The 131,873-nt window shown below is 38.7% G+C and overlaps 1 long non-coding RNA gene and 2 pseudogenes across 2 annotated transcripts; 1 reads left to right on the top strand and 2 right to left on the bottom strand.

Moving 5' to 3' along the window:
* Positions 1-917: 917 nt before the first annotated feature.
* LOC139043586 (dehydrogenase/reductase SDR family member 6-like) lies at positions 918-26,923 on the bottom strand (annotated as a pseudogene).
* Positions 26,924-33,805: 6,882 nt separating this feature from the next.
* On the bottom strand, positions 33,806-118,809 carry LOC139043584 (centromere-associated protein E-like; annotated as a pseudogene).
* A 232-nt stretch (positions 118,810-119,041) lies between these two features.
* LOC123282621 (uncharacterized) lies at positions 119,042-128,653 on the top strand. 2 transcript variants are annotated; one of them, XR_011500679.1, is made up of 4 exons: positions 119,042-119,258; positions 122,045-122,112; positions 122,818-122,960; positions 126,703-128,653. It is a non-coding gene; the product is annotated as an uncharacterized lncRNA (long non-coding RNA). The 2 variants fall into 2 exon arrangements; XR_011500678.1 differs by having other exon boundaries at positions 122,027-122,112.
* Positions 128,654-131,873: the final 3,220 nt, after the last annotated feature.

The following is a 131,873-nucleotide window of genomic DNA, read 5'->3' as shown; positions in this document are numbered from 1 at the left end:
GTATGCTCCATTAATCAAATGCCTAGCAATTTCCCCAGCTATTAACAGCTGTTGTAATAGTTCTGACAAGTAGTAACTGCTCTGTCACTAAAACATTTCAACCCTTCTATCTGCCACATTCATCAACCACCTCATGTGCACCAAATCACTGTAAAGAGGAGCTAAGTGGCCAGTGACACACCTCTCTCCTGCCTGCTCCCTTTTCCTTCTTTCTGCTCACACGTTAGTTTCCAGGGCATGTAACATTTCAAGACATAACATAGGGGGATATTCTTGTGCTCTATTCCTTATAAATGTAGTTTCTGCCTTCACAGTTGTAAGCCATTTAAAAATATACAATAGCCATTAAGGAAGAAACTGGGGGGCTGGCCCGGTGGCGCAGTGGTTAAGTTCGCACATTCCGCTTCTCAGCGGCCCGGGATTCGCTGGTTTGAATCCTGGGTGTGGACATGGTACCGCTTGGCATGCCATGCTGTGGCAGGTGTCCCACATATATAAAGTAGAGGAAGATGGGCACGGATGTTAGCTCAGGGCCAGGCTTCCTCAGCAAAAAACAGAAGGACTGGCAGTAGTTAGCTCAGGGCTAATCTTCCTCAAAAAAAAAAAAAAAAAGGAAGAAACTGGTTACTAAATAGATGCAAAGTGGAAAGAGACAGAATTAGGAATTTCCATATATGATGACAAACAGTAAAAATTCATAGGAAAAGAGTCAGTGGGATTCTTCTAAATAAGTTTCCAGTAAAACTAAGAACACCAGATGCCAATTCTGTGTCTCCTGGACACAATTATATCTGGTTAACTCTCTCCCCATTTCACCTGAAGCTCTCATGATTTTGGAGGTTCGTTTGATTTACACTTAATCAAGGCTTCCCCAACTGTAATTTTTGAAAGTAACTGTTTCTCATAAAATTGAGTGATTTAATTTTTTTCCATCCTCCATTTTATTTGCTACAAGATTTGGTGACATATAAACTTGAATGAGGAAGAGTTAGTGGCTCAGATCAAAGTGGTCTTTCTTTGAGCAAATTAAATCAGAACTTATCCCTACCTCGTAAATGCAGCAACTTAACGATCATATGCTGTAACTCTGTAAAATGACATTACTTGATGAGCAAAAATAGCGGGCCAATGTGATTGAGAATAATGACCTCCCTGGGAAGAATAGCGCTTACTTCATCAGAAGCCAGGTACACGCAGAGCAGGGCTATTTCTTCTGCGGTTGCAAATCTTCCCGTCCTCTGTCTCTTCAGGAAGTCGCTCCGTGCCTGTGACCAGACACCACACCAGACATCAGTGGTGTGAGCTAAAGTATGAACTCACTGGCAGCTCCTTCAGGAGGCAAAGCAAGAGAGATCTACAGAGGCCACTGGCCTGCTGCCTCGATTATTCACGCATGATACATGAGAGTATCATTAATATTATTAACTGTGGGCCACGCAGGACTATGGTGACTCCTACGCTGCTCAAACTATTTGTGTTATACTAAAACCTACAGACACTGTGACAGATCAGGAAGTTAATCTTAAAGTAGAGGGTTTTTAAATTTTTCTGAAAATGTGGTGAAATATACATAATATAAAATTTATCATCTTAACCATTTTTAAGTGTACAGTTCAGTAGCATGAAGTGCATTCACACTGTTGTGCAACCAATCTCCAGAAGTCTCTTCATCTTGCAAAGCTGAAACTCTATGCCTACTAAACACTAACTCCCCAGGCCCCTCCCCCAGGCCCGGCTACTACCCTTCTACTTTCTGTCTCTATGCATTTGTCTACTCTGCGTAAGGAAGAGGGCATTTTTTTTAACTAAAAGATTTAAACACATTTAAAATAGGAGACATACCTCTTCAGGGTTTGGTCTGGCTTGTATTCTTTCTTGCAGAGATGGGGTATCAACGGTTCCTAAATCAAAGGGTGACATTCAGCTTGGTTACTTACTTAGACTGAAAAAGAAATTGGCAACTCAACTTTAAACTTCCTTTCCGTAGGATACAGGTACCAGAGAAATCCTGTACATAACTTGGAACAGCAATTTCACCTCTTCTGCCTGCCCTTTTATTTCATAGGCTTATAACTTCTTTAACAGCATTTCCATGATTTTTAAAAGCACAGACTACAATTCACTATGACACTAGGCAGGGACTCTGAGTGAAACACCAGCATTTTAGTCGCATTACACTGACATGATACTTTATGGACTGTATGCAGTTTTACAGGTATTATCTCAGTAATCCTCACAACAACCCTGAGGGCTAGGTAATATCACACAATTCTTTACCAGTACAAGGACCCACATTGTCTCAATGATCTCAAAACCATTCTTTGCTGTCACGTTCACTCTGAATCCTCAGGGACAGCTCCATGCTTGTCACAGTCCTTGGTTCTAAATTTTCCTCATTATCTTGCCAGTTTTCATTGGCTTCAAATTCCTATTTTAACATTGTTTCATGTTTTTCATTGAAAAATATAATTTACAATATTTTACTTAAAAAAATAAAAATAAGAATGACACTAAAATTTTTACAACCCCACTTAGTTCACCTTCCTACAGAGCAAGTTCCCCAGACTTTTTTTGTTAACGTATGTAACCTGTAAATTCTCAGGAAGCCTCTTTCTGACTGACAGTACTCCAGGAGGCCACACGGTCTTCCTACGGTCACGGAAAATGATCTGCAGTCATCCTTCAGGTCCATCTTTAGAGCGGGCTCCTCACAGCACTGCAGATTTGAGGTCTGCTCAGAAATAATTCCTTAATTTTATGACCATTTGCCATTTCTCTGGAGAGGCTGGGAAGCTTCAAAATTTGCACTTTCTGACACTTTTCTGTCTAAGAACCCTTTCTTTAGCTTCTTTCTCCTCTCACATTTTACTCGGAGGGGCGGCACTCTCCCCACTCTGGGAGGAAATTGCCTTCGCTACATTGCCTGGTTCATTAGAAACATTTTATACCTTCCATGTCACTGCAGCCAATAGTGCTGATAAAATTTCTGAAACCACATAACAAAGACCCCCTTGTATCCAGTTTCAGACAACATTTTTTTTTTTTAAAGATTTTATTTTTTTCCTTTTTCTCCCCAAAGCCCCCCGGTACATAGTTGTATATTCTTCGTTGTGGGTCCTTCTAGTTGTGGTATGTGGGACGCTGCCTCAGCGTGGTCTGATGAGCAGTGCCATGTCCGTGCCCAGGATTTGAACCAACGAAACACTGGGCCGCCTGCAGCGGAGCTCGCGAACTTAACCACTCGGCCACGGGGCCAGCCCCTCAGACAACATTTTGCTTACTTCTCTCATCAACAGCCTCCTTAAAGTCCAAAATTTCACCAGCAGTGTGCTCAAGATGCCTTGAGCTTCTCTAACACTCTCCTCAAAATCCTTACAGCTTCTACAGCTTCCTCCCACTGAGGAAAATGAGCGTCACATCTTACATGTGGCCAGTATGAATGGCCATTAAATGAGAGCTGTGGATCAAGCCTATGCCTTCTGCTTCATTCCACTGTCACCTGACTCTGCTGTGTCCATGGCACAGGCTGACACACCATGCTACTGTCTACCCAAGTCGTGCTGACCAGCTGTGACTCTACAGCCATCAGCACCATCCCACACACACTCATTCCCCATCATGTTTCCTTCTGGGACTGGCTCAGTGAGTCACAGCTAGTTCCTTGTCCCAGAGAATTTGATAACATATTTTCCAATCTTCTGAAAAGGCTAGCTGCTAAAACAATCACATTTTCCAAATCATTTTGCCATTTATTCCACCGGGTAAATGGTACCAAGAACAGCTAGGCTCAGGTATCACCAGTTTGTATGTTAAAACCAAGTGAAACTGTCTCTTCTGTATCCTCCTGTTTCTTAGTGCTACCGATGTTTACCTTTTTAGTCCAAGAAAAATTATACACAACACCTCCATAAGGGGAATGCTGTAGCTTGAAAGTGACAAGAAATTTTCACATATTGAGGTATATGGGGTAGCTATTTTGGTTTAAAACTGATTTGGCTTGAACTAAAGACACCTGACTTATAGCCTATCAAACATCTGCCTTAACCATTAAAGAGGGCATTATGCATTATCTCAAAGTAAAAGAAGGCACTCTTTGAAGATAAGGATGCACACTTCCCCTCCTGTGCCCACCAGTATCAGAACTCTTTAAAGATAAGTTCCCCTTCCTGACATCAGGGTCATGTTGACCTGCTTGCTAATTTGCAACTGAGTATCTCTCTGAAACTTTGATGAATATGTATCCTGGGTGTGTTTTATGGATGTTCTGTGTTCTAAAAAGGTATAAAACTGTACTGAAAACCATGCCTCTCTGGAACGCTTTCTTCCTTTGTAGAGACTGCCTGATTCAAGTAAAACGCACCTTATCTTTCTTATCTATAAAATGGTTATTGGTTATTCTGTGTCAACAAAAGGTATATAGTCGTCTTCCCTCTTTAATAAATCAGTGGTTTTCAACCTGAGGGGAGACCAGGCTGGATTACATCAGAATCTCCTGTGGGGCTGTCCAGCCTATTCCCCGTCAACTCCCCCCCAGATCCTAGCATACCCTCCAGGTCGTGAAAGGTCCCACAGGGAACTGCAATGCTTCCCCTCCTCAATCCCCACACCAGCTGTGAACTACTGAGAAAAACCTGGATCCTGGATGTTCATTTCATTTCTTTCCAGAGAGGAAGTTAGTAATTCTTCTTAGGTAGCCTATATTCATTTTGGTCAGTGGAACCAGGTGAAAGGGCATATCTAATTAATAGACACACCTACAGATATTAAGAAAATGAGAAGTCATTCCTAAGAAATAGGTTATTGAATGCTTTAGTTTGGACACATTGAATGTCCTTGCTACTAATAAGTTCTGCTTTTCTCCTTTCTTTTATGAGCGGTCAGCACATTTGGGTGAAGAGCCAAACAGTAAATATTCTTGGTGTTAAGAACCATTTGTTTTCAACTCTGCTGTTGTAGGATGAAAGCAGTCATTGCCAATACAAGAAGCAAACTGGGTGTGGATGTGTTCCAATAAAACTATATTTACAAAATAGGCGGTGGGCTGGATTTGGCCTGCAGGCCATAGTTTGCTGACTCACTTTGTATAGCATCAAGGAAGGTATTAATCCCTCCTTTTTATCCCTGGGCCAACCCAGGTGATTTCCACGGCAGAGCCCCTGTGTTCTGGGAGGCTCCTCTTACTTTCTTCCGCTGTCCTGTGAGCATGGGCTACTTTTCATCTTCCCCCCGACACAGTCATCCCTGGTCTGCTTCCAAAACAGTAAGCCCTGGTGACTCATGTCTCTTAACCCAGTGGTTTAGAATTGCCGCCACGTGCATGAGCAGCATGTAAACTGTTTGCCTCAGTGGCTTATTCCTGATGACTTAGGATCTCTCTCCCAACTGACTGTTAGACTGTTACCTTAACAGGATGGGACTCTTTCCCTTTTGAACTTGTCCCAATGACAGGCCACAGTAACAGGTAGTAAACAAGCTTATGGAGATCTCTCTCACAGTGGCAAGTGGGATGTCACAAAGGACAATTTCATAGCCCTGTGGAGCCTAACTCACCTGGACACACACAGTTGCACCTGATCCCCTGCTGGATGAAGTCTGCAGCCACGGACTTTGTGAGGCCAATCACGGCTGCCTTGGTTGTGCTGTAGACACATCTGTTCACAACTCCTGAGGATGAAGAGAAGGTTCGACAAGTGAAGGAATGAAAAACACAGTCTCCTCTAGAAAGGGAACACAAATTAGTGTCCCCAGTAACCAGTGTCATGCTTCCTCTCACCCCACTGTTTTTTAAAAATTGATATCAGGTTTTCTCCCTTAATAGGGTGAGTTTCTGAATTTAGGAAAATAGTATCATTATCGGCACAACTCAACTGAGACTCAGGTGTTGAGATGCTGCACTTAAATGACAAGTGGTTTTAGTTTTTCATCATCAGCTGGGAGAAACCTTAGGCAGATTCCAAAAGAAAATTAGGAGTGACATCGGCATCATGGTGGAGTGAGCTGTTCCCTTTGTCTCTCCCTCTTCGAACTACAACTAAATGGTCATTCATTGATCAGCAGAAGATACCCACACAGCACCTCAGGATGCCTGAGAGACCTGCGCAGCTATACATTTGAAGGGGGATGGACTACCCCTGGAGAGGTGGTGGAGATAGGTGAGTACTCTTCTGGTCCCCCAGCAGACCTGTACACGCATGCAGCTGCTCTCCCAGCTGGAGGCCCATAGTACTGCTGCAGCCCCAAGGGTGGGAGCGTGCCTCGGCGTGACCACAGGAACAGGTGATGGCAGCCCTGAGCCCCCGCACGATCACTTTCTCGTCTGGTGGGAGAGCCCAGAGCCACTGCAGTCCCAGGGAATGGCTAGGCTCAGACCCAGTGGGGAGGCCCTGCCCACAAAGCACTAATGGCTGGTGTGACCTAGGAGCAGATGGCAGTGGAGCTGTGCACCCAGGCAAACAAATTCCCAGCTGCCTTGAATGCCCATAGTACCACTGCGGCCCCAAGGGGTGGACTGCAACTCAGTGGGACTGTGGGAGCAGGCAGCAGCCCTGAGCTCCTGCATAATCGCTTTCTTGTCTGGTGGGAGAGCCCACAGGGCCTCTGCAGTCCCAACAAGTGGCCCAGGCTCGGACAAGCAGGGCTGACAGGGATCACGGTGGGCTCAGATTACACAGGTGCTGCCCCCTCTCCAGTGGTGGCAGGTGGAATGTATGACCAGATACTATCAGTATGCAAATGCACAAATCCACCCCATTGAATGGTATGAAGTATATTAATACTCCTGACCAGAAGGAAAAAGACAAATACTCAGAAAGCAATCCTGAAGGCACAGAAGTCTACAATCTAAATGACAGAGAATTCAAAATGGCCATCATAAAAAACTCAATAAGTTATGAGAACTCAGAAAGACCGTTCAATGAAATCAGGAACAAAATTAATGAACGGAGAGAATTCTTCACAAAAGAGATTGAAACTATAAAGAAAAAAACGATCAGAAATGTTGGAGATGAAAACACAATAAATGAGATAAAGAAAAATTTGGAGACCTTGAATGACAGAGCTGATATTACGGAGGATAAAATTAGCAATTTAGTGAACAGAAATACAGGTATTCCAGAGGGAGAAGAGAAGGAGAATGGAGCACAAAACTTGTTCAAAGAAATAATAGCTGAAAACTTCCCAACCCTGGGGAAAGAGCTGGAATTAGAAGTAAAAGAAGCTAAGAGAACTCCTAATTGCATCAATGTAAAAAGACTTTCTCCAAGGCATGGATTAGTAAAACTGGCAAAACTTAATGGCACGGAAAAAATACTAAGGACAGTAAAGCAGAAGAAAATCACCTACAAAGGAAACCCCACCAGGCTTTAATTGGATTTCTCAGCAGAAACCTTACAGGCTAGGAGAGACTGGAATGATATATTAAAAATTCTGAAAGACAAAAACTCTAAGCCAAGAATACTCTATCCAGCAAACATATCCTTCAGATATCATGGAGAAATAAAATCTTTCCCAGATAAACAAAAGCTCAGGGAGTTCATTGCCACAAGGCCCCCTACAAGATTTGATCAAGAAGGCCTTCATACCTGAAAAGAAGAAGAAAGGGTTTACACAGCCTTCAGCAAGGAGATAAACAGGCAGACAAAATCAGAAAACTGCAACTCTTTATCAGAACAGATTAGCATAACATTAAAGATGAAGGGAAGGAAAATATCAAGAATAAATATAGTCTCATCATTTTAACCACAAACTCACAATACAAAATGGAACAAGTTGTGACAACAATAATGCAGAAGGCGAAGGGGAAAGGGATGGAAACTGCTTAGTCAAAAGAGATAAGAGTCTATCAGAAATGGACTATCTCATCTATGAGATCTTGTACACAAAGTGCAGGTTAACCACTAAAAAAATCACAACTGAGACACAAATGATAAATAAGCAGAAAACTGAGAAAACCATCATAGAGAGCCACCAAACTGAATCATCCGTCTGAAATACACGGGATAAGAAAAAGGGAAATACAGAACAACTGGGAAACAAGTGATAAAATGGCAGCATTAAGCCCTCATATATCAGTAATCACTCTAAATGCAAATGGATTAAATTCCCCAATCAAAAGACATAGAATAGCTGGATGAATTAGAAAACAAGACCCAACAATATGCTGCCTCCAGGAAACACGTCTCAGTTCTAAAGACAAACAAGCTTAGAGTAAAAGGATGGAAGACAATACTCCAAACCAATGGCAAACAAAAGAAAGCAGGTGTTGCCATATTTACAGCAGACAAAGTAGACTTCAAGATAAAAAAGACAATGAGATGGGGCCAGCCTGGTGATGTAGTGGTTAAGTTCACGTGCTCTGATTTGGAGGCCTAGGGTTCATGGGTTCAGATCTTGGGCGTGGACCTACACATTGCCCATCAAGCCATGATGTGGTGGCATCCCATATACAAAAGAGGAAGACTGGCATGGACATTAGCTCAGGGCCAATCTTCCTCACCCAAAAAAAGAAAAAAAGGCAATGGGAGACAAAGAAGGGCAGTATATAACAACAAAAGGGACACTCCACCAAAAGGATTTAACACATATGTGTATGTAACCCAGGAGCACCAAAGTACATAAAGCACCTATTAACTGACCTAAAAGGAGACATTAACAGCAACACAGTAATAGCAGGTGATGTTAACACCCCACTTTCATCAATGGATAGACCATCCAGAGAGAAGCTCAACAAGGAAATAGTGGAACTAAATGAATTACAGACCAGACAGACTTAATAGATATATATAGAACACTCCACCCAAAAGCCAGCAGAATACACATTCTTCTCAGGTGCACGTGGAACATTCTCAAAGAAGGACCACATGTTGGGAAATAAGGCAAGCCTCAATAAATTTAAGAAGATCGAAATCATATCAAGCATCTTTTCCAACCATAATACTATAAAACTAGAAATCAACTACAAGAAAAAAGCTGGGAAAGAGATAAACATGCAGAGACTAAACAACAACCTACTGAGCAACCAATGGATCATTGAAGAAATTAAAGGAGAAATCAAAAAACAACTGGAGACAAATAAAAATGAAAATACACGATACCAACTCACATGGAATGCAGCAAAAGTGGTCCTGAGAGGGAAATTCATGGCAATATAGGCCCACCTTAACCAATAAGAAAAATCTCAAATAAGCAATCAAATTACGCCTAACAGAATTAGAAAAAGAAGAACAAAAAAGGCCCAAAGTCAGCAAAAGGAGGGAAATAATAAAAATTAGAGCAGAAATAAATGAATTGAAACCAAAAAAACAGTAGACAGGATCAATGAAACTAAGACCTAGTTCTTTGAGAAGAAAAACAAAATTGACAAACCCTTGGCCAGACTCACTAATTTAAAAAAAAGAGAGAAGGCTCAAATAAAATTAGAAGTGAAAGAGGAGAAATTACAATGGATACCACAGAAATACAAAGAATTATAAGAGAATACTATGAAAAACCATATGCCAACAAATTGGACAATCTGGAAGAAATGGATAAATTCTTAGACTCATACAACCTCCCAAACTGAACCAAGAAGAAACAGAGAATCTGAATATACCAATCACAAGTAAAGAGATTGAAACAGTAATCAAAAGTCTTCCAAAAAATAAAAGTCCAGGACCAGATGGCTTCTCTGGAGAATTCTACCAAACACTCAAAGAAGATTTAATACCTATCCTTCTCAAACTATTCCAAAAAATTGAAGATGATGAAATACTTCCTAACACATTTTATGAGGCCAATATCACCCTGATCCCAAAGCCAGACAAAGACAACACAAAGAAGGAAAATTACAGGCCAATATTGCTGATGAACATAGACGAAGAATCCTCAACAAAACATTGGTAAACCAAATACAGCATCACATTAAAAGGATAATACAACATGATCAAGTGGGATTTATTCCAGGGATGCAGGGATGGTTCAACACCTGCAAATCAATCAATATGATACACATTAACAAAATGAGGAATAAAAACCACATGATCATCTCAAGAGATGCAGAGAAAGCATTTAACTAGAGCCAACATCCATTTATGATAAAAACTCTCAATAAAATGGGTAGTGAAGGAAAGTACCTCAACATAATAAAGGCCATATATGACAAACCCACAGCCAACATCATACTCAATGGGGAAAAACTGAAAGACATTCCTCTGAGAACAGGAACGAGACAATGGTGCCCACTCTCACCACTCTTATTCCACGTAGTCCTGGAGGTTTTGGCCAGAGCAATTAGGCAAGAGAAAGAAAGAAAAGGAATCCAAATTGGCAAGGAAGAAGTCAAACTCTTGCTGTTTTCAGATGATATGATTTTATATATATAAAACCCTAAAGAATCCATAGGAAAACTATTAGAAACAAGCAACAACTACAGCAAAGTTGCAGGGTACAAAGTCAGCTTACAAAAGTCAGTTGCATTTCTATACTCTAATAACAAACTAACAGAAAGAGAACTTAAGAATACAATCCCATATACAATCCCAACAAAAAGAATAAAATATCTAGGAATAAATTTAACCAAGGAGGTGAAAGACTTACACAATGAAAACTTTAAGACGTTAAATGAAAGAAATTGATGATGACATAAAGAAATGGAAAGATATTCCAGGCTCATGGACTGGAAGAATAAACATAGTTAAAACTTGCATACTACCTAAAGCAACCTACAGATTCAATGCAATCCCAATCAGAATCCCAATGATGTGGAAATAGAACAAAGAATCCTAAAATTTACATGGGGCAACAAAAGGCCCCGAATAGCCAAAACAATCTTGAGAAAAAAGAATGAAGCTGGACACATCACAATCCCTGACTTCAAAATATACTACAAAGCTGTAGTAATCAAAACAACATGGTACTGGTACAAGAACAAGCACACAGATCAATGGAACAGCACTGAAAGCCCAGAAATAAACCCACACATCTACGGACAGTTAATCTTCGAGAAAGGAGGCAAGAACATACAATGGAGAACGGAAAGTCTCTTCAATAAATGGTGCTGGGAAAACTGGACAGAAATATGCAAAAGAATGAAGTTAGACCATTATCTTTTGCCACACACAAAAATTAACTCAAAACAGATTAAAGACTTGAAGCTAAGATGTGAAACCATAAAACTCCCAGAAGAAAATATAAGCAGTACACTCTTGGATATCAGTCTTAGCAGTATCTTTTCGAATACCATTTTTACTTGGACAAGGGAAACAAAAGAAAAAAATAAACAAATGGGACTTCATTGGACTAAAGAGCTTCTGCAAGGCAAAGGAAACCAGGAACAAAACAAAAAGACAACCCACCAACTGAGAGAAAATATTTGCAAATCATAAATCCAACAAGGTGTTAATTTCCAAAATAGACAAAGAACTCATACATCTCAACAACAAACAAGCTGATCCAAAAATGGGCAGAGGACACGAACAGACATTTTTCCAAAGAAGATATATAGATGGCCAACAGGCACATGAAAAGATGTTCAACATCACTAATTATGAGGGAAATGCAAATCAAAAATACAATGAGATATCACCTTTTACCTGTTAAAATGGCTATAATTACCAAGAGAAAAACCAAAAAATGTTGCAGAGGATGTGGAGAAAAGGGAAGCCTCATCCACTGCTGGTGGGAATGCAAACTGGTGTAGCCACCATGGAAAACAGTATGGAGATTCCTCAGAAAGTTAAAAATAGAAATAACCATACCACCCACCTATTCCACTACTGAGTATTTATCCAAAGATCATGAAAACATGAATGTGTAAAGATATATGCACCCCTATGTTCACTGCAGCATTATTCACAATAGCCAAGATGTGGAAGCAACCCAAGAGTCCACCGACTGATGAATGGATAAAGATGTGGTATATATACAACGGAATACTACTCAGCCATAAAAAAGACAAAATTGTCCCATTCACCACAACATGGATGGACCTGGAGGGTAATATGCTAAGCAAAATAGGCCAGATAGAGAAAGACAAACACCATATGATTTCACTCATATGTGGAAGAAAAACTAACACATGGACAAAGAAAACAGTTTAGTGGTTACCAGGGGGAAGGGGGTTAGGGTGTGGGCACAAGGGGTGAAGAGGCACCATTTATAAGGTGCACAGAGTTCATTGACCTCCCCACCTTCCAAGGATACTGGGCCTGGGCCCTACACAAAGGAATGTGTCTGGGCTCAGGGCCACTTCGGCCCTGACTCTAAGGCACAAGTTACAAAGAATGAGTCCTGTGTCATGTTCCTTGTCTGGGCTGGCCACCCTGACGGGCACCTGACAGGACTTTAGAAACATCCTATCCATGGGAACGAAAAAGATAGAAGCACCCCATCTGTGGGAACAAGAAGAAATAACTCAAAATATCCAAATGTCTAAAACCCTGAGTCAGAACCCAGAGAAACCTTAGGGTAAAAGGGAGTCACAGGCATAGAACAATTGGGAGTCTCACTGAGGAAAGGACACCTTGCCTCAGACCCGGACAATCGGCACTCCCACCCGCCGTACAAACTATTGGGACTTCCCCAGCTGATTGTGGTGTGGATGTTGTAAGTACCGATTTGTTGTTCTCCCTTATGCCCACTCCTTGTTCTGTTTCCCTTTATCCAAAACCTTTGATTGCTGAAACAACCAAATAGCCTTGGCGGTGCCTGTCATTCCTTGCCCTTTGCGGCTGCGGGCAACATATGGTGACTGAAAAATAATAATGCACAACTGAAACTTCACAGTGTTATAAACTATTATGACCTCAATAAAATAAAAAAGATAAAAAAAGAAAACTGGCGCAGTGGTTAAGTTTGCACGTTCTGCTTTGGCAGCCTGGGGTTCGCCGGTTTGGATCCCGGGTGCGGACACAGCACCGCTTATCAAGCCATGCTGTGGCAGGTGTCCCACATATAAAGTAGAGGAAGATGGACATGGATGTTAGCTCAGGGCCAGCTTTCCTCAGCAAAAAGAGGAGGATTGGCGGCAGATGTTAGCTGAGGGCTAATCTTCCTCAAAAAAAAAAAAAGAAAGAAAAGAAAAGAAAATTAGGGTAAAGCAAAGCAAAACAAAAGTCCAAGAAGCTTAGGCATTTCTTTGCATTTCTCTCTCATGCAGGCTTAATGTGTGTATCCTCGCAAAGAGAAGGAATGTTCTCTCAGCAGTGGCTATTTCTTTTTTTGTTTTTTTTTTGTAACAGAGCTTTGTATGAAGTGCTGTGACAATACGGGAAGTAACTCTGCCTGTGGGCTTGGGGGGGTGCTTCACAAAGACAGTTGATCTGGGCCCTAAACGAGAAGTCAAGTTGAAGGGCCAGGATTGCAGTGCAAGATGGAGATAAGGGCACAGTCTGGCACACATGGATTTTCAAGTTTAAAATGAAATAGCTGGGGCCAGCCTGGTGGCTCAGTGGTTAAGTGCGCGTGTTCCGCTTTAGTGGAACTATCACATGGTGGAAGACGTGTGTTTGCCTGAGCCTCTCCCCGCTCCCCGTTTTGGACTGTGAACTCTCTGGGGGCAGGGGCACACAGTAGGTGTTCAATACATTTTTGATTAATCAAATGAATAAATGTTTCGTTCTCCCACTTTGATCTCCACTGCCATATCCATTAGAAGAACTAAACGGGAGAGCACAAAAAACAAACTTTCATTTAATGTCACTGGATCACATGTAAGGTGAAAGGACTGGTAGACAAGGAACTTAATACTAATTTTAAAAGAGCAGTTTTGAAGTTATGGGTAAGTTTTATCATATCTGCTATGCTTGTTTCCAAAACCCTTAGCTTGTGAAGATTATGAGTATGTTCATCACAACCCCCAGAGGAAAACAGACTTACCTTTGATGCTGGAAGCCACAGAGGACATGTTGATAATATTGCCAGATTTGTGAGCATCTGCCAAAATAAAACAAATAATAAAAAAAAAAATGCCACTCTGCAGGCTAAAAATACTACCTCTTTAAAAGATCTGCATTTACTCTGGGTTTGCAGAACCATCTTATTAGCTGTTAACATGAAGTACTATTAAGCAGTCTTAACAACCTCCTCATCACTGCTGGGAACTGATGGCAGAGTACACTCTCACTGGCAAGAACATCTCCCAGGGGGACTACCACCTTCCCTGTCACAAGAGTATCAGCAAGACCGAGGATGAACTCTAAGCCAGTGCAAATGAATGTTCATATTTACTGTGTTCCTGATGTTAGAAAACTCTTACTCCAGTGAACACATTATTTGATGAATACCTACAGTGGCTGGGTATTGTGTAGGTCCAGGAGATTCAAAGATAAGTGACACAGTCCCTGCCTATGGAGAGCTGCCAGTCTGACTGGGTGGCTGACATAATCAGCATCCAGAGACAGCATGGGCCTTCACAGAGAACAGGTGGTGGGTGGTAGGAAGGGGCCAATCCACTGTTGGACACTCAGAGGAGGGCTCCTAGGAGGAAATATGTGGGTCGATTTTTGAAAACTAGAGTATTAGTGTAACCGTGGGCCCTCCAGGACCAGTTCAACTGACCCCGTCTTACCAACAGAGTAATAAGAGTGGGTTTTCAGGAACTGAGAGTCCCCCCTTGTCCAGTTCAGGCCAGGTAAGACCACCATTCCATCAAGTGGGCCTGCGCAAATGCCTGTTAAGTAATCTTTTTGACATCAAAGGGCTGAAAACTCCACCCTCAGATCATGCCAACATCACCATTCTGTGAATATGCGTCCTATGAAGAGCCATGGAGCTGACTGCACTTGCACAGATCATCACTCACCTCATTTCTCACCTCCAAGTATCCGTCTCCACCCTTCAGACCACCCTGCCCTTCATCCCATAAATTTTGCCCCAAGTCCTTGATCAGGGAGACAGATCTGAGAGAATACGCCTCCTGTCTCTTTGCAGATCAAGCTAGCAATAAAGCTTTTTTCTTTCCCCAAATCTGATGCTGTAATTAATTGTTTTTTTTCTACGTGCATTGGGTAGGAGAACCCCATTTTTGTGGAGTAACAGTCAGAAAAACAAAAGAGAAGTGTGTTTTAAGGAATGAGAACCATAGGTATAAAGGTTCTATTATGGAACTGGGGGGAAGGGATGGGTCTGGCTGGAAGGCAGGCCCTGGGAGGAAAGAGGCCTTAGAGGCCAACAGGGACTAAATTTAGGAATTTGGGATTTCCCCTGAAGATAAGGCAGGCCTTAGTGCAGAGGAGGAGCGGTATGTCTAGATCCGGGGATTACAGGTTCCTCTGGCAGCCTATGCTGGAGACGACTGGAAGCTGCAGTAGTGGTTCGGGAAAGGAGTGGTAAAAGCAGACACAGCAGGCAGAGCTCAGTCCATGGCCACATGCACTGATGGCAGCCTCCTGTCAAGGGCAGTGTTTCCTAAAAATACGTCCTGCAGGATTTCCCCACTCAATTGTGAACTTTGAGAGAGGAGGGTCTGGGGCTGTGTTGTCCTCCTAGACAAGGGGCACAGTAGGCGGTCAATACGTTTTGATGAATTAAGATCTCCTGAGGTGCTAGTTTAAAGTGCAGATTACTGGGCCCTGCCCCAGACCTAAAAGAATATATAATGAAACAGGCTGCTATGACTTAAAAAATGTTTTGTTTTCAATGAACTTACACTTTATTAATTATAACATATACGTATGTTTTCAAGATAATATTATGTACATGCAAGGGCATGGGTACTCATAAACGTTTTGGAGGAAGAAGCAAGAGGTTGAGAGAATGGGCCTAATGGGCACTAACTTTTCATGGAAGTCAGAGGCTGGGAGGATGACTATAGAGAACAAGGGGAGATGGTGGCCACGAGAGAGTGGGGAAGAGTTCAAATAACTGCCAGGAGGAAAAGGGAGAATATCAACTAGAGAACAGAGGAAGGAAAACCAGGATATACTCTATCATGAAAATCAAGTGAAGTTTCTAAAAGAGCAGAGTCTTGAGAGGCAGTGTAAAGGGTCTAGAGAAAAAAGTCACTTCCGTTGGGGTGAGTTTCTCCAGTAGCTTTCAGACAGAGGCAGGAATGGAGACGGTGAATGATCGAATGGATCAGGGATGAGGCTGCCAAGATTATACATCTCTTTATGGTCATCTTCCTACTTTCCGTTTTGATACTTAGCTACCAATCATACTAAAAGCAGAGAGTCTGAAACCAGCCTATGGCATGGTGCTGGAGACAGCGAAGGACACCGGGAGAGGCTGAGGTGACCCACCAAGTCAAGGAAGATGGAGGGGAGAATATATTTAACTCAACTTGTGTGTCTATAAAATAAAGAGAATCATAATGAAATGGGGTCCTCATAAAAAACACTAGGAAAATTAGTAGAGTAGAATGGTGTTGAAAACTAAGCCTTAAAATTATTCTTTCTTATCCATTTTAGCAAATAACCCATTTTACTTTATTGTTCCAGTTTTATTGAAATATAATTAACATACATAATCCATTTTTAATACATATAGCCCAACTTAATATATAAAAATGGGCTATTAAGTGAGTTCAGTCTCCAATCTTCTGAAATGCAATAATCTCTCAGGCAAACTAGAATTTCGCGCCTAGAGATGCTACTGCTGCCCCAACACTGGTACCATACATTCGGCTGGGCCTGTCTGCTGATTCTCCAGCCCAAAGTCCTTGCCTCCCTCCATGCTGCCTTCCTACCCCCAGCTCAGAACCTGCTGTCCCGTGTGATGCTCCCTCTGCCTGCCAAGCAGCAGCCCTCTGTGGCCCATAAAGTGGAGTGTCTGTACATAGTAAGGCCACATAGGACTGATCTTCCAGAAGCTCAGGCAGGGCTACAAAGGTCTCTAAAGATCTCCTCTAGCTGTATCTAGTCAGTCCCACTCTGACTCAGCTCTTCTGTCCCCATCAACCAGAACTCAGCTCCTAAACTTGGCAGACCTTGGCTCCTTGGGTCTTCAGTGATTCCATGCCTGACCCCAACCTGGACTGATAACCTAGATTCACTTACTCATTCAACCAACATTTGCTAAGCACTTCCGTGTGCTAGGGACTCTTCTACAATACAGCAAAGGAGGAAAAATCCCCAAACATCCAAGCCCTCCCCAGATCCTTGTCGTAATGGATCTTCTTTTCTAGTGGACCTTGGATTCTGCACTGACCTCTTACAGAATCTTCAATTTGTCCTCTGCCTTTTGACCGATCTTTCAGTCTTGGAATGTCTATCCATGAACAGAAATTTCCTACAAGTGTTCCTATATTTTGACCACCTGACCTTGCAGATCTGCTTGGACTCCAAATCCTGGCTTCCTCTGGAAAGTTCTAACTGGGTATATGTGTGTCATGGTTAACGAACACAAGAGGATCCTAGACAATTACTGCTGGAAGGGATTGTGTAATCTATCACCCTCATTTTAAACAGAAGAAACATGGGGCTGGCCCTGCGGTTGAGTGGTTAAGTTTGCGCATTCCGCTTCGGTGGCCCAGGCTTTTGCTGGTTTGAATCCTGGGTGTGGACATGGCACTGCTCATCAAGTCACGCTGAGGTGGCATCCCACATGCCACAACTAGAAGGACCCACAACTAAAAGTACACAACTATGTACCGGGGGGCTTTGAGGAGAAAAAGTAAAAATAAAATCTTAGAAAAAAAAAAGTAAATAAATAAATAGAAGAAACACATGCTGAGAGAGCCTAAGTACCATCTCCTAGGGCACCTGGCGAATTAGGGGCAGAGCTCAGGCTGTGCCGAAGGTTTTTTGACACCAGAGTCTGACCTTGGGGTCAGGTTGGTTAGGGTCACCTTAACAAGTGGCACTGACTCCTTTTGATTCCCCATCCCACTGGTTAATATTTTGGGGGATTTTTTTCTTTTCGTTTTTTACAAACGAGTGTCATTGTTTCATATGGATTATTGTTAAGGTGCTTTAAATCACAGGCAAACTCACTAATTTGCAAGTTATTGTTCGATATTTTAAAAGTTAACACTTACAAGTGTAAATTTCAGCTCCACTGTGCCTCACACCTACGTTCCTCACTGATACTCGTGAAGCACTGCAGACACGAACAAGCTCATTTTACAAATGAGTCTCACACGTCTCACCAGCTGTGACGGACGCTCTCCCCTTTTACCACAGCCTTTGCTTCTCCCCAAATCCTGTGTTAAGGACCAGCCTTCAAAAAATGCATCCAAGTTCCAAATAACAGATTTTCATCACCTCCAGATAGGTAAAAAAGGCAATTTATATTTTTAAAAAATTTGCTAGTTCAACAATCTGTGGGCCCACCCAAAGATCCCTTCTAGGCACTAAACAAATAGATTAAAAACAAATTCCTTTGTTACTAAGTCAATTTCTCTAACTTTCCTTTTAGCATTCATCTGCATCCTTCTTGACGTTAGGTTGAATGTTCAGAGCAAAGTATCAGTCCTGCTGCGCCATTAAAAAGCTCTTCTCCTGCCCCGCACAGGGCAGCATTCAGTACTCCAGTCATCTCATCCAGCAGGGATGGATGGAAAGAATGGCTCTTCTGCATTTCACTAGGATTTAATTTACAACCTTGAACTGAGCTGGTTCTGTACTCAGTCAACCCGTCCATTGTCTGAGCCCGTGCTGTCTGCCACTGCTGGCTTACAAGCTCATTTGAAGTCAACATTTTTCATATTTACACCTGTCTCCCCTAGAGCACCTGGTGTGGTGCTTTGTATCAAAAGGTACTTAAAGCTTATTTGTATAACAAAATGAAAAACATTGATGAGCTGTGTGAAGGCTGGAGAATTCAAGGGTGGCAGACTCAGGAGGAATACTCTCTCTTCAGCACATGCTGTCTCTCACCTCTCTGGAACTTCAGTGGCTCAGCTAAAGACAGGAGAGTAAGGAGGGTACTCAAGGTACAGAAAAGCAGTGGGGTACATCCATCCTGAGAGCGTGTGCCTAATCTTAGCTCTAACCACTTGCTAGTTATGTGATTTGGGCAAGTTACTTAACCTCCTAGTTTCTTTCTCTGTACAGTGAATGGGACAAAGTAGTACCTACCTCATCGGATTGTTCTGGTCCCACAGGCCTCCTGCTGTCCCTCTCCCTGGAAGCTTCTCCCCAAACACCTGAATGGTTAGCTCCGTTGCTCCATTCGGCCTCTATGAAAATCTCACCTTATCAGTGAGGCCCTCTGGGACCTCTCTAATAACTGAGCTTTTTTTCTCTTCATAGTACTTATAACTACCTCACATGTTATATGTTTATTTGATTACATATTATCCTGTCTCACCTCTCCAAAATGGAAGTTCCCTGACAGAAGGGACTTTGTTTAGTTCTCTGATTTGTCTTCTGCACCTAGAATGGAGCCTGGCATGTAGAAAGTGCTTAATAAATATTCTTTGAATGGATGAACTGGAAGGTCAGACGAATTAATTTATACTAAATGCCTTGGTATTTATGTTCACTACATGTTAGTCATTACGTTAACTACCATTACTCTTCAGCACATGTGAGGATTCTTTCTGGATGCCCAGGATGGAAACCTGGAGACTAACGTGGTGGTCATCCTGGTGGTGGTCACCTTACTTTAGGAAGAAAGGCCTTGATCATCAGGTACATGCTGCGGACGTTAAGATTCATTGAGAAGTCCCAGTCTTTCTCCTCACAGTCCAGGATGGTTCCATGATGAACAAAACTGGAAGAGTAATTAAACAATGGGGAAAAATTATCATTAAAAACGATTTCTATTCCACTTCCTTTTCATTTTTATTTTCATTTATTGACTTAGACCATTGTCCCTTCCCTAACCAAGACTTTTAACAATTCAAACATAGTATCACTTGGTACATTAGGTAAGTAAGTGTCTCAACAACTTAAGGTAAAAAATTTGTTATTTGAAAACAAGATCCTTCTTTTAAAAGAAGGCGGCAAGTGTCTGGAGCCCCCAAACATAAGAAGCTCTATACCAAATGCACAGGAAATATCAACGCCATTACAAACAACTGAGGACACTTGCCCCAGTGGACTCTGATTTCAAGAGCAGCAGTGCCCTCAGGTGGCAAGAACTTATCATTCTCAAGGGAAATCAAAGTTGCAGGGAAAACAAGTATCTCACCATCTCAGGGCAGCAAAGTAATATCGCTACTGTACAGTTCTGACATACTGAGTAAACAAAGCAGAACAAAAGAAAACCCTCAAAATAGCCTTTGCTATTTTCCAAGTCACATTTCCTCAAGGAAGCTTTATAACAATGGGGTCCTAATTGATTTCACTGTCCCCTGGACCAAAATTATGTAATTACTTATAAAATATTGTCAGTTGTGATTCCCATGTACCACTGTACTTCCAGTTCAATCAAATGACAGCAAGAACCACATGCTATATTTCTATATCCCTTACTTTGCTGAAAATTTAATAGATGCTCAAAAAATAATTTTGCTAGTTGATTTTTTCATGGTTCTGAATATATTCTTCTATGAAAGATGAGCAGATTATTTATAAAATAGATAATCATAAATTGTTGCTTTAATTTCCATACATTGTAACACATGATAAACTATGAATAGACAGACTTTTTTCATACTGAAACATGATTAGGAAGAATCATAAAAATACATAAGAAGGCTCTAGGATTTTTCTATCAATGCCACAGTATAAACGTTAACACCACACAAGAAAAGTGGAACATCAGACTCTATCTACTTAGTCCTGCGTAAGCCTCAACTGTCCTCATCTCTACTGTCATGCCTGAAAAGGGAGAGTGAGCACAAGCACTAGCTGCTCCACATGGGGCTGCTCCAGCTCCAGTCTCTCATCCTTCAAGCATGGTTCAGCAAGTTTGGTACTACTCTATCAAGTTCAATTAAGCCATTCTCTTTGTGCTGTATATAAAGCAACAGAGTGAAACTTCTTTTGCTGGGATTAATTGTCCTAATAAGAAATGCTGCGCTTGGGAGGTAGAAAGAACTTGCCAGAATGTTGTGCCAACAAATGGGGAACATTCGCATTTCAATAAACTGAGTGCTCAGTTTTTGGCAGATATACTTTGCCTTAAAGACACTCCTGGAAAACAGTTTTTAATTTTATTTTATAAGTCTTAGTGGAACATCAGTGACAAGTCCACTGGTGTGAGCCTGTCCCCAGCCTTAGGTAGATCAACAGCGTTGGATTGGTAGCAGTTGTCTTGAGTATCCTTAAGTGCCTTTAGGCCCCAAGCACATGTCAACTTCTATGGCTGTTTTACTTGCTGAATCTTACTTGTAACAAAAATTCTGTCCAAAATCCAGCTTTATTTCCTAAGGAATATATTAGGGTTCACAAAGAATAATTTGGCCATATTATCAAATTTCTTTTAATAAAAGACATAGAAAACTTTCTGTGAGGAGAATGAAATTAAAAAGTTATGAATTACCCAGCAACATTAAAGAGAATGTCAACTCTCTCAATTTCATTGGCAAACTCATCAATTTGTTTTTTTTTTTGTGACATCCAGGACTCGAGTCTGAATACCTGAAACATAAAACAAGGGAAACTATTTACTTATACCCATAAAAAATGTTTAGTCTTGTAGATGTAGCTGCTTTGAAGTACAAAGATTACAGTATCTGTCCATTTTGCCTTCATAGGATTGTTGACCATTGGTAGGGTCTTAAGAATCTTAAGAATCTCATTAATAAAAATCTTAAAATCCTCCCCATCCTGAACTCCCAATAACACACCTCTCTTTCCCTCCCTTTCTCTTCACTCTCTAAATTGAATACTAAAGGCCTTTTCTGAGAAAAGACTTTACAGTGAAGTATGAATGATCTATATTAGATGCTTCTCAGTGAGCCAGCAGTAATAACAGAGCGCAGGCTTGCTCTTTCCCCAGAGGCGAGTCACTGCCCCAGGAACACTGAATCCTATCTGAGTGAGGGGTAGGGAAGGGCAGGGCAGTGAGACAGGAGACTGTTTCCATTTGTGCACTTTACCTTCATGTCAATTCCATTATTTATTGGAAACAACTTTGTCAGTCAAGGGTATAATCACTTATTTCTGCACTAAATTGCAAGGAGAAGAAATGAGGGGCCAGGAGAAGGGATGAAACACTTGAAAGCTAGACATGAGAGATCCAGCATTGGATCTCAGAGACACACTGTAATAGTTACTAAAAAACCCCAAACATTCTCTAATAAAAGAAAGTCACTATTTTAATGTTTTTAAAAAAAATATGGTTTATTATTCTTTTATAGATATAGAAAGAAAAGATTATAAACATAGAAAAGGAGAGAAAGGGGAGAAAGTTTTGGGAGGACTTTCTTCCCTTAGTACTTTTTCAATACTTTTTCAGTACAACAGCGTTTTTCTGACTTGGAGTTAAAATTCCCTATTATTAAAATTAAATAATTTTCCAATAATAAATAAACAATCCAATAATTAAAATAGCATAGTCTAATTCCGTTCATGAATTCAATGTGCTAATTTGCATTTGATTATATAACCTGTTCTATTTTGCTGGAAGAATTAACTTTCAAATGAGCTGTCTGTTCTGATTTCTTTCAGAGGAACTCTAGTTGAAGTCCTTTGATGCTGGAGTTGAGTTCAGTGTGGTGCAGTAAGGGGTGATACACAGCGAAATAATTTGCATACTCTCTTAGGGTTTCTGATCATATGTGACTTTAGGGCTGAGCTGTCTCCAATATGGTAGCCACCAGGCACATGTGGCTACTAAGCACTTGAAATGCAGCTAGTCAGAACTGAAATGCGCTGTAAGTGTACAACACACGTGAATTTAAAAGATTTAGTATGAAAAAAGAATGTAAAATATTCCATAAATTTTTTTTATATTGAGTATGTTAAAATGGTATTTTAGATATATTTAGTTAAATAAAATACATTACTAAAATTAATTTTCATCTGTTTCTTTTTACTTTTTAAATGTAGCCACAGGAAATTTAAATCACACACGTGGTTCACATCATTTTCCTACTGGACAGCACTGTGCTGAGTAGGGCACAGAAGTGAAAGTTGTCATTAAAAGTTAACGCAACAACTGTTAAATTTCACATACAACTTTGTAATTAGGTACTGAATCCTTCAACATGCTGGATAAAAAAAATTTTAAGTATACAACTTTTATATATTTAAGTATACAGATTTTTGTCTGTAGGTTCACAGAATATAGATTTGATATCAAAGAATCAGGCTCTAAGAAGAAGGCCGGTGGAGCTGACCAGCCAAGTAATTTTCTTTCAGCAGACGAGTACTGTTTTTTATAATACCTTATGGACTCTGAATCCCAAGTTCAAGCTGCTGAGTTGCTTACCCGGGTACTTTTCCAGTTCTTGAAGTTTGGACTCATTGATATCTGTGGCTATGACTTGGGCACCTTCTCTTGCAAAAGCCTGGAAGACAACACACAAATGAATCCTTTGTTTACTTGGTTAAGCTGCTCTCATGAATAGAAAATCCTTTAGCCTTTTCTCCCTTTATCTTATTTTCATTGTTTTCCTTATACATGGGTGGAATTTCAAACTATCTAGTCTCACTTAGCCCTTCCCATTGTTATTTTTATCATTAATTAGTACAACATGACATACATTGTGCTTGTCATCTGACTTTGTCCCTTTTAGTAACATCAAATACAATCGTGTTTTTAAAAAACTAGGATTCTGTTATTAACACCTCTCAAAATACTACTATTCTGTGATTTGACAGCCTTTATTCCATTTCTGAGCAGGTGACTAAACCCCAAATAATGAGAAAAATGGGTTATTTCAACACTTTTCCTCCTAAGAGTATACTAGTGTTTTCACAAATATCAAACTAATCCTACCGTTACAGTTAAGCTGCATTATTAGCTCAAGTGAGGACTATAATGTGCAAGAAGCTGCTATAAATTACAAGGTAAAGGTAACCTGATAGTCTTAGAACTCTGGAGTCCTATGTCTGAACTGAGGTGATTTCAGAGGGCTATGTACTCCTTTAGGCCCGCTGTAACAAATTTATTACAGTGCAGAGAAACTGAGGCAAAGAAATAAGTTCTCAGCGTCAAAAGTTATGAGACGTCACATAATAAATATGTGAGGTAAGCCTTGCTTCATCTGCCTGGGATCAAGAGTAGCAACTTTTATTTTTGTAACTTAAGACAACAGAAGCACAAAAGCCAATAAAAAAAAGAAGTAGAGCAGAATTAAACAGCCATGGGATCTGTCCACGTGATTCAACACCTCCAAAGGCAGGAAGCAAACAGAGATAGTAACTTACTATGGCAGTGGCCCGGCCGATCCCCTGAGCAGCAGCTGTCAGGACGATGACCTTCCCATCAAGTCGACCCATAACGGAACCTGCGGTTTAATCTACAGACACGTGTATTTAATGGCATGCACTGTAGACATGGTCCTATGCAGTAACATCTAGAATGAATGGTTCAATGTACTCCTTTAAGAACCTGAAGATGGCACCTCAGCACAAATATTCCCACCATGAGAATTCTCCAAGAGCGCCCACTCTAGATACCTAGCTTTGTACATCAAAACCATTTGGCACAGCCCACTCAACTGATACTCAGTAAGAGACAGACATTGGACTTGACCCACCTTTCGGTTTTTTGAGAACCCAATGCTGATCCAGAAGGGGTGGAGTCCTCCCCTCCCCATCCTCCCCGCTGTGCCTGCACGCACTGCTATGCCACTGGGCATGTCCTTCCTGCTTTCTGTCCTGTAAACTTCCGTTGGGTTTGCACCATCAATCATTTCTAGTTTATTTATATTCTTATTTTTGCAGGGGAAGATTCGCCCTAAGCTAACATTGAACCAGGAGGCTGAAGTGGAGTGCACCAAACTTTAACCACTAAGCCATCAGGGCTGGCTCTCATCTGTGGTTTTTCCTTGTCCCTTGGAAAGATTTCACCATCGGCCTCAGAAAGTCACTGAACAAAAGAACCGGAAAATCAAATCATGTCCAATACCCCCATTTTACAGATGAGGAAACTGATGTGGCCTGGTCCAGGTGAGAGAGACAGACGAAACGCAGGCCTCCCCATAACGCTGCCGATCCTCTTCTCAAGCTTAAGCCGGCGGGAGTTAACGCTTTAACAGCCACAGTCAGTCACTTCTGACAGGCAGGACTGAGACACTGTGACCGGGGGAAAGGTGGCGTGCATCAGGTCTGACCAGTGCCGACTGCAGGGCGCGCGGAACGGCTAGTGCTGAGGTCGGGGTGGCGAGGAGTCAAACGATGATCAAATGAGGTGGTCTTCAAGGAGCCAGGCTCTCTCCCCCATCCTGCTGTTCTCAACGTGTGCCTCTGACCTCGCGCCAAGTCACAACATGGCTGCTATGTCCCAAGGCACCATATCCGCATCCGCGCCAAAAAACACCAAGGGAAGGAGCAAAAGCCAAAGGTCTTTCTACCCAAGAAGGAAGGCCTGCTCAGAACCCCGGCCCACGTTTCACCCGCCAGCCCTAGCAGCCGCGGGGGCCGGCATGTGGGGGCGCCGTCTTCCCCCCTCAGGATGGGAAAGGCAGGGAAACGAGCTGGGAGGGCGTTGAGCGAACGCACTCAAGCAGCACGCGCGCACACACACCGCGCCCGAGAAGGCGCAGGCGGCTTCTCCGGCCTGGGCCCCTAAGCCCTTTCCTCCCGAGCCCCACTCCGTGCTCCTCAGCCAGGCGCGGCTCCGCCCGCCGGGGGCGCTCACGCGGGCAGGCGTCAGGCAAGCGGGGGCGGGGGGCGTCAGGAAGGCGTGGGCGGACGCGCGGGGGGGGTGTCAGGCAGGCGGGGGCGGGCGCGCCAGGGGGGCGGGGCGGGGGGGCGTCAGGCAGGCGGGGGCGGGCGCGCCCGGGGGAGGGGGGCGGGGCGGGGTGGGGGTGGGGGGGCCTCAGGCAGGCGGGGGCGGGCGCGCCGGGGGGCGTCAGGCAGGCGGGGGCGGGCGCGCCGGGGGAGGCGGGGCGCGGGGCGAAGGCCCGAGGTGTGGCCCGGTCTCGCGCGCTCCTTCCCGCGTCCCAGCCGGCGTCGCACCCGGGCCTCCCACCAGCCGGTCCAGCGGGCCTCGTGTCGCCCGGACCCCTGCCGTCCAGCCCTCGGCCGCCCGGGGCCCGCGGCGTCCACGCGCGGACAGGAGGCGGGCGTTCCAGGGGGTGCCCCGCCGTCCCCGCCCCTGCCCGGGCGCTCGCTCCCTCTGCTCCCAGCGCTGCCCTGAGCGGCCGGCGCCCGACTCCGGGACCAGCTCGCCGCTGCCCGAGGCGCTCCGACCGCGGCCGCCCTCGCCAGCCACCAAGAAGCCCAGCCACTCTGAGGCAACGAAATTTTCACTGGTTTTCCCCCTTCTTATACGAGAGGTTCATACTCACTTTAAACTTGGGGAGAGTTGAGATATTTTCAATATGTACTTTAGGAATGAGAGACTCCAGGAACCTTTACCCACCCCCAGTCCTGAGCGTGCGGATCAAACGCTGTGACTTGAGCCCGTGCGCCCCGCGGCTCTGGGCGCCGGGCTCCGGGCGGCCTCCCCGCCTTTCTGGGCCCGGAGTTTGGAGCCGAAGGTTTACTGTTAGGTCAACTGCACTGCCACGCTAAAACAGAGTTTTTGGGAAAATGAGTTGCAAACATGGCCTGAAATGGTAAATTCCAACATGAAAAGCAAACGTGATGGCTTTCTTACTGTAAACACTGGAATCAAAGTGTTAATTTTTCGTTATCAGAGGCAGAGCATTTTCGGGAATTCTGTCTTCATGAGCCCGGAAGAAAAATGTTCACTGAAAAATCCTCTCTTCTTTGGTTATTTTGAAAAACTTAAGATACCAGAGTTCCAAATGCACCCTAATCCTGATCTAACTGCTAAGATTTCCTGAAATAAGTAACGTGCAGAGCAAAGCAACACATAAAAATTAAACATTTCCTTTTCCCAGTCCATTTAAAGTTTCATTGAAAAAATACCAGGAAATCTTACTTTAGAGTAGCAGCAGGTGGATGGCGTCCTCCAGGTCACTGCGCGAGCGGCAAACGGAGACCGACCTTCGTGCAGACAAGTCAGGCGCTTAATGATGAATGCTGGGATGTGTAGTTCAGGTTTCTTCCGAGTTTGCTGGTTCTGTTTCCTTGAGTCTTTAAGGATTCGCACATTGGTATACTCAATGTGTGTACGTGCTGCCGTCTAGTGGAGCTCAGGTCGAACTGCTAACTCCGAGTAAACGGTGAAAAGCGGAAAAAGCCCCCGCAGCATGCTCAGGACTGGAAACCACTCCCTTGGCTTTGACCCCTCTCAGTCCCTGTCGTTTGTGTCTACTACGTGCCGTTCTGCGGTGTTCAAGATGGAATGAGGCAGAAGTCGCATGTGGAAGACGGCAGAGCCGCGAAACAGAAGGAGCCCAGGTCACTGAAGATACTAGAGCCTTCTCTCCTGGCCCTTGACATGATTGCTGAGAGGGCAGCACACGTTCTCTCGCGTTGAAGGTATGGTTGTGGTTCTCTTGTGACGCGCCGTCTCTTCTAACACTAATACACGCTTAGTGGCGGAATGCAGGCGTCCTGACTGCACTGGCGGTGGCGTCAGGGAGCAGGTTGAGCCTCAGTGGGAGTGTGGAGGCTTCAAGGAAAGAACATGCTGGGTAAGAGCAAAAAGCCAAGTCTGGCTGAAGAGAACAGAGACACAAGAAGGAAAAGAAAGGACTGGGTCACGTGAGCCCTCTACACTAGGCTTCGTAACTCCAACTTTCTCAGGCAGGTAACTGAGCAGAGTGAGTGTGTAGGTTGTTTGTGCACGTGCTGTTTAAGTGGGTTCACTCAGCACCCACCCAACTCACTTTCCCCTGCCTCCTACACTGTAAGGGTGATAAATAAATGACAAGCAGTAGGCTATATTGGAGGATATGAGGAAGCCATTTGGTTTGAAACTAATTTGACCTGACCTTGTTTTTCCAGAAAGGTCTGTTGAGCATGCATTGTACATCTACTTTAAACGCTTACAATGTCCCAAAGACAAGAACAATGCCCTTAAAGATAAGGAGGTAGCTTCCCCCCACATCGGCATTTCCTTTAATATGCATCTCTCCCTAAACTAAGGATTAATTATGGACCTGCTGTGCTCACTGTGTGACCACCCACCTTGTGACCACTGACCTACTGACCTCTGACCTGCTGGGCCAGCAAAGCATCTCACGATAATTGTAAAAGGGATATTCCTGCCATATATGATGGATGCTCTTTGTTCCAAGACTGTGTATAACCACTCGGTACACCCCACTTCTTTGGTGCCCTTCCTTCCTTGGGGGAGGAAGGCCCCAGGCTAGTCCTCAGACCTGACTCATAATAAATTCACCCCAATTTTGATTTGTAGATTGATGTGGATTATTTGTGTCAAGGGGCTGAAAACAAAACTCTCAAATTGCCAGCTTCCTTTGCTGCTAGGGTTGGCCAATGAAATGTGGGCTGGAGTTTCTGAGGAGGCCTTTCTTCTTGGATAGAAAGGCCTTTGGCTTTTGCTCCTTCCTTTTTTGGGGGGGGGCGGTCCTGGAACGTGGATATGATGCCTTGGGACCTAGCAGCCATTTTGTGACTTGGTCTGAGGTCAGAGGCACACACTAAGGACAATAGGGAAGAAAAGGAACCTAGTTCCTTGAAGACAGGCTTAAGACAAAATCCCTAAACTAACTCCTCTGGACTTCTTATGTGAGAAAAATAAACTTTAGTCACTTTTCAGGTTTTTTGTTCCTGGAGCTAAGTGTATCCGTAACAGTCACAGTGGTTAAGAACAGACTGTGGAGTCAGAAAGATGCAGGAAAGTCCCACATCTTTCCCACACCAGCTAAGTGAGTAAGTTACCTAGCTGACCAAACCTGTTTCACATCTGTAAAATGAAGGTAGGCATAGCACCTACCTCAGGGATGTTGTGAGGAGGAAGGACTTGGCATGTACAATAGTTGTTACATTTGTACTTAAAAATGTGAATGATTATTAGAAATTCAATTATAATGGATGGTAAAAATTACCCTTAAAGATTTTTTAAAACCCTGCCCTAGTTTCTGCTTGTGTTCACATAAGGTCTTTGGTAAAACTGTCTCTCATTGCCCCACTGTAGCTTCTAACACTGGGTCTAATGACTGTAATCACACGCAGCTGTGCTCCTTGTGTTCCTAACAACATCTTTCCTTTCTTTTTTTTTATGCTTTTTTTTTGGTGAGGAAGACTGGCCCTGAGTTAACATGTTACCAATCTTCCTCTTTTTTTTTTTCTCCCCAAAGCTCCAGTACACAGGTGTATAGCTTAGTTGTAGGTCATTCTAGCTCTTCTATGTGAGACACTGCTACAGCATGGCTTGATGAGCGGTGGTAGGTCCACGCTCAGGATCTGAACCAGTGAACCCCACGCCACCAAAGCAGAACATGCGAACTTAACCACTTGGCCATGGGGCCAACGCCAATACCTTTCCTTTGACTTTTGAGGATTTTGGAATAGACTTTTTATGAATATGAGAGTTCCCTAATCAAGGCCAACTCAGGTACCTCTTTCTCGATGCAGCTGTCTTCAGCCTCCCTTTATTCACAGATCTTCAACAATTATGCTTACTCTACGACCGCCTAAGTCACATGGTATTGCAGATATTTGCTTACCCCTCTGTATAGTCAGTGGACTAAATTTGTTTAAGGTTAGGGACCATATCTTTTTCACCCTTACATTGTGATCAGCTCATATTAAAAGTATGAGTTATTTGTTTTCCAGCTACAACATGAGTCCCACAAAGGCAGTGCCTTTCGGTGCCTAGACCAGTGATCAGCACACAGTAGAAGGTAGTTAAATATTTGAGTATGAATGGCAGGCTCTCAATAAGTTTCCTGAACATGATTCTGCTAGGCTCTCAAGAAAATGTTTCCTATGAACAATACTGTATTTTGTCTTCTCTGGTCCTGACTTGACTTTTCAGATTTTAGTGTTGTCTGACCATCTTATTGCTTTTTAACATTCTCGCAAGTTTCCATTGCTAACTTTCATCATTGTTCCTTCACAATCTTTCATCATGACACTGAAACTCAGGTCATAAGAGTTAAGCAACATTCTGAGGGAGACATCAGCAAGACGGAGGAATACAAAGTCCCGGCTCTTTTTCCCTGACAGAGACACTGTCGTAACAGCAATACATGGACCAAAGTATCTTTGTGAGAACTTCAGAAGCCAGGTAAGAAGTTGCAGTCCCCTGGGTAAGGGCAAAGCTAACAACTTCCACCCTGAAACTAGGCAGAAGAGCCCTTTCATTTTCCCTGCGACCACCTCTCCCCCAAGCCAGCACAGCTCACCCCTGCTTACAGCTCCTCCATCGTGAGGAGCAGGGGAAAGAAAAGAGAGGAAAATTCATTCATAGTTCCGTCTTTTTGGAGAGCTGCCTGAAGGACTGGTTTCTGTCTCACTTGACCCGAACTGCTGATGGAACTGGCATGGTCTGGCACCAGACAGAGCCTAGCGTGGCTCAGCACCATCAGGAGTAGGTGCCCAACTCGAAGCTTCATCCTCGGGAGGGAGGGAGGGAGGAGAGCAGAGCGTGTGTCTTATGTGCCAGCGTTTTGGAGGGCTGCCATTGGGACTGGTTTCTATCTCACCTGATTTGGGGTGCTGATGGGAGCTGACGTAATTTGGATGCCTGGGGGCCAATGAGAACAAAGGAGAGTGGGGTGGCTTCCTGCTGCAGCACCAAAGAAGCTGCAGTACTACAGATAGATATTAGAGGGAGCAAGAGATTATGAGCTCCTGAAAAAGAAACTGGCAAACCTCTCTAATTGGCAAATCACATACACAAGCCTAGAGAGTCACATCTGCCCAAAAGCTTTCAGAGGGCCCACAGTCTATAACTGGGCTGACTGATGAAGGTCTTCCCCTGTATGAAGCAGCCCACAAAGACTGGAAGAGATGGCTATTTTTCAAATGCATAAAAGTCAGCAAAAAAATCAAAAGGCACACAAAGAAACAGAGAAACACGATGCAATCAAAGAAACAAACTAAATCTCCAGAAACCAACTCCAAAGAAATGGTGACCTATGAACAAATACCTGACAAACACTTGAAAATAATAGTTTTAAGGAAGCTCAATGATCTACAAGAGAACACCAATAGACAGCTAAATGAAATCAGGAAAATGATGCACAAACAAAATGAGAATATTAAAGAGATGGAAACTATGAAAAAGGACCAAACAGAAATTCTGGAGCTGAAGAATACAAATAACTAAAATGAAAAATTCACAGAGGGGTTCAATAGCAGACTTGATCAAGCAGAAGAATCAATAAGTTGAAACCAGGTCATATGAAATTACTCAGTTAGAGAAGAAAAAAGAAAAAAGAATAAAGAAAAGTGAAGAGAGCCTAAGGTACTTATGGGACATCAGCAAGTGGACCAATATATGCATCATGGAACTTCCAGAAGGAAAGAGAAAGGGACAAAAGATTTATTTGAGGAAATAATGGCCAAAAACTTCCCAAATCTGAGGAATGAAAGATATCCAAATTCAAGAGTTAAGCAACATTCTACTAGACTAGATATCTGAAGACTGATCTTATATATATATATAATTTCTATTGAGTTCATAAGAGTTGACATCATTGTGAAATTTCAGTTGTACATTGTTTCTTGTCTGTCACCACGTAAGTGTTCTCCTTCACCCCCTATGCCCACCCCTCACCCCCCTTCCCCTGGTAACCACTGAACTGTTTTCTTTGTCCATGTGTTTGTTTATATTCCACATGTGAGTGAAATCATCTGGTGTTTGTCTTTTTCAGTCTTACTTCCCTTAGCATAATTCCCTCCAGGTCCTTCCATGTTGTTGCAAATGGGATGGATCCGTCTTCTTTTAATGGCTGAGTAGTATTCCATTGTATATATACCACATCATCTTTATCCAATCATTGGTCAATGGGCACTTGGGTTGCTTCCAGGTCTTGGCTATTGTGGATAGTGCTGCTATCAACACAGGGGTGCATATGTTCTTTGGATTATTGATTGCAAGTTGTTTAGGTAGATACCCAGTAATGGAATAACTGGATATGGTATTTCTATTTTTAGTTTTCTGAGGAACCTCCATCTTGTTTTCCATAGTGGCTATACCAGTTTGCAGTCCCACCAGCAGTGTATGAGGGTTCCCTTTTCTCCACACCCTCTCCAACTTTTGTTATTTTTAGTCTTAGTGATTATAGCCATTTAAACAGGTGTAAGGTGGTATCTTAGTGTAGTTTTGATTTGCATTTCCCTGATGATTAGTGATGTTGAACATCTTTTCATGTGTTTCTTGGCCATCTGTATATCTTCTTTGGAAAAATGCTCATATCCCCTGCTCATTTTTTGATTGTGCTGTCTTTTTGTTGTTCAGTTGTGTGAATTCCTTATATATTATGGAGATTAACTCCTTGTCAGATATATGATTTGCAAATATTTTCTCCCACTTGGTGGGCTGTCTTTTTGTTTTGATCCTAGTTTCTTTTGCCTTGCAGAAGCTCTTTAGTCTGATGAAGTCCCACTTATTTTTTTCTTCTGTTTCCCTTGTCTGAGAAGACCTGGTATTCAAAAAGATCCTTTTAAGTTTGATGTCAGTGAGTCTACTACCTATATTTTCTTCTAGGAGTTTTATGGTTTCAGGACTTATCTTCAAGTCTTTGATCCATTTTATTTTTGTGTATGGCATGAGATAATGGTCTACTTTCATTCTTTTGCATGTGGCTGTCCAGTTTTCCCAACACCATTTGTTGAAAATACTTTCCTTTCTCCATTGTATGTTCCCAGCTCCTTTGTCAAAGATTAGCTGTCCATAGATGTGTGGTTTTCCTTCTGGGCTTTCAGTTCTGTTCCACTGATCTGTGTGTCTGTTTTTGTACCAGTACCATGTCATTTTGATCACTATGGCTTTGTAGTACACTTTGAAGTCAGGGATGGTGGTACCTCCAGCTTTGTTCTTTTTTCTCAGGATTGCTTTAGCAATTTGGCGTCTTTGGTTGCCCCATATGAATTTTAGGATTCTCTGTTCTGTTTCCATGAAGAATGTCATTGGGATTCTGATTGGGATTGCATTACATCTGTAGATTGCTTTGGGTAGTATGGACATTTTAACCGTGTTTATTCTTCCAATCCATGTGCGTGGAATCTCTTTCCATCTCTTTATGTCATCATCTATTTTTAAGACTGATTATATTTTTAATGGCCTTAAAGTCGTTTTATTACCCAGGTGAACATACCTACTACTTTGCAATACTCTTATTCAGTGGAGGAGTGAACATCGTAGAGAATCAACCTGCAGCTCTGTAATCATGTCTGGTTTGGGTGCAGAGGAGAAACCAAACTCCCAAGGGACAGGCCTGAGGGACAGCGTTATAGGAAGGCACAGTTTCACTTCACCCTAGTGAACCTGTGACAGTGTGTTAAGGTAAGGGAAATAACCAATTCATAGACTTTAACAGTGATGGCTATGATACAATTAATAATCTCTCCCTTTGAATAAGTCTTCTTACCAAAGAGCCAAGAATGCCTTGAAATCACTAACTCTGTTCTAAACCTTATGCAACTTGCTGTTTTATATGGTTTTTCAAAGTCATATGATATAAAAGTACTATCAGATACTCTCTAAAACCACAGTTCTTAACCTCTTATAGAGTAACAGACCTCTCAGAGAGTATGTTATAAGAAAGTAGGGACCCTAGTATCCTAGAAAACTGAATCCACACACAAAAGATAAAATTTCAGAGGTTTTACAGATTGTGTGAAGCCCATCCATAGATGCTTTATGTGTTGCGGGGAGCCCAGGTTTAGGAATTTTGTTAATTAAATGATGCTTTAATTTATGTATTATCTAAGTCACATGTGGATAACGAGATTAATGAAAATGTATACATTTTATGTATACACGGAAAGACTGGAAATTTCCTTCAATAACTTTATTCTTCACAAAATATATAAATAAATAAAACAATTCAACTTCTAAAGTATTACCACATTCAGGAAGAAGGCAGTCTATCACCATTCTAAATGACTGGAATGCCTCAATTTCTAATGGCAAAGTGCAAACTGAATTGAAATTAAGTTGGACTGTGACATCATTGCCAGGGATAGAAAAATAAAGTAACAAATACAGTCATTTCTAAATAAGGAACACTAGGCCCCTAGAAAAGTGACAGCAGAGTTTACTGAGTCTTGCACTCGGGCACAGCTTGTCCTGAGGAGGCGTGCCAAGGGCCTGGCTGAGGATCCACACTCTCTGCTCCAGCAGTTTGTTCTTCTGAGAAAAAAATGGAAAGCAAAAGTCATCTTATTAAAAAACACGTTTGGTTGCAACACAACATACAGCTTATATACAGTTTACCTTACAGCTGAGGTAATGTTTTCAAATTGATAACCCATTATGTTCTCCTGCTGTTCTTTAACATCTTTCAACGGCTTCCTCTAGCATGCTCCCAGGATGAAGTAAAAATTCCTCTCCACAACCCACAAAGTCCTGCGCATCTGGCTCTTCTCTCTCTGGCTTCACCGACTTCACCCAGAGGAACCTGTGTGCACTGCGCTCTGGCCACACGTGGTTTTCCAACCCTTCCCCTGGTTACGGTCTCTCCCAGCTGGGCCGACCCTGTTCCCTCTGCCTGAATCGCCTTCCCCTCCCCTCTTTGTTAAGCTAACTCACCTTAACCTGTTAGATCTCAGTCCCCTTCTTCAAGGAAGACTTCCTTATGTTCCTAAAACAACCTATTAAAAACTCATAGGCTTTTGAACTCTAGAACTGTACCTTTTTTGACTACTTGATCACCGTCTATACCCACTAGACTGTGAACTCCAGGAAGGCAGGGGCCATATCTGGTTTGGTTATCAATGTACCATCAGGGTGCAATATGTGACACATAGGTGGAGACCAAAAATTTCTGTTCATTGAATGAATATGTAAATGATATAAGTCTATGATCTGGCTTGTGTAAAATGAATATAATGCTACTGGAAATACTGGCCCATTGAATTGATAAGAAGGTCTTTTGCAGTAAAAGTAGTTATGTTTGTAGGATGGTGTCTCTCTGTGTCCTCGAGAGCTGCTTGTCTATCTGAGGGAAAAGTTGAAGGTTCAGGAGGCAGAATAAGACTTCCCTCGGGGTAAAAAGTGATTTCACTTCAGTGCTGTGCTTTGGAGAAACTTCTCACAGAGACAGCAAATGACATCTCTGCAGTGCAGCTTCTCCATGACATCTTCTCTTGTCTAAACTTGCCCTTTGGGGCCACAGGGGACAAATGAGTTCCAACCGTTATCCCCGATCCCCAAGTAACCAGTATATTTACCCACCTGGGCGGAGGCCTAGACTTGAGTTATCAAAATAGCGAACTGGGTGAGGTGCTGGGAAAGACTTTGATCGGCCATCAAAAAACCAAGATTTCGGTGAGTCCTTTGGCACAGGATCTTGTAAATTCCGTTCCTTGCATTGAGAAGGCGTATGCTGTCTCTTTTGAGAAGCTGGTCCGGTCGCTTTAGGAGACTTTGGAGAATTCTCACAAGTCACTTCTTTGTGAGCTTCTCTTTTAAGAGTTCTCTCCTTCCACATTTTGACCTCATTGGAAAGATGATGATTATTGCTTAAATGTGGGGAAAAATAAAAGAGACTGTAAGACTGCTCAATTCCAGAAATATATTCATATTTACATAAAATTTTTTTTCTTAATTGTGGTAAAATATATGTGACATATAATTTACCATTTTATTATATTTACATTTTAATTTCAACCTAATGCTTCCTAAGTTTGGATTATTTCCACAGTTCAGAAAATGAAATGAGGTCAATATAAATTGAAAAATTGTACTAAATCTCCGTGATCACAGAATCTTGAAAAGTATGATATTAGGTTTCAAATGAATCAGTGATGTCGTCCAGCATGGTTTATCTACTGATACTCTGTGGCAATAATTTGATAAGTTAGTCTTCTGGATGGATGAATCTTTAATGTACCTTTGTTATTTTAAAAGATACATTACACTGTGCTTTTCTGGATTACTTATAGTGTTGCTTCCCACAGGAAATGCTGCCTGCATTTATTCACTCCTTCAGAGAAGCCTGGGAAGCAATCCTAGGCCCTGCTCTCCTTTCTTTGATCAGTCAGCCAAGTGTGTTGATACAACCTCACACTTTTGGGTTCCCCCCCATTCTGCTCTAGCAGCTAGAGACGCCGTATGAGCTCATTAGGCCCCAGCTTAAAATCCTCCAGTGGTGGTAATCCTCCCGTTACATTTAGGAGACCACCCCAGCTGCCTCAGAATGACCTGCAATGTGTAATCTGGACCAGTGGCCTCTGGCATCGCATCTTGCACTTACTCTGCCTCATTCTGTATGCTCTGGCCACACTGCATGTCTTTCTGTTCCACTTTCCTCTTTGACTCAAAGCCTGTGCACATGCTGTTCCCTCAGCCTAGAAGGCTTAGCCATCTCTCCTGTCATCAAGCCTAACTGCTACTCATTTTCAGATCTACTCTTACATATTAGTTTCTTGATCACCGCCCCTCCCCACATCTAGATAAGGTCTGATCCCTCTGTTGGACCCTTTCATAATGTCCTGTTTGCTTTTTTTGTTGTTTAATAGCCTCACACAGAACAGTAGCTATTTGCATATGTATTTAATGCCTATTTTTCTTCTATTGCATCATTAGTAAAGATTAGCACAAGATTCTAATCTTTGGTAGAAGCCAATTAATTAAATTTTTTACAACTGTTTATAAAGGTTAATGGGCTACAATAATGGACCTGAGGGATTCTCCTTTGAGTAAAGCCTCACTGACTTGGGCATATTTGTGGCATATTTAAGCTCCCCTCAAAGATCTTGGTTTACTTTTTGGTTCTTGGCTTAGTTAAAAACAGGCTTAGCTAAAATCAGTTGATGGGCCAGCCCTGTGGCCTAGTGGTTAAGTTCCGGGCACTCCACTTTGGCAGCCTGGGTTTGGTTCTCGAGTGTGGACCCACATCACTCTGTTAGTGGCCATGCTGTGCTGGCAGCCCACATACTAAAAATAGAGGAAGATTGGCATGTTAGCTCAGGGGAATCTTCCTCAGGAAAAAAAAAAGGTCAGTTGATGGATAGCAAACCTCTGGAATGGTGCTACCATATTCTCATTCCTTTTAAAAAAGACACATTACATGAGCTCTAAAATTTACTTCCCCTATATGTGTGAGGGGTTGCCCACTGCAAAAAATATATATGCATGTGTAGGCATCATCCTCTCCCACACATACCACCATAAGCATAATTCCTGTATCAGGTAAGCAGATCTTACCTTAACATTTCATTCCTTTGCTTTGTTAACTGTTCATTTTGCTGCTTTAACTTAGAAATTTCCTTTTCTAGCCGTATATATTCACTTTTCAAAATAAGAGCTTTTGTGCTTTGTACAATGCCGCTGCCACCCCCACAGGTTAAGGGTTTCCTTGAAGGCTGAGAATCAGTATGTTCTGATATCACTGTGGGAGGCAAACACACAGACAGGTGATAATTTTAATTATCTCCAAAGTTCACAATAAAGGAAACATTAGTAAGTTCAATAAATCACTATAAAAAACAAAACATCTCAGCACCATCTCCCTGAACGTCACCCTTGACTTCCTCCTCTTCCCTCACCTCCTATGCCAATTCCATCATGGATTCTAAGTATCTGCGGAACCCCTGCTTCTCTCCACCCACTATCTCCACCACCACCACCTGCTAGGATCACTCACGGTGACGGCAGCAGTCGGAGCTGCCCTTCACTGTCTACTCTCGACGCCAGTGGGGTCCCCTGGAGGGCTGCTTCCACCACACAGCGTGTGTGGGGTCCACCCCAAGGCAGTCAATGTGCTCCCAATACTCAACACGTATTTGTTAACTAAATAAACCTTAGACTGCTATTAAAGAATATACTATCCAGTATTTTACACCATATGTGTACAAGTAATGTAAAGAACTGTTTTGTAAATTTTAGGTAAAATTGCATAAAAGTGTGAGGTGCTTAGAAAGCGGAATGATCCACTGGGTCACTGACTGTTTACAAGGGAGGGGCAAGATGAGTGTGGGGAAGACACTCAATGTCCATTTCCTTTTGAATTATTCTGAATTCAGGTACAACACGTACCTGAAAGTCACAAATTAGAAGGAATCATCCTGACCCTTCTCTAACAACAAAAGTTCTATTTTTACCCCTTGAAGTTTTCCAGGTAGGAGCTGCAATTATCCTGCAATGGACACTAGGGCAGTTCAAACTAAACAAGCACCAGACAATGCGTGGACAATAATACACACAAACATCATCTTGCATTTGCCTGACATTTAGAATTTTCAGTGTGCTTTCACACACAACTTTTAGCCTGATCCTTACAAGTCTATATCCAATCTAGAAGGTCAGGCGTTCTCCTCATGATTTCACAGGCTGTTAAGTGAGGGCAGTCAGCTTAGAGAACTGTTCGTGACGTTATTTCGATGCTGGACCCACTACACAAAGCTGCCCCAAGTACTGTTCAGCATTCTCTCTTTTCAAATGAAACATAAGAGACAGAAATATGGGAAAAGATACAGTTTGAGGAATGTATATGCAGAAATTTGATGATTAGATTTGAAAACTGTATCTAAGATAAGTTTCAAAGAGTTTGCCAGTAAGCATCAAGTCTGTATTTTCAGTACCAACAACAAGTAGGATAATATTTACTGTATACTGACTATGTTTTTACAGTGCACATGGTTAAAATCTATTAAGATATGCTTGTGTTTTATTGGGAAGGGTACGTCTACCTTGACAGGTAAGTCATTCTTGTATACTACTGAAGGTATCTTCACTGATATGTAAAGATCTGATAGCGCACAGGTTACATTCATAGTTTTTAAGAATCTATAATGGATAAATAGTTGAGATTACAGGAAACTTAAGGAGGTATCACAGGATAAATATGATCTCAATGAATTCATTTTAAAAATAGTTCTTTATAAATTAGTGATTAACAGGTTTATTCTTGACTGTCATATATATAGTAGCAGTCTTCAAAATGTGTAAGTATACTGAGAAGTAAGATGGAAAAAGATCTGGAAATATCAGCATTTTCTACTTACTTGAAGTATCTTGGGCCTGCTGATTTCGTCTAAGATTTTCTCTCAATAGCCTTATAACTTCTTTTTGATGTTCTACAGTGGCTTTTGTACAAGTAATTCTATTAAGAATAACAACAGAAATATGTAAAAGGCCAGCAACTAATTTTTAATGGAAGAATAAACAGAACTGCTGTCAAGAATTTTCTGATAAGATACATCACATTGATATGATATGCATAAGCAGCAGTAGGTAAGCCCTCACGATACCCCCTGGTATCATGCACTTTATAGCCATAAATAACACCATCAAATTGGAAGTGTTCTGTTTGGCTGCAGGGGCAATTTTTTTTTAACATTGAGAAACCAATTCTTTTAAAATTTCTGAAAGCCCAATAGGTATCATTAACTGGATATTGAGCAAAATTACATTCAGGGGCACCATAAAACAAATAATTGGGTTGTTATCATGAGGTCCTAGAAACCTCTTGAAGGTACAACAATTACCAAAGCGTAAAACCAAAAGCACCTTCTGTATACACTGTAAGGAAAGCACACTCGACTGCAGCTCTGATCTGAGGTGACACAGTCAGAGGTCACAGTCTGCTCATTGCACCCAGGAGAAAAAGACATTCTGTTAATTATTTGCTTGAGTGTTAATTGGCAATGCTAAATTATGAGACTTTCTGCCTTTCTTAGAGACTGAAAGTATCTGCTGATTCTATTCTATATAAAATTGCTTTGCATTTATTTAAAAAATTTTTTTTCTTTTGAGGAAGATTAGCTAGCCCTGAGCTAACATCTGCCACCAATCCTCTTTTTGCTGAGGAGGACTGGCCCTGAGCTAACATCGGTGCCCATCTTCCTCTACTTTATATGTGGGATGCCTACCACAGCATGGCTTGACAGGTGATGTGTAGGTCCACACCTAGGATGGTGAACCCTGGGCCACCGAAGCGGAATGTGCAAACTTAACCACCGTGCCACTGGGCTGGCCACTAAAATTGCCTTTTTAATGATGCTCCACTAAAACCAACAGTCCTATCAATAGAAGGCTGGTTAGAATGCATGTAGATTCAGAGTGCGACTTTTTGGGCAAAATTAGATATCATCATTAAACATTTATTAAACATTTACAGGAAGAATAAAAAGTGTGAGGAGTCAGAGGTGACATATTAATAAGTGGCAACATTATATTTCTAATTCAGTTTCCTTGACTCTCTGTTTAATGTTCTTTTCATTATGCTATACCACAAAGAACTTTAGGCATGCTATTGTATATGGTACTATACATAAATAAATCAATAAAAAGGGAATATGCTCTTGGGCACTAAGTACTACAATTTAAAAGGAAATAAAACCTTACACAAAAATACAATAGGAAGAACAAATGAAATTAAGAGAACCAACAGAAACCTTAGACAAACTGCTAAAAACACACACACGTTCTTAATATTCACTTTCAAACAAAAAAGGCCATTTTTAAGCTGTTCCTATATGATTGAACAAGAAGTATCCAAAGACATAGTATGTCAGTAATTGATCAGAATTGTGCTTGTTTTCAAAACCTTTGCATACATAATGAGAATTTAATAACTTTAAAATCTGTAGATGTTTGTATTTATTTTATAAAAAGCAATAACAATATCTTAATATATTTTAAATTTATACAGTTTAGAAAGGAAGTTTAAGCTACTAAAGTCATATTCAATTAAGACAAAGACATACTCCTTTTCAAACTCCTTGGCATTTCTCATCTTCTCTAGGTCTATTTTCACCAGCTTTGTTTTGAGCTCTTCAATTTCTTCTTTATAGGGCTTAGCTCCTAAAGCAACTTTGTCCTAAAGGTTTTAGAGAAAAGAGAAATAAAGTAATTTTAGAGCAGTTTCAAAGACTTGTTAACTACCTAATATAGTAGGAACATTTTAAAACAGCAAACTCCAAACATATGAAAAGGAGGAAAGGCACAAATTTTAACCCTAAAATGAGTAACAAATAGATATTTGATGTGAAGTACATGTGAAGCTATTGGAAGCTAATGTGTAATTAGAAAACCTATGACTTCTATTTCTTAAAACAAATATTTTTCCCAATTAAAAAACAATATACTTAAACAAAATGAAACAGAAAGGTTGAAACGAATGAAATGGGTAGATAAAGGTAAATCAGGAAAATAAGACAAGAGATGAACAGTAATATAAATATCAAAGTAGAACTGAATTCAAGGCACAAAATATTATATAACATTATTGGGGATATTCTGTACTCAAGGTTGGTTCAATCTAGCCATACATCTACTTCGACTCAGAAAAAAAATCAGTCATATATACATACAAACATATACAAAAATCTTTTTTAATAAATAGGTTTAACTTTTTAGAGCAATTTTAGGTTTATAGACAAATTGAGCAGAGTACATAGAGTCCCGGTAATACCCGTGTCCTCCCCTAGTTTCTCCTATTATTAACATCTTAGTGTGGTATGATTGTTACAAATGATGAGCCAATATCGATACATTATTAACTGACGTTCACAGTTTACATTAGAGTCTATTGTTTGCATTGTATAGTCCATGGGTTTTGACAAATGTATGACACGTGTTCATCATCACTGTATCATGCAGAATAGTTTCACTGCCCTAAAAATCTCCTGTGCTCCACTTATCCATCCCTCCACCCTCCCCCAGAACCCTTAGTAATCATTGATCTTTTCCTGTTCGCCTAGTTTTGCCTCTTCCAGAATGTCATACAGTATGCAGTGTTTTTAGATGGGCTTTTTAAAATTAGCAATGTGCATTTAAGGTTCCTCCATGTCTTTTGTGGCTTGATGGCTCATTTCTTATTATTGCTGAATAAATCATTCATTTCTTTTATTGCTGTTACCACAGCCATACTATGGATTACTATTATATATTGAATACAAAAATAAACCCATCTAAATAGGGACCCAGAGAGCTCTTCATTCCTCTAGGCGTTACCCCCAGTGCCTATAAAAACATTTGCACACACACGTAGTTAGCAAAGACTAAAAAGATGCAAGCTTCCAAAGCTGAGATGCTCAGCTTAAGGAGGTTGCTGACTAGGTCAGATAAGCCCATTCTGGGAGGAGCCCAGTATTTGCTCAGTCATGGCACCAGTAAAATACCCTGGCTTTCTGGACCAGATGCTGATATCAGGGACTCCTTGAGCATATGACTGGCTGGAGTGGTGTCAGTTTTGTAAGAAACTGCCAAACTCTCTTCTAAAGTGGCTACTGTACCACTTGCATTCCCACCAGCAGTGAGCAAGAGCTCCTGGCCCCACTCCTTGCCAGCATTTAGTGTAGTCAGTGTTCCGGATTTTGGCCATTATATTTTGAGATACAGTGGATGTACAGTGGTATCTCATTGTTTTTTAATTTGCAATTTTCTAATGACATATGATGTGGAGCATCTTTTCATATGCTTATTTGCCATGTGTGTATCTTCTCTGGTGAAGTGTCTGTTCAGATCCATTGCCTATTTTTAAATCAGGCTGTTTGCTTTCTAATTATTGAGTTTTAAGAGTTCTTTGTATATTTTGGATAACAGTTCTTGAAAGATATGTGTTTTGCAAAGATTTTCTTCCAGTCTGTGGCTTGTCTTTCATAGGGCAAACATTTTTAATTTAAATGAAGTCCAGTTTATCAATTTTTTTCCTTCATAGATTATGCTTTTGGTGTTGTATGTAAAAAAAGTCAACGCCAAACCCAAGGTCACCTCGATTTTCTCCTACGTTATCTTCTAGGCATTTTCTAGTTTTGTGTTTTAGATTTAGGTTACAATCAATTGAGTTAATTTTTGTGAAAGGTGTCCAGTTGTTCAGCACCGCTAGTTGATAAGACTATCCTTTTCCATTGAATTGCCTTTGCTCTTTTGTCAAAGATGACCTGACTATATTTGTGTGTATATATTTCTGGGCTCTCTATTTTGTTCCATTGATCTACTTGTATACATTTTGATTTAAAAGTTCAAAGAACTCTAAAAATATTTATTCATTTATGACACCTAAAAGAAAATTTCAATATATTCTAAAAATGGAGAAATTGCAGTAATTTTTTTGCCACAATATAATGAAATAAATTAGTCATATATAACAGTTTTAAAACAATTCTTGAGTAAAAGAAATTGAAATTGGAAATACTCTCTTAGAAATGAAAGACAGTGAGAATTCCTTATTTCAAACACATGACGTGTGCCCAAGCTGCACTCAGAAGCGCTGACAGCCTTAAACATCCTCTAGCCGCCTGAGGAGTCTGAGCGCCTGTGTTCTCAGTGAACAGCACCTGCTCATCCTATTTTAGATGGAGTCTGCTGAGAAACTTTCTTTGCTCTACCAGAAAAAGAATTCCTTTGAGATTCTGATTTGAATTACATTAACTTTAGAAATTAATTTGGGAAAAACTGATGGTTGTACAGTATTTAGGTTACAACCTAGGAAATGGCATATTTCTTATTTTAAACCACATGCTCTCCTATATTTCCTTTTAGAGTTTTGTTGTTCTTTTCATATATGTTGTCTCATTTTTTGTTAAGGTTAGTCACTTGAGCATTTTATATTTTGTGCCAGTTATAAATAAGATCTTTTTTTCCCACTGTGCAGGATGTCCCTAAAGTACTAGCACAGTTTGAATTTTTAACAAATTTACTGCTACTTGATATAAATAATTTGTAAAGATACAACAGAGGAAATGTATCAAGATTTAAACAAAACTGTTAATGAGTCATTTGTTCAAATTACTTTCTTCTATATTCACTTAATAAACCCTACATTATATTGGACAGCTATATCCAGGTGAATTAAAATAGTGGTGAATAGGTTAAAAGTTAATATCTTTGCATTTTACTATGCCAAATCTCGAGTTAAATATACTGTTGCATTTTATAGAATATTTATATAAAATACAGAAACAGATTCTTAAAAATTCAAACTGTATAAAGATTTTATGGATACCCTATACTTTGTTTTCTTTCCTCATGGATGCTGTACAATGGCATACTCTATTATATTATCTAAATGGTTACTTTTAGTATGCAGGAAAGATATTCCTCTCTCCATAGACACCTGTACCAATCTATACTGAGTGTGGAGAAATTTGTCGCTTACTCCCTTTTTCTTGAAACACTAGCTTCACTTATATGAAGAAACTGGAACCACTCTGTTGCCCAGACCCCCTTTTCTTTTTCACTCACTGGCTGCTCCATCTCAGTATCATTTGGTTACTCCACATCTCCTCTCCATTATGCTTATGCCCTCGTCCAGTCTCATGATTTTTATACGCTGATGATTCCCCAAACTTAAACCTCTCGCCTATATCTTGCTCAGACTCAGATATTCAATTGCCTAAGTCATATCTCAACTTGGGTGTCCCCAGTGGGCATTTCCAATTCAGCATGTCCAAAACTGAACTTTCCTGGTTTCAAACTTCCTCTTCTGGCAGTCTTTCCCATTTCCGTATGTAGCAACTCTATCTTCTTGGCTGCTCAGGCCAAAAACTTTGGAATCATCTCTGACTCCAAGAAATACGAGAGGTACGTGTTTGGCTTTCTCTTTGATAAATTGAATCTAAATATTTTGCAAAAAAAAAGAAATATGAGAGGAAGAGACATGTGCCACTTCTGGGCCAGAGCCTTTATGAGTACAGATTTTAAGACAATTTTTAGCTTCTCCATCTTGTCCCTTTTCTGTGAGCCTGAGCACGGACAGCTTACAACTGGGCTTTAACCATGCAGATGAAAACAGCACCAAGGAAGTGCTGGAGAAACAAGATGGGAGAAACGGGGGCCTCTGAATGACCATGTGGAAAGGAGCCACTTGCCAAGCTGGAACCCACACTTTTACGTGTGAAATAAGCTTCTGTTTTGTTTGAGCCATTGCATTTTGTGGTTCCCTTTGTTGTAGGAGCTGGCACGTCACTAACAAACACGCCTTCCTGGATTCTATTTTCAAAGGGCAGCCTTTAAAAATTTAAGTCAGACTATATCATTTTGCCAAAATCCTCTGATGACTTCCCATCTCATCCAGAATAAAACCCAAAGTGCTTACAAATAGCTTTCAAGATGCTTTATGATTTGGCTCTCTGCTACTTCTCACCTATTTCCCCTTCTATCCTTGCCCACGCTGCTCAGGAGACGCTGGCTTTCTTGCTGTTTCCTTGAATACATCTCAACTACTTCTGTGTTGCGGCCTTCGCATTTGCTACTTCTTTTGCCTAGAAGGCCCTTCCCTACCAGACAGCTCACACCATCACTTCGTCATCTTAATTGTGCGGCTCTCCTCAACTCCCCTTACAAAATCACACTCCTACTCACACCCACTCTCACCCTGCACCTATATACCTCTGTCTGGCTTAATATTTTTCCATTGCACTTCTCACCGTTTAACAAACATATATACTTGTTTATTTTCTGACTTCATGAAGCAGAATGTAAGCCTCTTCAAGGAGGCTTTATTTTTTTTCCATTGCAGTACACATGGCATCTAGAACAATGACCAACACATAGTAGGTATTCAACAAATACTTGTTGAATGAATAAAAATGTGATCATTTAGTTATTTGAAGTATTAAAAAATTACTCTCAAAGATTTTAAAGCTTTACAGTTGATTTTCTTGGTTTTTAGCTATACTAACAATTTCTAAAAACAAAATTAAGATTATTTTCTCTTGCCTCTCTGTTTCATGTCTCATTGAAAGAACCAGAATTTTTAGAACAATGTTAAATAATGAAAAGAGTAGGCATTCTTGGCTTGTTTCTAATTTTTGAATGAAGAGAAGAGACACTGGAGCAGGAACAGTGAACAAAATGCCTATTAGGATCCGACCCAAGTAGCAGAAGAGTGAGAAGTAGCTGTGGCTCAGACGAGGAAGGAAGGCTGTGATGAAGGAGGGTGCGACTTGTGTAACGGCATTCAAGCTCAAAAACATTTCAACTCTGCTCTTTCTAGAGAAAACAGGTTAGATTAAGCCCATAGGCTACCAGGTGGGACTCAATAACAGGGGATTAAGTAGAAAAAAATATAATTTTAAAATGTACTTATCTAACAGAGTATTAAATATTTAGATAAGAAGCATATTTTTTTGAAAAATAAAAAGAAAGTCTCAACAAGAAAAAAACCAACAACTCAATTAAAAAGTGGGCAAAAGATCTGAACAGAGATTTCTGCAAAGAAGATATATGGGTGGCCAACAGGCTCATGAAAAGATGTTCAACATCATTAGCTATCAGGGAAATGCAAATCAAAACTACAAGGAGATATCACCTCACTCTGGTCAGAATGGCTATAATTAACAAGACAGGAAACAACAAGTGTTGGAGAGGATGTGGAGAGAAAGGAACCCTCAAACATTGCTGGTGGGAGTGCAAAGTGGTGAAGCCACTATGGAAAACAGTATGGAGACGCCTCAGAAAATTAAGAATAGATCTACCATATGATCCAGCTATCCCACTGCTGGGTATTTATCCAAAGAACTTGAAAACACAAAGGCATAAAAGATATATGCACCCCTATGTTCATCACATCATTATTCACAATAGCCAAGGCTTGTAAACAACCTAGGTGCCCATCAAGGGACGAATGGAAGATGTGGTATATATACACAATGGAATACTACTCAGCCATAAGCAATGATGAAATCTGGCCATTTGTGACAACATAGATGGACCTTGAAGGTATTATGCTAAGTGAAATAAGTCAGAGGGAGAAAGTCAAATACCATATGATCTCACTCATAAGTAGAAGATAAAAATGACAAACAAACACAGAGCAAGAGAGACTGGATTGGTGGTTACCAGAAGGGAAGGGAGGAGGGGGAAGGGCAAAAGGGGTGATTAGACACACGTGTGGTGATGGATAATTGGTCTTTGTGGGGTGAACATGATGTAATCTACACAGAATTCGAAATATATTATGATGTACACCTGAAAGTTATATAATGTTATAATCCAATGTTACTGCAATAATAAAAAATTAAAAAAAAACATATTTATGAAAAAATGTTTCAATATACTACTAGAGATATACAAACATACATCCTCTACATTTTTGGCATTCAGAAATTAAAGTGAAAATAAAAAATTTCCTTACTTTGAACAGTAAAAAAATTAAAAAAAATTAAAAAAATAAGATATATTTTAAACTGTCAAGAATATTTATGTTTTTTAAAAATAATTTTTACAGGAAGATGAAAACAATCATTATTTGGCATGAAAATAAATGTATGCATTTATTTATATTTATTATGCATAATTTATAAAATTATGCCTTTATTTATAAAATGAGTTTTAAGTTACCTGAAGTACTTGGATCATTTCTTTTGTTTTTTCAAGGCATTTATTTGATTCATTAACTTGTGATTGAAGTTTTGCTATTATATCATTAGTCATCTCAAGCTCTTTCTGCATCTTTATAATCTTGTCTTCCTTTTGCATGGCAGTTTCTTTAGCTTCACGTAGTGAAGTTTCCAGCTCTTGAATCTTCTATTAAAAAAAACACACATATATAAGGTGTGCCTTGAAGACAGAATCACAGTTTATATGAAACAAAGATCATATATAGGTATTAATCTTTCAGATTGCATCAACATAGGATAGATGGAGACTCCAAATGTCACTCAATTTATACATGTATTATTTTTTTCATTTAGAAGCTGATCATTTAGGACTAAAAGAGGCCCAGATTTTATATAAGGTTAGTACTTATTTTATTTACTAGTTAGCATGGTGCTAAGCATATTAAATAGGCACTTACATTTTAAATTAACACTACTTACAGAAAGTATATTTGTTAATTGACACTTTAGAGGAATACATGTAACATATCTTTCCCTTTATTTTTATTACCTAGTTTTTATGCTGAAAAATACAAGTATGTGGAAAAATCCAAAGGCATATAATTAAGATTAAGTTCCCCCATCTCAGAACCCCCACTGACTCTAAAGCGATGACTACTAAACTCTTTCAAGTGTATCCTTCTAGAAATTTTCTATATGTATCTACGCATGTGAATATACAGTTTACAAAAACAGTAAGTCACACACACAATAGTGTGTAAGAAGAAAGTTCACACAGAATAGCGTGAAAGAAGAAAGAGCCAAAGCAGGACTGCATTCGAACATGAAGAAGACAGATATGACTACAGAAGAACTATACAACTTTAATGTAGACCATGAAGACACTGAAATTGTTAAAGGTTTTGTTTCCCTTGGTTCAGTCATCAGTTTAAATGGAGACCGCAGCCAAGAAATCAAGAGAAGACTGTGACTCAGAAGGGCAGCGATGGAAGAATCAGGAAAGATCATCAACAGTAAGGGAGTATCATTAGAGACCAAGGCCAAGATTATCGACACCCTCGCATTCCCAATTACTATGTGTGGGTGCGAAAGCTGGACAGTGAAGAAGGCTGACAGGAAAAAATGGACTCATTTGAGATATGGTGTTGGAGGAGAGCTCTACAGATACCCTGGACTGCCAGAAAAATGAACAAGTGGGTCCAAGAGCAAATTAAGCCTGACCTATCTCTGGAGGCAAAAATTGTAAAACTGAGACTATCCTACCTTGGGGACATGATGAAAAGTAAAAGGCAGCAGGAAAAGAGGAAGACGAAATACGAGATGGCGTAATTCCAGAAAGGAAGCCATAGGCGTGAGTCTACAGGAGCTGAGTAGGGCTCTTGAGGACAGGATATTGGACATCACTCATTCATAGAGTTGCCAGGAATCAGAGCTGACTCTACAGCACATAACAACAATAAATATATACTTCTGGTTTTTTGTGGGTTTTTATTGCTGAGGAAGATGAGCCCTGAGCTAACTTCCTCTTTTTTTGCTTGAGGAAGATTAGCCCTGAGCTAATATCTATGTCAATCTTCCTCCATTTTATATGTGGATTGCTGCCACATCATGGCTGCCAATGAGTGGTGTAGGTCCGTGCCTGGGATCTGAACCATGAACTGGGCCGCCGAAGTAGAGCATGCAAACTTAACCACTATGCCATGGGGCTGGCCTCCTGCTTTTTAAAAAATTAAAAATTTTATTTTCACTTGATAATATATTTTCCAGATCTTTTCATTATCAACACATAGATCTCTCGCATTTTTGTTTTCATGGGTAAATATATCCTATTTCATGGAGGTACTATAAACTAGTTAACCTGTCACCTACTAATGAACATTTAGGTTATTTCCAGTTTTTTATAAGTACAAAAATATCTTAATTTGTTCATAATATAAGACTGTTCACATATACACACATGCAGGTTTTCCTGGAAAACGTTTCTTTTTGGTCCACCTGGAATTTACTTTTGTTTAATGAATGAGGTAGGAGTCCAGACTTATTCTTCTAAGATGGCTAGTTGGTTGTTCTGATTCAAACATTAAGCAGACTATCTTTCCCCCCTGAGTTGACTGCTCCTACTGTCATGCACTGAATTCTCCTACTTGTTTGGGTGGACTGCCCAACTCTCTGCCTGCCCCACTGCTCTACCTCCACATCACTGACCTGCTCTGTGCTACTCTGATTTGGCCTAATTATCAAACTAATAACATACGATTTATTATCTGATGGGGTATTTCCTGGGGTCATTGAAAATGGGATTTCCTTGTGCTTGTTTATCTTATTGCTTTGGAAGATGGGTTTCATATTTCCACTATTTTTACCTCTACAGCTGACTGAGGTCTGTAGTGATCAGCAAATCAATAAACTCTATATTAGTGATCTTCTAGTTTCCACTAGTAATAATTATTAAACTGGCAGTTGATGTTTTATTATAAATATTTATTTTGGTAAAAATGCTAAGTTGTAATTCACTCGGGTTCCCCACTAAGACGTGTGTGCTAACAAAATAAAACAGCGTGTTTGCTGTACAGATTCCCAAGTAAGGGCAGTTAATACAGTTATTGGATTATTCAAATAATGTACTGATTCTTGGGCACAGGTTAATCTGTATAAGAAATTTATTATACTTTTAGCCTCTTCCATTTTTGTTTTGATCACATTAACCAATATTAAAGACACTGATGATAATTAGAGAAAAGCTAAATTGCTCTTTCTCTCTAAACTAGTTTGGTACTATAGACATAGATTATAATTTAATAGAAAGTCACATGATTTAGAAAACTTATAATGTATGGTAATAACACCTTAAGTGGTATACATACCTATTAATCAAATTAAGGCATGAGTTACTTCTATTTTATAATTCAAAGGTAAGATCTTATGTAACATGTAGCTTTATAATTAGTTGAGTGAGCGCCCCAATAGAACTATATTTAAAAAACAAGTCCATCATGCATGTTCCCTAATACCTTCAATACTGTGATTTTGCTCTGAAATGTTACATATGATACATCTTTAACTCTACAATGAAGCTGCAAATTGAAAAACATCTTATAAGAAATCTCATACCTCTGTGGTTAGTTGTGTAGCTCTTGATGTGACATGAAGATTCTTATCGCCTTGTGTAGTAGGATTAACAAGGGCACCAGATGTTCGAGAGATCTTCAAAGTTTGATAGTTTTTCAACAGTTTTTCATTTTTCTCTTTCACTGATTTCAGGTCATGTTCCCATTCTTTGGTGATGGTCACATTTCTTTCCTCAAACTCTGTTGATTCATTTATTATAGCCTATTGAGTAGTAAAGACAACACTATAGCTTCTAAAATGAATTACGTATTAAAAAAACCACTATGGAAAATACTAGAGTTCTAGGACAAGGCATATGTTGAAATTCATTATTCAGAACATTCTAGAATAGTACTTTAAAAGAATGTGAACATTCTTTGTGGCTTGCACCAGTTCCTGACATTTCAGAAGACGCTGGATATTGATTATGAGAATAAAAGAAGAATAAGGACTAGAGAGGATTCATATTGATTTGCAAGATGATAATCTCATTCTATTAGATCAGCACTGACATATGAAGAGGAATCTGAAGAACTGGTCAGGTTAAAATCATTATGTATGTTATGACATATATAATGTCATATATAAACATTAACTGACATCTAATAGCAGAGCATACCCAGTAAACTTAATAACAATCTATTTTCCTCTTTCATTTCAAACCTCAGTGTTTATAAGGAAAAAAATTTACTGACTTTTCGTAATCTGAAAATCTTCTATTTCCGTGCAGGGAGTAACAGCCAATCCATACCCTCGTTACATCAAAGGCTGACTCACTCTGAAATTGCTTCTATCATCTTTTTACTTCCTATTCTTATGGGATGTACTTTTTGCTCTCATCATGAATGCCTTCTTGGCCTTACCTGTATCTTTCTTTGTGGCTTTATGGTAGTTCTGTGAGATGCGGATCCTAAATTAGTTGTGTTCTTGCTGGCACCCTGGACTCTCCTTGGTTCTGGACTACTGACCCCACACCACACCAAGTTATCAATTGCTATGCTCAGATGGTGGAAGAAGCCACATATCCATGCTGATCCACAGAGCAGAAATCTCTACTTTCTAACCACAAGTGAGCCCTCAATATTATGAGAAAAACACTGAATTATATGGAAATTATCTTATCCCAAACACTGGTTTTATGCTTTTCTTCATTGATTGTGGACCATTTTTTTTTATTTTAAAAGCTCATTTACTGTTTTGCTAGCTTGGGGTATTCGACAAATGGGATTCACTATCCACAGGAAAACCTTTTTTAAAAATGTTATCTACATTTCAATGTGATTTAAGTATAGTTTCCAGATGAAATTAAAGTGTCAGGAAAGAACTACCCAAACAAATGAAATATAAAACCAATCTTAGGAGCTATAATATTAATCTAGCTCCCTTTGCTCCAACTGCCTATATAACAAGCAACTTTCTGATTAATGACAATTTTACCAGGTGTATGAGGTAGAGATTACTTCAGAAAGCCGAATGAATCTTCTCATCAGTGGAAAGTAAAACAAATTAATAAAACTGATCTCAAGCAATCTTGGTTCATATGAATCTGTCCACAAGGGCTGGTCACCTTGGGAACAATGATACAAACCACATGTTTGAACCTCACAGTTGAAGGATCAGCACGTATGATAGCAACAGCACCGAGGTGAGAAGCACAAGGCCTCACTAATTAGTGGACTAGAGCTGTCTTTGGCTTGACCACAGGTGCTGCCCACAGCCCTGAAACAGGCTAGCATCTCACCTTGTTTGAGGATACTTGGGGGAAAAAGCTCAGGTCCTACGGAAGCGAGAAAGGACAGAGGAAAATGGCAAGATTTGAGGTTTCACCAGTGGAAATGGATTGTTATACTGCAACATTTTATTATCTTCTTTACAAGTTGATATATTTAATTACCTTAAGGAAGCAAAATGTGTTAGAGGAAGAACACATTTACAGTCACTCTTTTTCAAATAAAAAAATAAAGAAGCATATACAAATAAATGAAAGAAAATATACTTAAAATTAAGTTGCTCTAAGTCTTTTTAAGAATGAGGCAGAAAAATTAAAGCAAACAAAAAAAAAGAATGAGCACAAAAAAAGTACTACTTACAATTATCTTTTTATTATAAAAGATATTGACTTCACAAATCCTATCATTTTCTTTCTGGATGCCATTTTTAAGCTTTTCTATATCAAAATGAGTATTCAACCACTCTTCCAAAAACTGGGTCATTTCTTTCCTATTACTCAGTACTTGTTGAAATTCCATCTTTACGCTGTGGAAGTCACATTCCGAAAAATCTTTGAGAATTTCCTGTGTGAAAAATAAGCATTGAATCTCCTGAATCTTAGGAAAGTTTTTATCTAAATATCAGACAAATATCATAAAAAGGGGAAAATAACCTTACTGAACTTTCACTTCTAATATTTTGAAGTAAACATAATTCTAATTTATCCTCATTATATTAGAAATATAATTCTAATTTAAATAATAAAATTTTGGCAGTATAGGCTATGTAACAGAGGCACATCTACAAATTCTGCCTTTTGGCATTTTTAAAACCTGTTCGAAACTATGAATCTGTGACAGTGTCTGAAGTGCTTCTGGATGCAGCTTTTCTGTGCATACAGCAGGCCTTGCATGCATACTGGGAACTGCAGGGGCCTCACACTGCTGGGTGAGAGCAGGACACTCCATGTGGGGTTGCTACAATACAAATGTCTGTGACTCCCAGTCACAGATCTAGGAAGTTTTAGAAGGCATTTGGAAACTTATTCTGGCCTTCCAAGAAATCCTACTTGCTGATATTAAGTCTACTTTTCTATATCTGTGTAGTTCTGAAAGGAGGCTAGTCTATGACTTGGCACTCTTTACATCTGGCCAGCTGTCATCCTGCAACCTATTTTTTTTCTCCCCAAAGCCCCAGTAGTACATAGTTGTATATCCTAGTTCTAGGTCCTTCTGGTTCTTCTCTGTGGGACACTGCCACAGCATGGCCTGACGAGCAGTGCCAGGTCCACGCCTAGGATCTGAATCAGCGAACCCCAGGCTGCCAAAGCAGAGCACAGGAACCCACTTGCTACGCCACCAGGCTGGCCCCTCTGCAAGCTGTTTTTAATTTCATAAATGAAAATGACTCTAAGCACATGAAGAGGTACCTTTCTATTTGATAAAAAGACTTAAAATCTAATTAAATCCATTTTAAATAAATCATACCTCAATATGTAGATCCATTTTCTGGCTCAACTGGAGGTCCCCTAATTCTCTGGATGGTACATCATCATCTTGTTGAAGATGCTGCATTTTACTTAGCAGTTCATTTTGCTTTTCCACTTCATCAATAAAAACCATTTCAAGTTTACTGATGGATTCATGTTGTTCTTCCTTTATCTTTGTAACATGGCTTAACACATACTTGCAGGAAAACATGAAACAAATTGGGAAATGAAACTTTTATCACGTTTAGAGGAAGTTCTAAACTCTCAAGACTAAGAGGTGGGGCGGCTTGTCTTGTTTGTCTCTATCCTCTGAGGAGTGAGGAAGAAGGGAAGAACCTCTCTCTATTCCCAAGTTTCTACTCTCAGCGTCTTCGGAGAGTGACTTCCAGACCTCTAGTTTCTTATTTCTGACTTCCTTCTGGAGCTACCTCAGGGATGTCCTACAGTTACCTCAGATTCAATATGTTTATAATGTAACATGATGCCTTTCCCTATAAACCCACCTTTTTCTATTGCCTCCTTTTGGTTAATTATATCACGCAGTTTTCCCAGTGAGATTCATTTCAACATCCTCTCCTGCCTATGTCAGCTGGGTGGCCAACGTGAGTGTGCCCTGCCTCAGGACTTACCTGTCAAGTGTGGCTTAAAGGGGACAAGAATTTGAATGCCCTGGTTCTATGGACCTCATGAATAAGTTCTGGATATCTGATTGTTAGGCTTTTGAAGACTATTAGAGCCTGAGGGGCAATCTACCTAGGTAGGGAAGATACCGCTTCCTACTTCCTCAACTTCCACCATTCCTTAACAATTTACAATCTGGCCTCTTTCCTAACCACTCAACTAAAACTGCTCTGACAAAGGTCACCAGTAAGCTCTATTGTCAACAATTGAGGGGATCTCTTCATTCATGTTCTGGCTGTCTGAAGCATCTGACACTCTTGACCACTTCATCTTTGACACACTCTCCACCACTGACTTGACCAATGGCACTTTTGCTCAGTTCTCTCTTATCTCTCTGACTTTTCCAACCTCAAACTCATGTGTTGCTCTCTTTTCTGCTACTGCCTCTTGAGAACTGATCTTTTCCAGAGTTCTCTTTTATCTTCACTCTATTATGCTTCTGGGTGGCCTCATTCACACCTGTTGTACTATCTATCACCAAATGCTGATGGATCCCACATCTTTATCTGTGGTCCTGATTTTTCTCCTGACAAACCTCAGATTCACAACTAAAAGCCTACTTGGTTTCTCTTCCTGGATGTTCCATTATAGGTATTTCTATCTCAAAACATCTCAAATTAAACACCAGATCTCTCCTCCTGCCTCACCTGCCTTCTCCCTTTCGTTTTTTCTTTCTATCAGTTAATGGCACCACTATCCACAAACCCGGCTAAGCCCAAATCCTGGGGCTCAGTCTGAACTTCCCTCCCCTCCCTCCACTGTCAAGCACATGGACCTACTATTGTAAACTGCCAAATATTTCTTTAACTTCTTTCATCCTTTCCATCCCTATGAATCCTTCCCCCATAGTACTGTCACCCATCACATCTCATCAGGACAATTGTAACTGCCTCTTGTCTCTTCTTTCTGCCACCAGGCTTATCATCCCCTGCAGACTCATTTCTTCTTTGTCTGTAGTGAAGTCTCTACAATGGCAACCTGATCACATTACTGCCACCACTTAAAATAACTGTCCAGTGACCCCTCCTCATCTCTAAAATGAACTCTAAGCTTTACTGCTTGAGCCCAGCTTCCAGTCCAGTCTTGTCTTCAACTTGTTCTCCAGGACATTGTCCACTACTGCACTTCTCACCTGTTCAAATGTCTGCCTCACCCACTGGACTAGGAGAGATTTAGCGGTTGCTCATCTCTGTCTCCCCAGCACCCTGACACATTGTTAAGGCCAAAGGCAGAGCTCAGGTTTTGTTGAATGAGCAGGTCCTAGATGCACTGAGGATCCTGCACATGCTATTCTCAGACCCATGCCATCTTTAATTCAGTAGCAAATGTACTAATTAGCAAATACACCAACTCCCAAAGCAGGACTTAAATATACTGGTTTGTAACTGAAATTAATGGCAATATTTACAAAGATATTACTAAAACAGGTGGTACCTTGAGTTTCTTCATGACTCTGTGGAACTCCATGGAACATCTCTGGTTGACAGTGAGAAGTTTCTGAATCTGTCTGGTTTGTGGATGTGGAAGTGAGAGGTTTGCTTTTACTCTAATTGAAAGCTCTCTTTGGGTTTCAATTTCCCTCTCCAAGTCAAGACAGAGTCCATTTAAGCACTCATAATGACTATCCATCTCTGTGTATCTCTTCAGAAGCTCCTAAAGGCAGTGAGAATTCATTCAATTTAATAATTCATTCTACTTTAACAATAAGTAGTCCTAGCTCTGGAATTGTAACAAAATTTATGCTTTAACACTTTCTATAGGGCAGAAATAAATTGAGACTTTTGTGTATAAAAAACAAAGAGAAAATGTTATTGTCGATTTTGGATTATAGAAATAATTATAATCATTGTGGAAATTTAAGAAGTTTAAACTGTAGGGGAGGAAGATATTTCCTCTACACGCTCTAGGTCCTTCTGGCTGGACAGCGAATTAAATTCACATGAGACAGAATAACAGGAGAAAATTAAACAAAGCTTTATAACATGTATACATGGGAGAGACCCAGGAAAACTGAGCAACTCACCAAAATGGTGGAAGCTCTCACCTTAAATATCATCTTCAGCTAAAGACAAAGGAGGATGTTGTGGGTAGGGGGAGTCAGTATGGGAGGTTACCAGACAAGTACAGTAAACAAGAGTAAGGTTATTATGCAGATTTAAGTCCTTGCCTTCCGCATTGATAAGAGTTTCTAGAGGTAAGGTCATCCCCCTTCTTCCTGGTACAGAGAGGGAGACATCTTTACAGATGGAGATTTCCCTTACAAATGGAAATGTCTCTTACAAAGGGTAACTTCTACTTTTCAGAGTTTCTCTCATGTCTGCAGTTTTTGAAAGTAACCAGCCCAAAATAATCTTCATGCCAAAGAGATATATCTTGGGGTGGCCAATTCTAATCCTCTATAAAACAGCTATAACAAAGAAAACCAGAAACAACCATTGTTATCATTTTGATACATTTTCTTTTAGTCTTCTAAACATCCATGATTTGAATGAACATTTACAAAGTTGGAAGAGAAATTTGCATGAATTCAATCTAGTATGTATTGTAGCTCAAGGCTGAATGCTAGCTTCTGTTGACAATAGGTGGTGTGAGTGAGCAGATAAAACTGATGAGGATCAAGGATGCCTCAGGGAGAAAAGCCCAAGGCTTCCTGGCCTACATACCAATCTATATCATCCTCACAGAAGCATGGGACATCCTGACCTCATTCAATCTGATTCTTACCCAAAGTTATAAGACCACCTGATAACCAGACTCCACCTGCACTGATACTTTTTTTACCTAATTTTTCCTTTGTCTTGTAAAGAAGCAACTCACATACTTATGCCTTATAAATTTAGCCCTACCCTCAACCCATGTTTGCAGCTCTTCACTGCCCATAGGTCCTGTCCCCATGCTACTCCATGCTACTTCCTGAATAAAAGAGCACTACTGCCAGACCTTGAGAGTCCAAGAAATGTTTCTTTCGACTCCTCAGCTCACTGAGCCAGCATCAAAACGAGTGACAACAAATCACATGACCTACGTTCTATTATCTGCCTAGAATCTGAGATTTCTCACCTTTTATCAGAGTTAGAGTTCAGGTTCTAGCCCTGTCACTTCCTGACTGGGGAAATCCTTGAGCCATTCTCCCAACTACAAAATGAAGACTACAATAATTTCCACAAAGTTTTCTAGGGAATTAAGTAAAATGTTAGATAATATCTAAATATAACCTATAAAATACATACAGACACTATAAATTAAAGGAAATAAAATTACATTTGTAGAAATGCTTCTATACCCAAGTTTTAAACTTAGACTTGGTTTCAAATCCTAATTTTACCAATTTACCAGCTGTGTGACCTTGGGCAATGACTAAACTTCCTCCTGGGCCTCAATTTCTTTGTTTATAAATGGAACAATAAACTCTGTCTCATGAGGTAAAGCACCCAGTCTAGTGCCTTGTGTATGGCAGACACCCATTAGGCCTAGGCCCAGCAGCTCAACTTTCTAGAGACCAGACAGGTGACAAGCTGGTCAGGGCACAGGTGGAAGAACACTTTACATTCAATCGGGTATTAACATATTTAGTTCAGGGTGCTAAACAATAGAGTAAGGGGCTTCTGACAATAATGAGCTCTCCTTTTAATAATTTAAGGAAAACCTAGATAGATGTTCATTAATCTGGGATGTTGGAGAGGGGATTCTTGCCTTTGGTCTTAGGAGGAATCACCTTATGGTTGGAGCAGCACTGTCTAGTCATTCATTTGTACTTTTAATAAATACATATTGAAGGCTGACTTCTGTCAGGACTGTGCTAAGTGATGCAGCCATAAACAACACACAGAAGTCTTTAGGGATCTTGTGTTCTAATAGGGGTGACAGTAAATCCTGTTGGCTTTACCCTCACTACATGTTCAGAATCCACACACTTCTCACTGCTTCCACTACTACCTCTCTGGGCCAAGCCATCACCATCTTCGCATGATTACTGAAATTAGTCTTTCAAATAGTCTTCCTGCTATCACTTAATTTTCAACACAACAATCAGAGCTATCCCTTTAAAATGTAAGTCAGACCATGTCTCTCTTGTGGTCAAAACTCTCCAGTGGATCCACATCTCGTTCAGAGTAAAACCCAAAGTCTTTTAAAAGCCCCACAGCCTGCTTCCTCCTGTTAACTCTGACCTCGTTTCTCATTAGCTTTCCCCCTTGTTGATGTTGCTGGAGCCCACTAGGCAGCTTCTGCTTCAGGAGCTCTGTCCTTGCTGTTCTCCCTGCCTGTTCTGCTCTCCACCAGATACCTGTATGTCTCAACCATTGACTCCTTTCAGGTATCTGCTGAAATACCACCTTTCCAGTGAAGCCTCAAAGTCATAAACCCTACTGTTTTTTTTCAAAGATTGGCACCTGAGCTAACATCTGTTGCCAATCTTTTTTATTCTTCTCCCCAAAGCCTCCCCAGTACATAATTGTATATTCTAGTTGTGAGTGCCTCTGGTTTTGCTATGTGGGATGCTGTCTCAGCGTGGCCTGACAAGCGGTGCCATGTCTGTGCCCAGGATCTGAACTGGGGAAACCCTGGGCTGCCGAAGCGGGAGCACAAACTTAACCACTTGGCCCCAGGGCCGGCCCCAAACCCCACTGTTTTGTTTGTGTATGTATGCATGTATGCACACACATATCTGTACTAGATTATGAAGTTTAGAAGAATACTGAGCATTATCTATTCATTCCATAGAGGTGCCTGTGACTCCACAGGCCTTTGGAAGGGCCCCAATATTTATTTGTAATTTGAACAGGGGCACTTACTTTTATCCTAAAGCACTTTTCTCTCAGGCTTTCTGTAAGGTGCTGTTTTCCATCACATAGCAACATTTTTTCATATTTTAATACCTCTTTGATGTTCTGTTGGTCCTGCTTGGATGGAAAGAAATAAACAAGGCTTCAGCTATAACTCCATTCATATATAATGTCTAATCATTTACTTTTTCAATTACACATTGTACATTATTTCAATAATGGAATCAAATATTATACTTGTAACACAAAAAAATGTAAAAAATGGTCAGAAAATGAATAATAGTATCATGAAGTCTTTTAGTGAGTAACCTCAACTCATTGGGGAAAAAAGTGGGAGAACCACATATTTTTTGGAGACAGAATCTGTTCCTGTAACCTTCATAGCTGCAAATTAGGTTTTAGATTTATCTCTGGTTCCTACTCTTCCAGATCTCTGCAGTAGAATAATTATTGCCAACTAAACATGCTAGCATGACTGTCTGTACTGTCCATGGTGCTCCAAGCTCCATTCATATATTCTTCCCAGCACCTTGGACCAGAAAATTCATACCCTGCCTACATTTTGTATTTCTGACTACAAGTACAAAACAAAACATTTTCTCCCATTTGTTTATCTTATTTACTGCAGTACCCAGAAGACTAATTGTTCAATGATTATTGGTTGAATGAATTAAATCTCTTTATAAATTTAGTTAGGGTCCACATAAATATGATTCCCAAGTGTCTGATGTTTCTATTGAGATTGCAAATGATACTGTTTTCCACTTTATTCTTTCTTCACTATTGAAATATGAGAATGAAAAAGATTTTTATAGATTTCATAAACTTTCTTATTGATCTGAAGTTTACATTACTTTTTAGAGGATTCAGTTCAATTTCTTTTTTTGTATTCATCTTGCCTTCTTCCCTTCTAATGTCACTAACAAGAGCCCACGTCTAACCCTATCAGGTAGAGATAGAGAGATGGGCTATTTAATCTTTTGTAAATCGAATCCTTCAACTATTTCTCCATTGAGAATAATGCTATTTCTTGGTTTAAAAACTCTTTTAAAATTTCATTAAAGAAAATAGTCTGCTTATTTAACAAATTTTTTCTTAAAAATAAAGAATTAAAATGGTATTTTCTGAAATAGATTTTAGCTTCTTTTAAAACTGTACTTGCCTGTTTGTGTGAAAAGTTATAGTAATAGTTTTCCCATTATCCTCCGTTTGTAGAAATTTCCCGGAAAAAAAAAGTAAAAACATTGCTACCCTTTTCAAAAAAGCTTGTTTCTTATAAATAGTTACTAGATAGGGGTAGATTCTGAACTCGCTCTAGCTATCATTTCTCTTAAGGTTTCTCTGAATTGGTCTCTTTCCATTTTTGAGAGACTTTTATGCTCCTTAGCTCATCTCTCTCCTCAGCTACAATTCTTATTTCTTCAAGGCTTTCATAAAGTTTCTTAGTCAAGTGTAAGTTATCCATTTCCACATTTTGCATAGATAAATTTTGGGCCTCAAACTGCTTCTTCAATCCTTCCGTTTCATTCATTTTTTAATGAGTTTTACTGACATCTTCTTTCACTTTAAGAAGTTGAAGCTCTTTTTTCTGAAGTTCTCGGATCTTGAGATAATTATAAAACAAGTTAGAATGCAAACAGAACTCCTTCAAGGACGGAAAATAGTCTATTTGTTACATACAAGCACATATCTATGTCTATATATCTATTTCTATCTCCTTGCTGAGTCTACAAATAATTTTGGACACAACTACTCCCAAAAGAATAAAACAACAATACCTTTTCCTGTAATTCATCTTTTGCCTTATTTAAATCCTTTTGAATATTTGAAATCTGGGTTGTCTTTTCTGAAACTCTCTCTCTGAATTTATCAATAGTTTCCTGGTGTTCTTTCAAATGCATACGAGCAATTTTCAGTTCTTGTTGTGTTTCCAGATCCTTTATTATTAGAAGAAATTGAGAAATATGATAATATAAAGGCACATTATCTTTTCTTAATGATGAACTAGTTAAAGTAAAAAAATGCATTCTCACAGTTAAAAACCACCAACACACCACCCCCAAATCAGAACAGTATGGAAGGATAGAGAGTACAGACCCTGTCCCTCACCTCGCCCATCCTAGTCCTGCTCCTTGTTGAACTGGCTGCTTGCTCTTCTCCTTTCAGACCCCTTGGACACCCTTCTAGATCAACGTCACAGAAAAAGTGTCCCATTCTTATGCTTAGTGTTCCCTTATACAGACAAACCCCACTTAGCCAGTGCCTTATGGCGGACACTTGGATTGCTTTTAGCTTTTGTTTACCACAAACAATGCTGCAGTGAATGCTGTTGTATTTCTGCCCAAATGTGTGAATATATTGGTTGGATAAATTCCTAGGAATGGAATTGCTGTAACAAACGTATATGCTGATAAATTTTTAATAAGATATTGTCAAACTGTCTCCCTAAAAGGCTATAACATTTACTTTTTCACCAACAGTATCATTTATTTAAAAGAGAAGGAAGCTTCTTGTATTAAAAATATGTGTGCTGGACAGGAAGAAAGAGTATAACTCACTCTAGCTATGGTTTCTTGTAGGTTTGCCTTCAGTTGGTCTCTCTCCAGTTTGAGTGCCTCTTCCACTTTTCTTAGATTATCTCTTTCTTTCATTACAGATTTCATTTCTTCAAGATTTTCATGAAGTTTCTGAGCCAAGTTTAAGTTTTCCGTTTCTATTTTATCCAGAGTTAAACTTTGGGCCTTGAATTGTTTCTTCAATCGCTCTATCTCGGACATTTTTTTCTGTGTCTCACTGACATCTTCTTTTAACTTAAAAAGCTGATGTTCATTTGCCTTAAGTTCTTGGATCTTATCAAGATAATCATAAAATAACATGTCAGGATACAGATGGTTTTTAAGACAAGTATAAAGAATAGTTTCTAAATTGATTAAGACAATAGGCTTCTAATGTCACTCATTAATATTCTGCATAATTCCACACAGAATTTATTTTCTTTTGAGATTATATACGTAAGTGTATATATAATATACACACAAGTGTGTACATATGTACATATACACACAAGTGTACATATATATACATATATATACTTGTGCATATATACACATGTATATAGATGCACTCATGTACATATACACATAAGTGCACTAATCTTAAGTGTATAGTTCAATTATTCTTGACATATGTTTACATCTATGTAATAACAACCCAGATTAAAATATAGAACATTTCTAGCACCCCAAAAAGTTCCTGTGTGCCCCCTTACTACAGCCAACCACTATCATGACCTTGGTCATCTTAGGTGACTTTGCCTGTTTTTGAACTTATAAACCACAAGGTGTAAATCCATTCTCCCAGTGAAAGGCATCTGAGTTGTTTTCAGTTTTTCACTATTATGATTAGAGCTGCTATGAACATTCTTGTACATATCTTTATGTGGAAGTATGCGTTCTTTTCTCTCAGGTACATACCTATAATCGCTGGGCCACAGGCATGTACATGTTCAGTGTCAGTAAACACTGCCAACGTGTCTTCCAATGTGGCTAAACTATTTCATATCCCCAGAGGATTATAGGCACAAATAAGTCAGACAGCCAATCAAATAACCCTCCCCTCCCCCCATACCTTTTCTTGTAATTTAGTGTTTGAATTTTCTAAATCCATCTGCATATTTGATATTTCATCTGTCTTCTCAGAAACAATCCCTCTGAGTTTATCAATAATTTCCTGGTGCTCCTTCAGATGCATGTGAGCAATTCTTAGTTCCTCTTGTTTTTCCAGATTCTTCATCATTAGAGAAATTTTGAGAACAGTGACATATCTTAATGTTAAAATGTTAGTATTTTTTTAATGAAAATAACATATTTTCTTAGTAAAAATAATAAAACTATTACTTCTTACTCTGTATTTTTGTTGTTAGAAAGTGATAAGCTTTTCCTCCCTGTCCCCACCTCCCACAGCCTGCTTCCACTTTCCAGAGGCAAACATGTTATATGTGCACTATTCTACAGCTTGCTTTTCCTCCTAAGAGTCATTCTGGGCTTTCCATATTAGGACGGTCAAATCTATTCCATTCTTTTATTAGGTGTTGCATAGTATTCTGACATATTGCTCTTGTTTACCCAGTTTCCTTCTGATGGACATTCAGATTGTATCCCATTTTTTATTACAAATTGCTACAATGAACAACACTGTGGTGTATATATGTGTATGTATATATATATTTCTTTATCTTAACAATTGATTAAGTATACATGTAGGATAAAGTCTATGAAGAAAATATTGCTTACAGAATTTACAATTTTCAAGAACAATACCAAGTTACGTGCCTAAAAGTTTCTATCAGTTCACTCACACCAGCAGCACCATCATGTGAAAGCAGGGCTCACTGCTGTCAGCAAAGCCCACGCTTCCTCACGAGGGAGGGAAGGAGTATCGCTTACTGTAGCTTCCGTCTCTCGCAGGCTTTCCCTGAGCTGCTCTCGCTCCGTTCTGAGGGTTTCCTCCACTCTTCTGAGGCCATCTCTTTCCTTAGCAACAAGTTTTATTTCTTCAAGGTTCTCAAGATGTTTCTGAGTCAATTTGAACTTCTCTGTTTCTATAGTTTCCAGAGTTGAATTCTGGGCCTCTAATTGCTTCTTCAATTGCTCTGTTTGATGCATATTTTCCTTGAGATCATTTTTTGCCTTAAGAAGTTGATGTTCTTTCTCCTGAAGTTCTTGGATCTTGAGATAAGCATACAATAAATTATGATATAGATAGATTTGATAAAAAGCTAAATAATAGTTTCTAAATTAATAGGCAAATCTTTACTTGTCTCCAATTTTAGGCTAACTCATATCTTGTTTCTTTACACAAAAGACCTGATTCAAACTCTCAGCTACTCAGATAACAACTTTAAAAAAATACCTGTGCTTTTAAGGCAGTATTTGTGTTTTCTAAATGTATTTGCATATTTAATATTTCATCTGTCTTCTCTGAAACAACTTCTCTGAGTTTATCAATAGTTTCTTGGTGTTCTTTCAGATGCATGTGAGCAATTTTGAGTTCTTCTTGTTTTTCCAGGTCCTTTATTTTAGAGACAGAAAAACAGTACATTCAGAGTAATACAATTCAAACAGTATGTAGAAAGCTACAGGGTAAGAAGATTACCCTCCCTCCCTACTCCTCCCAGTCCTTATCCTCTAAGTTACTTTTAGGAGTCAATACATGCTAAATACACCACTCCACAACTCACCCTTGTCCCCAACAGGATGCTGCCAGATCAGTGCCGTGCTGCACCGCACCCTCTATCTGTTCCCGGATTCTACGGTCCAAATGTGCTGCACTATTTAATTAGGTTGCTACTAATGCACAGTTAGAATTTTTCCTATTTTTTTGTTAGCTTTATTTTGTTATTGCAACTTGCTGCCATGACTATCCTTCTACAAATATCCTTGACAATTGTGCTAATGTGTGCAGGATAAATAGCTACAACTGTACTTTTTGGGTCAACGAATAAACTCACAGAAATATTTGGAAGATATTACCAAATGTGCCCCCTCCAGCTTTCCCCAACGTTGGACCAATTTTACACTCCCACCAACCCTACTGCCCACGGCTCTTGTAGGACAAAATGTCCTATTTACTATATGGGGAAAGATGGTAACTCACTCTGGTTATGGTCTCTCTGAGGTTTTCCTTGAGCTGGTCTCTCTCTACTTTGAGGGTCTCCTCCACACTCCTAAGGTCATCTCTTTCTTTTGTAACACATCTCATTTCTTCAAGGTTTTCTTGGAGTCTCTGAGTTAACCTTACGTTCTCCATTTCTATATTTTCCAGAGTTGACTTTTGAGCCTCAGATTGCTTCTTCAAGTATTCCATTTCACACATTTTTTCCTGAATCTCACTGACAACTTTCATCTTAAGAAGCTGATATTCTTCTTCCTGAAGTTCTTGAATCTGAGAAAATCATAAAACAAGTTAGGACACAGGCAGAGATCTTTAGGAAAAAGACAATTGTTACTACATTAAGGTAATCACTTTTGAGGCCGCCCCCATGGCTGAGTGGGTAAGTTTGCATGCTCTGCTTCGGCAGCCCAGGGTTGCAGCAGTTCGGATCCTGGGCCCAGACATGGCACCACTCACCAAGCCATGCTGAGGTGGTGTCCCACAGAGCACAACCAGAAGGACCTACTACAACTAGAATATACAACGGTGTACTGGGGGGCTTTGGGGAGAAGGAGGAGGGAAAAAAAAAGGAAAGAAGATTGACAATAGATGTTAGCTCAGGTGCCAATCTTTAAAAAAAAAAAAAAAGGTAATCACTTTTACATTTTAGTCCACTGTATGTACTGTTTTCTTCCACAGGGATCTGAGGTACACTACAATCAGACATCATTCCCCAACTTAACAAAACAAGACCTACCTTTTCCTGTAATTCAGCATCTGAATTTTCTAAATCTCTCTGAATATTTGCTCCTTGATCTGTCTTCTCTGAAACATTCCTTGTACTAATGGTTTCTTGGTACTCCTTCAGAAGAACATAAGTAATTTTCAGTTCCTCTTTCATTTTTTGTCCCTTTATCATCAGAAGAAAATTAGTAAAACTTAATAGTGAACATCTTTGTCAGCACCTTAACCCCATTTTTATATCCAAAAAACGTTAGAAGAAGGAAACTTACTTCAGCTACAATTTCTTTAATGTTTTCTTTGAGTTGGTCTCTCTCCATTTGAAGGGCCTCTTGTACCCTTTTCAGTTCATCCCTTTCCTTCATTATAACTTTTATTTCTTCTTGACTTTCCTGAAGTCTCTCAGTCAACTCAAGCCTCTCGCCTTCTATACTTCGTAGGGACAACTCTTCAGCTTTGAGTTGCTCCTTTAATTGTTCCAGTTCACTCATTTTTTCCTGAGTCTCACTGTTTTCTTCGATGCTAATAAACTGTTCCTGTTCCTCATGAAACTCTTGGATCTTAAAATAATGATAAAATAAGTTAAGTAGCCAAAATACACACATACATAAAACATGTGTGTTTATGTGTGTGTGTGTGTGTGTGTGTGTCTGTGTGTATATAATATATATATTTTTTTGGGGGGGTAGATTAGCCCTGAGCTAACATCTGCCACCAATCCTCCTCTTTTTGCTGAGGAACACTGGCCCTGAGCTAACATCCATGCCCATCTTCCTCTACTTTATATGTGGGACACATGCCACAGAACATAACCGCTGAACCACCAGGCTGGCCTCTGTATGCATATATATATATTTTTTTTTAAAGGAAAAAACCCAGGATGCTTTCCACAACAATTGAGAATGTACACAGTAACCTGTGCAATTCAGTTAGGTACCTTCCTCAGGTTTTCTCCCACTGTTCCTTCACCCCCAATTTACCTTTTTCTGTAATTCTTCATTGTTTGTTTCTAATTCCTTTTGAGAGGTCGACAGTTCGGTTCCTCTCTCTGAAAGATTCTCTCTCAGCTTAGCAATAGTTTCCTCCTGTTCTTTCAGGTGACCACGAGCAAATCCAAGTTCCTCTTCACTTTCTAGGTGCTTTATTATTAAAGGAAATTGTAAGAAATGTATAGAAACACTATAACCACGACATTTTAACTCCTTTTTCCAAAGGTTTAGTTTTTAGGAAAATATTTGCTCCCAAACTATTTAAAAACCACACACATGGGGAAAAGGGTGAGACTTACTTTAGCCATTATTTCTCTGTTTCCTTTGAGTTGGTCACTTTCTGACAGAATAACTTCTTGCAGCCTCTGTTGGTCATCTCTCTCCTTGGCTACAGAGTTCATGTCATCGCGACTGTCCTGAAGTCTCTCAGACCACCTGAGCTTTTCCACCTCTGTTCTTAGTAGTGCTGACTCTCGGGCTTGGAGTTGCTCCTTCAATTGCTCCATCTCACTCACTATTTTCTTAGTCTCATTGTCTTCTTCTTTCATATTGCAGGACTCTTCTTGTTTGTCTTGAGCCTCTTGGATCTTAAGAGAATCACAACACAATTGATATCCAAAGATACTTTATTTTATTTTAGAGGAAAAGAAATCAGGATATTTTCTAAAACAATTAAGTCAGGATTCAATGGCTCATTTATAGAGCAATCTTTCTACTCTTCCATCATTCAGATATTTAACATTTATTTATTGAGGGCTCACTGTGTTATCAGTACCCTACTAGAGGCTGGAGATAAAATAGTAAATGAGACTTATACGATCTCTGCTTTTTTGAGACTTATACTTTAGGGAGAAAGACATTATGCCAAATCTTACCAAACAGATGTGCTGGGTTCTCCCAGGGTATTAAGAACAAACCTAACCCACTGTGAGTGGTGAGGAAGGACTTCCTAGGGGATGGAAATCTTCAGCTGAGATCTGAAGGATGAGAGCCATGGTTAGGCAAAGGAGGGTATGGAAATACTGCACGTAGGGAGACCAGAACATGTGAAAGCCATGAGATGAGGAAGAGCAGTAGACTGGAGTTGCAGGAATCTGAGCAGGAGGAGAGGGAGCTGAAATAAGGCCAGAGACCAGCCAGGTCTGTGATCCAGGGCCTCACAGGCCATATGAGGGATTCTGGTCTTCGTTTCAAGAGTAACAATAAGCTATTAAACGGCTTTAAGAAGAAAAGATCACTTGGGTTCCGAATGGGGAATGAATTAGAGAAGAATAAGAATGAATGTGGGGAACCAGTTAGGAGGAGATTGCAGAAAGCCAGGGAAAGAAAGAATAGTGGCTCAGATTCGGGTGTTGGCCATGTGGAGAGGAAAGAGGATTTCACACAAACACACCTTAAAATCAACAAGGTTTGGTCTTGGATTAGAGAGTGAGCAAGGAGGAACGGACACTAGTAGGGATGACAGCCAGACTTCTGACTGAAGCCTTGAGGAAGAAGGTAGCGCTTTACGAGATGTGGAGGAATAGATTTAAAGAAGGGTTGAAAATAGCTTTGTTCGCTTTATCCTTTCCTATAATTTAGCCTTGCTTTTTCTAAAAAATTTTGAATATTTAAGAAAATAGCTGTCTTCTCTGAAACATTTTCTCTCAGTTTCAATAGTTTCTTAGCATTTATGAGCAATTTTTAGTTGCTTTGTTTCCAATCACTTCATAATTAAGAGACATTTAAACAAAATTGGTAGTAACATAACTATAACACAAATGCCCCCTTTCCCAAAGACTTGATTCTTATAAAACACTTAAATAGGAGGAAAGGATGAAACTTACTTTAGCCAAAGCTTCTCTAAAGTCTTCTTTCAGCTGTTCCTGTTCAACTTGAAGAGCTTCTTTTACCATTTTAAGGTTATCTCTTTCCTCAGTTAGAGATTTTATTTCTTCAGGACTTTTGACGAGTTTCTCAGTCAGCCTGAGCCTTTCCGTTTCCGTGCTTGCCAGTGTTGTTGAATCCTTGGTTTTGGACTCATCTTTCACTAGCTTCAGTTCATCCATCGTTTCCTGAGTATCACTGACTTCTTCCACATTAAGAAGTAGCTCCTGTTCCTCATGAAGCACTGGGATCTTTTGAGATTCATAAAATACCAAAGTTATTATCTGGAGAGTATTATCATAACTTTTCTTTCCAGAGCAATGAAAGTGATCTTGAACCCTCATGGCCTATTACAATTACAAACTCCTATTTATTCATTTTCCTTTGATTCCTACTAAAGCTACTCATGACTGTTCTGCCAGTCATATTGTCATAGTTTTCTTTTTCTCCAGCTTACATCCAAAGTGAACTAATCCTTGCACTTTCCCAACAAATTGTTAATTCGGTCAGTTGCATGCTTCTCCATTTTTCTATACTAGTTTCCAAATGCTACAGGAGAAAAAAAGTCATAGTTGAACAGATTATATACCAATAAATGACTGGTTCTCATTCTCAAATGAGCTCCAATGCTACTTCTCAATTTTTTTATGCATAGATTGGTTCCCCTTTCCCATGATCATTAGTGATACCACATAAGTTTGCATGTCATATTTCTGCATTTAACATACTGGAATTGAAGGATTTTTTTTACTAGGGGAGAAAGAACAATGTCTTATTCAGAGCCATAGTCTCAATGTCTGGCACATAGGCTTTTAACAGGTTGGTCCAGTTATCCCAGTGTTTCATTTTCTCCATAGTATTTGTCATCATCTCAAGTGATCTCATTCAGTTGGTTGCTTATTTATCAGTTACCTCTTTCCACTACAGAGTAAGCTCCATGATCACAGAGATTTTGTCCACCTTGTTGCCATTTTACTTGTATAACCCAGGGATGTGTCTGCCACAGCAGATACTCAACAAATAATATCCAGTAAATCAATAAACCAGACTTCAGTCACTACTTACTGCTTATCTTTCCTTCAAAGGAGAAAGAAAGGAAGAAAAGACAAACCTCTTCTTCTAATTCAGTACTGGATTTTTCCAGGTTCTTCTGAATATTTATTATTTGAGCTGTCTTCTCAGAAACATTTCTTCTTAGTTCATCAATAGTTTCTTGGTGTTCTTTTAGATGCATGTGAGCAATTTTGAGTTCTTCTTTTGTTTCCAGACCCTTTATTAGCATGTGAAGTTTAAAGAATATTTTAACAACATCATCTCAACACTGCCCCCCTTCCCAATTGGCTCAGTTTTAAGGAAACACAACAGATGAAGAAAAGGGTCTAACTGACCTTAACTTCAATTCTTCTTATGTATTCTTTAAGTTTCTCTCTCTCTACTTCAAAGGACTCTTGTAATTTCTGTAGATCATTTCTTTCTTTGGTTATGGATTTTATGTCCTCATAATTTTCACGGAGTTTCTGAGCCAACTCTAGCCTCTCCATTTTCATACGTTCCAACGTTAATTCTCGGTTCCTTAATTCATTCTTTATATTCTCCACGTCATTCATCTTTTCCTGCATCTTACTCATCTCTTCTTGTACACTAAGAAGTTGTTGCTGTTTTTCTTGGAGTTGTTGGCTCTTAAGAAATAAAGTTTTTATTATTACCATTTTGCCATATTATCTTAAAATTCTTATGTAAAATGTACTTTGCCAAACTGAGAGAATCATTATCACAGCTCTGCACACTACCCTAGTGGAAACAGACAAGCAGCACTGAAAGTAAAGCAGCTTCTAGGCATAGTGTCTGTACTGGGCTGAAGAGGGTCCCACCCAAAATTCAAGTCTACCCAGAACCTCAATGTGATCCGATTTGGAAAGAGGGTTTTTGCAGATGTAATTAGTTAAGGATTGAGAAGATACCCTACTGGACTAGGGTTGGGCCCTAAATCCAATGAGAATGTCCTCATAAGAGACGGGAAAGGACGCACAGAGACACAGAGAAGATCCTGTGAAGATGGAGACAGAGATTGAAGTGATGCAGCTACAGAACAAGGACTATCGAAGACAGCGGGAGCCAAGGATAGCACGAGGCAAGGAAGGACTCTTCTCTAGAGCCTTCAGAAGAAGCATGGTCCTCCGACACCATGATTTTGGAATTCGAGAATCTAGAAATGTGACAGAATAAATTTCCATTGTTTTTATGCCAGCAAGTTTATGATAATTTGACACAGAAGTCCTAAGAAACTAACATAGTGTCACTTGGTTAATCAAGGAGGCAAAGTAAAAATGCGAAAAATTTAAAAAGAAAAGAGACTGACTAAATATATAGATGTACCTGGCAAATAAACTGTAATTCCTCATCTCTTAAAACCTTTTTGGATAATTTATTTTTAGTTCCAATAAGGTCTTTAGGGGATGGCCCACACAAACACTGAGGCATTAACTTTTACATAAGCCTATTGATATCACCTCTTTGGGAGGAGTATGAAATAGACAGGAGGTTTTAGTAAATTCAATTAGGTTATAGTGAAAGGGATGAGAATTAAGAGAACATATATTAGGAAAAAAACATTCCACAGAAGCACAATGGAAACACTACGCTATTTATAATGCATGTAGCACTGTTCTTAGGATAAACAGAAAGATATCAGTGGGTCCATTTTAGAATTACTAGAGCAGTACAATTGTTCTAACAGTCTTAGCTCTTACACAATTATATTACAACAGCACCTTACTTCTAAAAAAGAAATAATTCAGGAACTTGCAAACATCTAAGAGATGGTAATAGTGACAAATCTTAGAGTTTAGAGAATGACTAATATAGCTCTATATAAGGGCAGGAGCTTTGTTTTACTGACTAATGTATATCAAGTGCCCAGAACAGTGCCTGGCCCACGGTAATGCTCAATAAATATTTGATGAATGAATGAATACATCATGAGTAGTTTAGATGAACCAAGGCCCCCTCTCATTGAAAGACTCTAGGAAAATATAATACACACAAAAGAGGTTAGCTAAGATCCTAGTGTGAGTTCAAACTGTCCAAAATATTAGCATTGAGAGCTGTTCATTTGGGAGGTACATTCTATTTCTGGAATTTAGGTCTATTAGAACCAAAATTTACCACCAAAAAAAAAAGTTTAGTCAGGAAATATGGCCAGGAAGATAACTTTAAAAATTCACCTTTTCCTTTAGCTTTTCTTCAACTTCTGCCAGTTTCTCACAGGTCCTAGAAAGCTCTTTCTCTTTCTTTATGGTACAGTTCTTTTCTTGTGCAACTATCTCTTGTTGCTTTTTAAGTTCACCTCTAAGAATTCTTAATTCTTCCTGGTTTTCAATGGTCTAGAATTTTTAAAAAGTTGAGATTAAATGACACTAGCTTACATTTAGGAAATCAGGTAAAAATCAGCATTTACCTCAGCCTGAAAATGGAGAAATCATGGCAAACTATATTGGAAAAGACTAACTTAAAAAGAAAGTGAGTCTATTTTGATCATGTAAATGCCAAGAATCTGCTTTCTTATGCTGTTTCTTTATTGCTCAACTTACATTCCTACCACGAGAATTAGAACTGGATTTAGTATTCCATCATAAGAGGTTTGCTTGTTTTCTACCCTGAAGCCAAAAGAGACTGTTTCTAAGCTTTCATCGATAGACGATGAGACTGCAGGTTATAGGCTTTTCATATGCTGGGATGGCTTTGATTTTGAGCAAGCTCAAAACAGCAGCCGTCCTTTGCTAGCATGAATTGGACTAATCTTAGTTATTATGCTTAAAGAGTGACATTCTCAAGTATCAAGACCAAAAAACATTACAAGACAGATACCGAGAAGAAAATACAACTTTTGTCTGTACTCTTATTTACATTCAGCTCTTTGACCAAACAGACAATCCTAAGAAACATGGAAAATTACACAAAAGGTCAGGGTCTACTGTGATCCATAGCAAACTTCTGAAAATATTAATTTCAATCTATTACACATTAGATTGCCCCCACATATAGAAACAAAAACTAAAGTAGGTTTGAAAATATTGGCAAACATTAACAACAATTAAACATGAAATTTAAGAAAAATTACAACAGCATAAATAAAATAGAAACACTTAGGAACCAATTAACAAAATATGTCCAAGATCTGTACATTGAAATCTATACAACACATCACTGAGAGAACAGTTTATAGAAAGATACACAATAAGCACATAAAAAGATGCTCAACATCTTTAGTCATTAGGGAAAGGCAAATCAAAACAAGGTTACACCCAATAGAAATGGCTAAAATTAAAAACACCAATAATATGAAGTGTTGGTGGGGATGTGGAGCCATCAGAATTCTCTTAATGTGCTGATGAGAATGTAAAACGGTGCAACTATACTTTGGAAATCAGCCTAGTAAATTCTTACCAAGCTAAACATACATCTCCCTATGACCCAGCTATTTCACTTAGATCCATACTCTAGAGAAATAAAAAATATATGTTCATAAAAACATTTGTATGAGAATGTTTATAGCAGCTTTATTCAAAATACCCAAATAGTAGAGATAACTCAAATTTCCATCAATATAGGAGAAAGGCTAAACAAATTGTGGCCTATTCATACACTGGAAGACTACCAAGCAGTAAAAAGGAGTGTAGAAAGAAGTGAGACAAAAGAGCACATGCAGTGTGATTCTATTTGTGTGAAGTTCTAGAAGAGACAGTGAGCTGAGGTGGAAAACATCAGGACAGTGACTATGTGGGGCAGAGGATGAGATCAGGATTGCCTGGGTGGAGGTGGGAGGGAACTTGCTGGGGTGGAGAGAACACAAGTAGAGACATTTGTCAAAAGTCATCACACTGGACACTCACATCAGATACATTTATTGCATGTAAATTATACCTCAATAAAGTTGTAAAAATCTAAAACATACAAAGACAAAAACACATTGCTGAATCTCACCATTCCAATACTGTCCCTCAGGTCAGTCTTCAGTTGCTCCTTTTCTGCAGTAACCCTCTCTAACATTTGTCGCAGTGCTGTTTTCTCCTGTATTAAAGAAAATATCTTTCTCTGTTGTTCAGTTAGCTCATTATCAACATCTGCAATCAGCACTTGGGTTTTTTTGGCTTCCAAACTCTGCTTTTTATCTATGCCAACCATCTAAAATATTAATACATTAGAGAAGAATTTCTTAGTAACAGTTTTAATAATAAAAATAGCCAAACTTCTATTACTTATTATGTACCAGGCACTATTTTCACATAGTGACACATTTAATCTTCCCCATAACCTTACAAGGTAGGCACTATTACTATCTCCGTTTGACAGGCAAGGAAACTGAATCCCAGAGAGTGTAGGTCACTTGCCCAAGGTCACTCAGAGAAGTTATCAGGCTTTGAATCCAAGTGGTCTGGTTCCAGAGCTCGTGCTCTTGTGCCTGTTCACTGGTAAGAGCTATGTGGACAGCTATAGATAATTCACAACTATCTTCATGTATGATGGGTTAACCTGACTTTATGAAGGAGTAAGCCAGCTTAAACTCTCCCTCTTTATTTCTTTCCTTCAAAAGCTGGAAACCATAACTTATGCCCTACTACTAACAAATCTTTATTTTCAGAGTTTTATTATAGATAAGAGGGCAAAAGAGTTTTGTTAGAAACATATTTCATATTATAGTAGCATAATTCACCTTTTCATATTTTTCATATACTGCTTGAGAAAAGCATGTTATATAAATCCATTTATCCATAAATAAGTCTTAACCAAAGGTAACCTGATACATGGACTCCTTGGTAAAAGGAGACAAAGATTGATGTTACCAGTATGAAATTAGGGTATCACCATATAATCCTATACTAGCCCAGTAAAAACACTCAGCTGAATATTGGTCACAGATGTTTAAAAAGTTTTTGTAATAATCTATATTTAATTAGAAAAAAAAGAACAAGAAAAAAAATCATCCAATGACACCAACTTCACACAACCACTATTAGAATTTGGGAATATTTCCTTCCAGAGTTTCTTCTATTAAAAGAATTTTTTTAACATTGCAATTATGACTACTTTACATATAAGATCCTTTTTAGTTTTTCTTTCCCACTTAGATTAGATGATATGCATTTTCCCATGCTGTTACATAATCTCCAAATTATAATTTTTAGTAGTTGCTCAATTCTCTAGAGTGGATACAGACAAACCATATTTCATTTGGTTAGCCCCTTCTTTTTGGCAATCTGCATGAGCTTCTACAAGGATGAGCAGAGAGCTAACTACAACTACAGGAGAAATTAAGGCAGGAACACAGAGTCTTTGGGATTAGTCAGTCAGCTACTATAATTCAGAATCTTGCATCTTTACTCCTAAATATGGAAATGTACACAAAACAAAGCAGATTGAGACAAAGTGCAAAACTGAACTCAGCCTAGAAAGTATTCCAGCTACCATGGTTATGAGCAAATCTAATAGGTCTAATTATTAAATAAGGAAAAAAATTGTGTCCTTTATATGAGAATAAGCCTACTAATCACAAAGTTTAAAATTTCTGTTGAGACACACTAGAGAAACTCATTTCCAGAGAGAGACACATCAAGCAGGATTGAAAACGGGCACTCCTAGAGGCTTCATGATAGACCTACTAGGCTATCATAGGCTGCCCTCTGGTGCTCTGATAAACAGATTTATCTGGAAATCCCTAGACCCACTGCTTTATCCTCATGGGTGATTCCAGCATGAACACGATTTCACAAGACCAAGCTCACCTCAGCATTGCATCCCAGATTTCAGAAACCCTGATGAACAGAATGGCCCAGGAGAATTTCCAGTTAGACCCTTTTATCAACACAGATGATTCCAGCATGAACTTAATACCACAGACTGGCTGGTCCGGTGAGTGTAACTCTCCTTTTCCCTCACTCCGCCTCTACTGCTCCTTCTCATGGGGCCCTGTGACTGCATTTTGCATTTGTTTAAAAGCGGCTACTGACTGTGCATTTATTTTCAAAAAACTATTGAAAAACCTTTCCCCTTATAAAAGTGGAAGTCATAAATTTTAAATCAAGGTCAAGTGCCTTTGGCCCATAGTTGACCCAAAATATAGATAAACTGAGAATACAAGATACAGAGCAAGTGAAAATGCTTTCTAGGAAAGAATGACTGAAGCATAGGGAGAGAGGAAGAGAAAGCTCCTTTTCCAAGGCAGGAATATTGTACCCCAGAGTAAATGGGAAAAAAGAAGCTCATTATATAGAGTAATAGTATATAAAGGTATATAGAGGTTTCTTTACATAAGTTGGATCTTACTGAATTGTTCTTTAGTATGTATCTGTTTTTATTTAATAATGTATCCTGGAAATTTTCCAATTGTAGATAATGTCTACTTTAAAGAAATTCCATGACTATACAAAACTCTATTACATTTCTATACATTAACAATAAACAATTAAAAAAGGAAATAGAGAAAACAATCCATTTACAAAAGCATCAAAAAGAATAAAATATTAAGGAATAAACTTAACCAAGATGGCAAAGGCTTGTACAATGAAAACTACAAAATGTATCTGAAATACATTAAAGACACAAATAAATGGAAAGACATCTCATGTTCACAGATTGGAAGACTTAATATTGTTAAGAAGTCAATGCTACCCAAAGCGATCTACAAATTTAATGCAATCCCTATAAAATCCTAATAGTGTTTTGCAGAAATAGAAAAATCCACCCTGAAATTCATATGGAATCTCAAGGGACTCCAAACAGGCAAAACAATCTTGAAAAAAGAACAGAGCTGAGGGTCTCACACACCCTGATTTCAAAACTTACTACAAAGTTATAGTAATCAAAACAGCTCAGTACTGGCATAAAGACAGATATATAGACCAATGAAATAGAAAACAGAGCCCAGAAATAAACCTTTGCATATGGTCAAATGATCTTTAACAAGGATGTCAAGACCATTCAATCATAAAGGATGGTATCTTCAACAAATGGTGTTGGGAAAACTGGATATCTCATGCAGAAGAAAGAAGTTGGGCCCTTACTTTACATCATATAAAAAAGTTAACTCAAAGTAGATCAAAGACCTAACCATAAGAACTAAAACTGTAAGATGCTTAGAAGAAAACATGGGAGAAAAACTTCATAAAGTGGATCTTGCCAATGATTTCTTGGATATGACACCAAAAGCACAGACAACAAAAGCAAAAAGAGATAAACTGGACTACATAAAAACTACAAATTTCTGTGCACCAAAGGACACAATCAACAGAGTGAAAAGGCAACCTAGGAATGGGAGAAAATATATGCAAGTCACACAATTGATAAAGGGTTAATATCCAGACTATATAAAGAATGTCTAAAATTCAACAACAAAAACCAAACAATCCAATTTAAAAATGAGTAAAGACTTGAACAGACATTTCTGTAAAGATATACAAATAGCCTACAAGCACATGAAAAGATGCTCAACATTACTAGTCATTAGGGAAATGCAAATAAAAACCACAATGAGATATCATCTCACACTTATTAGGATAGCTACTGTGAAAAAAGGAGAAAATAATACGTGTTGGTGAGAACTTGGAGAAATTGGAACCCTTATGCACTGCTGGTGGGAATGTAAAATGGTACAGCCATGATGGAAAACAGTATGACAGTTCCTCAAAAGATAAAAAATATGATCCAGTAAATCTGACATCCAAAAGAATTGAAAGCAGGGTCTCAGAGAGATATTTGTACACCATGTTCATAGCAGCATTATTCCCAACAGCAAAAAGGTGAAAGCAATCTTCAGTGCCCATTAATGGGTGAATGGTTAAACAAAATGTAGTATATACATACAATGGAATATTATTCAGCCCTAAAAAGGAAGGAATTTCTGATGTATGCTGCAACATAGAGGAACCTTGAGGACGCTATGCTAAATGAAATAAGCCAGTCAAAAAAAGACAACATACTGCATGATTCCGCTTATGTGAGGTACCTAGAGTAGCCAAATTAAGAGAGATAGAAAGTGGAAAAGTGGTTGCTAGGGGCTAGAGGAGGGAGGGAATGAGGAATTGTTTAGTGGGTATAGAGTTTCAGCTTCACAAGATAAAAAGAATTCTGGAGATTGGTGGCACAACAACGTGAACGTACCTAACACTACTGAACTGTTTGCTTAAAAATGATAAAGATGGTAAATTTTATGCTATGTATATTTTACCACAATTAAAGATACAAAACAAACAAAAATAAATTTATACATATGTATATATATATATATATGAATGACTACTACTCCAAGCTATGGATGTATGAAAGATTATTTCACCATTCTCCTATTGGTGAACGTTTTAAATTCCCAGTAGTAATTTTTCTGGATTAAATAGTATTAAGTATAATAACAATGAAAAATAGTATAAAAAATTCTGACATATAAAAGGCATTTTTGAAAAGTAGAAATGCATTGTAAATAAATCAGTTATATAAAATTACAGGCAATCCCGTTATGGACTGAATTATGTCCTCCCAAAATCCACATGTTGAAGCTCTAAGCCCCAAAATGACTGTATTTGGAGAGAGGGCCTTTAAGGAGAGTAATTAGGGTTAAATGAGATCATATGGCTGGGGCCCTAACCCCATAGAACTGGTGTCCACTCCAGAAGCAGAAGAGAACCAGAGCTCTCTCGGCTCACACACAGAAGGGCCATGTGAGGAGAGGTGCCATCTGCATGATAGGAAGAGGGCTCACAAGAAACTGAATTTTCTAGCTCCTTAACCTTGGACCTCTAGCTTCTACAACTGGGAAAAAGTAAATTTCTGTTGTTTAAGCTACTTAGTCTATGATATTTTGTGATGGCAGACTAATATACCTCCCTTTTAAAAAATCATCATTAGCATCCTAGCCTTTCTTGTATATAATTAAATAACAAAGCAGCTCTTCTCCCCAGGTTTCAGGACAAAACGAACCATGCTGCCTAGAATAAGCTGAGATTTAAGCACAGCACAGCTCTAGAAACAGACATGAACACGACACACACATCGATAGTGAACTCTCAACTAGTACACAAAATCTGATATAAAACAAATATTTTACCCATAAGTAATAATAAGCACTCAATCTTTCTTACATTCTTAGAATTCAGAGGGGCTTTTAAAGATGTTTAAAATACACCAGGCCTCGGAAAATATCAGCTCAAAGTTTGAACTAACATTTTTGCCTTTTCCTTTTCCAACTGATTGTAAGCAGTTATATCTGAAGTTATTTCAAAGACACTAGGGCTAATCTTGTAAACTGTTGTTAGTTATTCACTGTGAATAATCAATAAGATTGAGGTCACCATTATGTACTTAAGTGTCTGAAGTTAAGGAGAAAGCTCACATATAGTATATGAAAACTCGAACAGAAATACCCTTTACCTTTTCCTGAAATTCATCCGAATTTTCTCCTATGTTTTCCTCTATACGCAAATTCCTGGAAGTTTCCTCAGAAATTTTCATTTTCAGTGTGTTAACTGTTTCTTGGTGTTGTTTTAAAGACTCAAGAGCATTTCGTAATTGTTCTTGGGTATCTATGTTCTTTGTCAGAGAAAGGGAACACAATTTCAATTAGAATAATGTGAAACAATGAAAATAACTTTATAGTTACTGCTTGATCATAAATAATAACTGATGGCTCCTGAACGTCTTGAAGAGGCTCTGAGTTTTCAGTTTACTCTGTCAAAGCCTCACCATGGTCACGGTGTCCTGAATGTCACTTCTGAGCTGGTCCCTCTCAATCTGCAGGCTCTCTTGGAGCTGTTTCAGGCCATCTTTTTCTTGGGTTAAGGTTCTTACTTCTGCTAAGGTTTGTTGAAGTTTCTCAGTAATCAGTGCTTTCTCCCTTTCGACAGTTTGCAGCCTAGAATCTCTACTTTCTAATTGTTGCTTCAGCTCTTTCACTTCATTTAACCTTTCTTGACTCTCAGCTGTTTTCTGCTGAAGTTCCTGGGTTTTGTAAGAAAGCTTTAAAATAAGAAAAAGTTACTGTGAGAAGCAGAGCATTCTGTGGCATCTATATAGAAGCCAAACCCCAGAAAACTAAAGACCATTTCCATAGAGGGTGTGTTGTACCAACCTCCATGTTCAAAGCATCCAAGCTTAAACCAAGTGTTTGAGCTTCTTTAGAGAGATTTCCTATGTTCTGACTCATTCTTGCATTCTCCTCAAGGACCATCTTATACTTTTGCTCAGTTTCAACATGTTGATTTTTAAAATCTTGGAATTCTTGATCAGTTCTTTTATAATTCAACTGGCTAGCTGCTAGGTCACTTTTAGTTTTCCCAACTTCTTCAAGTAAATCTTGAATTCTACTCTCTTTATGAACTACTTCAGAAAACAATTTGTCTTTTTCTGATGTTATTTTACAGAGCTCTTCAGATTTGTCATTTATCTACGGAAAAGAAATAAAATTTAGCTATGTTAGCAATATAAGATCCACTACAGCAGTTATCAGGAAAAGAAAAGCTTTATCTGCAAAAAAGAAAAAAGACATTGAAATTAAGCACAGATTTGACTGAGGAAAGGTAATATTTTTATTGTCACATCTTTATAACAATATATTATCCTGCTTAACTTTACCATCAAAGTTTTGTTTGGGTTCTAGTAAGGATTGAGTGGAGAAGAAACACTTAATTAGGATGTCTTTATTTCCTTATCTATCATTCTAAAGTGTTTTCTAACTTTATGGTGTTTCAGGCATCTTATGGTTTTTCTTAGAATTTGACTTATTATTTTCTTTCTAAAGGCTTTGAATGCAGCTCAGATTTCCAAAAACTTAATCCATGAATAATTTAAATTTTAAATAACTTAAATTGAAACTATTATTTAAGTAATTAATTTAAACCAACAATATCCAGCTTATAAATAGTTTAATCATTGTGAAAGATAAAGGAGAAGGAAGTGGGAAAAAGAGAGGAGAGCCAAAGTTGAGACAAAGGAGAGGGAGCGAGACAGTAGAGCTCTTGTAACCACAGGCTCAGGGTAGGAGGCAGGTCTGTGTAACTCAGCTTTTAGATCCATAACTATGTGTTGGGCTAAAAAACAGCATGTACTTTAAAGAGTTTTTAGGATGACTAAATAACGTTGCTAAAGTTGTTTAGCATGATGCTCACCATGTAGTAAGTACTCAAATTCTTGTCCTTTTTATTTCTTTCAGAAAGGCAGAAAAAGGAAAGGCTGGCAGAAGGTTTCCGGAATTGCTCACTAGGCTGCAATATTTACGTCAACCTCTAAAACTTCATCAATGCCACCCTCTTTACCTCCTTACTCTCCTTTATTCAACATAGTGATATGACCACAGCAACAGCACCAAAAAAGATAAAGACTAAGGGTGGGCCATCAATCTCTGTTGAAAAGCACTACATCTGAGGACTATAGAAATGGCCCCTACATGGATCTCATTACTAAGTATACTGTTACATATTCTTTGAAAATGTTCCTAACAAGCAGGGTCAAATGTTTACAGTCTCTTCACTGTTACTTTAAAACAAACTATGGCAAAATATTTAAGGCAATATTGCAAGGGTTTTTATTTCAAAGTAAGAGTTATTTGCTTAAAAACATATTTACCTCTTTCCTTAGCATTTCTACTTCTGAGGGTAAAGATTTCAACTCTGAGAGCAAATTAACTTCTTTATGCAAAGCTTCATTTTCTTCAACTTCTTTATTCAGTTCTTTCTGGAGATCAGTAATCTTTCTTCCTGATTCCAAATTACAGAGCAAATCTAGGATATTTTTGGTAAATTAAACAGTTTGCAGTTATTGGGACAATTTAAATTACATACAAACTTAGATTACTTAATCAGATTATATAAAATTTATTAAAGAAAGAACCAGTGTTGGTCAACAGGTAATCCAATTGTTAAAAGTTCTTGAATCGCCTTTTTCAAGATCGGGTCCAATTCATTTGAAAAATAATTCTTAAACCTTTATAATTTGAAGTCCATGGAAACACTTATAAATACTGACACCAAATGATATTGAAATTTAATATTAGGCTACTTACAAACATCAGAGAACAATGGACTTTTAATCATTGGAATGGAGGTGCAAAATCCTTTAGGCAGTTGGATTTGCAAAGAGGTAAGTCTGAAATTATAAAATACCTTTTGGAACTTTTCCATCTATAAGGCAGGTGAGTTTTGCTATTTCATTAAAAGAAGATTGTAATTCTTTCTCCAGATCAACTTGCATTTTCTTCTTTGCCTCCAACTGCCTTTGATATAACTGAATATCATTTTCCATTTGCTTGCATGCACTTGCAAGTTCTTTCTATGAGAGAAACAATACAAATTCACAAAAATGTAGTGATCATTACAACTGCTTTATTATAAATATAACAAAAATCACTTACCATTTTCTCTTTCAGCTCCAGATTTTCACTCCTGAGACAGGCTGCTTCTCTCTTGGCATCGAGGGCTACAGCCTCAGCATCGAACAGAGTCTGTTTCATCTGTTTGAGGTCTTGAATGTTTTCCTATACGCACAACAAAAAGGATTTCCTGAAAGCTAACTTTCTTAGAGTTGGAAAAGACTTTAGAGAACACACACACAGATGTCATTCCTAACAAATCAAAAATGGTGAAAATACGTTAATCACCAAATTTTTTTTAGGATAGATGAAAAGAAATGACATTTTCGAAAATAAAAATATTTTTAAAAATTCTGGTTATCTTTTTCCAAATTATAAAAGCACTATATATATAGAAGTACTGTAATTTAAGAAATCTGTTATTGTTTAAAAAAGATTAACACAATTGTTGCTCAGCTAGCCTGTTAAAGTTTCCTACGTATTTTTAAATTATTCTCTCCAAAACATGACAGGTGAGCAATTAATAGTTAAAATTAAGAATATTAAATCACAAACTGAAAAAAAAAAGACAAACAATCCAAAAGAAAAAGAGAGAAAAGATACGAACAGGCAACTCACAGAAGAGAAAATATAACTGATAAATACATAAAAAGATCCACTGTGTCATTTTTAAAGAGAAGTAGCATTTTAACATGACTTTAGCTGACATGAATTCAACCATATGTCCTTGGGAAAACATTAATGCATGAATGAATGAATGAATGAATAAAGAGAAAGAAATAAAGAACAACTTTTAAAAAGTGGGCAATTCTGCTTGCCACTCTGTCAGTAGACACTCGAAGATTATATGAAAGTACCTTTCTTCCCAGGGCCTCCAAACAGTAACAACACTTTTAAAAAGAATCATTTGTGATTAATAGAAGGTAACAAAAAGTACTCTGACAAGTTCAAATGAAAACAAAAGAACAACAGAAACTAAGATTAAAAAAATTCTAGCTAGTGGACAGCCCCGTGGCCGAGTGGTTAAGTTCACGAGCTCCACTTCAGTGGCCCGGGGTTTTGCTGGTTCGGACCCTGGGTGCGGACATGGCATCACTCATCAGGCCATGCTGAGGCAGCATCACACATGCCACAGACAGAAGGACCCACAACTAGAACATACAACTATGTACTGGGGGGCTTTGGGGAGAAGAAGAAGAAAAAAAAAATGATGACGACGAGTGGCAACAGATGTGAGCTCAAGTGCCAATCTTTAAAAAAAGAAAAAAATTCTAGCTAGAAACTGTTGCCTTTTAAAAAAGGGTGTTAAAAACTAGAATCAAACAGATACTTTCTTGAAGTAATCAGGTGGATTGAAAGCAAATAAAAAAATTTAACAATTTCACCATGAGATTCAAATGTTACTTAATGCCAAGATCTGATATCTTGGCTGAGATCAACTACATACTTCTTCATGCATTTGTATAAAACAATTGAAAAAAATTAAAATGTTTTTTGAATTACTGGCTTTTAATGGAAGCTCACTCCTAACTTACTTACATGCACTCAAAGAATGATGTCCTCAGCTCTCTGAGCGATTCTTTATCTGTAGAATGGCAATGATACCAACAGTCCCTTTCCCATAGGGTTACTGATAGGATTAAATAAAATACTAAATGTAAAACAACTACAACAATGCTCGGCACACAGTAGGCTCAACGTAAGCATTTGCTATGATGATGGTGATGGTACACTATAAATGCCAACATGATTACACAACAAAATAAACCTGATTTTTACCGATGAGTATGACAAGTCCATGTTCACATTTTCTGATTTTTGAGTGTCTATGTATTTCTGTAGCTTTTTAATCTGGTCTTCCTTTTCTCTAAGCAGCTCTACTTTTGAACTTAGTTCATTCTAAAAGAATCAAAGGAGAGTGAAACACAATTTAATTGGATCTAAATTCTAAGGGATTAAAAAGAATTTACATTTAATAGTTTAGACAGTAAAATTTAAAAGTTGATACTTAAATATAATTCCTTCTCTTTTCTGAAATCATGTTCAATTACATATGATGTATATTTTATAGCTCTAGTCCCTTATCAACAGAAATATCAACATAAAAGCTCACCTCAAGATCTTGATTATACACTTCTGCATGCTTAACTAAATTCTTTATTTAAGTTGGAAATTTCATGAATTAGTTGCATCTGTAAGAGCATGTGAACAGGCAACAGAGCAAACCAATAGTTAAACAGAGCAAAAAAAAAAAAAAGACAGCATTCATTCACTGCTTCAGAATCACCTAACACAGTAAGAAGGGCTGAGAGATAACTGTTCAAGCTACTGCAGCAGAGCACCTCATTATTTAAAAATACAAAAACTCTCCCAAAAGACCAAACCCAACTAACCAAACGAAAAATCCCAAAACCCCACAAAACAAAGAAGAAAACCTCAGCATAACCCAAATAACAGTTACATCATCTGTTAATAAAGTTACAATAACATCAAAAGTACATTAGTAGGCATCACTTGGAGGAGATGAACTGTAATCAAACTTTTAAAAAACATTCTCTGAATAGATTTTTGTTTTGGGTAAGTTAAATGCATAAATGTATTTACCCCGTAAGATTTTTTCTTCCCATGAATTAGCCATTTAGCTTTACACTGGTGTGCTTGTTAATGCGTTGTGATCTGGAATGCAGGTTTGGATTAGGCTGGTTCCATGTGGTGCTCACCAAAGCTACAGAGGTATGCACAGCATTACCAACTATCTACCCTGTTGGTTTATTCCACAGGGAATATTGGAAAGATGATGTTATCGCTTTACATTGTCCAACTGTCTAAAAGTATAAAGAATACTTAAAGATATAAGTATTTCTATTAAAGTTTCCTTTCTATCAAAATAGCTATAGCATTAACTATCTCAGTACCATAAACTTTTGTGTTCAAAACAAGTAAACTACAATTTCCTAAGATAAACATATTTTTCCTTAGAATTATTTAATCTTAATAATCAGATGAGTCCTTAAAGAGTAAAAGCAAATTCTAGTAGAATGCAAGCGACTGGCTGTTTCCATCCTAAACTAGTTTCAGATTTCAGACTAGTGTTGACGTTCTTATTTTAGGGCAGTATCATCCAACAGAAATATAATGTGAGCCAAATTTGTAATTTAAAATTTACTAGTAGCCACATTAAAAAATAAAACAGGTAGAATTAATTTTAATAATACATTTTATTTAACCTAATATATCCAAAATATTGTCATTTCTTCATGTAATCAATATAAAAAAAATGAAATATTTTACATTCTTTTTTCATACTGAAGTCAATTCAGACTGGCCCCAATTCAAGTGCCCAGCTGCCACATGTGGTGAGTGGCTGCCCAATTGTTTGGCAAAGTTTTAGACATTTGTATAGGTTGTAATTTAAACTGGCTTCATCTTTTACCTCTTCTTCTCTGTTTCTAACTTTCGTGCAAGAAAGCTGCCTATTTCTAATTTTTGTGCAAGAAAAGCACATTTACCAAAAAGAAAGAACTAAATGATCATTCTTAATTTTGGAAAATATTTAGAAAATAAAGATTTAGAAGGAAAAATTCTCCCACTTCTCATTTGAAATAGCACTTCATTTGAAGTATTGGTTCTCATAAACAGAAAAAGATGAAGCAACTTTTGTAAAGATCTGAGTGTAACCTTCCAATAACATATTGTTTAAGATGCTGAGCATAAAGTGTACAATACGATCAAAAGTTAATCTGTTGCTGCTTAAGAAAACAATGTAGATTTCAGCTGTAATTTTCCGCAGGTGAAATGAAATACTTAAGTTCTTAAGACAAAAATCTCCAAGTTGTGAAAATTATAAAATTAAATAAATCAAGTTTTTGTCTTAAGAACTTAAGTATTTCATTTCACCTGCTGAAACTTAGAGCTGAAATCTGCATTGTTTTCTTAAGCAGCAGGACTGAAATTTCTCTTGTTCCCTGAGCTTGATGATACTGACCTTATTTCTCCCTCTAAAATCACTATTTAAACATCCTATATTATGATATTCCCACTTGAGAATTATCCACAGCTTTGGTGATTTTTGGTGAAACCCTTTGGCAAACCAGAGCAATGACATAGGTCCTAAAGCCATAATTTGACTTTTACTCTTTTTTGGTTAAACTTTTCCCCAAAATATATGTTTTGGAACATATTTTACTGCATACACATAAACTTACAATATTTTCAGTTTAAAATGGAATGGATATTGTAAAACTGTCTTTGAAAAGAATAAGTTTTTATTACTTAATCTTTTATGTTACCTTACAGAACCTAGAATTTCAATTTATGTCCAAGAAAAACTGAAGAGAATAGGATTATTTTCCCCTTTGACTGTGGTTAAAAAAGAAAAAAAAATCCAGATGTGAGATTCAAGTCATACATTCTGTTATTTTGTAATCTTTTTGAGTGTGACAATTCAGTGAGCTTCAGTTTTTACTAATTGAACATATAAATGACGTAATAAAAAATTAGAGAAATTACTGCTACACTTATGCCCGAAGTTAATTTTACATCATATTATTTATAATAAGAAATACACAAAAACTTAGATGAAATTTTGGAGTTCGAAGGGGCCTTGGCAAGCACCTGATCTAACCTCAGGGGTGGAGACGCGCAGGAAGGAAGCCCTATGAAATTCGGTGCTTGCTCAAGGCCTTGTCAATAATGCGTGCCAGGCTTGAATCCGCAGTGAGGTCGGGAGCAGCAAAACTGGGGCTTAAATCCATGGAGTCTGGCCCCAGAGAACCTGTTCTTAACCACGACGCCAGACCACCTCCTCTCAATAAAATCCAGTTTTACTGACTGAAGTCCACTGTTTTTTTCATGACATTTTGCATTTTGTCAATATGAGAATATTAAAAAAGGTAAATGAAACTCTGGAGAACTTACAAACTTTTGCGTCTTAGGATATAATACCTATGAAATGTAGGATTAACTAATTTGTAGGTAGAATGGAAATAACATATTTGGCACAGGATTCTTTTTTCCTTTTAAAAAGGAAAAGAGGGTGAGAAACTAAACAATGACACAGAGGAAAAATGATTGTGTCCCTTTGGGCTATTCATACAGAAATCTGAGAAGCAGCTGCAAATTAACTCATACTTTAACCACACCAAACACTGGCTCTTAATTTTGGAGGGAATCACAGATCACTTCACAAGTATGATAACAGCTATGGATTCTCGTTCCCAAAAAATGAGTGAGTTCAAAACTTCTGCAAAATAATTTCATCGTGTCTATAAACTCTAAGTAAACGACTCTCTGCACTAAGAAATCTCTTGAATCTTTTGGACAATTTCTGTCTCCAAAGTCTGATGATTTGGGGATTAGGTTCTCTTAACATGTAGCCTAACATTATACACTGAGAAAATTTAACTAATCTGTTTCATTTCTAAAAATTCCATTAAAACTACTTCATATTAGTTATACTAATTTTTACAATAACTCTCTTATGGAAAAAGAAACATGCAAAATCAGCTTTCCCAGCTATTCTAATAATGTTCTAACTACTTAGGTACATACTTTCTAAAGAAAATGAAGTCCATTAATATGTAGTATCCATACATAAAACATTCACTAGATATTAAAATTCATATTGGTCTCAGAAGGAAACAGCTATGCTCTAGGCAGCAATTCTGGTATACTCAATAAATTATTGATAACATACAAATTATCAGGAAATAATTTCTTCAAGATTAATTCATCAATAGGCAGATTCACCAAACCTGCTCAAAGATGTTTTTGATTCCTTCCTCTTCTTGCACACAAGCACAAGTGAAACAATTATGATTTAACTATTTTTAAAGCAATATAAATGAACTGATTATTTCTTAAATTCTCTAAATTGTGTGTACAAATGGAAAATGGTTGGGTTTTCAATATATCAACCTTAGAAATAAACATCTTTAAGAAAATGATACTTTTAAAAGTGTGGTTTTAGGGTCAAGCCTGGTGGTGTAGTGGTTAAGTTTGTGCACTCCATGGGTTTGGATGCCAGGTGCAGACCTACATAGCACTCATCAAGCCATGCTGTGATGGTGTCCCACATACAAAATAGAGGGAGACCAGCACACATGTTAGCTCAGGGACAATCTTCCTCAAGCAAAAAAAAGAGGAAGATTAGCAGCAGATGTTAGCTCAGGGCCAATCTTCCTCACACACACACAAAGTGTAGTTTTAGTTTAGTTTTGTGTTTCCACATCTTTTCATCTTTTACCTCTTGATCTTTTTCCGCTTTTCTTTCTAGAGCCTCAAATTCATGCAAACCATTCTTTTCTTTTAATTTCGATTCCATTTCTTCATTTTCTCTTCTTAGTTGTTCATAGTCTAGTACCAGACTATCATAGTTAGCACGAAGTGAATTCAACTCACTTTCTAAGTTTTCCTATTATAAACAAAACCAGATTTTCAAGTCAGAGAGGATTCAAGTTCTTTGTTTTGTTAACTAAAATCTGGATTAGTCAAATAATTCATTTAACCTTGAATCATTTGGTAGTTTGGGCCATTCTCCAATATCTTCCCAATGGTCTAGCTTGATCCACAGCATAACAGAAGGTCTGCCTTTTGGTAAACTAGCTAACATAGAATAGAGGAAGACTCTTTTCAAAGAGATAGAATTAAAAAAGAAAGAAAGAAAGAAAGAAAGAAAGATCATATAAACAAATGCTCTGCCTGTGCCTGACTTAAAATTCAGTCGGGAGTAGGAGTAGGGCACATAATGGGAAGTCATCTGACCACAGATCCTTAAGCTCCTTGGTAATAAAGCTAATAATGTAATTCTCCACCTGCTTGACTCCTGTTTAATTTCTCAGACAGCTCTGAATTTAGGAAGTGACACGGAGCCATTATTTATTGACTTCTAAAACTCCAACGGCTGCCAGGCCTCACCGTGCTGAGCAGAGGCCTGTTTCTGCTTTCTGTTCCATCATGAGGAAGAGTAAGCCATGAGTTAAAAGAAACTAAACCAACACTAGGGATTTGAAAAAAACAACAAACCTTCCAGAGTGTTTTAGGGACACAAAAGCATATAATTCCCCATAATAATTAATTATAAGAACCATTACAACTAATTATAATGGTTAGCTAATGATAATAACAATTCCCAAGAATCACTGCAATTTTATTTCAAAATTAAAATGAAATTTTCTTTAACAAATACATTTATATGACTATGTTATATTTCTTTGAATATTAGCAGCCTAGAAAGCAAACATGGAATCTAAACTTACTAAAGTATTCACTACAGTATTCCTTATTTCTTAAAGTTTTCATAAGACTATATAATTTTGTTTACTTTCATTTTTCAGCATTATTTGGCAATATTACCCTTCCCTGATACACCATTCTACTTTATGCCTGAGAATTTTGATACTTTTAAAATCAGCCCTTTTTACCTTCAAGGGATGGCCCAAGGCAAAACAGAAACTTACCAAAAAATCATAGATACCAAGATCTGCTGGTAAAAACTAGAAGCAAAGGTTTACCTATTACCATACTTTAGGAAATGTTTAGCCTCTCTCTGTATGCCACAGTTACCAACGAGGAGTGTAACAAGTTGGGGAAGCCTTAATAAGAACCTCAACTACTACTGAAACAGTCAGAGCTAGACATGTGCCACAACAGCAAACATCAATAACAAATGAATTTAAAGAAGAGTAAAAGGATAATGTTCTGTAAAATACATTTAAGTTACCTGACTTAGTAGTTTTGTTGCTGGATTCCACTCTGTCTCAGTTAATGTATCAAGAGTGTTACTGAAAATATCAGACTCTGAATAGAGAGCTATAATTAGGGGGAAAAGAAATTTATCCATAAACATGTTATTAAGTTTCCTAAAACTCAAATTAAAGATTAAAAAAATTCTGATCTGAGGTAATAAGCTCAAATTAGTTAATATGTGCTCACAGTATGAATGCCAAGAATATATAAACAGATGTGATCATTTATATACTCGTGCGAATTAAGATCACTGGTTAGAATTAGTGATAAAATGTAGGATCCTTAGTACAACACATTCATGCACGGCATAAGGACGTTTCAGTCAAGGACGGACTGCATATACAACAGGCGTCCCACAAGATTAGTACCACAGAGCCCAGGTGTGTAGCAGGCTGTACCACCTAGGTTTGTGTAAGTGCACTCTGTGATGTTCACACAACAACAAAATTGCCTAAAGATGCACTTCTCAGAACACGTCCCATCATTAATCAACGTGCGACTGTATAGGTTAAAAGGACAAATTCTAAATTTGAGATTTAATCATTGTAAGCAGATTTTTAAATGCCCCTAAAAAATACTTATAATGTTAGAGACAAACTTTGCAACAGATTCCTGTGTAAATGCTACCCTTTCAAGATTAGCAAAGTTTAAGCCAGACATTATATGGGTACTAACTTAATGAGCAGTGATTAAAACAAAAACAAAAAATAAAAATATCTGTCTCAAATGTTTCAACTACAGCACATCATTCTTAAGAGATCTGGAAAAAATAGAGAACTTCATCAATGTTCACTTTCTTAAAATTACTTATTTTTATCATCGTAATCACATCTAAAATACATACATTTTATTTAACTGTGTTTATCACATTAACTGAGTTATAAATAAAGTCTCTCTTTATAGGGATACTTTTATAATTAAAAGTAGTTGAAGAAGAACTCACATTCATCAATTTCTCCTCCTAAAGTTAGAGCAGACTTATGTGTCTTTGTTGTTACATTCTCTGGTACATTAAACTCATTTACATAGTTTGAATCCTTCATTTTGTTAATTTTGCCAACACACCAAGTGACTCCTCGTTTTTTTTTAGCCTAAAGAAGAAGAAATCAAAATTACCTCACACACATCTGGCTCAAACATCATAAAACAAGGGAACTAGTTTCCATTTTTAACAACCATTGACTTGGTAGAATTCTTATTCAGCCTAGTTTAATATCTTATCAGTCTAAGGACATCCTGAGATAAGAAAACATATTCAAACTTTTCAAATTAGTGTTAACTTCATAATAAATTTGATGAAACTATTATTTAAATTTCATTTTGTATTTGAAGGCTTACTTACAAGAATTTCTGCAAATTTACTGAAAGGAATTAGTTAAGTATCAATCCTTCAAGTAATCTGGTGTTACAGAAGACAGCACAGCCACCAACATAGTGACCAAAAGCACTTCTGGGAACCCAGCCTTAACTGGGAAGGAACAGACAGGCAGCCCATTTGAACTTCCCTCAGCAAGTAAATCTTCCACAGGGCCATTCCCATGCCAATTCTTTGCCAGTTTATAAAGCTCACGATCCAACCAGCGCTCCTAATCTTGTTCCTTCCGTTCTCCCTTGGGACTCTGTTCCCTCAGGTATCTGTTCATCTGTCGTCTTCACTACCTTCTTCCACTGGGCTTTAAGAATGCTCAAGCCTCTGTTTTCTGCTTTTGATTTTTTCAAAAACAAACCCTTCACTCCTTCCTTCTCTCTAGCCAACATTTTCTTTTAGTTTCTATGTTCTCTTCTTCCTCGTCTCTCTACTTCTTCCTCATCCCTCCTGGGATACCTCTGTCTCCTGGTTCTTGTCCCACCCAGCTAGCTGTCCTCATCACTCACTTGGCTTTACTGCTTTCTCTTTCTCTGACCACCGCCTAAGTGTTTTTCCATATTTTACAGGTATATTCCTCTCTTGTCCCTTTACTAGAACAAGCATTATCTCATCTTTTTTGATCCTCTCAACAATCCTCTCTTACTACATCCACTTTATAGATGCCTGAGTGTCCAAAAAGTTTACATGAGTTGTGTACAGTCATACAGCCAATTGGTGGCTGAGCCCATGCTTGTAACTTCAGACCTTATCCACCACCCATTCCACTGCGTTGCCTGTCAAGATTATCTGTTGTCCCCAGAATATATGGCTTCTGCTTGAAATGGCCAGCCCTTTCCACAGCCTGCTCTGCAAAAGCACATTCATATATAAATCCTTGATTCCCATGACCTTCAGCTCAACTCCATTCGCTCCCAAAGCCACTGGACCCTGTCATCTGAAACTCATAAACCTAGAACTCCTTCCACCCCAGTGATTCAGTTAATCCCATTATAGCTAGTTAGCTTAAGAGGGACATCTAGTCTCTTGATCCACTGTTTTCTTTCTGCCAGCTACCTTTGGGCTCTCATCCCATCATCTTAGATTCTATAGATCACCAGTTCAATCACATTTTTGGGTCAATGGTCTCAAACTATTAGACCCATTCTGTGTTCCCCACACCTATCCTATCACAATGTACACTCAGATGAATTACACTGCCATCTGAGCTTTTATTAGCCTCCTGAACACTGTGTGGACAGCCAGAAGACTGGCTACCAACATCACCTGGGCCCTTAAGGCTGCCTGGCAAGACTCCTTGCCCCCTCGTTGGCTTTCTTTTCCATTCCCTACAAAGGCGAGACTATTTCAAACCCTTAGCAGGTCTACAAACTGTGTCTCTACCATCTCCAGCCACCACAGAAGAAAAATTAAACCTCCTATTTCACAAAGAAAATACAAGCCTAAACTTACAAAAGCATTACTTGCATTGATTCCTACCCTTTTCCTCTGTCCTTGTTATAATGAAGGAGTGTTTCTCCTTCTATCTAAGGCCAGACCCTTCTACTGTATTCAAGATCCTACGCCTTTGGGCCATCTCAGCCTACTGCAAGGTGGCTTTCATTCCCAATACATAACTCAAATTGTTTTTGCAAAGGAGCTTCTTGTTTCTAAATCCAAAAAGTTTTAGTCTATATTTGTCTTATTTAACTTCTCAGCAGAACGTGACATCACTGACATAGAATGTGACCTCTCTATGCAACATTCTCTTCTTTTAGTTTACCACGTTCACCTGGTTTCTTTCTTAACTCTAGAGCTAAACCTGGGCTCCTTTAGGCATTCCTCTGTTTTGCTTTTACCTAAAAAGTTGTTTGGGAGGATCTTATCTTTGGCCCTCTGTTCTTTTCATTCTCAACATGCTCCCAGAGCAAGCTCATCCATTCTCACGACTTTAATTTGGATTTGCAGTAGTTAATGCCCAAATTGATATCTCCATCCCAGATCTTTCACTTGATTTTCATATATTTGCATTTTCAACTGCCTGACACCTTAAACTAGAGCTGACCCAAATAAAACACTGGACAGCTCCACTGCTCTTCACTCAATGTTCCTTAACTCAACAAATACTGCTACCAGCTATCCAGCAAGCCCAGTAATGTGTGCATGTCATTCTAGATGCTTCCTTCTCCCTTTCCATGTCCCCATGTTGAAACAATCACAAAGTTCTGTCGAGTCTGTCTCCCAAATAGCTCTCCAATTTACCCATTTTTTTCCATCTCCAGAGCCACAAGCCTTGTGGAGGCCCAATCAATTGTAGGTACACAGTAGCCACATCTTTCTAAACAGCAATTCCAATCATGTTACCTACAAGGCTTTCCCATATCCTTAGCATAATGCAATGTTCGAATCCTACAATGTGGTTTAAATGCCCCTGCCACCAGAATATTTTAAGTCCAAGAAATATGTTTTCTCACGACTCCAAGCTTTTGTACATGTAGATGTCTAACCGGCATACTTTTCCCTACCCCTTTCCTTGGGCTGTTTCCTACTCATGGCTGAGCCAACAGATGGTTTTGATGCCTTCCATTTACCTGGTATGGTGGACTTAAAGGTAGCGTCTATTAATAATAATCTTAACAGCATACACTTATTGAGGATTTGCTGTATGGAGAGTATAGTGTTAAGCACATTCTATATATCACTTCACTTAATTGTCACATCAGTCCTATGAGGTGAGGATCAAGCTTTCTCACAGATAAGGAAACTGCAGCAAAAAGTATTTAAGAAAGGGCCCAAGGTCGAGAGTTAGGAATTGACAGAACTGGGATTCAAATCCAGAAAGTCCAGCTCCAGAGGCCATTCTCTTAACCATGACACTATCACTCCCCAAAACATCTGCTGGATAAATAAACCCCTACTCTGGTAAAAACAAAAGCACACAGACTGGAAGCCAGAATTTTGATTACTATGTTGATTTATAGTCTAGATAAATTTTCCTGAGATTACTATTTCTGTTTCATTAAATAGAAAATATTACCACATACTCTAGACACCTGTGGTTTCCAATCACCTAATCAATTTCATTAGAATTTCATAAGAAGTATAGTGCAAATAGATTCCTTGACTACATCCCAGACTTTCTGAATTAGGATCTCTTCATATGGGAATCAGGGTTAAGTATTTTTAATGAACGTTCTAGGTGTTGTTGAGGTATAGGCAAATACACAAAAGGTTCTTTCCTAAAATATACTGTATCAAAGGATAAGAAACACATAGCTATATAATAAGCATATAAGAATACCAATTCTATTCCCTATATATCAAGTTTAAGCTGTCATCTTTCATAAAAAAAATAAGACCCATATATGTGCTGCATACAAGAGATGCATTTCAGACTTAAAGACACTCACAAACTGAAAGAGAAGGAATGGAAAAAGATACTCCATGAAAATGGCAATGAAAAGAAAGCTGAGGTAGCAATATTCATATCAGAAAACATAGACTTTAAAATAAAAACTGTAACAACAGACAAAGGGCACTACATAATGATAAAGGGAATGATCCAACAAGAATATTTAACATTTACAAATATCTATGCACCCAACATAACAGCACCTCGACATATAAAGCAATTATTAACAGACATAAAAGGAGAAATAGCAACACAATAATAGTAGAGGACTTTAACAATCCACTTACACCAAAGGAGAGATCATCAAAACAAAAGATCAATAAGGAAACGTTGGCCTTAAATGACATATTAGACCAGATGGACTTAGTACACATGTATAGAACATTCCATCCCAAACCTGCAGAATACACATTCTTTTCAAACGGACATGGAACATTCTCCAGGACAGATCACATATTAGACCACAAAACAAGTCTCAATAAATTTAAGAAGACTGAAAAAATACCCAGCATCTTTTCTGACCACAATGGTATGAAACTAGAAATCAACTACAGGAAGAAAATCAGAAAAGCCACAAATGGATGGAGCTTAAACAAAATGCTATTGAACAACAATTGAGTCAAAGAAGAAATCAAATGAGAAATCAAGAATATCTGGAGACAAATGAAAATGAAACTACGACAGGCCAAAGTCTATGTGATACAGCAAAAGCGGTTTTAAGAGGGAAGTTTATATCAATACAGGCCTACCTCAACAAAGAAGAAAAATCCCAAATAAACAGTCTAACAGTGCACCTAAAGGAACTGGAAAAAGAAGAACAAAGCCCAAAATCAGTAGAAGGAAGGAAGTAATAAAAATCAGAGCAGAAATAAATGAAATAGAGACTAAAAAAAACCAGGAAAAAAAATCAATGAAACTCAGCGCTGATTCTTTGAAAAGATAAACAACATCGACGAACCTTTAGCTAGACTCACCAAGAAAAAAAGAGAAGGCTCAGATAAATAAAATCAGAAATCAAAGAGGAGAAATTACAACAGATACCTCAGAAATACAAAAGATTATAAAAGAATACTATGAAAAGCTATACGCTAACAAACTGGATAATCTAGAAGAAATAGATAAATTCTTAGACTAATACAACCTTCCAAAACTGAATCAAGAAGAAGTAGAGAATGTGAATAGACCGATCACCAGTAAGGAGATTGAAACAGTTATCAAAAACCTCCCAAAAGATAAAAGTCCAGGACCAGACGGCTTCCCTGGTGAATTATACCAAACATTCAAAGACTTAATCCTATCCTTCTCAAACTCTTCCAAAAAATTGAAGAAGAGAGGAAGCTTCCAAATTCATTTTACGAAGTCAACATCATCCTGATACCAAAAGCAGACAAGGACAACACAAAAGAAGAAAATTACAGGCTCATATCACTGATGAACATCGATGCAAAAATCCTCAACAAAATACTAGCAAATCAACTACAACAATACATTAAAAATTTCATACACCATGATCAAGTGGGATTTATTCCAGGGATGCAGGGATGGTTCAACATCTGCAAATCTATTAACGTGATACACCACATTAACAAAAATGAAAAATAAAAATCCCATGATCATCTCAATAGATGCAGAGACAGCGTTTGACAAGATATAGCATCCATTTATGATAAAAACTCTAAATAAATTGGGTATAGAAGGAAAGTACCTCAACATAATAAAGCTGATATATGACAAACCCACAGCTAATATCATTCTCAATGGAGAAAAACTGAAAGCTATCCCTCTAAGAACAGAAACCAGACAAGGATGCCCACTGTCACCACTCTTATTTAACATAGTATTGGAAGTCCTAGCCAGAGCAATCAGGAAAGAAAACGAAATAAACAGCGGTCAGATTGGAAAGGAAGAAGTGAAACTGTCACTAGCTGCAGATGACATGATTTTATATATAGAAGACCCTTAAGAACCCACCAAAAACTTCTCGAACTAATAAACAAATACGGCAAAGTTTCAGGATGCAAAATCAACATACAAAAATCAGTTGCGTTTCTATACACTAACAAGGAAGTGGCAGAAAGAGAAATTAAGAATATAATCCCATTTACAGTTGCAACAAAAAAGAATAAAATATCTAGGAATAAACTTAACCAAGGAGGTGAAAGGTTTGTACACTGAAAACTATAAAACATTGTTGAAAGAAATTGAAGAAGATGTAAAGAAATGGAAGGCTATTCCATGCTCTTGGATTGGAAGAATAAACATAGTTAAAATGTCCATACTTCCTAAAGTAATCTACAGATTCAGTGCAATCCCAATCAAATTTCCAACAACATTTTTCACAGAAATAGAACAAAGAATCCTACAATTTATATGGAACAACAAAAGACGCAGAATAGCCAAAGGAACCCTGAGAAAAAAGAACAAAGCTGGAGGCGTCACACTCCCTGATTTCAAAATATACTACAAAGCTATAGTAACCAAAACAGCATGGTATGGCATAAAAACAGACACACAGATCAATGGAACAGAATCCAGAGTCCAGGAGTCCAGAAATCAACCCACACATCTATGGACAGCTAATTTTTGACAGGGGAGCCAAGAGCATACAATGGAGAAAGTAGAGTCTCTTCAATAAATGGTGTTGGGAAACCTGGACAGCCACATGCCCAAGAATGAAAGTAGACCATTACCTTACACCATGCACAAAAATCAACTCAAAATGGATTTAAGACTTGAATCTAAGACCTGAAACCACGAAACTTCTAGTAGAAAACATAGGCAGTACACTCTTTGACATCGGTCTTAGCAGCATATTTTCAAATACCATGCCTGACTGGGCAAGAGAAACAATATAAAAAATAAACAAATGGGACTACATCAAACTAAAAAGCTTCTGCACAGCAAAGGAAGCCATCAAGAAAAGGAAAAGACAGCCTAACAATTGGGAGAAGATGTTTGTAAACCATATATCAAAAAAGGGGTGAATATCCAAAATATACAAAGAACTCATACATCTCAACAACAAAAAAACCAAAAACCCAGTTCAAAAATGTGCAAAAGATCTGAATGGAGATTTCTCCAAAGAAGATATACGGATGGCCAACAGGCACATGAAAAGATGTTCAACATCACTATCAGAGAAATGCAAATCAAAGCTATAATGAGATATCACCTCACTCTTGTCAGAATGGCTATAATTAACAAGACTGGAAACAATAAGTGTTGGAGAGGATGTAGAGAGAAGGGAACCCTCATACACTGCTGGTGGGAGTGCAAACTGGTGCAGTCACTATGGAAAACAGTATGGAGATGGCTCAAAAAATTAAGACTAGACCTACCATATGATCCAGCTATTCCACTCTTGGGTATTTATCCAAAGAACGTCAAAACGTGAATGCGTAAAGATACATGCACTCCTATGTTCACTGTAGGCTTATTCACAATAGCCAAGACTTGGAAGCAACTTAGGTGCCCGTCAAGGGATGAATGGATGAAGAAGATGTGGTATATATACACAAGGGAATACTACTCAGCCATAAAAAAGGATGAAATCTGGCTAATTGTGACAACAAGGATGGACCTTGAGGGTATTGCTGCTGAGAGTAAAAAGTCAGAGGGAGAAAGTCAAACATTGTATGATCTCACTCACAAATAGAAGATAAAAACAACAAAAGACAATCCCATAGCAACAGAGATTGGATTGGTGGTTACCAGAGGGGAAAGGGGGAGAGAAGAGGTTGAAAGGCATGATTAGGCACATGTGTGGTGATGGTAATTAGTCTTTTGGTGGTCAGCATGATATAATCTACATAGGAATTGAAATATAACGATATACACCTGAAATTTATATACTGTTATAAACCAAAGTTACTGCAATTAAAAAAAACAATAATAAAAAAGAAGAAGAAAAGAAGCTGTTGTCTTTTAAATTTTACTTTTAATTCCTGTTGTGATGTGAGGGAAGAAGAGGTCACTAGCATTCGTGTTAAGTTTTGAATTTTCTCAATCTGCACTTTTTGAAGCAAATCTTTTTCTTCCAAAAGTTGGGCCAATTGGTCTTTTTCCATTGCCTGGGCCCGAGTCTCTAAAGAAACCTAAAGAATGTAATATTGGGTTACATTAATAAATGTAGGTAGGTTTTAAAACCTTGAAAGTATAGTTTAAAAAAATATAAATTTGTATGTGAGTTTTGAGAATTTTTCTTTTCTTTTTTTTTTGCTGAGGAAGATTCACCTTGAGCTAACATCTGTACCTATCTTTCTCTTTCTGCTTGAAAGGGATTTGCCCTGAGCTAACATCTGTGCCTATCTTCCTCCATTTTGTACATGGGACAACAGGACAGCATGGCCGCCAAGTGGTGTAGGTCTGCGGATGGCAACTGAACCCGGGCTGCCAAAGTGGAGTGCAACAAACTTAACCACTAAGCCACAGGGCTGGCCTGAGAATTTTAATTTTATTGAAATAAAATATGCCCTACCTGCAGAACACCAATATGCAGTTACCATAATCAATAATTTCTCAAACTTATAATAGGGTAAAATATACATTTCTCCTCATGTCACTATTCTATATGCCATGTATAAGATTATATCAATGCTGTTAAAGCAATTCTATTAATTGACTAAAAATATATAAATAGGCAGAGAAATCATAAAGCAGAGACTTGAATACCTATAGCAAAGGAAGAGAGATCCTTCTAAGACCGCCATTTGACATTTTAGGTCATTTTTAAAAAGATCAGTAAAATGTAAGTTTTTTACAGACTGGGGACCATGATGGTTTAAACAAACAAATGGTAATGACAAGCAATTATGCTATCTTATTAGATTGCTATCTTAGGGCTAGAAGAGGAATTCAAGATAATGTAAAATGAAACAAAGTAGTTTTAAACACTATTCATCGTCTCTCTTTTTAACCTAATTCTCTGTATTTGTGACAGTTTTTATCTCTTAAAAAAACGTATCTCTACTTGGCCCATTTGAAAATCTCAAATTTTGCCCTTTGGAAATGAAAAACAAAATCTAAAATAATTTCAAGAAACCAAATCTTGCAGTTTATAGTAAAGTTTTTACGGGTTGATTTCTCCTTAGTTAAAAACTACTTGTTTTAAATTTAGATTGTAGAACTCAGATATTGAGGATTTAAGAGTCTCTGGGCATGTAGGCAGATCTCAATTCTAAATCCATCTCTATTCTTTACTGAAATACACAGTTCATACATACCTCCTCTAATTGTTTTTTAAGATCCATTATTTCTTTTCTATATCTTTTCAGGAGAGCTTCATCACTAGACACCTCATTGACATAAGGAGTATTCTTCATATATTTAGCAGTGCTGGCAAACTGGGAAAAAATACAAGAGTGTTAAACGTTGACACCAAAAGATTAGTTTAATTAATATTTAGGTTTCTTGTAATTTTCTTTTGTAAAGAAACATCAGTAAAAGCTTCCCAGGTGGCTTACAGCTTCTGAACACACAGCATTCTACGTCCCTGTAACAATGTCCATAACTTACCTTTGCCACTAGTCTTCAGGAGGGTCAGAGAAATATCTTGAAGACAGATGCCAACAGAGAGCCTACACACCCTGGCTCACTGGAATCCATCTACTCCTCAAAGTCCAGGGCAAATGCTCCCTCTGCGCTGAAGCTTCACTTCCAGTCAAAAGCACCTCTCCTTCCTTTGAACTCTGTCCTACTTATTAGCCACTTAACTTTTAATCCAAGGAAATCACGCTGGAAGACAGGTCTTATCTTCACTATAAGACTATAAATTCTGTGAAGCCAGGAACGCTATCTCCTACCTTTGTTTCTCTGACAGAACCTTGATCCAGCGCTCAATAGCTACTTAAAGTGATGTTTCTTAGAGCATGAGTGTCAAAAGTAACTTTAACTGGGTACGTGAGGGTGCCCATTAAATAACACTGAACCCTTCATTGAGACAGCTATTCTACTGACAGTTCTCATTCTTCTTTTCTTTTGAAAACAGAAAATACAGGCCTTAGGCTCAGAGCAAAGGCAGGCAACAATTTGTTAGCAGGAACTTAAGAATTATTTTGTTATAAACACGCACACCCATTTTTTGGGTCACCTTCTGTTTGTTCCAAGTGATAACCAGTTTTTCATTTATGGGACTGATAGAAAGTTTCCTTTTATAATAAGTTAAATTTAAAAAGTGAGTTATTTAAGAAAAAATCAAGTCAATTTCAATAAAATATTGTTGGATGTGGCAAAAATTGGGGAGGCAGGATATGAATGATTGAAGTTTGGGAAGATTAAGGAATGCTATTTAGTAGACACACCAATTTTATTTTAACAGGTATGTTATGTCAATTACAAAAAATTACACCTAATTTTAGTAGCTAATTTTTCCTTCTGAAAGATGATTTCCCCCATATTGATTCGAGATAAAAATCAAACTCACCTGGAGAGTAGTCAGGGTTTCATCCAAAGACACTGGAGTAATTGTGCAGATAATGCGTGTTTTTGCATTTCCTCCCAAGGAATTCTGGAGAATTCGTGTTAATTTGCTATCTCGATAATTTATGAAACCACTTAGTGAGAGATGAGTTTGGGGAGAAAAAGAGTAAAACTTTTTATATAACAAAAGTGGTTTATTTTTAACGCAGAACCTTAAATTTGCTACAGTTTAAAAAATTCATTCTTTACTGGTTACTTGAGGCAGAGCAAAACTACTAACTAGAAAATATTTAAAATATAAAGTAAATTTAGTAGGTCACGGTCATACATATAAGAAGCAACGCATGCTCATAGAATCACAGAAGCTTTTGAACATACAGGGGTATCAGTACATTTATTTGAGTGTCACTGAAATATCATAATTTTCAACCTAATGAAAAACGTAAGCATTAATAGGTAAATGTACAATGGGACAAACTTACCCAACTTGTCCATCACTAAGTTTCTTGATCACTTGTCCCAAAATAAATAAGCTACGATTTATATTACAGCCTTCCTTGAGTCGCACACCTGCATTTATTAAATAAATAAGAAAACAAATTGGCCCCTGTACTAGATGATGAACTTATTTATCAGTAATTTATGGGAGAAATTAGAAATTGCAGGGTCAGATGCTACAGTCTGTGCTTCAAATTAGATCTGCGCCCACCTTTCCTCCCACTGCTGACAGGCGCCCTTCCCTTCCTCCCACCCATCACGTGAAGCAGAAAGGCTCTCACCCAAGAGAAACAGCTCGAAAAAGACGACTAAGAAAAGAATAAGAATGCAGGAAAGCCCATGTCTGCACCACGTCCTAAAAGAGCTCCTCGAACTCCTCAATTCAAATCTATTTTTCCAAACCTCCAATACAGGCAACTAATGACGTGCAACCAAGTTAGTTCCTAGAGGTTCACAACCAAAAGTCCTTATTTTTAAACTGTTAATATGCTCACATGTCTTAAACGGAAGTCTACTGAAAAAGGTTTCTCTCACTTTATTCTCCTTTCAACCAGTTCCTATCGCTCTAACCAAGAACTATTATTAGTTTATTCTTCTAGAGATTTTTAGAAATACAAGTTCATACGTATTAATTTTTCCCCTTTCTTCTTTACATAAATAGTAACATACTATACACACTATTTTGCACTTTGCTTTTTTCACTTGGCAATATATCATCTATCTTATTGGTAAACATTGGTCTTTTTCACTCTTTTTTACAGCATAGAATTCCATTGTATGGATGTATCAGAATTTATTTACCTAGCACCCTGCTGAGGGACATGCAGGTGTTCAATCTGCCATGTACACAAAAAATACTGCAACAAATCCTTCTGAACAGCAGTTATTGCACAGGTGCGTTATTCAGCTATTGCTGGAATACTGCTGTTTAACAAGCCAGCTTAAAGCAACAGGCATTTATTTCTTGTTCACAGGTCTGAGGATCCACTGGTGTGGTGGGTACAGGCCACACTCAGCTGAGTGTCTCTATGTCAGGCTGCAGGAAACTAACACAGAGAGAGGCCTGACATCTTTATGGTTCTGAAACTTCCCATCTAAGTATGCGTTTTCATTTGTCTCAGTGTTTGGTTACCTCTTTCAGGTCTGTTTTAATGTTTTCCTTATTTTGGTCTTATACAATTTTTGTTGAGTTTCTTCCTAGGTATTATGCCTTTTAAGTCATTATTGCAAAGGGGGTCTTTTCGTACATTAAATATTCCAACCGGCTGTTGTGTTAGGAGGTGCTCATGTCTATAGATTAATTTTGTATCCTGCCACTTTTCTGAATTTCCTTACTGATTATGGTGTTCATGGGACTCTCAGGAGCTTTCCAACTATAAATCCTGTCAACGACAGAGTTTCATCTTTTTAACTAACGCTACAGCAGCACAAAGCAGATAATAAGCCAGATAAGGAAGCTGCTTTTTCTGTTAAAGACTTTTATCACAAAATTATCATCATTACTTTATTAGTCTCTAAAATGCATGGTGGCACTTTTACTCTGTTAAAGAACAGGAGGACTTTCAGACCAAAATATTTCATGAGTTTTCATTACCTTCAGCACCTGTTTGAGCAGCTCTTTCACTGCCTGCAAGATCAACCAAATTCTGCAGGAGATGAAAATAAACCTTTAGGAAGTGTAACTTGAAATAATAAAATCCAAAGTACTGGAAGAACATTTTTAACCCATGGTTTATCTGAACACCCCATCTGTTTCCTTGTTTCTCACCTCACTATTTAAGCCTTCCCTTGTCTGAGTCAAACTGAGCTCAACATCTTGTTCCTTCTTTATAATACCTCCTCCATAATGCTGCCAGAATAGGTTCACTTTCCTACACAAAGTTCGAAATCTTACCATGGTGAATACGATTCTTTATAATCCGGCACTTGTGTTGCTCTAGCCTCATTTCTGTCCATCAGTTACTCTTAACTCTGGCTGAACTACGGACTATGCCCTCCACACCATGCACAGCTACCCTTTGCCATTCCCTGTGTTTCGCTGATTCTGATGTTCTAGTCTGCCCCTACTCTTCCTTCACGACCAAAGGCAACTGCCACCTTCCCAGTGTAGCTTTGTCAACTTGATCCTTCCTTCCCTATACCGTGAATGAATTGACCTTTCAACGGTGTACCCAGAGGTCTTTATAGATATGACTGGTTATTATAGCACTTACTGTGTTGAGCTAGTTATTTGCGTCTCTGACCACACTGTAGCATCTTTAAAACCATGGGCCTCTCTTCCATTTCACAAATATTGTTGGAAAGAACTGACTGCCTGTCGTGCTGCAGGCAGCACGTTAGGTGCTAGGGATATGGCAGCGCAACAGGCAAATGAGGACCCTGCTCTCAGCTTATGTTCTGCACAGGGTGGGACTCGGGGAGGAGGAAGTTAGTGAGAGGAGAGAAAAAGACAAACAAATAAGAAACATAGCATGTTAAGCGTAATACAGACAATTTAAACAGAGTGTTAGAAGTGGGAAGAGGAAAGGACAGGACAGGCTCTTTGGGCAGGATGGCAGGGGAAGTCCCCCAATTCAGCTAAGATCTGGAAGGACGGAGAAGAGGGAGCCAGCCCTGCAAAGACCAAGGGAACCATACTCCAGATTAAAGAACAACCAGCACACCAGTCACAAAGCAGAAATGAGCTTGGTGTGTTCAAGAAATGGAAAGGGCAGTGTGGCAGAGTTGGTGAAGGAGAGATGGGACAAGATAGGGTACAGAAGTGGGTTTTTGGGATGCAATGGGAAGCCATTGGACGGCTTTGACAAGAGTGACATGCTTGACTGAACTTCCTCAAGGGTCACCTGGGCCCCTGGGGGGCAAACAGATTGGAGAGGGGCAAGACCGTAGCCAGGAGCCCAGTTAGGAGGCTGGGGCAGGAATGTGAATGGAGACAAGGCGGCCTGGACTAGGGAGGTTGCCATGGAGACAGTAAGTATGGAGGGATGTCTTCTTTACTCTTTTAATCTCAGAGCCCAGTCCTGGGCTCAGAACACTGTAAAGCCTCCGCAAATATTCTTAATGCATTAAAAGAAAGTCAAAGATTTAAATTATTTGTCTCTGTGGAGACCTCCAGTGATGAGCAGGTGATTACACACTTCTGCTTTGGAGTCCTGTCTCAGATACTTCTTTCTTTAAAACATTCAAAGAAGTCTCACCTTTCCTGTGTAGTATCTACCACAGATGGCCTAGATACATAATAAAGGGGTGAAGTGGTGGTGAAGGCAGCATGAACTTAGGTATAAAGATGGGAATAAGCATTAGTGTTCAAAGATACCAAGTGGCCCAACCTATCCTTAAGAGAGGAGCGCACATGGAGCAGAAGGACGTCAAGTTAGACTGGTTAAGAGTGGCCAGATCTTGTCCAAGGAAGTGACACGACACAAGCTTAGTGACATCAGAAATCTGCATAACAGACTGAAGAAGCAAAACCAGGTCATGGGGGCCAGGTCCAGGGGAATGATACAGTAATTCAAGAGATGAGGACTTGAGTATGACACCCATGGAATGCTAAAGGGTAGCATCAATAAAAAACGGGGATGACGGGACAAAAGAGAAGGCAGAAAAAGATGAGGTGAAACTGACTTGGGTTTCCAGCCTAGGTGACCAGGATAACACTGATAATACTGGAAAAAGGAATATTCACCATGGTAGGAAGAAATAACTTGGTTTTAGACACACTAAAATTTGAGATATCAGTGAGACACACCATTATAACAATCTTTAGGAAGATATGAATTAGAACTCAGAGCTCTAGACAAAATAAATATATGGCTGTCATCAAAAGACAAATGTGAACCAAATGTCAGAGGGCAACGGGGAAGTAAGAAAGGCCACAGAACACGCCTGAGTTTTTGTTAGAAAGGTAGGGAAAAGAAGCCACAGAAGGGAACAGAGACGGAGCAGAGCTAAGAGAACCTGGATATTATTCTCCCAGAAAGGCCAGGAGACACTCAGAGACTCCCTCCAAAGAGCCAGAAAATGACTCTGGGGAAGACTTCTTTCCAAGAAGATACTTAGAGTGAGCGGGAGGCTGGAGGGCTGGACTTGATGATATCTAAGGTCGCCAGATAATAGAACATCAAAGAACACAAGAAAAGTCACCAAATGGATCACTGAATATGTCAAGAGTATTAAAGCTACATTATTAAGAGAAAAGTTAAAAATTGCAGTGAAATATCACAGGCCAGGTTTGGAAAACAAAACAGAAGTTAGGTTTTGTGGGGTTTTTTATTGTTAAACTGAAGAAAGAATAGGCTATTATAATAGACATTATACTGTGTAGTAAAATAACTGGGGTGAACTAGAATTAGATACTTGAGTGATTTTTCAAAATCTCAAAGTGAATAAACATATTATAGATTTACTCGTTTTTTCCCTGAAGTTTTCAAATAAAATAATCTTTATTTTTTAAAGATTGGCATCTGAGCTAACATCTGTTACCAATCTTCCCCCCCACTTCTTCTTTTCCCCAAAGCCCCCCAGCACACAGTTGTATATTCTAGTTGTAGTAGGTCCTTCTGGCTGTGCTATGTGGGACACCACCTCAGCGTGGCCTGATGAGCGGTGCTGGGTCCGCACCCAGGATCCAAAGTGGCGAAACCCCAGGCCTCCAAAGCAGCATGAGAACTCAACCTCTTGGCCACGGGGCCAGCTCCCAAACAGAATAATCTTAAATCGTATCCCACATCAAGCTAAAGAATTTAGGTCCTGAAGACAGAGAATAAAGTAATAATGGTAAGGAATAGGAAGGAAGCACAAAAACAGAGAGAATTGATACAGCGCAGCAAGAAGGAAATGGGAGGTTTACTTATGTGGTAAGGAGTGTTTGCATAATGCTTATGTTCACTCATTCAACAAACAGGTATTGAATATAAACTACATACGATGTGTTGGGGCTATAAAGATGAATTAGACATTACTCTTCCCTTCAAGCGATTTACAGTCTAAAACATTGTGCTCATGGACGGGGTGGGTGGAGCAAAATGGCGGGGTGAGGTGACCTGGGACTCTCTCCCCTCCAAACTACAACAAAGGACTGAAAAAAAACTGAATTTCAGCTAATAAACCTAATGCCAGGAGATCAGAGACCTAGAGTATCAAAAAGACGGAGGACAGAGACCCTGCTGCTGGCCTCAGAGGAGCTGGAACAGGGTAGGAGAGAACTTCGCTCCCTCCCCTAGAGTCTGGGATCACTGCCGCAGGTGAGGGAAGGAGTGGGGGAGGGGCCACGTGACCGGGGGATTGCCCAGGACTCCTGCCGCCGGTATAGTGGAAACCCGCTGATGGGGGAAAGCTTCCGTGTGTGGGGACCCCATAAACCCAGGGCCTCAGGAGACCAGAAAACAGAACTGATCCAAATCCAGATCGGCGAGCCAGAAAAACAGCCCCTCCCCCTGGCAAACAATGCTGGGTGCTGCCATCTTGTCCGAAGGCGGAGAGCTCAAAACATGCGGCTCTCAACCCCCATATAGTGGCAACAGGCTGTAACTGCAACTCAATTCTACCACCATGTGAAAAAACCGCTCCTCTACCATCCAGCAATTTATAAAAGCTCCAGACCAGAAGGAAAACAATAAAAACACAGAATTAAGTCCTGAGAACTTAGAAATAGGTAAACTAAGTGAAAATGAGTTCAGAGCAGCTATAATCAAAAAACCCAATGAGATAGAGAGAAAGATAGAGAAACAAGCCAACGAGTTCTGGAGTTACTTCACAAAAGAGATTGAAATTATAAAGAAGAATCAAACAGAATAACTAGAGATGAAAAACACAATGGACCAGATAAAACAGAATACGGACTCCCTGAATGCCTGTGTAGACACCAGAGAGGAGCAAATTAGCATAATTGAAGATATACAGGCCGAATGGCTCCAGACAGAGGAAGAAAGAGAACTAAGAGTTAAAAAAATGAGGAAAATCTCTGAGAGATAGCGGATTCAATGAGAAGAAAGAATTTATGGATAATAGGAATTCCCAAGAACGTGGAAAAGGAAAATGGAGCAGAAAGTGTTCTTAATGAAATTATAGAAGAGAACTACCCAAATCTAGGGATTGAGGGAGAAATGTGTGTAGAGGAAGCTTTCAGATCTCCTAGATTTGTCAATGTGAAAAGACCTACTGCAAGGCATATAGTAGTACAAATGGCAAAAATGAAAGACAAAGAAAGAATACTCAGGGCAGCAAGACAGAAGTAAATAACCTACAAAGGAACTCCTATCAGACTTTCAGCAGATTTCTCTGCAGAAAATTTACAAGCTAGGAGAGAATGGAGTGACATATTCAAAACTTTAAAAGATAAAAATCTTTAGCCAAGAATACTCTATCCAGCAAGAATATCCTTCAGATGTGAGGGAGAAATTAAATCTTTTCCAGACAAACAAAAGTTAAGGGAATTTGTAACCAAAAGTCCTCCACTACAAGAAATCCTCAAGAAGGCTCTCATACCTGAAAAAAGAAAAAAGGGAGAAAGGGGACACAATCCACAGAGTAGGGAGACAGATAAATAGAACCAGAATAGGATAGCAAATATTCACCTATAGCATTAGGACAAAGGTAAGGAAACTACCAAAGCAAAGTGGATCTTATCACTCTAACTACAAACTCATAACACGAGTTGGAATAAGAAATGAAAATAACGGGGCTGGCCCTATGGCCAAGTGGTTAAGTTCGCGCGCTCTGCTGCAGGCGGCCCAGTGTTTTGTTGGTTCAAATTCTGGGCGCAGACATGACACTGCTCATCAAATCACGCTGAGGCAGCGTCCCACATGCCACAACTAGAAGGACCCACAACGAAGAATATACAACTATGTACTGGGGGGCTTTGGGGAGAAAAAGGAAAAAAATAAAATCTTAAAAAAAAAAGAAATGAAAATAATAATTTAGGAGGGGAAGAGCAAAGGGACTAAATTAGTCTAGGCCAAGTAAGTAAGAGACCACCAGAGAATAGACTATATTATACACGAGATTCAAAATACAAACTTCAGGGTAGACACTAAACTAAAAAACACAACAAAGCCACAAAACATAAATAAGGAAAAAGCTAAGAAACCCAGCATAAGAAAGTGCAGTATTAAATGGGTAGGCTAAAGCACACAGGAAGACAAACACAGGAAAACCAGATAACGAGCAACAGATTGACAGCATTAAGTCCACATGAATCAATAATCACTCTCAATGTAAATGGACTGAACTCTCCAATAAAAAGACACAGAGTGGCAAAATGAATTAAAGAACAAGATCCAACAATTTGTTGCCTCCAGGAAACACACCTCAGCCTCAAGGACAAACACAGGTTCAGAGTGAAAGGGTGGAGGACAATACTTCAAGCTAATAGCAAGCAAAAAAAAACCAGGTGTTGCAATTCCTATATCAGACAAAGCAGATTTCAAAATAAGACAGGTAAAGAGAGACACAGAGGGACAATATATAATGATCAAAGGGACACTTCATGAAGAAGAAATAACACTTATAAATATCTATGCACCCAACACAGGAGCACCAAGATTCATAAAGCAACTATTAACAGACCTAAAGGAAGATGTTAAAAACAACACAATAATAGTAGGGGACCTCAACACCCCACTCACATCAATGGACAGATCATCCAGACAGAAAATCAACAAGGAAATAGTGGAGCTAAATGAAAAAACAATTGGGCTTAATAGACATATATAGATCACTTCATCCTAAAACAGCAGAATACACATTCTTCTCAAGTGCAAATGGAATATTCTCAAGGATAGACCATATGTTGCCAAACAAGGCAAGCCTCTACAAATTTAAAAAAAATTGAAATAATAACAAGCATCTTCTCCGATCATAATGCTATAAGGCTAGAAATTAATTAGAAGAAAAAAGCTGAGAAAGGCACAAAGATGTGGAGCCTAAACAATACACTACTGAACAAGCAATGGATCGTTGAAGAAATTAAAGAAGAAAAAATACCTAGAAACAAATGAAAATGATAACATGCCATACAAACTCATATGGGATACAGCAAAAGCTGTGTTAAGAGGAAAATTCACTGCAATACAGGCACATCTTAACAAACAAGAAAAATCCCAAATAAGCAATCTTAAACTACACCTAACTGAACTAGAGAAAGAAGAACAAACAAAGCCCAAAGTCAGCAGAAGGAGAGAAATAATAAAAATCAGAGCAGAAATAAATACTATTGAAACAAAAAAGGCAGTAGAAAGGATCAACGAAACAAAGAGTTGGTTCTTTGAGAAGATAAATAAAATTGACAAACCCCTAGCCAGACTTACAAATAAAAAACGGGAGAAAGCTCAAATAAACAAAAGCAGAAATGAAAGAGGAGAAATAACAACAGACTCTGCAGAAATACAACGGATTATAAGAGAATACTATGAAAAACTCTATGCTAACAGAATGGATAACCTAGAGGAAATGGATAAATTCTTAGACTCCTACAATCTCCCAAAGCTCACTCAAGAAGAAGCAGACAATTTGAACAGACCAATCACAAGGCAAGAGATTGAAACAGCAATCAAAAACATCCCAAAGAATAAAACCCCAGGACCAGATGGCTTTCCTGGGGAATTCTACCAAACTTTCAGAGAGGATTTAATACCTATCCTTTTCAAGCTATTCCAAAAAATTAGGGAGGATGGAACACTTCCTAACACATTCTATGAGGCCAATATCACGCTGATACCAAAGCCTGACAAGGACACCACGAAAAAAGAGAACTGCAGGCCAATATCACTGATGAACATAGATGCAAAAATTCTAAACAAAATTTTGGCAACCCGAATTCAGCAATTCATCAAAAGGATCATACATCATGATCAGGTGGGATTCATACCAGGGACACAGGGATGGTTCAACATCCGCAAATCAATCAACGTGATACACCACATCAACAAACTGAGGAATAAAAACCACATGATCATCTCAATAGATGCAGAGAAGGCATTTGACAAGATCCAACAGCCATTTATGATAAAAACTCTGAACAAAATGGGCATAGAAGGGAACTATCTCAACATAATAAAGGCCATATATGACAAACCCACAGCCAACATCATACTCAATGGGCAAAAACTGAGCACCATCCCCATGAAAACAGGACAAGACATGTATCATCACTTATTTAACACAGTACTGTACACACTTATTTAACACAGTACTGGAAGTCCTGGCCAGAGCAATCAGGCAAGACAAAGGAATAAAAGGAATCCAAATAGGGAGGGAAGAAGTGAAACTCTCGCTGTTTGCAGATGACATGATCTTATATATAGAAAACCCCAAAGAATCCATTGGAAAACTCTTAGAAGTAATCAACAACTACAGCAAAGTTGCAGGGTATAAAACCAATTTGCATAAATCAGTAGCATTTCCATATTCTAACAACGAACTAACAGAAAAAGAACTCAAGAACACAATACCATTCACAAAAGCAACAAAAAGAATAAAATACCTTAGGGTAAATTTAACTAAGGAAGTGAAGGACCTATATAATGAAAATTACAAGGCCTTTTTGAGAGAATTGGATGACGACATAAGGAGATGGAAAGACATTCCATGTACATGGATTGGAAGAATAAACATCGTTAGAATGTCCGTTCTACCTAAAGCAATCTACAGATTCAACACCATCCCAATCAGAATCCCAATGACATTCTTTACAGAATTAGAACAAAGAATCCTAAAATTTATATGGGGCAACAAAAGACCCCAAATTGCTCAAGCAATCCTGAGAAAAAAGAACAAAACGGGAGGCATTACAATCCCTGACTTCAAAACTTACCACAAAGCTACAGTAATCAAAACAGCATGGTACTGGTACAAAAACAGGTGCACAGATCAATGGAACAGAATTGAAAGCCCAGAAATAAAACCATACACCTATGGACAGCTTATCTTCGACAAAGGAGCAGAGTGCATACAATGGAGAAAAGAAAGTCTTTTCAACAAATGGTGCTGGGAAAACTGGAAAGCCATATGTAAAAGAATGAAAATTGACCATTCTTTTTCACCATTCACCAAAATAAACTCAAAATGGATCAAAGACCTAAAGGTGACACCTGAAACCAGAAGGCTTCTGGAAGAAAACGTAGGCAGTACGCTCTTTGACATCAGTATTAAAAGGATCTTTTCGGACACCATGTCTACTCAGAGAAGGGAAACAATAGAAAGAATAAACAAATGGGACTTCATTAGACTAAAGAGCTTCTTCAAGGCAAATGAAAACAGGATTGAAACAAAAAAACAACCCACTAACTGGGAAAAAATATTTGCAAGTCATATACCTGACAAAGGCTTAATATCCATAATATATAAAGAACTCTCACAACTCAACAACAAAAAAATCAAACAACCCGATCAAAAAATGGGCTGGAGACATGAACAGACATTTCTCCAAAGAAGATATACGGATGGCCAATAGGCACATGAAAAGATGCTCATCATCACTGATCATCAGGGAAATGCAAATCAAAGCTACACTAAGATATCACCTTACACCCATTAGAATGACAAAAATATCTAAATCTAATATTAACAAATGTTGGAGAAGTTGTGGAGAGAATGGAACCCTCATACACTGCTGGTGGGAATGCAAACTAGTGCAGCCACTATGGAAAACAGTATGGAGATTCCTCAAAAAATTAAAAATAGAACTACCATACGATCCAGCCATTCCACTACTGGATATCTATCCAAAGAGCTTGAAGTCAGCAATTCCAAAAGTCCTATGCACCCCAATGTTCACTGCAGCATTATTTACAATAGCCAAGATATGGAAGCAACCTAAGTGCCCATCAACAGATGAATGGATAAAGAAGATGTGGTATATATATATACAATGGAATACTACTCAGATGCAAAACAGAACAAAATCATCCCATTTGCAACAACATGGATGGACCTTGAGGGAATTATGTTAAGTGAAATAAGCCAGTTAGAGAAGGATAATCTCTGATTCACTCCACTCACATGAGGAATTTAAAAATGTAGACAAAGAGACCAGATTAGTGGCCACCAGGGGAAAGGTGGGGTGGGGGGTGGGCACAAAGGGTGAAGTGGTGCACCTACAACACGAATGACAAACAGTAATGTACAACTGAAATTTCACAAGATTGTAACCTATCATTAACTCAATAAAAAATAAATAAATAAATAAATAAATTCAACCCACCATTTGGGAGAAAAATTGCAATTAAGGGGGAACAAAAAGTCCCAGTATCTACGGACTGTTAAAATTAAATGATAAGAAAGACCACAATGGTTTCTCCTGTTGCAATAAATTCTTCAGATCTGTAGAATGCCGCAAACCCCCTCAATTCATTTTAATTTGCTTTCACTGACACGCATGTCCAACAGAACAGTAAGAAAAAAGAAAAAGAAAGAAAGAAACTACCTTGGGGGAAAAATAAAGTTTATTGGAAGAAACACTCCATTTGAAAACAAAAAGAAACTCTGGGTGAATCAGCATATGATCCAACACAACTTGGAGGATGCATGGGAAGGCCTGTGCTGTAAACCAAAGAGAGTGCCATCTACAGAATGCATACTTTGAATACATCGTCAACAGTGGCAACATTTCCATCGGTTAAATAAATGTAATTTTTTTTCATTAAAAAAATAAAAACCATAAAACATTGTGCTCATAATATAAAACGTATTTTTTTATTGTACTTAAGAACGAACTTGAATATGTGATTTATTTTTTAACCATCCCATCTAGGTTTCTGTTGATCTCACAAGTCTCAATTCTACTGGCTGAGACTAAGTTAAAAAAAAATCACCAAATTCCAAGATTACTTTAAGTTTTAAATGTAGATTGGAAAAAAAAACCCAAATCCTCTTTTGTTACTGGTTAGGAAAGGCCTCAACTCCTACAACCATTACATCTAAATTTTAGGAGATGGCAGCCATAACATAACAGGAAGAAAGACCCCCGAATTTTTCCTATATTTTAACTAGTTATCTCATGCTACCGATAAGAATAAACTACCAATTTATAGATGTTTTTCCCTATTTAGTTAACAGTTCTTATGAAACCAAACATCCAGCAGCTGAATTAAATTTTGCTTTGGCCCATAGAGTACATTAGCAGGGTTTACCAATACTCACCAAATGGGACACCTTGACAGATCCTTCACAATTAGAGGGTTCACCTTTCTCTCTACTTTCCAAAATCTAGACAGAAAAGGCAACTTGTAGAAAAATTAGTGTCTTCTTAATTGGAAAGACCAAGTAGAGAGAGAATTACCCACCATCCTAAAAATGGTATGAGAACGACTGCTCCTTTGATTCATCTTTGTGATTCCATAGTGTCTGTTCTCTGTAAAAATGAGTCATATTTCAGCGGCATATATTAAAATCCAAAGAAAAACATTAACTTTTACTGTAGCTTAAAAGTGAAAAGTGTGATTTGAAGCCTAAATACATTCAAGTGAATAGTTTTTACTATTCTACAAGTGTTTTGAGGAAATACAGCATAAAGTCTTACTTTCTCCCTTTGTGATCCACTTCAAAGCCATTTCTGGTGTATAAACAACTTCTTCTGTGAGATCAGCCACATATACATTCCTCTGAAACAAGGTTAATGATGGGAAGAGTAGAGAAATAGAAGTCACTTAAAAGTGTGCATCTCAAGAGAAGGTGCAAACTATTACAGAATTAATTTGTAGAAGTTAAAAGTAGAAAATGGAGAATATTACTCTGTATAAAAATAAGAAGTAAATCTATGATATTTACAATTTATATCCTATACAAAAGCACACCAAATTCTAACCTGATACTTCCATCTTGTTCTTTTGAGGCCCTTACACAAAAATATTACAACTGTCAACATTTCAAAATGATACACATCACTTAAAAGATGATCTCATAAACATTTAAGAAAGAAAACAAAAAACAAATCACAGAAACAGGAGACATTTTAAAAAATAATGGAAAGTAAAGGTTAATGTTCATGAACTATAATCCCAATAAGTAACTGTATTGTTTGAGCCACTGTTACTCACATTGAAGTCTTCCCGAATTATCAAAGGCTTCATTTTTTGAGTGTCACAGAGTAAGTCTGTAATGGTTTCATTGTATATCTCCATGTAGGACACACGTAAGAGAAATTCCCTATCAGGAAACTAGGGGAAAACATATGTAAAAACATCAGAGATCACCCAGTTATGAAAACCTAATACTGAATGTTGATGTGCTCATAATAAACATTAAAATATTCTTTGAGAAGTTATCTTTGTAAAACAAACAAAAAAAATCCTATGGTTCTATATTGACAAAAGTAAACACAAAAATATAAAAGCATTGGGGCTGGCCCCGTGGCTGAGTGGTTAAGTTCGCGTGCTCCGCTGCAGGCGGCCCAGTGTTTCGTTAGTTCGAATCCTGGGCGCGGACATGGCACTGCTCATCAGACCACGCTGAGGCAGCATCCCACATGCCACAACTAGAAGAACCCACAACGAAGAATACACAACTATGTACCGGGGGGCTTTGGGGAGAAAAAGGAAAAAATAAAATCTTTAAAAAAAAAAAAGAAATATAAAAGCATTGTTTCAGAAATAATGAAAAGTATGGCATCATAAAATTCGAAGAAGAGGGTGCCCAGTCCAACTCTCTAAGCTTAAAATAAAACCCTACAAACAGATGTTCAAATAAGAACATTAAAAATCATTAAAACAGTAAGGAAAAAACAAATTGAAAACCCGCCTTAACTGATTAGGTTGCCTATCCTGGTCTTCTCACCACATCTACCCTCTCCTGCTCCTGAACGATCACGGACAGCTCCTCAAAGGCAGGGTTAAGATTTCTTGTTCCTCAATGCCTGCTTTGTGACAGGAGCAGCACTGCTTCAGGATTCAAGGGAAAGAATGAAAGGACTCTAAGCTCTAAAGCAAGGCTGTGGGGAAAGCAAATGTACGCTATGCCTTTCTTCCTTCCCCGTGGATAATCGAAAGAGAACTGTAAACCTGCTTCCTTCCACCATGACAAGAGGTGACTGCTTTTACCCGTATGTACCGGAAATTTGGCTATTTACCTTCTTAATTTTTTGGAAAATGTCATGAATTGCCCTGGGTATTACTCCCAAATAATCTTTTGAACCCATCATGGTATATGTTTTTCCTGAAGCAGTCTGCCCATAGGCAAATACAGTACCTGGGGACACAAAAACACACACACACAAAGATTGAAAAAGCATCGAGAGTATGTAAAACTATCAATACTGTTGAACACACACCCAAGACTAAATAAAACGTTTCTGCAGTGGATACAAACCATTGTAGCCTTGTATGGCAGAATCTATGATTGGTACTGCGATTTCCTCATACACATTTTTAGTAGATTCATCACTGTCAAAGACACGATCTAAAAAAAAAACCACACAAGTTAAACTAAACAAATCAACTGTGTTTTCACTTTGAATTAGTAGCTGCCCAAAGAAATAAAATTGTCAGGATATGGTATGATAAAATATTTAACTCACAATATTTTCTTCAACTTATTGGTCCTCTGAAAATACACTTCTCTATAAAGTAAAATGTGCTGGTTCTCACACAAAAAAACACAAGTCAGCTATCTTATGTGCTTTCAAGAGGCAGTGAGGCATAGTGGCTGAACCTGGGGATCTGGAATCAGACTGCCTGCAAATCCTGGTTCTGTCACTTACAAGCTATGTGACCTCGGGCAACGTGGATGATGTCTCTGTGCCTCACTTCCCTAACCTGTAAAGTGAATATATATTATCTTCCTTAGAGAATTACTGTGAACATATGGTTAATACTTAGGAAATGCAAACTATTACTATTCTTTGAGAAATTTTAGTGTTTATAACATATCTAGCAAGAAGGCCTGGCTCAAACTAAACCAAGAAACACAGACAATTGGAAGAAAAGCACCGAGCCAAGCTGAAGTGTTACAGAGAACAGCTGGTTGGCTGGCTGCTGAGGGCTGGGGTTAGGTAGCACTTGCCATGATGAATCCACCAGTCCAGGATGTGGTCTCTCCTTTGTTGGTGCATCAAAAATGGACCACTCTCTCAGTGATGGGCTCACATTAGAAAGCCCCCAAGAAATGGATTTGTCAGTCAGGAGGGAAATGTATCAACTGTCTTGAGAAATTCAGTGCTCACACGGCTTGCACCATGACCAACATCTGCACTTGCAGGTAGAACCCTATGGGAAACCAAAGTGCCATCTGAATGCTGCCAGGGGTCAGGAGTTCAGGGCAAGGAGAGATGGCAGGATGATTCAAATCTTAATACCAGCTGCTTCAGACAGGTAGGTGAGTCCAAACCCCTTGTGAGCATACACAGCTACTGAGAACCTGCAGCACTTGAGTCAGAATGCCTGTGTATCCCTTGTTCTTGGTTTTATCATCTCTGGAACATACTGTTCTACCTTTTAAAAATTTATGTTGATACTATCAAATAGTCCTTTACCAGGAATCATTTTCTATTCTATACATCTTTACTCTAAAGGCTTAGATATTGGCTTTCTAGCATAACACTAAGTCAACAACCTAATCACTCTCACTCCTAAGGTTGTTGAGGGGACCTTACTGTGCTTTGTGGTGCCTACGTGGCAGCATGGCAGTGTGGCTGGAACACAGATCTGACTCCTCCATTTGCTGGCTGTGTGATTTGCGTTTCAGTTCCTCATTAAAATGGGAAGGTACCTATCACATGGGCTTGTTAGGAGGATTAAATGAGTTAATATATATGAGGTGCTTAGAACAGTGTCCGGCACATGGTCAGCACTATACAGAATGTGCTAAATCAATACACAAATCAGCCTGGCCAACCTTGAGGGCCTCCAAGTCCTTTTGCCCTAGCTAGCTCTCGCTCATCCTACAGGTGCCGGGTACCTAAGCTAGTTAGATCCCCTGCTAGAAACTCCCACAAAGCCATGTCATCATAAGTGTAATTAGTAGTCTAAAGTCTTTCTTCCCACCATATGACAAGCTCCACAAAAGGGGCAGTAGGTACCCACTGTATTCTAGCCAAGAAGGAATATCTTCACTATTTATTCTTTAAAGAGTTTTCTTGAAAATAATTGTGGAAAGAATATACCTAACTGAAAGATCTTAAAGATGACTTGACATTAAGCAACATATTTTGGGCTTACGGAGTCTTAGGCCACAAATACACTAATGAATAAGAGGAAAAATGTTAGTTTCAGTCATAAGGCATTATGACTATAACTGTGTTTTAAACATCAATTCATTATCTTACTTATCATAAAGGATGGATGAGCAATTTTTCAAATCTTCCACTGAAGCAGTTTACAGACGGCTTAGTCTTATCTTTAATGTCAAATCCAGTATTCTGGATAAGCCTTTTGTACTCTTAAAAGGAAAAGGATAATATGTTTACTTTTGATGCTATTATAAGCTTACCAAAATTGAAGGATTTACTTCCATCAACTTGATAAATAGCATTATTGTCAGTTTTCCAGTAAACTTGCGTATCTTCTCCAAGAGCTTCTTCTCTAAAAGAATAAAAACAGTGCATTTTATAACTAGTTTTGAAGTCTGTTATATGAAAGATAATTTAAAAGATTTCGTCTTCTGAAGAATATTTTAAAGGATGGTAATGACCTATACTATAATTGGGAGAAATGTGGAAAGTCCACCTTTAAGGGGTCACCACTTTTCAATGGGGCTTCCCTGACCTCCTGCCCTCTCACCGGAGCGTCCCTGGGAAGGTCTTCACGCCCTTCCCCCACCCAGCACTGTATGCTGAAAAGATACATTCAAACGCAACTCCGATTATCCTTCTTGCTTAACATCTTTCAAAACCATCCGAAATCCTCAACACACGGCACGTGAGACTTCGATCATGTTTATTTCTCTCTTCAACCTTTGCTTCCTCTGACTTCCTATATACACCCTAACTCAAGACAAATCAACTATCTGAAGGTTCCCCCAAGAGAAGAGATTTAATCCCTCTGTGCCTGGAATACCCCGACTTCCGTTTCCATCAAGTAACGTAACTATTCTTTCTCCCTGAAAAGTGTCAGGACTTTCCTGACACCAGCCCTGTCCGTCTCCCACGCCGTCATCTCGCTGTGGGGCTAATGACCCCTCCGGCACACTCCCCACCTGCCCGTCACAGCACCTGTCACAGTGTCGTGATGGTTTTGTTCCGGAGCTGTCTTCTAACGCATTAGATAATGAGCTCCTAGACAAGAGGGAAGTCCTCGTCTTGATATTCCCCTTTATTTAACACAGTAACATTTAACACATATTTCTCAAATGCAAAAATGTGTTAGTATTCTGAGGGAGGGGCAGAGACTAGAGAAGCAAACAGACATCATTTCTTGCCCTTCCTGCTCTCTCTATAGGGTTCATGACCTCTGTGTCTCCTCCTCTAGAATGTAAGATCCACGGGGCAACGACGGTAGTGTCTACCCTGTACCAAAAGGAAAGAATTCCAAATGGGCGAATATCAGGCTCGCAGCGTCCTGAACGCTGAGCCAGCCGCCGCCGGAGCGAAGCCTGGGCGCAGCGAGCAGCCTGGGCCTCGCGCCCCGGGACACCGGGCGGCCGGGCCAGCGGCCAGCGCGCAGGGAGCCGGCTGCGCAGCGTCGAGAGAAGCCCCGGCCGGCCCGTCTCTCGCCCGGGCCGGGACCGCGCACCAAGGGCGAGCGGCCGAGCTGCCGACGGCCTACCTGCTGTTGAGCGGCCTCAGGCGCACGCACACGGCCACCGCCGCCTCCTCCGCCATCCCGCCGAGCGCCGGCCGGCTCGACGCCCGCACCGCCTTAAAGGTCAAAATTTCCGCGACGCCGCGTCTGATTGGGCGGCGGCCCCGTGGCGTCACGCGTCGTCCCCTGCGTCCCCGGACACTCGCCGCTGGGGAGGCGCGTTTCCAGCGTCTGGAGCAGAGGCGGCCACGGGGCGCGGAGGGCGGCTGTCCTGGCGGCAGTGGAGACGACGGCCGTCTGCTGGAAGCCTCTGGAGGGCGGGCAGCCGGTACGAACGCCGTCCGTCGCCCATCCTTGAAGACTTCGCAATCGGTGGGAAAACACGGCAGAGAAATTTTTTTCCACAATCAAAAGAGAATTACCACCTTTAAACAGTCATACTTTTTCCTGTTTTAATCTAAAAACCCTTAAAACGACAAGAGTTGAAAGTTACTACCCAGCCCAGAAACAAAAGAATCTTGTGCTCCTTAGAAACTGTGAGTTTTAGGTTTTTCCTCTTTCTTTTTGTTTGAACTCCTGTTCCCATTGGCTGTAAGTTCCTAAAAGGTTGACTTAGGAAAAGAATTATTGAAGAATGGAAAAACTCACTTAGTAATGAGCTCAAACTTTTTTTAGCGAAAGTGGAAAAGTGATTCTGAATTCTTTCCCAGAAATAGTGCTTGGTTTTCCTTTGTTTTAAATATGTATCCCAGTAAAGTATTAACATTTTCTTTAGGCAATTTCATTTCCTTTCAGTCCTTTTCTTAGTTGATTTAAGAAGCATCAAGAATTATCTCCTTTCTCTCACCAAAAACATGACCTGCAGTTGCTAATAATTGTTCGTTGTTTAGGAGTAGAAAACACTATTGATTTAATAAAACTATTTTGGAAGGTAATTCGGCAATATCAAAAATTGGAAGGCGCATGTACCCTTTATGCGAGCAATTCTGCTTTTAAGAATGTATACATATATTTGAATGACTGTGCAAGGACATGTATATCAGGCTATCAGTTGCGGCATTGTTGACAGTAGCAAATGACTGAAAACACATTAAATGCCAATAAATATGTTAAGTGGTTGACATTGTCAAGGAAAATAATCCATAATCAATCTATAAATGAAAATTTGGGTGAGTTTATTCTGAGCTTAAATCTGAGGATTATAACCCAGGGCCTTTCTTCCCAAAGGAAGAAAGGGCACCAAAGAAGTGGGGTGCACAGAGTGGTTATATACCCCCAGAGAGGATGTTTCACATAGGATTGAAATGTCCCTTTTACCGTAGTCGCGAGACTGCTCTGTCCGCACAGCGATTGATGGAAACAGCAGGTAGGTCTTCTGTCTCAGTGAACGCAGCAGGGTGGCAGTCTGTTGTCTCCAGCTGAGTGGTAACAGGTGAGCTGGGTGGTCAAAGGTGAGTGCAGCAATCAGTTCCTAGCCTAAGGAAAGATGCTTATCCCTAAGGAAATGCCAATGTGGGGGGAAGTTGCACCTTTATCTCGAGGGCCTTTGTTCTTGCCACAGGAAATGTCTAAGCAGATATGCAATGCGTGCTCAACAGCCACAGTCAGGCCCTTTTGGAAAAAACAAGGTCAGGCCGAATTAGGTTTATACCAAATGGCTTGCTCATATACTCCAATATATCCTATTGCTTGCCATTTTTATTTGTCAAACACAAGCTGGGAATGTAGTCTCGCTTTCTGGTTGGAAAGAGGAGAGTGGATTTTGGTGGACTGCCATCAGCCTCTGCAACACTCTGACTACCTTAGATTTTCTCTGTAACCTAGGTTGCTTTTCCCTTCCTCTCATACATCTGTATTCTATTTGACACTCATCCATACTCAATTTTAGCAAGTTTCTTTTTTTATGAAGATGTCATAGACTTATTGAAGCTGAAAGGAACCTTAGAAATATTCTCATACAATTTTCTCATTTTGTGGATGGGACAATGGTGAATTACAAGATAAATGATTTTCTAGTGTGGCATAGCTTATAAATGGTGGAGTTGGACTGACCCAAGCCAGTACAGTTTCCATCTGCCACTGAACTCCTGTGTAACCATGACTAAAAGGAAAGGGACACTATGTCTGTAATCATTGCAGATAATTGTTGCAAGATTAAAGACTTGTGCTTTTGAAATTAAACACTGTTTATCTATTAAACAAAAATTACTCCTGTTGAAGGGGATGGAATGATATAAATATACATTGCAATTAATTTTATATGAAATTCATAAAGTAAGTGAGCACAGGTAAGTATTTCAAATTCATGTATATTTGTAATACCAGGAGCTCTCTGACCCCTAAAATTTGCACCATAATCAAGAACTGCCAAACACTATGTGAGGCCATGCCTCCCTCTGGAAGGACCACGGTGCCCTCTGCAGCTTTAGCAGAAATGAATACAGTTTGGGGGAAAAAATAATGAGAACACCAACATGCAAGTATGTGCAATTAACATGCCTCAGAAATTCACTTTACCTTCTTGAATTGAATGAAGATATTTATGTAAAGATCATATTTTAAGCAAAGTATACTACAGCCTGTATAGCAGGTACCTATTTATATAAAAAGATATGCAATACAGAAAAAGATACATATAGGTCCATATCTACAGATTAATTTGAGGGTAACACTCTAGGAAATGGCACAGTTGCCTTTGGCGAGACAAACTGGCACTCAGGGATCAGATGTGGGAATATTTACTTTTCACTGTGCTTCTTGTACTACTTAAATTTTTTATCATATGCATGTATTAATCTTTCAGGCAAGAAAAAAGTTAATCAACAAAAATTTTAATTACCACTTAGAGCAATAGCTTGCATCCAAATTTCAAGCCTCCCTCTCCAGAAGTTCCATAACTGAAGTTCTTTAATCTGTTCAAAACAAGACAACAGGCCCAAAATGGAGTCACTTATACTAAGCCCCACGTCATCAAACCAAGACTTAACTTAATTACAGGTTCAGCTTTCCCAGAGAAGGAACTTTACACCAGTCAACCAGGAATCACCCCACCAGCACTAGTTAGGTAATCTGCCTGATAGGCCCCTTCCATCCTCTAAAGGAAAGTGACTTTTCAATAACTAATTTGCTTGCCTAGTATAACTTCCTTGTCCCCACTCCCTTCAGCCTATAAAGGTTTTTCATCTTGTACAGCCCCTCGGGGCTCCTTTCTATGTGCTACATTGGATGCTGCCCAATTCAAATTGATTTTTGCTCAAATAAACTCTTAAAATTTTTAAGTATCCCTAAGTTTGTCTTTTAACAGTTCTGTACCTGTTGACAGTCCTGGTGTTAAATGAGGGAACTGAGGGAGACCCTGAAGGTGCCTGCCCCCGAGAAATGAGCAACCAGGTGGGTGTGTGTGGAGCCCCTTGAGCTCACTGCTTTCTCGCTGCCTCTGGAGGTGGTTGTTAAGTCCTTCTGGGATCCTAGCTCTGCAGCTCTTGCATTATGAGTTTTCAAACTTTATTTGAACATTTCTTTTTCCAGACTGGGTCTGGAAACTGACGGGAGTCAGATTGGGTCCGACTTACAAGCTGGGCGGTACAGGGGCGGGGGAGGGGGTGGCTGGCCCTGTTGTCCAGTGGTTGGGTTCACGCCTCCGCTTTGGCAGCCCAGGGTTTCTCGGTTCTGATCCTGGGCACGGCGGTGGCACTGCTGGTAGGGCCATGCTGAGGTGGCGTCCCACATGCCACAGCTGGAGGGACCTGCAGCTGAAGGTATACAAGTATGTACCGGGGGGCTTTGGGAAGAAAAAGGGAAAATAAAATCTAAAAAAAAAAAAAACCTGGGCTGGGTCTGGGTCTGGACTGGACGTGACTTAAGCTGGACTGGGTCCAGCGTGAGGCCTTGAGTGGATAAAATTTTCTTTCAAGGATGGGCAAGTAAGTTAACCTTGCCAAAGACAGTCTTGAATTATAGTGGCCATGGTGGAGAACTTTTAACCTAGCTAAGATTATCCATTTAGAAGATGCCCTGGTGAAAAAGGGGTCTCAGACAAACACAAAACACGAAGAGGGAAAATTATTTTTCCTCCTCTACTGTGTCTGGTACCAGGATGAGGCCTGCTGGGACACCCCACTCGCTCCAGAGCCTGCAGACAGGATCCAGGAAAACTGGTAGAAGCTGCCAAAGGGTGAGAATTCTTACCAAAGTCACCCTCCAGATCTCTATCTGTGGTGCCTGGTTGAGAGAGGAAGGTAAAATTTCACATTATTCCTTCTATTCCAAACTCAGATTGGCAGGACAAAACATTTGTAAGAATTAGATCTTGACTGAAAGTATGAATCTGCTTTCAGGTACCCATTGGTTGTTGATCCTTTCCCTCCCAGGGATAACTATTGCCTTATTGTTTGTCTCCTTTAGTGGCCAGAGAAATTGGCCTGGCAATCATCGGGTTGTGGACCCCTACAATAAGGCAAGACAGAAATGTAGGTTGCACTCCATCTGCAGCTAGATATGGCTGGATAGAAATATGGGTTGCACCCCATCTGCAGCTAGATATGGCTGGACAGAAATGTGGGTTGCACCCCATCTGCAGCTGGACATGGCTGGACAGAAATGTGGGTTGCACTCCACTTGCAGCTGGGATTCTACCCACTGTTGCCAGCTCTCAGGGGAATTATTTCTTTCTTGCTTTGATTATCTTGGAGAGTGGCTCTGGATCCTGAGAAGGTAGTATCTTTTTTTCCTCTTTGAGGACACCTCTTGTGTCCATGGAGTTGTTCAGTACTGCCAGGAATATTTACTATTTGCCCTGGCTGAAATCTGACAAGATATTCAAAAGGATTTTTTTAAGTATCTCTATGGTCAAAAGTTGGCCCAATAAGAAGCTGATATTTAGAGCCTGATAGAAAACAATTTTTTTAGGCCTTCTCCCCTAAGCTAGAATGAAACTATATACCCAGAGGGAAAGAAGAACATTCTGAAATCTTTGTGGAAGAATTTACTAAAATATTCCAAAGACACACAGCTCTAACTCTAGAACATAGGGATCTTTTGTTTTCCATCTTAGTTGATGATCTTCTCCCTGATATAAAGAAGCAAACTGAGGATAATGTGCTTGGTAGATGGGGTCCCTCCTTGATATTAATCTGGTTGCAATCCCATTCTCTGAGAAATTAAAAACAACCATACTTGTCTTACAAATTGAGTCTTTACAAGAACAGAAATGTGGATCTAGAAACAATTCAAAGCCCATCTCTCTTTTTTACCAATCCAAAACTCCGATATTCATCTCAGAAGGCTTGCAGATATTCTAAAGGATCTGGGCTTCAGAAACAAAAGTCCTTCTAAGTGGAACTTGTATTCTTTCTCTGTGCCTTTTGAAATGTAAATATTCTACCTGGTCTTCTCTAGGAACCAAGGTCATTCATATCAGAAGAAAGAAAAAGAAAAGGCAATTTTGAAAACTAGGCTTATTGAAAATCTCTTCCACAAATAATAGTAAAAAGCTTTAGCCATCTGAGCAGTTAATTTACTCCCTCTGCCAGAAACACAACTTGGATGAAACTGATTTTTTTATAAACTAGTGAGTCTTGCATTACCATACCTGTCTCTCAGCTAAAATTTTAAAATAAAAGCTAGGAGATCTTTGTTTGATCTGTTTGCGTGTTTATGTTTGTCTATGTATGTATGTTATAAATCTGTATTTTTTTCTACCTCCAGATGGTATTAATGAGGGTTTTAGGCTGGTTAATTTTAAAACTGAAGATGAGAAGCAGGCTCCGAGGAGCAGGAGTGGAGTTTGCTTGCCCTTTGTTGGGAAACATTTACATTTGTAAGGGAAACCTCCATCTGTAAAGATGCCTCCTCTCTGTGTCAGGAAGAAGGCAGGATGGCCTTATCTCTGGGAACTCTTAATGGGGAAGGCAAGGACTTAAGTTGGTTACTGTTTGGCAACCTCATGTAACTGATTTAGGGTGGTGGCTTCTGGCCTTTACTGAATCCGATTTGATTCTTATCTAAAAGTTGTGGGACCACCCAATGGCCAGACCCCACCTGCACTGATAACATTTTAACTTTTTTACATGTTCTTTCCTTTGTCTTGTAAAGAGATGGCTCACATACCTATGCCTTAAATTTAGCCTTACTCTCCACCCATGTTTGTAGCAGAAGTGGCAGCAGCAGCTCCTCTTGCCCATGGGTCCTGTCCCCACACAGCAGCTCTGACTGCCCATGGATCCTGTCCCCATGCTATTCCACACTATTCTCTAAATAAAAGAACACTACTGCCAGACCTTGAGAATCCAAGAAATCTTTCTTTCGACTCCTCGGCTCACCAACCCCGCATCGGTATTGCCAAAATTAATTTGTAAAGAGCTCTATTTAGTTGGCTTAAAGGCAAACAAGAGTTTATATAAATCAAGTGTACTCTCAAAAATATAGAAACTAACCCAAATGTTTTTCAATTTCATGTGATCTAGAATAATCTTCAGTAAATAAAAGCTAGTTTAAGTTTTTTGGTTTAATTAAAACAGGCATTTCTTGAGAGTTATCAGCATTAAATATAAAACTTTTATTCTACCTAGGTTTAGCAAAAGTCAAATAAGCTCATGTGCTCTCTGTTACAGAATTTGTCAGCAAGAAAGATAACTTAAGATGATGATTAGCTGTGTAATATCTTGTGAAGTTTTAATGACTAATCTAAGCATAATTTTTAGGAAGCAAATGAATTAAATAAATGTAATAAGATAAAAGTTTATAAGTGAACTTTTCAACAATAATTATTCTTTATAGTATATCTATTTAAAAATAGTTTCCAAAATCTTTTTTGGTAACTTGAAACCTTAAAGTTATACTGAAATATGTTAAATAATGGGTATTAATTGAACGTCTAGATCATTTCCAAATGAAATAAAATACTGAAACATTAATTACTGAACATAGGTTTATCCACTTTTGGCTTCCTTTTACAAAGTAACTAAAGATATTGTGGTCTATTAGCAAGGAATGTGTCACAATGTTTTGTGCCACATTGAAAAATTCATTGTGAGGAAGATAAACTTCCAGAAATTATGAAATGTGTTTACAAATTTGCCGACTCACAGAATGCTTGTGTAATAGTCCACAATTGCTTACTTCTAAGTTATCACTAGGAATAAAGGATTCTAAGGGCCAAGAATTCTAATAAATACATTTAATTAAAACTATTTAGAAATAACAAGAGTGGAAGAAAACAATGCATATGAAAAGTAGGTAAGGAAAGCAAAATGACTGATTGTTCCAGAACGAGAAAGAGGAAACAGCATAGGATAAAATCTGAATGGATATCAAAAGCTATAGGTTTGTAGAAAAAGGAATCTTGGGAAAGAAATTTTATGTGTTCGGCATGGATTTATTTAAGTTTTTTAACAATGAATTTTAATATCAAAAGTGCACTGGTGCAAAACTAGAATTTGGTTTCACTCTGTTAAGAGAACAAAGTTTTCTTAGACTATGGTCTGCCCTTGATAAGAGGTTGTGAAAGTTTTTGTTTTTTGGGTTTTTTTTGTTTGTTTGTTTTACCTTTTGGTTAAATCTAACTGGAAAGCTTGAAAGCAAAGATTTTGTGTCTTACCAAAATGATTTACTGTGCTTCACATTGTCTTTATTAGGTTTTTGATTACTTAAGAAAACCCAATCTTCTCAATATTAAAAAAGCTAAGTTTTGTTTACAACTATGTAACCTTCTGTATTAGACTTTAAATTTTTCTATTGTCACTTTGGTGAAATGGATAATGAAGTGTTATTTCATAATGGTTTGTGATCCCAAGTCAATGGTTCAAACTTTTAGATGTTTTGACAACTTCCCCAAATCAGACTCTAAGTGGAATCTTTTTGAATGCAACATAACTTTGAAATTTCTCAGATGGCCCCTGGAAAAATCTCAAAAGATTTGTCTTTCACTTTGTAAAAGAGAGATATTAAACTAATAGGCTTATTTGGTATGTTAAATTACAGCAGAAGAGGGGCTGGCCCCATGGCCGAGTGGTTAAGTTCGCGCACTCTGCTGCAGGCAGCCCAGTGTTTCGTTGGTTCGAATCCTGGGCGCGGACATGGCACTGCTCATCAGACCACGCTGAGGCAGTGTCCCACATGCCACAACTAGAAGAACCCACAACGAAGAATATACAACTATGTACCGGGGGGCTTTGGGGAGAAAAAGGAAATAATAAAATCTTTAAAAAAAAAAAATTACAGCAGAAGCATTGTCAAATAACAGATGATAAACACTCTTAGATTATATTCGTATGACACATGTTATTAATATGTGTTCTAGAAGCCATATGAAATTCCTAAAAATCTGATATGTCCTGGTATAATGTTATCAGTTGTAATTCCACTAATTGTCTTAAAATGTCGTAGGTCACAGACATAACAAAATTTCCTTGTCAATTCCATTATAATGAACTCTGATCAGATCTTTAACCATGGGGATTTTTAAGTCTTTTGTCATTTCCAAACAGATATTATTTTACTCTAATGCTTTTGCAAAAGGAAGATTCATGGAAAGGACCCTACCAAGTACTCTTGGACCATGACTCTGCTGCCAAATTACAAAGTGTCAAAACTTGGGTGCACATTTCACAACCGAAGAAAGCTCCACCTGACATCTGGTCCTGTGCAAATGCTGGAGACATCGAAATCAAACTAAGTAGGAAGAGCAGTGGCCAACATCGAGGTAGATGCTTCCTCCCAAGATGTCAGATCGAGAACGTCTCTTTCCAGTCCTCCTCCCCTCTCTGACCTTCCTTTTCCTAATTTTTACACCATGAATGTCTTTATTTTTGTTGTTGCGGTTGTTCACATTTTGTCTTGCTCTGGCCTGGAAAAATAATATCATTGTTCACACATCTCAGGCCACTGCAGAGGAGGGTACTCCCACCTCAACATGGCTGTTGGATTTGCCACAGTGGTGTTGACCCTGCCCTCACAAACTTCTCCCTGATTTCCAATGCCTCCATTTCTCGGGACAATCTGACTCCTTTCTCTATCATGCCAGACTCTCCAAACCTGGGGGTCCATTTCCCCGCTTCTGGTTAACAGCTCCAAACCCAGGGGACCTTGCTTCTAGGCTCTGTACAAAGAAAGGGACACAAGATAAAGGCAACCAGAATAAAACCACCCATGCAGTCTACAGTCCCTTAAGTTTTACTCACCTCCATGGCTGTCAACTTTCCAGTCCTGAGCCACAGACAAAAATTGGAATTGCCAGGAGGCATCCATGATTTAAAAAGTTCACTTCCTTCAGCAGATCTCTACTCCCCTGGCTAGGAGTAAGTGCAAATGAGGCTATGTTCAGGAAGCTCTCCTTAACTCTTGAAGATATTGCAATCCAGTCTAAATTAGATGATGCTTGATTCAAATCAATTTTTGCACAAATAAACTAAAAAATGTTAATGTGCCTCAGTTTATCTTTTAACAAATATCTTTGCCTTCCCTGACCACTCAATTTAAATTAAAGTATAGCTTCCTGAACTCTGTATTATCTCATTAGATACAGCATAGTATCTTCGCAATTTAGCTATGAAAAATTTGTCTATATTAGCCCACAGCTGATTAACCAAAACAAAACAAACGACACAGAAACAAACTCTTAGAAGCAGACAACAGATTAGTGATTATCAGAGGGGAAGGATGTGGGGGCAAAATGGGCAAAGGGGGTCAATTATATGGTGATGAATGGAAACTACACTTTTGGTGGTGAGCACGCTGTAGTATATACAGATGTGAAATTATTATGTTGTACACCTGAAACCTATACAATGTTATAAACCAATGTTATCGCAATAAAAAAGAATAAAAGTGGTGAGAGTGGGCATCCTTGTCTTGTTCCTTTTCTTAAAAGGATATCTTTCAGTTTTCACCATTGGGTATGATGTTAGCTGTGGGTTTGTCATATATGGTCTTTATTATGTTGAGGTACTTCCTTCTGTACCCATTTTATTCAGAATTTTTTTTTATCATAAATGGATGCTGAATCTTGTCAAATGTTTTCTCTGCATCTGTTGAGATGATCAAGGACTTTTATCCCTTAATTTATTAATGTGGTCTTTCATGTTGATTGATCTGCAGATTTTGAACCATCCCTGCATTCCTGGAATAAATCCCACTTGATTGAGCTGTATGATCCTTTTAATGTATTGTTGTATTCAGTTTGCTAATATTTTGGTAAGAATTTTTGCATGTATGTTCATCAGAGATACTGGCCTGTAATATTCTTTTTTGGTGGTGTCCCTGTCTGGTTTTGGTTTCAGGGTAATGTTGGCCTTTAAAATGAGTTAGGAAGCATTCCCTCCTCCTCAATTTTTTGGAAGAGTTTGAGAAGGATAAGCATTAAATCTTCCATGAATGTTTGGTAGAATTTACCAGTGAAGCCATCTGGTCCTGGACTTTTATTTTTTGTGAAGTTTTTCATTACCGTTTCAGTTTCCTTACTGGTGTTCTGTTTATTCAGATTTTCTATTTTTTTCATAGTTCAGTCACAGAAGGTTGTATGGTCTAAGAATTTATCCATTTCTTCTAGATTTTCTAATTTGTTGGTGTATAGCCGTTTGTAGTAGTCTCTTATGATCACTTCTATTTCTGTGGTATCAGTTACGGCTTCTCTTATTTCTGTTTTTATGTATTTGAGTCTTCTTTTCTTCTTAGTGAGTCTAGCTAAAAGTTTGTCAGTTTAGTTTATATTTTCAGAGAACCAACTCTTAATTTCACTGATTTTTTTAGTCTCTATTTCGTTTATTTCCCCTGTGATTGTTATTATTTCCTTCCTTCTGCTGATTTTGGACTTGACTTGTTCTTCTTTTTCTACTTCCTTTAGGTGTAAGGTTAGACTGTTTATTTGAGATTTTTCTTGTTTCTTGAGGTAGGTCCCTTTTTGCTGTAACCTACCCTCTTAGTACTGCTTTTGCTGCATCCCATAAATTTGGTATGTCTTATTTTCATTTTCACTTGTCTCTCTGTATTTTTTTATTTCTCCTTTGATTTCATCATTGACCTAATAGTTGTTCAGTAGGATGTTTGGTCTCCACATTTTTGTGATTTTTTTCAGTTTTCTTCTTGTAGTTGATTTCTAGTTTCATACTGTTGTGGTCAGAAAAACTGTGGCTTGGTATTATTTCAATCTTTTAAAATTTATTGAGACTTGTTTTGTCTCCCAACATATGTTTTATCCTTGAGAATTTTCCATGTGCACTTGAGAAGGATGCATATTCTGTTCCTTTTGGATGCAATGTTCTGTATATATTTATTAAGTCTATCTGGTCCAATGTGTCATTTAAGGCCAATGTTTCCTTGTTGACTCGCTACCTGGATGACCTATCCATTGATGCTAGTGGGGTATTAAAGAACCCTACTATTATATTGCTTTCAATTTCTCCCTTTAGTTCTGTCAATAGTTGTTTTATATATTTTGGTGCTCTCCCATTGAGTGCATAAATATTAATTAACGTTATATCTTCTTGAAGGAGTCTCCTTTATCACTATGTAATGTCCATCTTTGTCTCTTGTTACCTTTTTTAGCTTCAAGTCTATTTTGTCTGAAATAAGTATGGCTACACCTGCTTTCTTTTGGTTGCAATTTGCCTGGAGTATCTTCTTCCATTCCTTCATTTTGAGTTTATGCTTGTCTTTAGAGCTGAGATGGGTCTCCTGGAGGCAGCATATTGTTGGGTCTTGTTTTTTAATCCATCTAGCCACTCTTTGCCTTTTGATTGTGAATTCAATCTATTTACATTTAGGGTGATTATTGTTATATGAGGACTTACTACTGCTATTTTATCTTTTGTGTTCTGGTTGTTCTATATTTCCATTGTTTCTTTTCCCTTATGTTTCTGCTTGCCATTTTAGTTTGGTGGTTTTTTTGTGATGTGTTTCTCAGTTTCTCCTTTTGTTTGTATTTGTGTTTCTGCTCTAGATTTTTGTTTTGTGGTTACCATGAGGTTGTATACAATGTCTCAGAGATAAAATAGTCTTTTATCTGTTGATAACATCATATCTTGATTTGCCTATACAGGTTTTCCTCCTCCCCTTTTATGTTTTTGTTGTCTCAAATTATCTCTTTTTATGTTGTGAGTTCATTACCATATTGAAGTAGCTTTAGTTATTTTTAATGGTTTTTTCTCCTTTAACTTTTATGCTACATTAAGTGTTTAACACCCTATTCTGTAATAGCTTTGAAATTACCTGGTTCTCTCTATTTATCACCCTACTCAAAGTTTTACCTTTGCCTTTTCATTTCTGGTAGTAAAGCTCCTTTCAACAGTTCTTGTAAGGCAGGTCTAGTGGTGGTGAACTCTTTCAGCTTTCATTTGTCTGGGAAAGTCTTTATTTCTTCTTTATACCTGAAGGATAATTTTTCTGGATAGAGTATTCTTAGCTGACAGTTTTTATCTTTCAATATTTTGAATATATTGTTCCACTCTTTCTTGGCCTGTAGAGTTTCTGCTGAGAAATCTGATAGCCTAATGGGGGTTCCTCTGTAGGTTACTGTCTTTTCCTTGGCTGTCTTTAAAATTCTTTCTTTGTCCCTGTCTTTTGATAGTTTTAATATACCATGTCTTGGAGACAGTCCTTTTGTGTTGAGATATTTAAGTGTTCTATTAGCTTCACATACTTATATATCCAGTTCTTTCCCTAGGTTTGGGAAGTTCTCAGCTATTACTTCTTTTTTTTTTTCAAAGGTTTTACTTTTTTTCCTTTTTCTCTCCAAAGCCACGTGGTACACAGTTGTGTATTTCTAGTTGTAGGTCCTTCCAGCTGTGGCATGTGGGATGTCGCCCCAGCGTGGCCCAATGTGTGGCACAATGTCCGTGCCCAGGATCCGAACCAGCAAAACCCCAGGTTGCTGAAGCAGAGTGCGTGAACACAACCACTCAGCCATGGGGCTGGCCCTTCAGCTATTATTTCTTTAAGTAGGCTTTCTGCTCCCTTCTCCCTCTCTTCTCCTTCTGGGATACCCCTTATCCTTATGTTGCTTTTTCTAATAGAGTTGGATATTTCTCATAGAATTTCTTCACTTTTAAAAAATCTTAGTTCTCTCTCCTCTTCTACCTGCATCATTTCTAAGTTCTATTTTCAACGTCTCTAATTTTCCCTTCCACATGGTCTGCTCTATTTCCAGTGTTGTCTAC

The sequence above is a fragment of the Equus asinus genome, unplaced genomic scaffold (genome assembly GCF_041296235.1).
Source record: "Equus asinus isolate D_3611 breed Donkey unplaced genomic scaffold, EquAss-T2T_v2 contig_3, whole genome shotgun sequence".
In the NCBI taxonomy this organism is placed as follows: Eukaryota; Metazoa; Chordata; class Mammalia; order Perissodactyla; family Equidae; genus Equus; species Equus asinus.
Note: the sequence above shows the minus strand (reverse complement) of the source record. Positions and strands in the feature narration are given on the sequence as shown.